The sequence below is a fragment of the Bombina bombina genome, chromosome 5 (assembly GCF_027579735.1).
Source record: "Bombina bombina isolate aBomBom1 chromosome 5, aBomBom1.pri, whole genome shotgun sequence".
Taxonomy (NCBI): Eukaryota; Metazoa; Chordata; class Amphibia; order Anura; family Bombinatoridae; genus Bombina; species Bombina bombina.
The window spans coordinates 17779558-17923736 of record NC_069503.1 but is presented as its reverse complement, the minus strand read 5'-3'; positions in this window follow the sequence as shown (position 1 = coordinate 17923736).

The following is a 144179-nucleotide window of genomic DNA, read 5'->3' as shown; positions in this document are numbered from 1 at the left end:
GATATCACAAAACCAGTAAAAACACTTCCAGCTGGTCCACCAGAAAACCTCTCTATCACAGTAGAACCTACATCAATTATAGCTCGTTTGGAAAGCACCTACTGTTGTTGCTGAAGGAGTCTTAATAACTGAATACAAAATAAGACTTAAGAAAGACAATGGAAGTACCAACAAAACAGAAAAATCACTGGAACTGGGGACAGTTACTAAAACAGAGGGTTTTGTTCTTGATGGACTTCAACCAATGACACTATACAAAATCCGAGTGTGTGCCACTTGTGGCCAAGCTGGGGATGGTGTGCTAACTGAGGAAACTGCAGCTTTTACAACATCAAAGGAATCCTGGAATATAGCTCACAAGTTGCTAAATGAAAGTACCTTACTAGTAACTGGACAGCCATCAATCTACCAGCTGAAGACTGACATTGAGAATAGTGAAAATATAACATACAACTTGGGGAGTGAAAATGAAAATAAAACAAATAAAATGATCTTATTGTTAGGAGATACTGAGTCAGGAAAGGATTCACTGATTAATTTAGTGGCTAATTATGTTGTTGGTGTGGAATGGAAATATGATTTTCGGTTTAAACTTCCACAGAACAAAACAGACAAATTACAAATCTATCATTTAAATTATGAGGTTGGATTCAAAGTTCCTTATTCTCTTACAATAGTTGACGCACCAGGGTTTGAGAACACTGCAAGCTCAGAACAGGGCAAGGATATTGTAAAGGCTGTCCATGCGTTTCTGACATGTAACACAGTTATTCCTCAGATAGATGCAATGTGTTTTGTTGTCCAAGCTCCACGGATTCACTTGTCTGATGTCCAGAAATACATTTTTGATTCTGTTTCTTCATATTTTGGGAAGGATACCAAAAGGGATATCATATTTCTCATAAACTTCTGTGATGGAGAGAGGCCTCGGGTGTTGGATGCACTGAAGAATTTAGATGCCCAGCCTCAACTGGATAATAATGGTGAGCCAGTACACTTCAAGTTTAACCACTCTGCCTTATTTGCAAACAACTTCTTAAATAAAGAGAGTGCTTGCAAAGATTTCAGTGAAATGTTTTGGAATGTGGGAACAGAAAGTGTTAAAGCATTTCTAGAGACTATTCAGACTATGAAAACAAACCAGCTGAAACTAACCAGAGGAGATTTAGGTGCAGAGAAGCAAATAGAGGTTAATTTGCACGAAATACAACATAAACTGAAGGCAGAGTTAGATAAATTAGAAAGACTACGCAAAATACAAGGCTTTGTAGAGCAGAACAAATCTCTTACTCAGACAAATGTTACCTGTAATATAGACATGCATGTTCCTAAAAAGAAAACAATCACATCCAAGTTTGTCACAAACTGCCAGCAGTGCTACTTCACTTGTCACGATGACTGTCATTTTTCTGATGACAGTGACAAATGGAGATGCACAGTCATGGATGGTAATGGATACTGTGAGGTTTGCCCAGGGAAATGTTACTGGAAAAAGCATTATAATCATAACTATGTATGGGAATACGAGGTGCAGAAAAACAAACTCCATCTTCAGTCACTGGTAGAAAAATACAAAACACACTCTAAAGGTGAGATGGACTCAGAAGGAATTCTAGAGGAAATCGCATCAGAATATTCAAGAAAAATAAATAAAATTCTCCATCTGATTGAGCAGTCGTCTAGCGATCTAACCCAGCTGCACGATTACAGTTCACAACCGGTCTTCTTATCAATCACAGAGCGCATTGATCTGATGATACAAGCTGAGCAGCAAGAAGCGAAACCTGGATATGAGGAAAGGATTAAATCACTGGCTGAGGTTAAAGCTCTGGCTGAATTACCGCAAACAAGATAATAATTTATCCGCTTGGCTGGCAGCAAGGGCAACATCAATGTTAAAGAGACATTAAACAGAAAAATGTACTTCATACAAGAACACTATTTAAAAGGACAAGAAACTTAAAATAAATAAGTAAATAAAAAAAAATATATATATTTCTAGTAACAAATTTACGTTGTTCTCCTGGTATCCTTTGTAAATAAGCATATCTAGATAACTAAAGAGAGTTGCATGTACATTTAACGCAACAATGTATAAAACTCTTACAATATTTATAAAAAACTGCTCCTGGGTGTTGAGTTACCTATAGATGCTCTTTATCAAAGGATATCAAGAAAACAAAGTAGATATTGCTTCGAAATAATTTGGAAATTCTCAAAAAATTGCTGCTGTATCTGAAACATGAAAGTTTAATTTGGAAGTCTCCCTTTAAACATGGTAAATATATATATGAAACAAAGGAGGCGCTTCATGGTGTTGTATTTAACATACAAAGTGTACACCCTATACTTTAAAATCCAAAGTGGCAACTCACGTAATAAAGCACTATCATGAGAGATAAGAAAGCAGACTGGATCCTCAGAGTTGTCGGGCAGACTCCACTGAGCAGATCCCAAGCGCTCATCACAACCATTGGCCCCTGGAGCCGTATCTAATATACATATCTTGCTTCACAAACTAGAGAAATGTAATAATAATAATGAAAACAGAACAGACATTGCTGGGATATTGATATCCTGAAAAAATATTTAGAAAATGGTCAGATACCTAGGGGATTAAAGTTTTATATAAACATTGTTCATTCAAAGATGATCCTTCCCTTTTAAAAAAGTGGGAAGAGACTTTGAATGAGTGTTCATTTAAATTTATTAAAATACTCATTGACCATAGACAATCTTTGGTAGACAAAATGGATTCCGAGATAGAGACTTGCTGATACGAACATCACTGTGATTAGAGCTTGGGATCTGCTAAGTGGAATCTGCTGGACGACTCTGAGGATCCGGGCTGCTTTTTTAGCTCTCATGATAGTGCTTTATTACATGTGAGTTGCACTTTGGATTTTGAAGTTTAAGGTTTACACAATGGGGCAGATTTATGAAAGTGCAAGCGGACATGATACGAAGTAGCGTATCATGTCCGCTGCACACCGATAAATGCAGACAGCATACGCTGTCAGCATTTATCATTGCACAAGCAGTTCTTGTGAACTGCTTGTGCAATGCCGCCCCCTGCAGATTCGCGTCCAATCGGCCGCTAGCAGGAGGTGTCAATCAACCCGATCATATTGGATCAGGCGGATTGAAGACTGCAGCCTCAGAGGCAGTGGACAAGTTATGGAGCAGCGGTATTTAGACCGCTGCTTCATAACTGCTGTTTCCGGCAAGCCTGAAGGCTCATGCGGGAATAAGGGCCAAGCGGCCCTTGTTAAATCTACCACGTTGTATGTTAAATACTACACCATGAGGCACCTCCTTCGTTTTTTTCTGTTGCCTAGATGTGGCTATGTAAAGCCTCTGTAGGAGCTGATGCTTTTTGTGGAGGATTTTGAAGAATTTACTTTTCACATCACATTCTGTTGACACTTTTTGACTAATTATTGTGGACTTGTTTTCATCTATAGGTGCACATATTTGTTTATGTTTATTTTGTTTTTAAAACTAATTGCACATTCATGCATAATCTGTCAATGGGATAGAAGCTCACTCACTGACAGATAGATAAATAAATCTCCCTCAGCTCGGTGGGTGCATATTGACTGACCAAAGCATAAAATCAAAATGTTTCATTGTCAGTACAGAAACATTACATTAAGAAAAGTAAAAAAATAAATAAAAATAATATATATATATATATATATATATATATATATATATATATATATATATATATATATATATATATATATATATATATACTGTACATTCATTTAAATGTCCCTTTAATTTTATGGGCCACATTTACTAAACACCCAATACAACTTAAGAACCTGTCTGCACAGTTTTGTGGTGTACGGCAGTAAATCCTGTATCCCCGCTGTCTGTATCTACCATTACACACTAAAGTGAGGGAGAAGTGTGTTTGGGGTGATTTCTCTCTGCCAACTCACAGGTGGCAAAGAGTGTAAGAAGTAATCTGACGACCGCTGCTTATGGGGCCCTAAGTGTCTTGGGCAGAAGCTTAGAAATGTTATTTAGAACTGTTCTTTTGCATTACTTAAAAAAATATATATACAATTATTATTTGCATGTAAGAAGTAATCACTACTATGCTAGATGTCTAGTAAACAAAAGCTACACATTGTATTAATAGAAACAAATATGTCCTTGTGTGTATATATATATGCTTCAAATGGCAAAGCTTTATCTCTTTATAAGGCATAGTGGTGTGATATCATACTTCTATATTACAATAGCGCAGCAAAAGTGCTGCAAAATAAAAAAAAATATATAAATAAATAAATCCAAATATTAAACACTTTGCCAATTTGGGTAAACAGAACCCAGACCAACAGTGCTGAAGGATCCCGGGGGCAGTGAGTAGGAGTATTAATAAAAACAAATTACATGATCATTGGAGAAATAATAAGAATTGTGTATCTGCTTTATTTCAATAAATGTGTTACTATACAAGAACATTGTAGCATTTTTCTGTGTTTTATGGAAACCTATCAGCTACAATAAGGAGGGCGGAGGTTGCAATACATTTAGATTACTGGCATGTTACAGCTGCAGATGATATAAAGTTATCACAATCAGCCATTTCCATTGTTTATTAACAGCAGGTTTTTCATTATTGTTTTGGTGAAATAAATTGCCCTAAACTACCAGTCCTTTTGGGCTGTTCACAATCCAAATTTGTGATACTTAAAAACACATTTATGGTTATGGGGCCATTTTCACTTATCAAATTTCACAGCTAAAAGGACATGACAACCCTCAGACATAACTTTTTGACTAATTACCCACTGCCTCAAATTTTTTTTTGAATGTAACATGCTGATATTACCTCTTCCATACTGGTGGCATAAGGAGGCAATGTCACCACACAAACAAACTTATCAGTTGAAGTTAAAATGTTAATAATAAGCACTTTTACACTAATAAAAATCAGATAGATCGATAACCCAGCAAACACACATGCTCAGTATACCCATTATGCCCTCGTTCAAATAAAAAAACATACACACATGTATTTATGTTTTTGGCACACAACAGGTAAATTATACATATGTCGCCTATTAGCATCACTGAATGGCATTTTAACAGTTACGCACGAGGGAAAAGGGATGCCGGATTTACCACTGGTATTACAAATTGAAAGTAAATGCAAACGTTTGAGCACAAACGTGATTTATGCTAGAACGATTTCGGTGTCCTTGGAGCACTGGTTAATTTTCGTGAAAGAAACACACATCAAAAATACATTACAACATACGTTACACTCATAATAACACTAAAAAAATAACTAATTGCACAATAAAAGTTATAAGAGCTCAAAGATATGAGCCCTTAGGTGTTAGAAGATAAAAGACAGGCAAGGGGCTTTAACATAGAGATATATACATATACACGTCTAAATATGTGTATATATATATATATATATATATATATATATATATGTGTATTTTCATATGTATGGAGTAGTACAGCAAACCATGTACAAGATGTAGTTTTGCATGATAGTTCAAATACTGCCAGGGTTGCCACTCAGAGGGTCACTGTGATGGATCCCCTGCTACCCCGACTGGGTTGCTCCACCAAAACGATCTTCCAAAACTTGGAACCAGCTGCTATGTAGCGGAGAGGGAGTGATTTCAGCAAACACACATTTATACAGGAACTCATCTTGATAACAAAAAGGACAATCCCACAATTTTCCTGCCATTCCCGCCCCTCCAGACAGTCTGGTGCCTCCATAGCAGCCACAGTACCACAGAGTCCCAGTACCCAGGGGCGGCGGTTTTGGGGTGATCCCGGGGGAGCGGCGGTTTGGGGTGAAAAAAAGCAGCATGATTTGTTACTGGGGACCAGAGTAAGAGCCCGATAAAGATTGGGGGGTAGGGGTGTCCAAAACCCCCAGTTCCCCAAGTAGCTCCCCTCCGGCAATTTCCCAGCCCCTTGTCCTCCCTAGGGGCTACCTATCCCCAAAAGAGCGGAGCTCTGGGTCAAAGGGCCGCTGGGGCGACCAGGGGCAAAGTTAACGGGTGTCCTGCTGTTCTGTGGCCGACCAGGAGTTCCAGCAGCCTGGCCAGTCTGAGAGGGGTTAGGCGGGTGTCCGTTGTGAGGTGGCTGACCAGGAGTTCCAAGAGCCTGGCCAGCCTAGGAGGGTTTTTCCGGTCAGAGACCAGATCTTCTCTGACAAAGTAGGAACACAAAAACAAGCACACAAAGATTCCTAGAGATCTTAGTTGCTCTGAGGAGCCCAAGTCTGCTGAGAAAGAACAGGGGTGAGGTAGTAGGGGGGTAGGGGTTTTACCCTTGCAGCCCGGTGCCCATGACAACTCCCCCTTCCAGTTTGGCAGACCCGGCTAGATCCACACGGGTCTACTTGGAGCTGTCCGAGGAGCACTCTATTTCAGTCTGCCAGGAAAGTCCATCATCATTCCAATTGCTTTTTCCCAGCCTGTATTGAACGTTGAAGTTGAAGGGCTGCAGAGCTAAACTCCACCTTAGCAAACGTCCATTATATACTCGGTTCAGCTGCACCAGAGGGTTGTGGTCTGTGAGGACAGTGAAAGGCCTTCCATATAGGTACAGTTGCAGTTTCTTGAGGGCCAATACCAGGGCCAGGTATTCCTTTTCCACCGCCGCATAACCTACCTCTCGGGGTAAAAGCTTCCTACTGATGTAGGCTATGGGGTGGTCTTGTCCTCCTTCATCCACTTGGCTTAGGACTGCTCCCAACCCAAACATGAAGGCATCTGTATGAACATAAAAATGTTTGTTGAGGTTAGGAGCAGCCAAGATAGGGGCAGAGACCAAAGCAGCCTTGAGGCTCTGGAAGGCAGTCTCGCATTATGGGGACCACACAACCTGTCATGGCAGTCTTTTACGGGTCAGGTCAGTCAGGGGTTTTGCCAAGGTACTGTAGATAGGGATGAACCATCGATAATAACCGGCGATTCCTAGGAATGCTGACTTGGGTCTTGGTTTGAGGGGAGGGTCAGTTTGCCACTGCCTCTACTTTGGCCGGCTCTGGCCGCTGCTTCCCAAAGCCCACTCGGCGGCCCAACAGTGCATTTGTCAGGCTTCAGAGTGAGCCCGGTGGCCCTGAGGTGATCTAGGATGTCATTAAATTGTCCTCCTAGGTGTCATTAAAGATGGCGATGTCATCCAGATATGCACAGGCATAGTCCTGCCATCCAGCAGGCGATTCACCATTCTCTGGAAGGTGGCTGGAGAATTCTTCATCCCAAATGGTATTACTGTGAACTGGTAGAGGCCGAAAGGGGTGATGAAGGCAGACTTGGGGGCTGACTCGGGGTCTAGAGGGATTTGCCAGTATCCCTTGCAGAGGTCAAGGGCAATTCTGTCCAGGAGGTCATCAACTTGGGGCATGGGGTAGGCATCTGTGGTGGTTCTGTCATTGAGCTTATGGTAGTCAATACAGAACCGGGTAGTGCCATATTTCTTGGGTACCAGTTCCACCGGGGAGGCCCAGGGACTTTTGGACGGTTCAACAACACTGAGGTCCAACATTCCCCGGAGCTCCTGGTGCATACTGTCTCTGACAGCTTTGCGGACTCTGTAAGTGGCCTGCCTTAGGGGGGTCTGTCCCAGAGCCTCTACTCGGTGTATGGCCACTGTGGTATACCCGGGGACATTAGAGAACATCTCTTGCCAGCCTTCTAGTAAGTGCTGGACTTGCTGCCTCTGGGAAGCCGCTAACCTCTCATCTAGGGCGATATCAGCTATTCCCTGGGGGGTTTCGTTGGGAAGCGGAAGCTCCGACAAGGGGAGACTCTCTGAATCCTCCACAGCTGGGGCACATATCGCAGCCACATCTTGGGCTCACCTGGAGTATGCCTTCAGCATGTTTACATGGAAGGTTCTCTGGATCCTGCCATCTGTGCATTTGGCTACTAGGTAGGAGGTGTCATTAATCTGCTCTACTACCCAGTAAGGGCCTTGCCAGGCAGCCTGTAACCTGTTTGTTTTGATAGGCTTCAGGGCAAGCACCTTCTGTCCCACTATCAGTGTGTGGGTATGAGCATTTCTGTTGTACCACCGCTTCTGCTTACTCTGAGCACTCTGGAGGTTCCCCCGAACTTGGTTGGTGAGATCCTTCAGTCTATCCCGGAGGTGGAGGATGTACTCCACAATGAAGTGTCCTTCCTCCTCTGAGCCCCCTTCCCAGTGTCGTCTACCAAGGTCCAAGGGTCCCCGTACTTGCCTACCATAAACTAACTCAAAAGGGGAAAAAGCTGTGGATTCCTGGGGCACCTCTCTGTAGGCAAAGAGGAGGTGCGGCTAGAATCTTTCCCAATCTTTGTGGGTGGTGGAGAAGGTCCTCAGCATCTGTTTTAAGGTTCCATTAAACCTCTCGCATAACCCATTAGTTTGGGGGTGATATGGCGCACAGTGATATGGCGCTCTGTGCAGGGGTTTAATGCCACACAGCTTTCATAGCTCTCTAGTAATGTCTGCAGTGAACTGTGTTCCCTGATCGGAGATCATTTCCCAGGGGAAGCCTACCCTGGTGAAAATCCGGAGCAGGGCATCTGCCATGGTTTCCACCTGGATATTCACCAGAGGGATTGCCTCCAAGTACCGGGTGGTATAGTCCACCATGGTGAGAATATATTTATTTCCGGAGGGACTGGGTCGGGCTAATGGACCTACTATATCCACAGCAACTCTGCTGAAGGGTTCATCAATAATGGGGAGGGGGTGCAGGGGAGTTTTCTTGCGGTTTTCCCTACCTTCTGGCATACTTAACACATTCTACAATATTCCTTCATTTCTGCTCTGATTACGGGCCAGTAATAGATCTGATATAGGCGGTAATGGGTTCAGGTCTTCCCGGCTAGGGGAATGTCATGTCCTATGTGAAGGTTTCTTTAGTCACCACAGTTGAAAGACAATGCCACAGACATGATCACATTGGTATTCTTCACTTTCAGTCTGTATATGAAGTAAATATCCCTAATAGAAAATAAAGTGTAAATAAAATATATAATAGTGGTACATAGTTCTGCATCCCTCCCCCTAACACTAACTTTTTCCTAAATGTTTCTTAGCAATAGCTTAATAAGCGTATGTGGCCTCTTTTTTGTTACGTTAACTGTGACGGATCTCCTGCTACCCCGACTGGGTAGCTTTGCCAAAACGATCTTCCAGCACCTGGAACCAGCTGCTATGTAGTGGAGAGAGAGTGATTTCAGCAGTCCCCACCCAAGTAACTAGACAACTAGCATTTAGGTGGAATAAAGAATAACATTTTATTGGGACAAACACACAACATTTAAACAGGAACTCATCTTGATAATACAAAGTACAATCCCACAGTTTTCCCGCCATTACTGCTCCTCCTGACAGGCTGGCGCCTCCATAGCACAGTACAGAGTCCTAGTACCCAGGGGTGGCAGTTTTGGAGCAATCCCAGTGGGGGGGGGGGGCAGCACTTTCAGGGTGTCATTTTAAAGCTCTTGGTCCCTTGATGCCACAGTCCAAAAAGCAGCATGATGCACTACTGGGGACCGGAGTTACAGCCCGGTAAAGATTGGAGGATAGGGGTGTCCAAAACCCCCAGTTCCCCAAGTAGCTTCCCTCCAGCAATTCCACCACCCCTTATCCTCCCTAGGGGCTACCCATCCCCAAAAGAGTGGAGCTCTGGGGCAAAGGGCCACTGGGGCGAGCAGGGGCAAATTTAGCAGGTGTCCTGCTGTTCTGTGACCGACCAGGAGTTCCAGGAGCATGGCCAGCCTGAGAGGGATTAGGCGGGTGTCTGTTGTGAGGTGGCCGACTGGAAGTTCCAGGAACCCGGCTAGCTTAGGAGGATTTTTCCGGTCAGAGACCAGCTCTTCTCTAAAAAAGTAGGAACACAAAAACAAGCAAACAAAGACTCCTAGAGATTGCGGTTGCTCTGAGGAGCCCAAATCTGCTGAGAAAAAACAGGGGTGATATAGTAGGGCGGTAGGGGTTTAACCCTTGCAATTTGGTGCTCGTGACAACTCCCCCTTTCAGTTTGACAGACCCAGCTAGATCCACACAGGTCTACTTGGGGCTGTGCTGTCCGAGGAGGACTCTAGTTCAGTCTGCCGGGAAAGTCCATCAGCATTCCCATTGCTTTTTTCTGGCCTGTACTGAACGTTGAATTTGAAGGGCTGCAGAGCTAAACTCCAACTCAACAAGCGTCTATTATCCCTATTATCTGTCTATTTTAATCCACTCTCTCATTCTTTCCCGCCTTGATTACTGCAACTCTGTCCTCTCTGGTCTCCCCACCTGCCGCCTAGCTCCTTTACAATCCATAATGAATGCCTCTGCCAGACTCATCTTCTTTACACGTCGCTTTTCATCTGCTGCACCTCTCTGCCAATCCCTTCACTGGCTTCCTCTTGCCTCTAGGATCAAACACAAAACTCTCACTCTTACATACAAAGCCCTCAACTGCACTGCTCCCCCCTACATCTCAGACCTTGTCTCCAGATACTCTCCCTCCCGTCCCCTTAGCTCTGCTCATGACTTCCTACTCGCCTCCTCTCTTGTCACCTCATCACACTCCCGATTACAGGAATTCTCCAGACTGGCTCCCATCTTGTGGAAGTCTCTGCCTCGCTCCACAAGACTCTCTTCTAGTTTTAAAAGCTTCAAGTGCTCCCTAAAGACTCTACTGTTCAGGGATGCATACAACCTACGCTAACCTTTCCTAATACCAGTTCCTCTACTCCATTGCTATCCCCTGAACCCCCTTAGCATGTAAGCCTAAAAGTCCAGCTGTTTGTAGATCACCTTCTTAAGAGCTGACTTCAACAGTGCAACTCTTGGCAGGGCCCTCTACCCATTTGATCCCTATAATTGCTTTGTTGTACTCCCCCTTTTCTTATAGCGGTGCCAAATCTGTTGGCGCTCTACAAATAACCAATAATAAAAAATAATAATAAACAAGCGTCTATTATCTCCCGATACTCGGTAAAGCCACACCAGAGGGTTGTGGTCTTTGAGGACAGTGAAAGGCCTTCCATATAGGTACAGTTGCAGTTTCTGGAGGGCCCATACCAGGGCCAGACATTCATTTTCCGACACCGCGTAGCTGTCTCTGACTGCTTTGGGGACTCTGTAAGCTGCCTGCCCTAGGGGGTCTGTCCCAGAGTCTCTACTCTGTGTATATGGCCGCTGTGGTATACCCAGGGACATTAGAGAACATCTCTTGCCAGCTTTCTAGTAAGTACTGGCAATATCAGCTATTCCCTGAGGGGTTTCGTTGGGGAGGGGAAGCTCCGGTATGGGGAGACTATGAGTCCTCCATAGCCGGGGCACATATCACGGCCACATCTTGGGCTCACCCGGAGTATGCCTTCATCATTCTCTGAATCCTGCCATCTGAGCATTTGGCTACTAGGTAGGTGGTGTCATTAATCTGCTCTACTACCCAGTATGGGCCTTGCAAAGCAGCCTGTAACTTATCTGTTTTGATAGGCTTCAGGGCAAGCAGCTTCTGTCCCACTATCAGTGTGCAAGTACGAGCATTTCTGTCGTACCACCGCTTCTGCTTACTCTGAGCACTCAAGAGGTTCCCCCGAACTTGGTCGGTTTAGATCCTTCAGTCTATCCCGGAGGTGGAGGACGTACTCCACAATGGAGTGTCCTTCCTCCCTGGAGTCCCCTTCCAAGTGTCATCTAACAAGGTCCAAGGGTTTCTGTACTTGCCTACCGTAAACTAACTCAAAAGGGGAAAACTCTGTGGATTCCTGGGGCACCTCTCTGTAGGCAAAGAGGAGGTGCGGCAAGAACCTTTCCTAATCATTATGAGTGGCGGAGAAGGTCTTCAGCATCTGCTTTAAGTTTCCATTAAATCTCTTGCATAACCCATTAGTTTGGGGGTGATATGGTGCGCTGTGCAGAGGTTTAATCGCGTACAGCTTCCATAGCTGCCTAGTAATTTCTGAGGTGAACTGTGTTCCCTGATCGGAGATCACTTCCCGGGGGAAGCCTACGCTGGTGAATATCCAGAGCAGGGCATCTGCCGCTGTTTTCGCCTAGATATTGCATAAAAACAAAACTTAATCCAGCTCAACAATCCAACTTGTAAAACCCACCTGGAGTTACTACCAAACTCCCAATGTATCAAATAAAAATTTTCATTAAAGATATTTTTGGCATATTTTGAAACCCTCCATACTTTTTTCTATCCGCCTAGATATTGGCCAGAGGGATTGCCTCCGGGTACCGTGTGGCATAGTCCACCATGGTGAGAATATATTTCTTTCCGGAGGGACTGGGTCGGGCTAATGGACCTACTATGTCCACAGCAATTTTCGTCAACAATGGGTGCAGGGGAGCTTTCTTGTGGTCGCCAGTTTTCCCTACCTTCTGGCATACTTACCATGTTCTACAATATTCTACAATATTCCAAAATTTCTGCTCTGATTCCGGGCCAGTAATAGATCTGATCTAGGGGGTGATGGGTTTTCGACTTCCCTAAGTCCCCGGCTAGTGGAATGTCATGTCCTATTTATAGCAGGTCGGACAACTAGCTGTTGTTTAGGCACCTGACCCTTCTGTCTCTTGGAGATATGGTACAAGAGCCCTCCCAACCACTGGAAGCACTCCTCACTGGGTTCTTGGGGATCAGACTCTACTCGGTCTCTGTACAGGGCTTGTGTCTGGTCACTCAGGGTGGCTTAGGCAAAGTCGGACAGGGACACCCAGTGAAGATGGTCAGGGGGAATAATAGGCTGGTCTGGCAGTAGGTCTGGGGTTGGAAGCTGAGGCAAGGGGGTAGTCGGGGAAATTGGTCTTACCTGTCTTCCCAGTCCTGGAGAAATGCCTTTCTGTCGGGATCTGCTGGCAGGTAACAACTGCAGACACATCCAGGAGAGTATCTCCCACAAAGGCGGAAACAAGGTGGCCTAGGTTATTGCCTAAAAGCATCTCAGCTGGCAACTTCCTCATAATGCCCACCTGTACAGCATGGACACCTGCACCTCAGTTCAAATAGACTTGTGCTACGGGAGCCTGAACAACAGCACCGCCAGCCACTCGGATTCCGATGGTTTTCCCTGAGTGGCTGTGTGGTTATTAATTATAAAGGGTCTCCATTTTTTCCCTAAGAATTTATTAGGAATCAATATATGTTAATAATATGAAAAAGATTTACAGGTATATATACACATCTATTTTACAGCAAAACAGTCCAAATAATTAATGCAGGGCAAATTTTACCACAACCACAATTTCTGCAACACTGCTAAAATAATAACAGGATTTTATCCAAGGAATATACTTAGCCACATTCTCCAGTGTATGTGAGCTGGTGACCCCCAGACCATTTGGGTCTGTGGCTGGCGCAGCACACACCAGAATAAAACTCTTTTTGCTACTTCAAATGGCCCATCTAGAGGTCTCATGGTAATTTCACGAATCTCTTTTTCTAGACTAGTAAAATTGAAAAAGGTTTTAACTATTCTCCCAACCTAATCAGATATGCTTGAGTTGAATCCTAATAACCTGTTCGCATAGGGGCCCATGGCTTCTTGAAGCAATTCTGTCCATTCCTGCATGCTCATACTTACTTTAATGGCTTTTTCAGATCCCTTTTGAAACCAATGTGAAAAGTTATTAAAGCTGTTTGTGCCCCAACATTTCTGAAAAATGTCTATCTGCTACAGTCATTGGCCTAGTGGTGTTAAAATGCTCAGATATTATGACAGGGGCAATTGTAACAGAACTTGGGTTTTTAGTGGGACCCAGTGGCATATTATCTTGTTTTATCACTTGTTTTGGCAGTCTACTTTGTGACAGTAAGTGATCACAATCTGCATTGTTTTATTTTCTTCTGTAACTCAGTAATTTTATTTGAGTATTCGTTTCTGCTGTGTTCCGTTAATTTTAATTGACGTAATTTACCGATCTGTATGGTGTTAGTTAAAGCAGAAAGCTTAAAACAATCTCTGTCAGACTGTGTTTTTTCTAATTTTAATTTAAGATCTTTATTTTGCTCTGTCAAGTCTCCAATAATGTTTGTTAGTCTCCTTATTGTTGACATCACTGCCTTCGCTATCATACATTTTCATTTATTATTAATCTTTTTAAGAGTTACTACCTGTGTTAGTATCTCTAAAACACTTTCACAGTTGGGGTTCTTAGCTTCTGGGATGAGGAATGGACCATTATATGTATGGATATAGTTTTTAAAGTAGTCATAAACCTCTTGTGAAATAAAGATTTTCAGAGGCATTTTTAGCAGATCACAGGTAACACCCGAAAAGAGAAAAAAATTAAAAAATTAAATATAGTTATCTTTTAAAAGGTGTTTAAACCATCAATAATACTAACCTAAATAATTGAAGGAGATAAAAGGGGAACCAAATAAAGTAAAGCAAGGAAGACTTTTTACTGATATTTTCCCAAAACAATTAGCTAAAGCAATTTTTAAACAAACACAAAATCCTTTGTAAAAAAAAAAAAAAAAATGTGCAAGAAAATTAAAATCTTTATAAAATGGACATTATATTCCATTTATAAAGGAGCAAAAGTCAATCACTTTAACCTGACTAGGGCAACTATTACAAACGACCATCTTCTTTGTAAGAAAACAAAGTACTGTAAGTTTTGTTTGTAATAAAAAAAAAATTAGATGGGACCAAGACAACAAGTAAATATCATGTCTCTAAAATTCATTAGATTTTTACAGAAAACTAAATTTGAAAATATTGGCAAAAAAGAAATATCTATTTTCCAAAAACAAGAAAAATACAAGAGCAACAAAATGCAAGCTACAAACAATGTACAGTATACATCCCAGCAATAAAAAGAAGCAGTATTTGTATACAATAATTCTAAAAATTGCTACAAAGTTTACCAAACTCAAATCTTATACAACAGGCCTGCTGAAACCAACCATGATGTGCTCTGTTTTAAATACTACATACCAAAACTTTGCTATAAAACACCAAATCTACCTTAACTGCAGTTACATTTAAACAGTAACACACAATTTGTATTATTTACACTAAATTGAGACTTTTTCTTTAACTGAGGTCCTCACCCATGTTAACTCTATGGAAATGCAAATTTATACATTTAACCTGCAATATTCTAAAATTAAATCAATATATCTGATTCGTGCAAAACTAATTAGCATATAGATTTGTCTACAACTTCATGGCCGCCAAAATGTGGTAATTATAAAGGGTCTCCATTTTTTCCCTAAGAATTTATTAGGAATCAATACATGTTAATAATAAGAAAAATATTTACAGGTATATATACACATCTATTTTACAGCAAAAAAGTCCAAATAATTAATACATGGCAACTTTACCACAACCCCAATTTCTGCAACACTGCTAAAATAATCACAGGATTTTATCCAAGGAATATACTTAGCCACATTCTCCAGTGTGTCCAACATCAGCCATCTTTTCAGCAGGAACAGGATAAGAAGGGGGGTTTTTGTGTTCCAGTTTTTTATACCCCAATTCAATAGGGAGTGGTTTATCAAATGCCAGTCAAAGGCTATTGGGAGTGTCTTTATTTCAGAGAGAAAGGTGTATCTGAGGGGAAGGGATTTTAATAACAGCTAGGTCAGTAAGCTATGTCACCACAGGCTGGAGTTGGGGACCAGGTGAGGCTGGATCAAGGTGAGAGTAGCACCAGTGTCCCTTAATCCCTGGGCAGCCTGTCTGTTGACCAGAACTTCCTAGCAATGATGTTGGCGATTGACTGCAAATGCTGTTCCAACAGGCCCCAAATCTCCTCACTGACCCATTTGACAGAGGGGTCAGTGTGGTCCTCATAAATGTAGTGGGCGGCTGCTTGGTATCTTGGGGCTCTAGCTCGAGCCCACTGCAGGGTTGGGGGGTGCCTTGGCTTCAGGTGTGGAGAGGCTGCAGTTGTCTTGTGCGGGCAGTGGTGTTGGAGGTGTCCCACCTGCACGCATTCAAAACACTTGCGAGAGTCTGACCTGGTGAGCAGGGATTGAATGAGTTTGCGGTTGTAAGGTAGGTACAATGGCCCAGCCTGGAGCCAGGGTGGCGCAGGTCTGGCTCCGATCAAGAACGTATTGGTCGGCCAGGATGACCGCATGATCAGCAGTCCTTGTTTTCCTATCCTTAATCCAGTCCCGGATCTTGGCCGGGATGCGGGAGTAAAATTGCTCCAGGAGGATGAGCTGCAGTGCCTCTTCCAGTGTATTTATGTGGCAACCTGTTATCTAGAAGTTCAAGGAGCGGGCTAACCAGTGGGTCCCCTCGGTATATGGCTGCCAGTGTATATATCCCTGAAGTTCTGTCGATGGGCCTCTGGGGTGAGCCTGTACCAGGTAAGGATGTGTTCCTTCACCCGGTCATAGTCCTTCTCTTCCTCAGGAGGAACAGTCTGGAAAGCTTCCGCCACCTTGCCGGCCAGCTTTCCAGTCAAGATTGGGACTCGGTCTGTCACTGCAATCCCATGCAACCTGCACTGGATCTTGAAGTACTGGAGGTAGCAGTTGACCTCTTTGGCCCCATCATCCTTAAATGCCTGGAAAGCCTCATAAACTAGCTTCTTGGGTCTAGATTCGGGTTCTCGGGGGGGCTAACACGGCTCCCCCCCAGATCTTTCTTGGTCTCCCGCATGTGAATCTGGCTGACCTTGAATATAGTCCTAGCGACAGCTTCTGGGGACGGGTTGGGTCCCAGGAAAGATATTCTCCATTGGATTTGATCATCCAGACTGGAGGTCGTAGTCCCCTGGGAGGAGGTTTGAGTGGTGTCACTGTCTCCACTACCACCCGCTTCCATATCGGGGGCCCCTAGCCTGGTCATCTGCCATCAGCTCAGCTATTTCTCTAGTACACAGCAAGGCTTTCGGTGCTTCTTTCCTGAGCCGATCATAGCGCTCCATCCACAGAAGTCTTCAGGTGGAGGTTTGAATGTTCCAGGCTGCCACAACTGTGTCGTATCCCCTGCTTTCCCGACTGGGTAGCTCCACTGAAATGATCTTCCAACACCTGGAACCAGCCGCTATGTAGCGGCGAGAGAGTGATTTCAGCAATCCCCACACAAATAACTAGACAACTATCATTTAGGTGTAGCAAAGAAGAACATTTTATTGGGACAAACACATAACATTTATACAGGAACTCATCTTGATAAGACAAAGGGCAATCACACAGTTTTCCCACCATTCCCACCCCTCCAGATAGGCTGCCGCCTCCATAGCAGCCACAGCCACAGTCCCACAGAGTCCCAGTACACAGGCACGGTGGTTTTGGGGTGATCCCGGTGAATGCCACAGTCCAAAAAGCGGAGTGATGCATTACTGGGGACCGGAGTTACACCCCGATAAACATTGGTGGGTAGGGGTGTCCAAACCCCCCAGTTTGCCAAGTTGCTCCTCTCCAGCAATTCCACCACTCCTTGTCCTCCATAGGGGCTACCTTCCCTAAAAGAGCAGAGCTCTGGGCAAAGGGCCGCTGGAGCGACCAGGGGCAAAGTTAGTAGGTGTCCTGCTGTTCTGTGGCTGACCGGGAGTTCCAGGAGCCCGGCCAGCCTGAGAGGGGTTAGGCGGGTGTCTGTTGTGAGTCAGCTGACCAGGAGTTTCAGGAGCCCGGCCATCCTAGGAGGGTTTTTCCGGTCAGAGACCAGCTCTTCTCTGACAAAGTAGGAACACAAAAACAAGCAAAGACTCCTAGAGATTGTGGATACTCTGAAGAGCCCAAATCTGCTGAGAAACAACAGGGGTGAGGTAGTAGGGGGTAGGGATTTAACCCTTGCACCCCGGTGCCCGTGACATTAATGATGTTGTCTCTGACATTGAGCCCCTCATTACGGTATGGGCCCTCTTCATTGTCCTCGTCCTCCTCCTCTCTTTGGGGGACTAAGGGCACCTGGATGTCCTGCAGCATCCCTGACTTTTGAGCTATATTATAAAGGATGCTGCAGGTTATAATGATCTTCACCACCTTCCTCGAGCTTCTCCTCTAGACCAATCCAGACATCGAAATCTAAATTTTAGGAGCCCAAACGTACGTTCCACGACAGCCCTGGTTCGCTTGTGCACCTGATTGTAGCGCTCCTGTGCCTCGTCGGTGGGGTTACGAAGAGGCGTTATGAGCCAATTCCTGCTCATGTAACCTGAATCCCCTATAAATAAAGATAAATTATAAACATAAAGAATGTCAATATTATAAATTTACTGCTAAAGAATAAGATTAAAAAACATTTAAAGAAAAAAAAAGAATAAACTTATACAATGCATTTGTGTATACGAAAAATCGCATAAAATCCATGAAATTAAAATTAACGTTAAACGTTTACATAACATAGCTAAAATGTATAAATGTAGTAACCGTTGATTGCTCTGCTAGTGACTTTACTGATTTTACAGTTTTTCAATCTGCTAAACTGTCGTCTACGTCAGTTATGTTTAAAGAGCTACACCGTCCCTTTAAAAGTTTTGCGAATGCTATCACTTGCTACATATCTGTTTTGAGCTAAACCTATACATTTGCTGAAAGAGCCAAGTAAATGGTTAACCCCTTAAGGACCAGCGCCGTACCTTGTATGGCGCTGGTCGTTAAGCCCTTAAGGACCAGCATCGTACCCTGTATGATGATGCTGTCCAGGGCCTCTCTCTCACAAACAAGCAAAAGTAAAGCACTTACTACTGCCATACGCATCAAAAAACATTTAAAGGCAATCCTGCACATGTGCCATACAGGAGCCAGAGATTTATATACTCAGATATCATCACAGTTAGTTAGCCTTGGGTACTATGTGTAGTACTTACAAATGGACAAATTTCCAGTTTTACTTGTGACCCTCTGTATCCTTCTATGCCCCTCCAGACAAGCCTTAAAGGTTCCTCAGGAAAAGATGCATTACCACTCCAGCCACAAGCCAGTCCGTCCCTGTACTCCCATTCTGACTCCCTCAGAGTGTGACATCATCCGGCTCCGGACACATGTGATCTGTGGAAACAAGCCTGAAGAATCCTGATCTGTGATACACTCTCTTGTGCTCACCTCCTCCAATCACTTGACTTGACACAAAAAAACTTCTCAGGAGTACTAAGGAATGTATAAAACTTTGCATTTATTCGTTATCCACAGGTAAAAACATTATCTTCAAGCTACAATTACGGCCAGCAGGCCAAAACGCATAAGCGGTTCAGGAGGGAACCCCCAACAGTCCTTCTTTGTTGCCTCAATACCCAGATGTTGTTTTTACCCATGGATAACGAATAAATGTTAAGTTTTATACATATACATGCAAACAGGTGTATAATATGTATTAATACTTTCCCCTTCTGGTGAACCGCAGCCGTCCCACAGTCTCTCCCAAGGTCTGTGTGAATATGTCAGGTGTGCTAGCTGGAGGCGCTGGTTCAGCTTGTATCAGTCGTTGGTATCTTCCTTTCCTTTCCTTCCTCGGTTGTATAAGTCTAGGTGCAAAATAGTGGTGCTGAAATATCAGACAATACACCATACAAAGGTGAATATCTACTCACAGTGTATATTGCAGGTTACCGGCTCCTTCCCAATATGAAAAGACAATATCACAGATTCAGTAAAAAAGTTTGTCTTTATTTGGCTCCACCCGATTCAAAATTTCAATTGTAAATTTAAAAAAAACATCTAAAAAAACATAAAAAACAATATTAATTATATTAGAAACTATAAGTTTGTTTTAAAATATAAAATTTCTGTAGATATTATAATTTTTTCTCGGTTTTGTAGTTCCCTTTCAGGTAGTTTTCTGTTTCAAGTTCTCTTTCAGGTCCGGTATGTCAGTGAGGATCACATGTTATAGGTTGTCCAATGAAATTCAGTTTCTGGTATAGTGATGTTTTGTAGTTCCCTTTCAGGTAGTTCTCTATTTTAGGTTCCCATTCAGGTCTGATATGTCAGTGGGTATCACATGTTATCGAATGTCCACGCAGCTTTACATAAATGTTCTCTAGAATTAGTCAGCTTACTATATGAGATGCAAGACTTACAATTGAAATCTCTAGAGAAAGAAATGAATACATTAGAACAAGAACTCAGTGGTTATTTAGACAACAAGAAATGTAAAGATAAGTTTGAATACATTAAAGAGAAAGCAAAAGAATTTGATGAAACAATAGGTGACAAAAAACATCAAAAATATATGAGAGATAATGAAGACTTTCAAGGTGGGACACAATATGTACAAAAAAAGCCTACACAGCAAAACAAATCACTTGATGAAAGGGGGAGAACAAAAACCAATAATGGTAATAATTATTCACATCACAACAGAAAAAATGTATATCACAGTAATGAATATTCTAGAGATAGAAAAGATCTAAATCACGGTCACATGCACAGAAATTATAGCACGGACACTAGTAGAAATCAGTACACACATCAAGAAAAAAATCAGAGACCAAGATCGCACAATAAAGAACTGATAAATGAAAATTTTATTTACAATGAAAGAAATCAAAGACACAGCTCACAACACAGAGAATACACACAAAGAAATGATCATAGGAACTATGATTCTCCATACTATGCTCAAAATCAATATAAAAAACAAAAAGATTATTATCAAAAAGATACACATAATTATCACTATACACCAAAAACACCACGTGCACATCACCAAGATTATAAAAGACCACGATCTCCTTTTATGAAGGGAGAAACAAAAGAGAAACACAAAACAGAAATAAGGGAAAGTTTTTCAAGACCCTCTCACCATTACACATACCAGAAAGAGGATCATATGAGGGAGAGAGAGAAACATTCACACAGGGAAAATTGGACACATCAAAACAAATATTCACCAATCAGGATAGATCATCCTCAGAAAAAGAGGGGAAGAACTCCAAACATAGAGGAAATAGAGGAGGAAGAGGGAAATCAAAGAAAGAGGAGACAGTAACACAGGGGATCTTTAATCTTTCATCCAAAACCATAAGTGACAATGAAAAATCAGTTTTATCTAGGGGATTAAAATTTATCCCCACACAAAAAGTTAATTCTTTTCAACTCTTTGTAGATGCACAAAAATTTGTGAGAAATTTAACGGTAAAAAGATTCTTTGCCAAACAGCCATCTGTACAATATATACCACCTCAAGATAGTCTAAGAAGTAAATTTAAAAACCCCTCAAGATTTTACCCAAGTCACATAAAGGGTCCCAATATAGAGGTATTTAATAAATTGATAATGAAATATATATAGACAATCTAACCAACAAAGTAAATAAGAGTTATCACAATCTTACAAAACAAGAAAAGGATATTCTTAGAAATCTAAACAAGAGAGAAGATATAGTGATAAAGGAGGCGGACAAGGGTGGAGGTGTGGTCATTCTAGATAAAGAACATTATATGGAAGAAGCTAACAGAATCCTAGGAGACTCTAATACATATATTATTTTAACAAAGAATCCTAAAAAAGAATACACCCCACTCTTCAAAAACTACTTATGGAAGCATTTAACCAAAATATAATAACAAAAGAGGAATTCGATTTTCTTTATAAAACAGATTCTAAGACCCCAATCTTTTATTTTTTACCCAAATTACATAAGCATGCAACAAGGCCACCAGGAAGGCCGATTATCAGTGGGATAGATTCTTTAAGTTCAAACTTGTCAGCATTCATAGATTTTTTTCTCCAACCCTATGCACAGAAGGCAAAATCTCATTTAAAAGATACCAAACATGTCTTACAAATCATACAAAATATACCCTGGCAAGAAAATTACTTTTGGGTCACCATGGACGTGACTTCTTTGTATACCATAATTGATCACAAAAAAGGGATTGAGGCAGTTAAATGGAAACTATCAGAAGATAAAGATTTATCACCAAAATTACTAGATTTCATACTTAGAGCCATAGAATTTATTCTAAATCACAACTTTTTTTGGTTCAATGGGAACTACTATTTACAGATTTGTGGGACTGCCATGGGCACCAGGTTTGCACCAAGTTATGCCAATATTTACATGGACTATTTTGAGATGACTCATATATGGCATAATCAAGAATTTGGTGCAGACCTGGTGTCCTGGCATAGATATATAGATGACATTCTGTGCATATGGAAGGGGGGTGAGTCCAAACTCATAGAATTTGTACAAATACTTAATAACAATAATCAGCAAGTCACATTATCAGTAGAATATGACAAAAAAGAAATACATTTTTTAGATTTAACTCTTTACACTATAGATGAAAAAATCCACAGCAAAACATACTTTAAGAAGTGTGACACTAACACCTACATTAGACATGATAGCTGCCACCATCCTAACTGGCTAAAGTCAGTACCAAAAAGCCAATTCCTACGAATACGCAGGAACTGCAGCAATATAGATGATTACGAACAACAATCAAGAATACTCAAAGAAAGATTCATACAAAAGGGATATGACCATAGAGCTTTAGAAAAAGAAAGAAAAGAAGTTGGAAATAAAATAAGATCAACCCTGTTAGAAAACAAACACAAAAATGAGACCTCATTTAATAATAATTTCCCTAAATTTGATACCACATTTAATGTAGAACATCATACAATCAAAAAAATTATACAAAAACACTGGCACATTATAAAGGAGGATGAATATCTAGGACCTATAATTCCAGCTAAGCCCACAGTTATCTTCAGAAAAGGACAAAATTTGAAACAAAAATTAGCTCCCTCACTCATAAAAGGCATAGCCCCCAAAAAACCTTTACAAATAAGTAACATGACAGGCTTCTTCACTTGCGGCAAATGCAAAGGTTGTAACTACACCAGAAGAACACACAAAACATTTGACTCCACAGTTACGGGAAAAAAATTTGAAATAAAAGAATTCATTACTTGCAAAAGTAAAAATGTGATATATTTGTTGCAATGTGGCTGCAAAATCCAGTATTTAGGACAAACGTCCAGATTTTTAAAAACAAGAATCATGGAACATCAAAATAAAATAGAAAAGAATCATGATGACCACGGAGTGCCGCTACACTGCAACAATTGTGAATATTTCACAAAAGAATCCTTTCTATGGATAGGAATTGAGAAGGTTGAACTTCATTGGAGGGGTGGTAATCTGGCAAAACAACTAGACCAAAGAGAATTAAAATGGATACATACACTTAGAACATATGCCCAATGGGGTCTAAATAAGGACACAAAAATTGCTGCCTTTATCTAAAAAACTATTAACATAGGAAAGGGGGGGCAAAATCAATGATAAATTCAAAAGGTGAAAATATGGGGCCTAAATAAATCAGTAACATTTTTTGTTCTTGTTGAGGTGAATACGATTATAAGGACACACACAGAAAAAAAAAAAAAAAAAAAAAAGGGGGGCAAAATAAACATGTATTTATACAGACAGTTCAAGTCATATCATCACACTTAATGTTTATATATACACATATTATACAAAAGAATATAATTCTCACACTTAATTTCAAGAAATTATATGCAACACACAAGTCGCTGAGTCAATATTTAACATTCAATAAATATAGAAGTCTATTTATAATATGAATGTTTAATTATGAAAAGTATCTATTCCAACTTGTAACATACTTCTAAATGGCAATTTATTCTACCTCCTCTAAATATTTGGATAAGCAGAATTCATATAAGAAACTTTGTATTTGTGAATAACACTTATGTCTTTTTATTTTGAGAAAATCAGAAACTGTTTTTTCATTGGACATTCGATAACATGTGATACCCACTGACATATCAGACCTGAATGGGAACCTAAAATAGAGAACTACCTGAAAGGGAACTACAAAACATCACTATACCAGAAACTGAATTTCATTGGACAACCTATAACATGTGATCCTCACTGACATACCGGACCTGAAAGAGAACTTGAAACAGAAAACTACCTGAAAGGGAACTACAAAACCGGCAAAAATGATATCTACAGAAATTTTATATTTTAAAACAAACTTATAGTTTCTAATATAATTAATATTGTTTTTTATGTTTTTTTAGATGTTTATTTTAAATTTACAATTGAAATTTTGAATCGGGTGGAGCCAAATAAAGACAAACTTTTTTACTGAATCTGTGATATTGTCTTTTCATATTGGGAAGGAGCCGGTAACCTGCAATATACACTGTGAGTAGATATTCACCTTTGTATGGTGTATTGTCTGATATTTCAGCACCACTATTTTGCACCTAGACTTATACAACCGAGGAAGGAAAGGAAAGGAAGATACCAACGACTGATACAAGCTGAACCAGCGCCTCCAGCTAGCACACCTAAGTTTTATACATCCCTGAGTGCTCCAGAGAAGTTTTTTTTCTGGGCCTCTCTCTGCCGTGATCTTGCTAAAAGTAGCGAGATCGTGCTATTTCTGCATGCCCCACAAGTGGGTCAGTGCAGAAATAGTTGTACAGAGCCACCTATGCAGAGTGGGATACTAGTGGTGCTGATCGTTTGTGGCGTGGGAGGGTTAGGAGGGAGGGGGGTGGGCGACCCATCGCTGGAGGGGGGTTGGAGGGACAGGAAAGGATGGGACTTCTACACTACAGAAAAAATGTATGCTAAGAGCGGCAGGGAGGGGGGAGGAGGGAGAAGAAAATACAGGGGGATCCTAGAGTGGAGGGCGGGATTAGATAGTAGGAAAAGGATCTTGAGGTTTTTTTAAAAAAAATATAAAATAATAGAAAACTGGGTACAGATGTAGGGAATTGTTTAGAAGAGGGAGGGTTAGAGAGCTTTTTGGGAGGGATCAGGGAGGTGGGAAGGTAAGGGGGTAATCCTTACACTAAAGACAATAATAATAAAAAAAGAATAAAAAAAAGTATAAAACTACATACTTGTAGACTGTCTGCCAGTACTTAAGATGGGGTCAACCATTGATGTGGGAGAGGAAAGAGAGCTGTTTGTGAGGGATAAGGTAAGGATCAGGGGGTGGAAAGTTTTAGGTGGGAGGATACTCTCTACACTAAAGCTAAAATTAACCTTTTCAATTATATTAGAATGGATAAAGTATGAAGTAATGTTAGCACTTCCCTTCAGGTGCTCGCTGCCAGCCGGGTTCTCCCAAACCATGTATAGAAGCAAAAAGTGTTGAAAGTGGCGGCGCTGTGTCACCTCCAGGGAACCAAGCTGCCCATGTCCTCTGAGTCAACCTTGTTGCTTTCACCTCCAAAATAAAAGAGCTCACAATAGTGTAGCAGATTTCAGACAATGTGGTAGGTGCAAAAACTGGTTATACAAATGGTTATAATAACTATTTGTTCCAGAAATTGTTTTAACGAAATGCTCTTGATAAAGGCTTCTTTTAGCCAAAATGCATTGAGCTGTATTTTAAATAAAACCTGAAGCTGCACCTGAAGACACCTTTGTGATGATTTTAATAACAGGCTTATTTTTATTATTTTTTTTATTTAATTTTTAGTTGATAATACATTTCAGGGTACATAACGCAAAAAGGTAAGTACCATGTTATTACACAATGTATATAAATACCAGTAATAATTATGCACAAATCATAAATGTCGGTTTTCAACATACTGTATCTATCTAAAATTATACCACAATTTTATCTTCGTATTATAATCCACTCAACACTTGGGATTATAGTCAATACACATACAAATTAATCTTCTAGATCAGCAGTCACCAACCAGTGGTCCGTGAGAAGATGTTGGTGGTCCCTGACACCATCAAGTAGGAATTAATCTTCTCTGATGGTGTCACCCTCGTCGCGCCGCAACTCCCTACAGTGCCTGTCTGGACATCAGTGAAAACCGACGAAGGAGTTAAATTACAATCTCCCTACGCACGTTGCATAGTACTGCACAACTTGCATTGCTAGATTATATATTTAACTCCTCCTGCCCAGCACGCTGCTCAGGGAGGTTGATATAGTCTTGGCTTGAAATAGTGGAAATATAGTATATAAAAAAAGAAAATCTGAAAAAAAATTGTATCTCTTATATTTCATTTATTTTCTTCCCTTTGCCTGTCTCTTTGTAATAGTTTTCTTAATTCCTTCAGATGGACTTAGATTTACATTACTGTTTGTCTTCCCTCCATTTTCTTTTTTTTTTTTTTTTAAATTTTATTTTAAAGCTTTATTAAGCATAAATCAGTACAAAAAAGATGCAAATAAAACAATCAGCGTAAAAAACAGACTTTGAACAATTTTTCAAGTATAAAATACAAGGGTATTCATAATACAAACTGGCACAGAATTTTGACATAGGAATAATTGCCAACTAATAGGTTACTCTCATTCTTACATCTGAATTGAGGAGAAATATCTCAAGAGATAGGGTGATGTCCTTTAGTATGTGTTCAAAAATAAAGTTTAGTTTATCAAATTAATTAATTGTAGGGCATCACAAGAGTTTTTGGCCGTGTCTGTTCCCATTGTCTCATCTATCGTTAAGTCCTAATGTGGAGACAGATAGTCCCTAACAAGGTTACTAAGTAGGGACATCAGGTTCGAATTAACAGCAAAAATTGAAAGAGAAAAAAGGCAGCGGTAGGATATGGAAAAAAAAGGAGAAGAAAAAGAGAGAAGAAAGAAAAAAAAAAAAAAAAGGAAAGGGGGGGGGGGGGGAGGAAAAAGGGAAAGGGAAATAGAGAAAATTCTCAGAGGGATAATGGATCCACCATGGGACCAAAAAGACAATAATAAGCATTTGGTCGTCTAAGGAGGTTTAAGAACCCACCTACTCCAGATCGTCCAGTACTTGTCAATACGGTCAGTCGTGTTATAAAAACCTCTCTCTATTGACGCTAAATAATCTATGAGTTGAGTGATCTGAGCTAAGGTTGGAGCTTCAAGTTTTTTCCATGACCTGGCTATACACATCTTGGTTGCAATAAAAATTGCAACTCCAAGGATTTGTTGGGGTTTTTGTAGTTCCCTAAGACCGATATGCAGAAGGGCTAATGCTGGGGATTTAGATAATGTGATACCCAAGTCAGAGAGCAATAGAAAAGTCTCTCTCCACAAGGGGGCAATTTTTGGGCAGGACCACCAGATATGTAAATCTGTGCCCCGTTGGCCACATTCCCTCCAGCATTGCGGGGAGGCTGTAGGATATATCTTTGACAACTTATGGGGGGTTAGATACCACTTTAAGAGAACCTTGAAGTAAATTTCAAGGAAAGTTATGCAATGTATAGCTGATTTAGTAATCATTGTCGCATGTTCCACTTCCATCGGGGTAATTTGGACGTCTATTTCACGTCCCCACGCCTTAATCTGCCAGGGTATGATTTCGCTGTAGTCGCTGAGGAGTAGCAGATGATGATTTGTAAGTGATTTTATAGGCTTAGTCCCTGCTTGCCATCGTTTCTCCCAAGTAGTACTTTCTCTCAGCTGTGTCTTGGGGAAACCCCAAGCCTGGCAATATTCTAACAATCTATAACTTTCAAACATTAACCATCTCGGAGCCTCTTTCACCTGCGCGACTATTTGTTTAGTTGTTGATAGCCTCTTCTGGGTATAGAGGTCCCCAACACAGATAAAATTCCATGATAGCCAATCCTGTCTATGTATATCTGGGAGACCCATCATCAGTCCCTGGAGACTATGAATAGGTGAAGGATGGGGTGCCAGTCCTTTGTGATGTCTAAGTCTATGCCATGTCCGGCAATTGTCTAAGATTATTTTATTCGTGAGCACTGCATCCAGGAGCCTATGCTTAGGAATCCATATTAGATCTTTTAGGAGGAATTTTCTAGGGATAACCTCAGTCTCGAGCAAAAACCATGCCGGTTTCTCTTTCTCATTGCTCCAGGCCGCAATGTGAGTTAACCTGGCTGCGTCATGGTATAGATATATTTTGGGAAAAGCTATGCCTCCTTTGTTTATCGGTAGTTGAAGAATACGGCTCGCCACCCTCGGAATCTTTCCTCTCCAGACATAGTTAATGAATATAGACTGAATCTGAGATAGATAGATTTTTGGTATCGTATAGGGTATGCACCTAAATAGGAACAGAATTTTTGGAAGAATAGCCATTTTAAGAGTAGAGATACGTCCCATCCAGGAAATTTCTCTATAATCCCACCTCTGTAGAAGACTTTTAATTTCTACAATCAATGGCTCAAAATTGTATTTAATAACCTTATTTATATCAGGGCCTAAAAATATACCCAGGTGTTTAATAAGATCTGTGTGCCAGGTGAAAGAGAAGCGGGTCTTAAGTGTGGCGAGGAGCCCGGAATCAAGATTAATTGCTAGAGCTTCCATTTTGAGAATGTTTACTTTATAGAGACTGAGAACCCCATAGGATTCTAAGGTCCTGAAAACTTCCGGAATTGAAGAGCTCGGGTTAGTTAACAAGATGGTCAGGTCGTCGGCAAAGAGGGCGATTTTCTCAGTTCGCTCACCTATCTTGACTCCCTCTATGCCTTGAGAATGCCTGATCTCTTGGGCTAGAGGTTCCATAACCAGAAAAAGATCAGAGGCGAAAGAGGGCAGCCTTGCCTAGTCCCATTGGTAATGGGGAAGGCTCTAGATCTAAAACCTACGCCTCTGACCGTTGCAAATGGTGCAGTATATAACGCCTGAACCATGCCAATGAATTGGGGAGGAAAGCCAAAAGATTTAAGTACCTGCCAGATATAATCCCATCGGACCCTGTCAAATGCCTTTTCCGCGTCTAAAGACAGGGCCACGATGGGAACCTCCCGGCGGGCTGACTCAGAGAACACCTGTAAAAGTTTACGAGTATTGTCAGGACCTTGCCTGCCAGATGTAAAGCCAACTTGGTCTATTTGTATGATATCCGGGAGTAGATGAACAATCCTATTGGCTAAAAGCTTAGAATACATCTTGACGTCTAAATTTATCAGAGAGATAGGTCTATAATTGGCACAGTAGAGGGGATCCTTTCCTGGTTTGGGAATTGCGATAATAGATGCTTCCAAGAACTCTCTTGAAAAACTTCCTACCTCAGCCACCTCATTAAAGAAGGGGCAGAGGAGGGATGATAGATGTTGTTTAAACATTTTATAGAAAGAGCCCATAAAACCGTCGGGTCCTGGAGACTTATTCGGTTTAAGTTGGGTAATGACGTTACAAATTTCTTTAGTAGAGAACGGATGTAGGAGTGAGTTCCTTACCTCTTCTGTGAGTGTAGGAAGCTTAAGGGGGTCTAGAAACTCCTGTATCTTATCGATAAAGGGGGTATCAAGGTTTTCTGCTTCCGTAAGATTATAGAGTTGATAGTAATAATCAGCGAAAGCATTTCCAATATCCTCGGGAGCTAAAATTCTAGAGCCATTAATCTCTAGAGCTTGAACCCTAGAGTGGGCAGTTCTTGCATTAAGTTTTCGAGCTAAAAGCTCATTTGCCTTATTGCCTTTATGGTACATTACTTGCTTAAATTTTGCCAGATTGGCTTTGATTCTATCATGCTCTAGTTGGAGGATTTGTCTTCTGAGGGCACTAATTTCATCAGAAATTAAGCTAGTAGGATTATCCTTGTTGATTTTCTCCATGTCCCTCAGTTTCATGGCCAGCTGGCCCAAAGGACCTCCTCTGTTCTTCCGGACTCTAGCTGATTCAGAGATGCAGACCCCCCTTATATATGCTTTGAATGCCCCCCACAAGATTTGGAAGGAAGTTTGACCTGGTATATTGAACTGTATATAGTCATTAATCGCTTTTGTAAGTGAGTCCTTAAATCCTGGTTCTTCCCAAAGAAAATTTCGGAACCTCCAAGAATGTCCCCCCTTGCGAGCCCCTGATGGAAAAATGTCAAAAGAAACCGCATCGTGGTCTGACCATGTACAGATATGTATTCGTGAGTTTGTGACCTCATTGAGGAGCCAAGAATCAACTAGAAAATAATCCAGTCTAGAATATGATTTATGCGGATTGGAGAAAAAAGTGAAATCTTTATCCTCAGGATGACATGATCGCCAGACATCGTATAATTCATGTCTAGCGGATAAGGATCTAAATTTAATTGCTGTAGAACTGGTATAAGGGTCAATGGATTTACCCATTACAAGTTTTTTATCTAATTTAGGGTCCCAGATGACATTAAAATCTCCTCCAATTACGATATGACCTTGTCTCACCGATTTTGCTAGATTAAGGACTTTTGATAGAAAATGTAATTGTTGTTGATTTGGGGCATATAAGTTAACTAAGGTAAAGAGGGTACCATTGAGTTTACACACACAGATAATGAATCTGCCGCCAGGGTCTCTATCTAAGTATATTTGTTCAAACTGGAGGTCTTTATGTAGGAGTATTGCAACTCCTCTTGTCTTATCGGTATAAGAGGCCGTAATCAGGCTTGGGTATAGAGTCGATCTATATGTTTGGGGTCTATCTATTATCCAATGAGTTTCCTGGATGAATAGGACATGTCCCTTTAATCTTTTGCCGTATGTTGTTAACATACTGCGTTTATCAGGCGAGTTTAGGCCCTTAGCATTTAGAGTGAGGAATCGTATGGAGGTCTCCATTATGGAAAATGGGGCAAGGGTAGAGGGGAGAGAAAAAAAAAAAAAAGTAAAAAGGCTAAAGTAGAAAAAACATATGGAAGGAAAATTAAAAATGTAAAGAGATATAATATATGGATTTTGAGAGTTCAGATGTACCAGAGAGTAACAGTATTCTTAAGAAACGTAGGGATTCTAATTGATCCACAAGTTTACGTCTGTAAACTTAGGTATTATTGAGGGGGAGGGGGTTGGTGAGGCCAGATGGTATAAAAAATAAAGGCCTCGGATTGAGATAGCAGATACTGTGCAAACGGTGAGTTGAAAACAAATATGAATTTATGTGTATTTGTAACCAGTGTATTAGGTGTAGCTAAAGGAGGAGAGCCGATGCCCTCCCTTAAATGGTAAATAAGTGAGATCCAGTGGGGGAGAGAGGGGAGGGGAAGGGGGGAGGGGATTCGGGGGCAAGGGTTATTTTAGATCTAGCGAGGTGTCTTGGGAAACTAAGGGAAATATCCTAAGTGTGGTCATATGCTTACTTATAAAACCTATGTGTCTATACTAAATCTATGTGGAAAGTCAGTGTCCAGTGTATAGCATTTTATATTAAAAACATAAGTGCTAAAACAGTGGTGTATTTAGTGGCAGTTTATTAACCTAAAATAGGACATGGCCTATGAAGAGAGTGTGATTTTGCGGTTGTCACTGGGCTGAATGTCCCTAAAAAATCTAATAGTATCCTAGTACATATAAGAAAGGTGACTTTAAACCTTATTTTTAGAGGGTAAGATGAAAATGAGCAAAAGTACATTTAGGCTACAGGATCTAAAAACATAATACTCAAATGTTTTGGACTCAGTGCCAGGGCTAATGCCTTCCAACAATTGAACACCAGGTTATATGCACCTTCTACTCCGGCAAAGGGACCTAAACATAGAATTCGAATCTATCTATCTATAATCTAACAAATGAGACATTTAAAACATTACATAGTCAAATAAACCTGAGGTCGACTTATAGGTGCTATAAAAACATTCACTGTGCACCTTAACCATAAATAAATAGAGCGAGTGGCTCAGAACTGGGCTTTGTGATATAAGTGAGAATATAAAGGCAAATCTATAAATTCCCTGTGAGGGGTGGATATCTATCTTAATATTAAGTTACAAAGACTTAAAACATTACATAATCAAACAAACCTGAGACCAACATATAAGTGCTATAAAGGCATTCAATTTGCACCCTAACCATAAATAAATAAAGCAAGTGGCTCAGAGCTGAGCTTTGTGATATAAGTGAAAATATAAAGACAAATCTATAAATTCCTGGTGAAGGGTGAATATCTATCTAAATATTTAAGTTACAAAGACTTCCCATTGGCTATCTTAGACTAATCTAGTGTGATAAGTGTTGAAAAGAGAAGTAGATATCTAGATAGTGCATAATCTCGGTGGCATCTATCTGTTGGATCCGCCTCGGAGCCAGACACAGCAACATCACTTATAAAGCATAACAAGCCAAAAGGGCTATATATAAGGACATATGTTGCTGTATCTATATCCAAGAGCAAGGCCAAAACCTTAACTATCCAAAAATTTGTAGACAGAAAATGATAACTGTGTAAGTGAGACATATGGATTACACTTTGAGAAAATTTGAACAATTTGGTAAACTAAAAACTAACAATCAACAAACATGTCTCAAAAACTCGCACAATGGATCCCCAATCGGTTATTCTTAGTGCCAGGATTTTGGATCCTCTTTCGAGGGAATTATGGTCTCCTTAGTAAGGACCCAGATGACATATGCTATGGAAACTGGCAAAGAAAACCAATCCTAGGTACTTCCATTGTGAGTCAGCAATATTATATAAGAAAGACATATAGTAAATTTATTGCTAGGACAAATTTAAAAACAATACATTGTAACACTTTACAAAAAACTGTGCAAGAAAAAATGAAAAAATTATAAACAGTGAACCAAGAAAATACACTCTTCCCCAAAATCTCCCACAACATAGGTGAGCACTTATGCAAAAATAGTCCTATATCAGATGTCACAGGATGTCCTATGTACACCGTCTCTTCTAGCAAGGGGACCAACACATACATTTTAAAACTTTCTGTCTATAATCTGACAAGTGAAACATTTGAAATGTTACCTAAACAAATCTAAAACCAACTTATATGTGCTCTATAGACATTTGGTAAATAAATAAAGCAAGTAAGTCAAAAAAATCAAAGCCGGGACTTCGTAGCATAAGTGAAAGTATATAGGCTAAACTTTAAGTTCTCGGTAAGGAGCAAATATCTATATTAATACTTAGGTTGCAAAGGCTTCGCATTGGGTATTCTAAAATAATCTAGTATGTAAGAAAAAGTGGGTATCTACATAATGCATGGTCTCAGCAGCATCTAGCTATTGGGTCCACCCCAGAGCCAGACACAATAACAGTCTATAATCAATTCACATTTAAGGTATAACAAGCGAGAAGGGCTAAATATTAGACCACATGTTACTATATCTGGATCCAAAAGCAGAGCCAAGATCACAAAAAAAAAAAAAGAAGTAACTGTGACAGTGAGGCATATAAATCACATTTTAAAAGGAAAAAAAATTTAAACACCTTAGGTGATCAGCACAAAACTAACAACAAACTGACATATCTCAGGATTCATACACAGTGGGTCTCCAATGGGTTGCTTTCAGAGCCAGGACTTTACCTCCTTTCTCGAGGAAGTTGTAGGCACCTTGGTAAGAACCCAATTGGAGTTTACTGTAAGAACTAGCAAGAAAAGCAAATCCTAGATTCATCCACTATGAGTTGAAAGTATTATACAAAAAAAAACATATGATATACTTATTGCCTAAACAAATTTAAGAACAATACGTTATAACACAAAAAAAAAAAATATATACACAGCAAAGAGTTACATTCTTTCCCAGAGTCTCCCATAGCATAAGTAGACAGTATACAGGAATGGTTTTGCGACTGGCATCACAGAATAACTTCCAGGGAGACAGTTACTAAAAAAAAAAATTGTCACTGAAAATAGTCCTGGAAGAAAAAAAGCATACTCAGCAAAGTACAACAGTTAAAATGGATACTTATCAGGTTATCCTGGAAAGGAATCCCTGAGAACTGAATTCCTTTTACTGGACTGGGGACATTGAGGAAGGGGGTTCCATTGATCAGCTATAGGCCTTAGCTGTGAGGGCCTTAAAGGAGTGTGGGCAGCATGGTTATCTGCTTGATCCCATTGTTTCAAAAGATCTTCGCCTATCGCTGGGGAGTCCACTGTAACCAGAGATCTCTCTCGGTGAATGATGAGTTTAGTTGGATAGCCCCATCTATACTTTAGGCCTCTTGAACGGAGGGATTGGGTAAACTGGCGAAAGGTGCTCCTTTTCTGCAGGGTAAACTGTGATAAGTCTGGAAATACTTGTATCTGTCACAGATGCTCAGGAAGTTGAGGTTTGGAAAAGGCTGCCCTCATGAGTTGCTCTTTATAAGTAAAGAAGTGAAACCTTGCAATTACATCTCTAGGCTTATCTTTGGGAGCATTTCTGCCCCTAGGAATCCTATGGACTCTGTCGATTAGCATATCATTTGGATCTGAGGGGGGTGCTAGTGAGACACAAAATTTCTTAACAAATGTCTCTAAGTCAGGCTGCAGAGTCTCCTCAGTAATGCCTCTAAATCTGACATTGTTGCGGCGCGACCTGTCCTCTAGGTCCGCCACCTTCTGTTCCATTTCTGAGACATAATCTGCAAGGTTTTGGGAGTGGGCAATTATATTCTGCTGTTCAATCGCCAAGTCCTCCTGCTTGCGCTCAAGCACTTCAGTCCTCTCTCTCATTTCTGCGAGGTCTTTTTTGAGGTCTGCAACTGCGAATTTGATGGTAGATGTCAAGTTGTCCTGCAGGTCATTTAACCTCTTGGATAAAGTATCCACTATATCTGACCTGGTTATAAGTTCCATTTCTTCCTCCTGTTGTTGGGATATGGAGGAATTAGTACTATCAGAGCTCTCTTGGCATGAGTGAGGCGATACAGAGCCCCTAGTAGCAGTTGAGTCCTTAGGTTTGAAATGATCAGCAACAGAGTTTTTAGCCCTAGTTGATGTCTTATTTTTATTTTTTTGGGCCTGAGACATTGCTGGCAGAGTTAGCTAATCTTTGTATTTACCCAGGGGAAACAGTGGGGGTAAGGGTAATTAGAGGTATAATCTTGGTTACTGGATCTCAGCTTGTAGTTCAGTATAGGTAGCTAGCACAGGGAGGGCTTCTGGCCACTAACCCCCCTATCCCTGCATTTTATTGGTGGATAACATATAAAGTCTTAGTGGAGATAGCTGTAGTAGAAACTGCAGAGTTTAGAGAGATGAGTATACAGATATTGTAGTCAGCTCTTCAGGGCCTTTATACTAGGGCTGTAAGAGATTTAGCTAGGCTGTTTAGTTTTATTTTGAGGGTTAGAGTCGGCCAGTCGCAAGTTCCGGTGTAGGCCGCAGCCGCGGTGTTTCCTAGATGAGCCTCCGGTACTCCTTTCAGGTCCACCACGATCTCCCGAAATTATGTTAAATTTGGCCAGAAAAGACTCTCCAAATGTTCCCCTCAAATGGCCCAGGATGACTACAGGCAAATCCGCTTGGATTTAAACAGAAAATTAGTTTTTTAGCTTAGAATCAGCAGAGCTCAGTCTCCACACGTCTGCACAGCTCAGCTATCGGCTCCGCCTCCTCCTGGATTCAGGCCCATTTTCTTTTTTTTATTATTAAATATTAATTATTTTTCATTCTAATAAATTTCCAGCACACAAAGCCATTCTACCTGAATTCCATTAATTGCCATCCAGCAGATCAGCCATATCCCTCCAGTATTATAGTAATTGCCAGTAACATCAGTCATGGTTAGCACACATCCATATTGACATCTTTCTGATATAAACTTAATTTATGACTCCAATCTCTGTCCATGATCATATGTAGTTTTGAATAATTCCTAACTGGGGAGGTAACTTGGAAGTCTTGCGGTCATTTTAAACATAATTATTTTGTTCCCACGTTCTGCCTCTCTATTTGCAGCTCAAAAGTTGGCACTCACCCTTCATCTGTCATTCGGAAGTATTCTCTCGGTTCTGTCATTCAATTAGTTAATTCCAAAAAAATATTCTTAAAAATGTGTAAATATATACATAATGTAAACTTATGTACAGTATGTGTGAATGTGTGTATATATATATATATATATATATATATATATATACACACATACACACACACACATTATAGAGGTTTGTACCTTTTAAAAAAAATCATGTTAGTGGTCCACGGGATTCAAAATTGTGAGTTTAGTGGTCCCTGATGTCCGAAAGGTTGGCGACCCCTGTTCTAGATCAACATCACCTTAATTTTTTAACCTTATACTAATAGGTTGGGAAGAAAAACTTAATACTACCCCTGAATGTCTTATCCTTTTTTATTTTACCAAACTCCCCCCCCCCTCCCTAGACCCATCCACCTCCTTCCCGATTATTGGGAAGAGGAGAAGAAAGAGAAAGAAAAAAAAATTAGAAGGATGAAAAATAAATTCTCTTCCCCCACTCCCCCCTCCACTTACAGGGCAGGTTCGGATAAAATTTTACCATACTCCCAGCAATACTAGTTCTGAGTTTCTAAATGGAAAGATCATGCAATCTATTTCGGCTGTAGAGAGGGTCTTAATAAATAATGTCCACTTTGTAAAAAACTTTCTGATATCCCCTTCATCATTCATATTAGTATCTATCTGCTCTAATATACATTGTTTTTTCAAACAATTTTTGAGCTCCATGACAGTTGGAATTGCGTTCATTTTCCATTTTTTGAATATTAAATATCTGGCTGCAATTCTTGAAATTGTTCTGCCATATTAAATTTCTTAAAGCAGTGTTAAGCGTCCAAATATCTTTCCCTTTAAGTATTATCGGGACGTTTTGCAAAATGTATAACAATTTTGGGAGTAGAACCATTTTAAACAAGGCTTTCCGACCTGAGATAGATAGAGGAAAATTTTGCCAATTTTTCAATCTCTGTTTAATGTCCAAAATTATTGGAGGGATATTAAGATCATGATATAGCTTATCCACATTGGATGGTACTGAAACACCCAGATATTTAAATGAGTCAGAGACTATCTTGAAGGGTACATTTAATAATGAATCTTTATTCTTCCTTAACCAAAGGAGTTCCGATTTTGTGATGTTAACTTTATAACCTGAGAAAGATCCAAATGGATTAATAATTAGTAATCATTTCGGCAGATTATTTTTAATATTTGACATGTAAAGGAGAATGTCATCTGCATATAAAGCGATTTTGAGCTCCTTCCTCCGAACTCTTATACCTTCTAACTGGTGTCTAACCATGATTGCTAAGGGTTCTACTGAAATATTAAAGAGCAGGGGAGAAAGAGGACATCCCTGCCGTGTTCCCCTCTCTAGCATGATCTATGGTGAAAGTATACTATTAACTAACAATCTCGTTCAAGGTTTATTATAAAGATTCCCTATAAATTGACAAAATTTACCTTCAAAACCACATTTAGATAGGGCATGAAATATATGATCATAATGTACCGAGTCAAATGCTTTTTCAGCATCTATTGAAATAACTGCCAGGTCAGGGATGTCCTCCCCCTTCCTCCCCGCTCCATATTCTCCTGTGTTTTAAAATAATCCACAAGCAATAAAATCTCTCTTATCTTTGCTGACGAGTTCTGTTTGTGAAGGAACCCTGCTTGATCCATATGTATAATAGTGGCTAATAAAGGTTGTAACCTATTTGCTAAAACAGAGGTAAGAATCTTATAATTCGTGTTCAAGAGAGCTATAGGTCTATAAGACTTTTTTAGGCTGAGATTTTTCCCCTGCTTGGGTATTAAGGTTGTATTTGATGCAGAGAAAGAAGAAGGGATTGGTAGACCATCAATATACATAGCATTTTATAGTTTACAAAGGTTTACAAAGGTTCAGAACTATTACTGGAGAAGAATTTTGTAGAATTCATTGGGTAATGCATCTGGACCTGGTGCCTTATCTAATGCAAGTTTATCTATGGCTCTCTCTATTTCAGACTCACATATAGGGGCATTTAAGATTTCCATATTTTCTGGCGTAAGAGTTGGGAATGTTAATTTGCTCAAAAACTGAGCAGATTGAATCTTGTCTGATTTTTTGAAGGAGTATAACTCTTGGTAATATTTTGTAAAAAGCACCCATATCTCCTCCGTCGTGGTTAGTGTTTTCTCTTCATGCTGGAGTGATTCAATCACCGCCGACCCTTTTGCTCCCTTTACTAATTTAGCCAAGAGCTTTCCTGATTTGTTTCCAAATCTATAAAATTTGGCTTGGAAAAGTCTTTTTGAGTTACTTGATTAATTAAATATGTATCTCTCTCATTTTTAGATCTTATATATTTTGACCAATTTGCCCGTGTTTTTCCTAAAAGATATTGATTATAAGAGTTGGTCAGCGATCTCTGCACTTCTTTCTCTCTTGCTTTAAATTTTTTTACTATATTGGAGTTGAATGATATTATTTCTCCTCTTAAAACTGCTTTCGCAGGGTGGAGCTAGCTACTGTATAGACAAGACGCATAATATGAAAGCTCCTGCTTTTACATAATATTTTCTGCAGATTACTACTAAAATGTTATTGATTTTGGAGTATATTTGGTAGGAACCTACTGGAAACTGTTATCTGATAAGACCCTGGAGTGGATTTGAATTTTTGCTGAGAATTTTATTACATACACTCTTTTGACATCGCCACGAGGGAGCTCCCTATTGCTCACAAGGCCAGAGGTAGAGGAACTTTCTCGGATTGTCTGAGGAAACCTATCACTACAGAAATACAGGTGGCCCTCGGTTTACAATGGTTCAATTTGCACCGTTTCAGAATAACAACCTTTTTTTTTTCAGTCTTGTGACTGCTATTGAAAAGCATTGAGAAGCAGTGCATTGATTAAAATAGCCAGTAGGTGAAGCTGTCCGCTTGTGTTGCAGCAAAGATATGCAAGCCAAGCAAGCTGAAACTATCGAGCAGCTTGCAAAGGAACAAGATCTTCCTGTCTATAAATCAGTCCAGATTGGAATGCATAGAAAGAACTGTTTGCAGAAAAATGCAAGTAAAGTCTGTGTTGTGTGATTATTTTATTAGGTTTCTAATGCTGTTTAGCAAATGTTTTTGTTCATTTAACTTAGTTTAATTATATATTCTGTGTTGAGTGATTATTTTATTAGGTTTATAATGTTGTTTAGCATTTAAAGTCTTCATTTCAAAGCTTTAAAAATAATGTATTAGGTGTTACTTATGACAATTTTAAGAGGGGCCTGAAACCTAACTCCCTCACTTCCCATTGACTTACATTATAAACTGGGTTTCAATTTACAATGGTTTCGATTTACAACCATTCCTTCTGGAACCTAACCCCGGCGTAAACTAAGGGCTACCTGTAGTTTATTCTGAACAATGCCTGGTAAAAGCTCCACAAAGGATTTATGGGGATCTATAGTGAGGCTACTAACTGCCCACTTCGCTAAGCTTGAGAGCCGATTAGATTCCATCATTCAAAAAGGTGGCTGTCCGGAGAGATTACATGCAGAGAATTGCGACACTGTTGTAGATGACTACCCTCTTACAGCGGACACCTCGACTCACATGGCAACCCCAGGGGAGTGGATGAATGGCCAGGTTACCGCTTGTCACAGGTCAGCTGGAGACATGATGATCATTCTTATGCCTGGAGCAACTGGAGGCCCGGTTGTGACGGGGTCCATTTGTCAAGCAGCCTATTACAAGGGCTCAGAGAGCCTGAACAGATGGAATACTAAGCTGCCTACTAAGAAAACAAGACCCCGGAGTTCATATACCCCTCTAGCACAATGGAAGCGATGTCTTTTGCAATTGCTAAGCACTGTTCAACGTGCTGTAGATGAAGGAGGCGGTTGTTTGCTCGCTGGGACAGGTTTACTTTACTTATACCCCGCAATAGCTGTGAGAATGGGAGTAGGTTAAGATAAAGGCACACATGAGAGACAATCCAAGACTCTGTTATGAACATTTTGCTCCTACCACCCATCGAGAATAGCACTATCCCTCTTCATTGCACCAACTGCTATCTGCAGCCATTTTAATATGTTAAGGACAGTTTCAGAGCATACTCTGCATAGTGAATGGTGTCTGTTGATCTCTAATAATAGGATGTACACTATACAACTGCATCTGAGCCCTATGCTAAAAATGTTATGTCTTCTTAGATAAGGTTCCAGCAATTACATATTTATACATCAGTTGTATATTCCTGTAATTAAAGTGTTCACAACCATTTAAGTTGGTAATTGGCTGATACACTTACACGACTCCAGCTTCTCAGTATACTACAGATCTTATGCTAGGCGATTGGTATTAAGCTTAAACTTTATGCCTTAAAAAGAGTGGGACCAGCCTCCAGTGTATATGGGCATATTGGTCTATGTTATTCCTTATCAATACTGTAAATGCCCTATTTGTACTGAAAAAGAAGATGTGTAGGAACTTAAATGTGGGAGCTACTACTGTCTATATTGTACATTGTATGCTGTTTTCTCTTGATTGCTGATATACTTTTGTCATGCACTGGTAGTGTTATACTCCTATGCCTATAGAAGTACAGTTAGAAATCATTGCCACCACTGCATTGCCCTGTCTTGGCTGTCAAGTTAGTATTTTCATTCAGGTTTTCTCTTGGGCAACTTATGTTCAAAATGTATGATTAGTACTGTGCAGTGTTTATAAGAGGCCATTCAACTTGGGAGCTTTTGGGAAATAGCTGTTTCTAGATCTTCTTTTTTTTATTTTTCTCACTAATGCTGGAGCTGTTTTAAATGTGTGATGTGTAAACCAACAACGAAGAAGTATACCATTACTAGAATTCCCTCCGCCCCCCCCCCCATCATTTTTATGCGGTAAGGGTTGATTACCTTTTCCTCCGCATTCCCTTTTAGCAGAGTTATGTAGTCTCTGCTCAGTCTGAAGAGCCGTGGATAAGTTTCTTCCATATTCCTGTAAATAGGCTCTTTGGGCCCTAGTACAAGAAATTTGCTTTGTTTAAGTTGCCTAGCTATCGGAAGACTGTCTAGACTAATACTTTTATTAATGTTTATGTGAATGCAAATGTTAAGGGTTAATATCTAACTATGCTTACAATAGCAACTGAGGACTGCTCCAGCACAACATTTTTTACCAGTTTACTGTGTTTGATGTTAATTGTCATTAACTGAGAGTAATTTAGGTGTCATTCTGTATTTTTATATTTTGATATTGTTTGCTGAACCCAAAGTTTGCTGATAATTCATATGCACTGACACTGGACTTCCTTCTATTAGTTTTCTCAGTGTGTCCTCAGTGGTTCGCCACAGTCTCCGGTCCCTTGAGTGGACCTGTTTGCTTGGAGGACACTACGAATAAGATTAGATTAAGCTTGTAATTCTTTTACGCCTAGATTTAGAGTTTTGTCGGTAAAGACCCGCGTAGCTAACGCTCCTTTTTTTCTTACCACTCCCTTTAAACAACGTTGGTATTTAGAGTTGTCTGAATGGCTGCGTTAGGCTCAGAAAAGTGAGCGTTGAGCATAATTTAACGCCACTTCAACCCTCAATACCAGCGTTGCTGACACCTGCATTATACTATTAACCCCTAATCCTAAATAAATTAATCCTATTTAAAACTAAATACTTACCTGTAAAATAAACCCTAATATAGCTACAATTTAACTAATAGTCACATTGTAGCTATTTTAGGATTTATTTTTATTTTACAGGCAACTTTGTATTTATTTTAACTAGGTACAATAGTTATTAAATAGTAATTAACTATTTAATAACTACCTAGATAAAAGAAATACAAAATTACCTGTAAAATAAATCCTAACCTAAGTTACAAAAACACCTAACACTACACTATCAATACATTAATGAAATAAATTAACTACAATTATCTAAACTAAAATACAATTAAAAAAAACTAAACTATAGTACAAAAACAAACACTAAATTACAAAAAATAAAAAAATATTACAAGAATTTTAATCTAATTACATCTAATCTAATCCCCCTAATAAAATAAAAAAGCCCCCCAAAATAATAAAATTCCCTACCCTATTCTAAATTACAAACATAATCAGCTCTTTTACCAGCCCTTAAAAGGGCTTTTTGTGGGACATTGCCCCAAAGTAATCAGCTCTTTTACCTGTAAAAGAAAATACAATACCCCCCCCCCAACATTTACAACCCACCACCCACATATAGTGATGTTGCGAACCTAAAATTTTGCGTTCGCGAATGGCGAACGCGAACTTCCGTAAATGTTCGCGAACCGGCGAACCGGGCGAACCGCCATAGACTTCAATGGGCAGGCGAATTTTAAAACCCACAGGGACTCTTTCTGGCCACAATAGTGATGGAAAAGTTGTTTCAAGGGGACTAACACCTGGACTGTGGCATGCCGGAGGGAGATCCATGGCAAAACTCCCATGGAAAATTACATAGTTGATGCAGAGTCTGGTTTTAACCCATAAAGGGCATAAATCACCTAACATTCCTAAATTTTTTTTGAACATCTTATTATACTCATTGGTAAAACTTAAGGGGACAGTCAAGTCGAGATTGAACTTTCGTGGTTCGGATGGGGCACGCAATTTTGAGCAACTTTTTAGTTTGCTCCTGTTGTCGATTTTTCTTCGTTCTTTTGGTATCTTTGTTTGAAAAAGCAGGAATGTGCATATGGGAGCTGGACCGTTTTTGGTCCGGCACCTGGGTGGTGCTTTCTGATTGGTGTCTAAATGTAGGCACCGGTAGGCAGGCGCTGCCCAGGTCTGAACCAGGGATGAGCCATCTCCTAGGCTTACATTCAAGTGGAGATGCCAAGAGAATGAAGAAGGTTTGATAAGGGAAGTAGATTGGAGGGTTGCTTGGAGTTGCATGCTCTATGTGAACCGTGCAGGTTTGGTTTTGACTAGACTATCCCTTTAAGACCCTTATAATTAGAATTAAGATATGTTAAAAATTCCCTGGCCTCCAGTTTGGGTATAAAAAATAAATATACACACCAACACATATGTGTATATATATATATATATATATATATATATATAGTTTGTATGCGTTCATTTTATTCTGAAGGAGTTTATTGTTGAAAAAACTTGATAGCTCCCACCAACTTATATAGAGATTGGGGGAAAACTAAGGCAAAATTAGCCCACATAGCTTAAAGTTAAGTCCATAATCAATCTATTGACGGCAATAAGAGTTTCAAATAGATTGACTTTTGCTGTTAGAACAAAACCTATATGCGCCAACACCAATCACCAGCTAGCTTCCCAGTAGTGCATTGCTGCTCATGAGCCTAGGTTTACTCTTCAACAAAGGATACCAAGAAAATAAGGCACATTATAGATTATTATTAAAGGTAAATTGAAAGGTTGTTTAATATTGCATGCTCTGTCAGAATCATAGAGGTGTAATTTTGACTTTACTGGTCATTTTAAGCAGTTGTTAAACTTTCAGTGTTAGCTGGAAAACGTTTTATTTGTTATTTTTTATGTTTATCAATGTCTTTACTTTGTACTTGCATCTCCCCTACCTTGGCCTAGCAGACACCTATTTCTGCAGTATAAATGTAAAGTGACAGTTGCATCTGAGAAAAATAACCTCATTTTGTGAAAAGAACCTTTCTTTTTAACAGACATAACATTTTCAGATGTACTAACCAATGATAATCACTGTGGGAGAAACAATAAACCAGCCCATATTTTTAAATGTCTTTGTAGTGACCCTTGAATTTTATTACCTGATATTATTGATCTCTCACGATAGGGTTAAATGCATAGGTAAAGTCCCACTTCTATATGCAGCTCCTGTGCAGGGCACAGCCGGTCCACAATCAGTAGGTTTCACGACCTAGCCAATCATTTGTTGCCGTTTCTGAACATGACAGACTTCCTGCTTCTGAATGGGGCTTTAACTACATATTTAACCACTTTGCTGGGATTAAAATTGTATTTATATAGAAGAGCCAGTTCAATCCTATGTTCTGTTGAAATATAACATGCCCTTTTAATGTCCTTTTAAATGTTGTATCATTTAAATATTGGTTTACAGGTTTCTACTGAAGACTAAATTGGAGAAGCAATTGTATTTACATACTATTTGCTTTTATATATTATTTGTATGCCCTTACATGGATCAAAAGATGCAATATACATTTGATAGATACGAATTACATAGATCAAAAGATGCAATATACATTTGATAGATACGAATTACATAGATCAATAGATGCAATATACATTTGAAAGATACGAATTACATAGATCAATAGATGCAATATACATTTGATAGATACGAATTACATAGATCAAAAGATGCAATATACATTTGATAGATAAAAATTACATAGATCAATAGATGCAATATACATTTGATAGATACAAATTATATAGATCAAAAGATGCAATATACATTTGATAGATACGAATAACATAGATCAAAAGATGCAATATACCTTTGATAGATACGAATTACATAGATCAAAAGATGCAATATACATTTGATAGATACGAATTGCATGGATCAAAAGATGCAATATGCATTTGATAGATACGAATTGCATGGATCAAAAGATGCAATATGCATTTGATAGATACGAATTACATAGATCAAAAGATGCAATATACATTTGATAGATACGATTGATAGTTAGATAGATTCGTTAGATAAATAGATATATTTGATAGATATATAATTTCCCTGACAGAGAATTACAAGACGTGTGGTCTGAGACCCATGGTAAGGTTCCCAGAGGCAGTTGCGGCACCAGGGGACGTCTATATGGCATGGATTTTTGTAACCGGGAGATGGAAAAAGATGCTTGATCGGTCCTCCCGCTTCAAATTTTGGGCACTGCGCGTGCAATCTAAAGTGCCACCAGATATGAGTGGTGTGTTAAGTAGTACTATTCTTAGCAGTTTAATACCTGTTACTCCCCCTATCGGGGGAGGTCTATATGGCCTTGATTTTCTGAACAGGGAGATGGAAGAAGATGCTTGGTCTGTCCTCCTACTTCAAATTTTGCCGAAACACAAGTGGCTGTCACAAAACAGTCCGGCCACGAGATCGATATATTTGATAGATAGATACATAGATTACATAGATCAATAGATGCAATATACATTTGATAGATACGAATTACATAGATCAAAAGATGCAATATACATTTGATAGATACGAATTACATAGATCAAAAGATGCAATTTACATTTGATAGATACGAATTACATAGATCAAAAGATGCAATATACATTTGATAGATACGAATTACAGGGATCAAAAGATGCAATATACATTTGATAGATACAAATTACATAGATCAATAGATGCAATATACATTTGATAGATACGAATTATATAGATCAAAAGATGCAATATACATTTGATAGATATGAATTACATAGATCAGTAGATGCAATATACATTTGATAGATACGAATTCCATAGATCAATAGATGCAATATACATTTGATAAATACGAATTGCATAGATCAATAGATGCAATATACATTTGATAGATACTAATTACATAGATCAAAAGATGCAGTATACATTTGATAGATACGAATTACATAGATCAAAAGATGCAATTTATATTTGATAGATACGAATTACATAGATCAAAAGATGCAATTTATATTTGATAGATACGAATTACATAGATCAAAAGATGCAATATACATTTGATAGATACGAATTACATGGATCAAAAGATGCAATATACATTTGATAGATACAAATTATATAGATCAATAGATGCGATATACATTTGATAGATACGAATTACATAGATCAAAAGATGCAATATACATTTGATAGATATGAATTACATAGATCAATAGATGCAATATACATTTGATAGATACGAATTAAATGGATCAAAACATGCAATATACATTTGATAGATACGAATAACATAGATCAAAAGATGCAATATACATTTGATAGATACGAATTACATAGATCAAAAGATGCAATATACATTTGATAGATACGAATTACATGGATCAAAAGATGCAATATACATTTGATAGATACAAAAAACATAGATCAATAGATGCAATATACATTTGATAGATACGAATTACATAGATCAAAAGATGCAATATACATTTGATAGATACGATTGATAGTTAGATAGATTCGTTAGATAAATAGATAGATTTGATAGATATATAATTTCCCTGACAGAGAATTACAAGACGTGCAGTCTGGGACCCATGGTAAGGTTCCCAGAGGCATTTGCGGCGCCAGGGGACGTGTATATGGCATGGATTTTTGTAACCGAGAGATGGAAAAAGATGCTTGGTCAATCCTCCCGCTTCAAATTTGGGGCACTGCGCGTGCAATCTATTGTGCCACCAGATATGAGTGGTGTGTTAAGTAGTACTATTCTTAGCAGTTTAATACCTATTACTCCCCCTATCGGGGGAGGTCTATATGGCCTTGATTTTGGGAACAGGGAGATGGAAGAAGATGCTTGGTCTGTCCTCCTTCTTCAAATTTGGCCAAAACACAAGTGGCTGTCACAAAACAGTCCAGCCACGAGATTGATATATTTGATAGATAGATACATAGATTACATAGATCAATAAATGCAATATACATTTAATAGATACAAATTACATAGATCAAAAGATGCAATATACATTTGATAGATACGAATTACATAGATCAAAAGATGCAATTTACATTTGATAGATATGAATTACATAGATCAAAAGATGTAATATACATTTGATAGATACGAATTGAATAGATCAATAGATGCAATATACATTTGATAGATACCAATTACATAGATCAAAAGATACAATATACATTTGATAGATACGAATTACATAGATCAAAAGATGCAATTTATATTTGATAGATACGAATTACATAGATCAAAAGATGCAATATACATTTGATAGATATGAATTCCATGGATCAAAAGATGCAATATACATTTGATAGATACGAATTACATAGATCAATAGATGCAATATACATTTGATAGATACGAATTACATAGATCAATAGATGCAATATACATTTGATAGATACCAATTGCATAGATCAATAGATGCAATATACATTTGATAGATACAAATTACATAGATCAAAAGATGCAATATACATTTGATAGATATGAATTACATAGATCAATAGATGCAATATACATTTGATAGATACGAATTACATAGATCAAAAGATACAATATACATTTGATAGATACGAATTACATAGATCAATAGATGCAATATACATTTGATAGATACGATTGATAGTTAGATAGATTTGATAGCTAAATAAATAATTTGATAGATATATAATTTCCCAGACAGAGAATTACAAAGACGTGCGGTCTGGGACCCATGGTAAGGTTACTTCCTTTTGCACAATCGAGTACAGGTTGGAGTCCGGGATTGCCTTTTGTGCAAAGAAATTGTGGCCAGGTATGAATTACATAGATCAAAAGATGCAATATACATGTGATAACTATGAATTAAATAGATCAATAGATGCAATATACATTTGATACATACACATTACATAGATCAAAAGATGCAATATACATTTGATAGATACGAATTACATAGATCAATAGATGCAATATACATTTGATAAATACGATTTTAAGGAGTGTGTGTCACCATAAGCTTACTGGTGTGTTTGTAAAAGCTAGTCCTGAGTGAAATAAAGCAATAGTAGTAGTTCCTTCTGGAACAGGTAGTCCTGTCTGATTCTTTCAGGTATACCAGTTGCAGAGGTTCTGACCCTGCATTCTGGCTGCCCCTCTCCCTGCAAGAGAGATCTGTTACAGAGTCTATGGGCCTGTATGCAAAGAGCTGGCCTGCCTGAAAGGAGCAGCAAGGCAAAGGGATCTATTCCTGCCTATAAGAAACCAGAGGGCACGCTACCTGCTGGAAGTGTGCAGTGAGCCAGAGGGATCTATTCCTGCCTAGAAGCAGACAGGCAGAGGGGATGCTACCTGCCTGGGAGCCCACTGAGACCAGCCCAGCTGGGGGAGATACAGCCGCTGGCTTGACCCCGGTCTCAGCCACGATAGCCCTGGTCCCACTATTTGGAGGCAGAGGGATCTATTCTTGCCAAGAAACAGCCTGGCAGGGGGATTTATTCCTGCCTAGAAGCAGACAGGCAGAGGGGACGATACCTGCCAAGAAAGAGCTGCAGGGCAGAGAGGACGCTACCTGACTGGGAGTCCACTGAGACCAGCCCAGCTGGGGGAGATACAGCCGCTGGCTTGACCCTGGTCTCAGCAACTATATCTCTGGTCCCACTATCCGGTGGCCACCCCTGGGTTTGGACAGAGGAAGGGAGACCCCCTAGTGGAGTACCGCTACATCCGGGAGATGGAAAAAGATGTTTGGACACCCAGTACAGGTCGTTCTCCTTCAGCCTTTTTATACTAGGGTCCCCGACCCCAAACAGGCATGACAGCATGAAAGACCCCATCTGCCATGACTTACTTTTGCACAATCGAGTACAGGTATGGCATTGATTTTAGGAACCCGGAGACAATTTTTAGGGACCGGGAGATGGAAAAAGGTGCTTGGACACCCAGTACAAGTCGTTCTCCTTCAGCCTTTTTATACGAGGGTCCCCGACCCTCAACAGGCACGACAGCATGAAAGACCCCATATGCCATGACTTCCTTTTGCACAATCGAGTACAGGTATGGCATCAATTTTAGGAACCCGGAGATAATTTTTAGGAACCGGGAGATAGAAAAAGATGCTTGAACACCCAGTACAGGTCGTTCTCCTTCAGCCTTTTTATCTGAGGGTCCCCGACCCTCAACAGGCACGACATCATGAAAGACCCCATATGCCATGACTTCCTTTTGCACAATCGAGTACAGGTATGGCATACATTTTAGGAACCCGCAGATAATTTTTAGGAACCGGGAGATGGAAAAAGATGCTTGGACACCCAGTACAGGTCGCTCTCCTTCAGCCTTTTTATACGAGGGTCCCCGACCCTCAACAGAAACAATAGCATGAAACACCACATATGCCATCCTTTTGCACAATAGAGTACAGGTATGGTATCGATTTTAGGAACCCGGAGATAATTTTTAGGAACCGGGAGATGGAAAAAGATGCTTGGACACCCAGTACAGGTTGTTCTCCTTCAGCCTTTTTATACGAGGGTCACCGACCTTCAACAGGCACGACAGCATGAAAGACCACATATGCCATGACTTCCTTTTGCACAATCGAGTACAGGTATGGCATCAATTTTAGGAACCCGGAGATAATTTTTAGATGGAAAAAGATGCTTGGTCGGTCCTCCTACTTCAAATTTGAGGCACTGCGCGTGCAATCTACTGTGCCACCAGATATGAGTGGTGTGTTAAGTAGTACTATTCTTAACAGTTTAATCACTGTTATATGCCTTTTTTTTGGTTTGTGTTTTCTAGCCACAGTGCAGCACCAGAGGCCAGAAAAATTAGGCATGTACAAATGCCTGAAAAATTAGGTATTGTTGCAGCTGTAGCAGCGGCCAGAAAAATTGATGTTTGTTTGACAGTTATAAAGTGCCCTAAAACATTGCGGCTTGAACCCTAGTTGTTGCTGGTGGATAAGTCACGCAAGTCATCCGTCATTCGAAGATAAAATACTGCAGCGTGTGTACGATTTGTAGCCCAAGGCAGCTCATCTCATCAGGCCTTTTTTACTCTATTGTATCGCACAATGTTAGTCCCTTCGGGATCCATCCCTCATTCATTTTAATAAAGGTGAGATAATCAAGAATTTTTTGACCTAGGTGACTTCTCTTCTCAGTGACAACACGTCCTGCTGCACTGAAGGTCCTTTCTGACAGGACACTTGAAGCGGGGCAGGCCAGATGTTCGATTGCAAATTGGGTAGCTCAGGCCACAGGTCAAGCCTGCACACCCAGTAGTCAAGGGGTCCATCGCGCCTCAGAGTGTCGAGATCCGCAGTTAATGCGAGGTAGTCTGCTACCTGTCGGTTGAGTCTTTCTCTGAGGCTGGATCCTGAAGGGCTGTGGCGATGCATAGGAGTTAAAAAGGTCTGCATGTCCTCCATCAACAACACGTCTGGAAAGCATCCTGTCTTTGCCGGCTTGGTCGTGGGAGGAGGAGGATTACGTTCATCTCTTCCCCTGTTAGATTCCCGTTGTGCTGTGACATCACCCTTATACGCTGTGTAAAGCATACTTTTTAATTTATTTTTGAACTGCTCCATCCTTTCTGACTTGCGGGAATTTGTTAACATTTCAGTCACTTTATGCTTATACCGGGGGTCTAGTAGTGTGGACACCCAGTACAGGTCATTCTCCTTCAGCTTTTTTATACAAGGGTCCCTCAACAGGCACAACAGCATGAAAGACCCCATTTGCACAAGGTTGGATGCCAAGCTAATCATGTCCCGTTCCTCTTCCTTACTGATCTCACTGAAGGTATATTCTTCCCCCCAGCCACGTACAACACCACAGGTATCAGATAGGTGACAACAACGAGCACCCTGGTATGCCTGTTGTGCTTGGTCTTCCTCCTCCTCCTCAAAGCCACATTCCTCCTCTGACTCCTCTTCCTCACAATCCTCTTCCTACGTTGCTGCTGGTCCAGCAAGCGATGCTGATAAGGCTGTTTCTGGTGGTGATGGAAACCACAACTCTTCCTCTTCCTCTTCACGCTCATCTACGGCCTGATCCAGCACTCTTCGCAGGGCATGCTCCAGGAAGAAAACAAATGGTATGATGTCGCTGATGGTGCCTTCGGTGCGACTGACTAGGTTTGTCACCTCCTCAAAAGGATGCATAAGCCTACAGGCATTGCGCATGAGCATCCAGTAATTTGGAAAAAAAATCCCCAGCTCCCCAGAGGCTGTCCTAGCACCCCAGTCATACAAATACTCATTAACAGCTTTTTCTTGTTGTAGCAGGTGGTCGAACATTAGGAGTGTTGAATTCCAACGTGTCAGGCTGTAGCAACTCAAGCGCCTCACTGGCAGGATGTTTCGCCGCTGGATATCTGACAAGTGCGCCATGGCCGTGTAGGAACGCCTGAAATGGCCACACACCTTCCTGGCCTGCTTCAGGACGTCCTGTAAGCCTGGGTACTTATGCACAAAACGTTGTACAATCAGATTACACACATGTGCCATGCACGGCACATGTGTCAACTTGCCCAATTTCAATGCCGCCACCAAATTACTTCCATTGTCAGAAACAACTTTGCCAATCTCCAGTTGGTGCGGAGTCAGCCACTTATCCACCTGTGCGTTCAGGGTGGACAGGAGTGCTGGTACGGTGTGACTTTCGGCTTTCAGGCAAGTCAACCCCAAGACGGCGTGACACTGCCGTATCCGGGATGTTGAATAGTACCTGGGGAGCTGGGGGGTGCCATTGATGTGGAGCAAGACTCAGCAGCAGAAGAGGACTCAGCCGAGGTAGAGGTTATGGAAGAGGATGGAGTAGGAGGAGTAGAGGAGGTAGCAGCAGGCCTGCCTGCAAGTCGTGGCAGTGTCAACAACTCCTCTGCAGAGCCACGCATTCCATGCTTGTCAGCCGTCAGCAGGTTTACCCAATGCGCAGTGTAGGTGAAATACCTGCCCTGACCATGCTTTGCAGACCAGCTATCAGTGGTCAGATGGACCCTTGCCCCAACACTGTGTGCCAGACATGCCATTACTTCCTTTCGTAAAATCGAGTACAGGTTGGGGATTGCCTTTTGTGAAAAGAAATTTCGGCCGGGTACCTTCCACTGCGGTGTCCCAATAGATTCAAATTTTTTGAACGCCTCAGACTCCACTAGCTTGTATGGTAAAATCTGGCGGGCTAAGAGTTCAGACAAGCCAGCTGTCAGACGCCGGGCAAGGGGGTGACTTTGGGAAATTGGCTTCTTACACTCAAACATGTCCTTGACAGACACCTGACTGTGGGCAGATGACCAGGAACTGCTACGTAAGAGAGACTGAGTTGCGGATGGTTGAGAGGGGGCAAGGAGGACAGCAGTGGTTGACGTGGCTGAAGATGCTGGACCAGGAGGAGGATGGCGGCTTTGAGTTTGTGTGCTGCTTCTACTGATGTGTTCATCCCATCGGCGTTTGTGATGTGAGACCATGTGCCTTCGCAAAGCAGTTGTACCTAGGTGGGTGTTGGACTTCCCACGACTCAGTTTCTTTTGGCACAGGTTGCAAATGGCATCGCTGTTGTCAGAGGCAGACACACAAAAAAAATGCCACACTGCTGAGCTCTGCGATGACGGCATTCTGGTGGTGGCAACAGCATGCGTTGATTGGCGTGCTGTCTGGCTGACCCCGGGTGCCGATGCATGCTGTCTGACTGTGCCACTAGCTCCTTGCGATGACCTCCCCCTGCTTCCAACTCGTCTCCTCCTCCTCTCTGTCTCCCCATCTGAACTTTCCCCCTGTTCTTCTTCTCTTCTAGCGGGCACCCACGTGACATCCACGGACGCATCATCTTCAACCGCTTCACTTGTATCTGACAAATCAACAAAGGAAGCAGCAGCGGGTACAACATCACCATAATCATCACACCGTACGTCCATGTCTGTAATGCTGCCTGACTGAGACATATCACTGTTATCTACATCCTCTGTCAATGATGGTTGGCATCACTCATTTCTTCCAACTGATGTGTCAATAACTCCTCTGACAGATCAAGTGAAGCGGCTGTGGTGCTAGTGTTGGTGGTGGCGGCAGGCGGGCGAGTGGCACTGGTCACTTGAGAGGTGCCCGCAGCTAAGCTGGAGGTTAGGAACGGAAGCTGTAGAAGATTGGGTGTCCTGTGTTAGACATTCAACTAGGTCCTCCTCAGAACTTTTCGCGTTCATGGCATGTGGCCTCTGAACACTGTGCATTATTGTAGGGTCAATGAGAATCACAGCACCATGACCACGACGGCACCTGCGGGGTGGCCTGCCTCTGCCTGTCATTTTTTTTTAAATGTAGACTTACACTACTAATAAACAAAATATAGGTGGTGGCACTGGGCAAGTGGGCACAGTATACGCTGTGAGCCTGACACAAAAAAGCAGACTGATGTTTCACAATCCAAAAAGTTTATTTTTTTTTAAATGTACACTTACACTGCTATTAAAAAAGGTATGAGTGGTGGCACTGGGCAAGTGGGCACAGTATACGCTGTGAGCCTGACACAAAAAAGCAGACTGATGTTTCACAATCCAAAAAGTTTATTTTTTTTAAATATACACTTACACTACTATTAAACAAGATATGAGTGGTGGCACTGGGCAAGTAGACACAGTATACGCTGTGAGCCTGACACAAAAAAGCAGACTGATGTTTCACAGTCAAAAATGTTTATTTTTTAAATATTTAAACTACTGTTACAACAAATATGAGTGGTGCAACTAACTTGGCAAGTGGGCATGGCACACACGCTGGCAGGCAGGCAACTTCAGTTAGATTACACTAGCAGACTGATGTTTCACAGTCAAAAAAGTTTTTTTTTTAAATATTTAGACTACTGTTATAACAAATATGATTGGTGGCACTAGTTGGCAAGTGGGCTTGGCACACACACTGGCAGGCAGGCAACTGCAATTAGATTACACTAGCTGAATGATGTTTCACAGTCAAAAAAGTTTTTTTTTTTAAATATTTACAATACTGTTATAACAAATATATTTGGTGGCACTAGTTGGCAAGTGAGCCTGGCACACACGCTGGCAGGCAGGCAACTGCAATTTGATTGCACTAGCAGACTGATGTTTCACAGTCAAAAAAGGTGTTTTTTTAAATATTTACACTACTGTTACAACAAATATGAGTGGTGCCACTAACTTGGCAAGTGGGCCTGGCACACACGCTGGCAGGCAGGCAGGCAACTTCAATTAGATTACAATAGCAGACTGATGTTTCACAGTCAAAAATTTTTTTTTTAATATTTACACTACTGTTATAACAAATATGAGTGGTGGCACTAGTTGGCAAGTGGGCCTGGCAAACACGCTGGCAGGCAGGCAACTTCAATTAGATTACACTAGCAGACTGATGTTTCACAGTCAAAAAAATTTTTTTTAAAATATTTACACTACTGTTATAACAAATATGATTGGTGGCACTAGTTGGCAAGTGGGCCTGGCACACACGCTGGCAGGCAGGCAACTGCAATTAGATTACACTAGCTGACTGATGTTTCACAGTCAAAAAAGTTTTTATTTTAAATATTTACACTACTGTTACAACAAATATGAGTGGTGCCACTAGCTTGGCAAGTGGACCTGGCACACACACTGGCAGGCAGGCAACTTCAATTAGATTACACTAACAGACTGATGTTTAACAGTCAAAAAAGATTTTTTAAAAAAATATTTACACTATTGTTATAACAAATATGATTGGTGGCACTAGTTGGAAAGTGGGCCTGGCACACACGCTGGCAGGCAGGCAAATGCAATTAAATAACACTAGCAGACTGATGTAAAAAAAAAAAATTAAAAAATTTACACTAATGTTACAACAGATAGGAGTGGTGGCACTGAGGATGGAAGTAGGCACAATATATGCTGGGAGCCTGACACACAGGCTGGCACTAGTGGCAGGCTGACCTGGCAACTGCAATTAAATAACACAAGCAGACTGATGTAAAGTTTTTTTTTTACAAAATTTACACTAATGTTACAATAGATAGGAGTGGTGGCACTGAGGATGGAAGTAGGCACAGTATATGCTGGGAGCCTGACACACAGGCTGGCACTATTGGCAGGCTGGCCTGGCAAATAAAATTAAATAACACTAGCAGACTGATGTAAAAGTTTTTTTAAAAAAAATTTACACTAATGTTACAACAGATAGGAGTGGTGGCACTGAGGATGGAAGTAGGCACAGTATATGCTGGGAGCCTGACACACAGGCTGGCACTATTGGCAGGCTGGCCTGGCAACTAATATTAAATAACACTAGCAGACTGATGTAAAAAAAAAATTAAAAAAAATTTACACTAATGTTACACCAGATATGAGTGATGGCACTGAGACTGGCAGTGGCAGGCTGGCCTGGCAACTGCAATTAGATTACACTAGCAGACTGATGTAAAAGTTTTTTATAAAAAAAATTACACTAATGTTACACCAGATATGAGTGGTGGCACAGAACAATTAATCACAGTATATGCTGTGGGCCTGGCACACAGGCCTGATGGAAAATGAAATTAGATTACACTAGCAAACTGATGTAAAAGTTTTTTTTTTAAACTTACACTAATGTTACACCAGATATCAGTGGTGGCACAGAACAATTAATCACAGTATATGCTGTGGGCCTGGCACACAGGCCTGATGGAAAATGAAATTAGATTACACTAGCAAACTGATGTAAAAGTTTTTTTTTTAAACTTACACTAATGTTACACCAGATATCAGTGGTGGCACAGAGCAATTAATCACAGTATATGCTGTGGGCCTGGCACACAGGCCTGATGGAAAATGAAATTAGATTACAATAGCAAACTGATGTAAAAGTTTTTTTTTTTAAATTTACACTAATGTTACACCAGATATCAGTGGTGGCACAGAGCAATTAATCACAGTATATGCTGTGGGCCTGACACAGAGGCCTGATGGAAAATTAAATTAGATTACACTAGCAAACTGATGTAAACGTTTTTTTTTTAAATTTACACTAATGTTACACCAGATATCAGTGGTGGCACAGAGCAATTAATCACAGTATATGCTGTGAGCCTCACACACAAGCTGATAGGCAGGCAAATGCAAATAAAATTACAAATAATAATAAAAAAAAACCACTGAAGTTCTAGCCCTAAAAAGGACCTTCAGGACTGTAGTGGACACTGAATATACTAGCCTAGCTATATACTAGCCTAGCGGTCGGCAGATTTGGGGTTAAAAATTTTTATTATAGTGGCGGCTATGTGGGGGGGCCTCGGTTTAGGGGTACATAGGTAGTTTATGGGTGTTAGTGTACTTTAGAGCACTTTAGTTAAGAGCTTTATGTTCCGCGTTAGACCATAAAGCTCTTAACTACAGACTTTTCTTAGGCGGTAGGAGTCTTGTCGGTAGAGGGTGTACCGCTCACTTCCTCCAAGACTCGTAATACCAGCGTTAGGCAAATCCCATTAAAAAGATAGGATACGCAATTGGCGTAAGGGGATCTGCGGTAGCCAAAAGTAGCGGAAGAAAAGTGAGCGGTACACCGCTACTATAATAAAGTTATTAACCCCTAATCCGCCTCACTCCCGCCTCAATAACCCTATAATAAATATTATTAACCCCTAATCTGCCCTCCCTAACATCACCGACACCTAACTTCAAGTATTAACCCCTAATCTGCCGACCGGACCCCACCGCTACTCTATTAAATTTATTCACCCCTAAAGCTAAGTCTAACCCTGACACTAACACCCCCCTAAGTTAAATATAATTTAAATCTAACTAAATAAATTAACTCTTATTAAATAAATTATTCCTATTTAAAGCTAAATACTTACCTGTAAAATAAACCCTAATATAGCTACAATATAAATAATAATTATATTGTAGCTATTTTAGGATTTATATTTATTTTACAGGCAACTTTGTATTTATTTTAACCAGGTACAATAGCTATTAAATAGTTAAAAACTATTTAATAGCTACCTAGTTAAAATATTACAAAATTATCTGTAAAATAAATCCTAACCTAAGTTACAATTAAACCTAACACTACACTATCAATAAATTAATTAAACAAAATACCTACAATTATCTACAATTAAATCTAACACTACACTATCAATAAATTAATTACATAAAATACCTACAAATAAATACAATTAAATAAACTAACTAACGTACAAAAAATAAAAAAGAACTAAGTTACAAAAAATAAAAAAATATTTACAAACATTAGAAAAATATTACAACAATTTTAAGCTAATTACACCTACTCTAAGCCCCCTAATAAAATAACAAAGCCCCCGAAAATAAAAAAATGCCCTACCCTATTCTAAAATAAAAATAGAAAAGCTCTTTTACCTTACCAGCCCTTAAAAGGGCCTTTTGCGGGGCATGCCCCAAAGAATTCTGCTCTTTTGCCTGAAAAAAAAACATACAATACCCCCCCCAACATTACAACCCACCACCCACATACCCCTAATCTAACCCAAACCCCCCTTAAATAAACCTAACACTAAGCCCCTGAAGATCTCCCCACCTTGAGTCGTGTTCACCCAGCCGGGCACCGATGGACCAAAAGAAGACATCCGGAGCAGCAGAAGTCTTCATGCTATCTGGGCAGAAAAGGAGATCCGGACCGGTAGACATCTTCATCCAAGCGGCATCTTCTATCTTCTTCCATCCTACGACGAGTGGCTCCATCTTCAAGACCTCCGGCGCGGATCCATCCTCTTCTTCCGACGTCCTAACACAGAATGAAGGTTCCTTTAAAGGACGTCATCCAAGATGGCGTCCCTCGAATTCCGATTGGCTGATAGGATTCTATCAGCCAATCGGAATTAAGGTAGGAAAATCAGCCAATTTTCCTACCTTAATTCCGATTGGCTGATAGAATCCTATCAGCCAATCGGAATTCGAGGGACGCCATCTTGGATGACGTCCCTTAAAGGAACCTTCATTCTGTGTTAGGACGTCGGAAGAAGAGGATGGATCCACGCCGGAGGTCTTGAAGATGGAGCTGCTCGTCGTCGGATGGAAGAAGATAGAAGATGCCGCTTGGATGAAGATGTCTACCGGTCCGGAGCTCCTCTTCTGCCCGGATAGGATGAAGACTTCTGCCCGATGATGGACCTCTTCAGCCGCCGCTTGGATCAAGACTTCAGCCCGATGATGGACGTCTTCAGCCCCCGCTTGGGCTTGGATGAAGACTTTGGAGGCTCTTCTGGACTGATCGGTGATACCCGGCGTGGTGAAGATAAGGTAGGAAGATCTTCAGGGGCTTAGTGTTAGGTTTATTTAAGGGGGTTTGGGTTAGATTAGGGGTATGTGGGTGGTGGGTTGTATTGTTGGGGGGGGTATTGTATGTTTTTTTTTCAGGCAAAAAAGCAGAATTCTTTGGGGCATGCCCCGCAAAAGGCCCTTTTAAGGGCTGGTAAGGTAAAAGAGCTTTTCTATTTTTATTTTAGAATAGGGTAGGGCATTTTTTTATTTTGGGGGCTTTGTTATTTTATTAGGGGGCTTAGAGTAGGTGTAATTAGCTTAAAATTGTAATATTTTTATAATGTTTGTAAATATTTTTTTATTTTTTGTTACTTAGTTCTTTTTTTATTTTTTGTAACTTAGTTCTTTTTTTATTTTTTGTACTTTAGTTAGTGTATTTATTTGTATTTAATTAATTTATTGATAGTGTAGTGTTAGGTTTAATTGTAGATAATTGTAGGTAATTTATTTAATTAATTTATGATAGTGTAGTGTTAGGTTTAATTGTAACTTAGGTTAGGATTTATTTTACAGGTAATTTTGTAATTATTTTAACTAGGTAGCTATTAAATAGTTCTTAACTATTTAATAGCTATTGTACCTGGTTAAAATAAATACAAAGTTGCCTGTAAAATAAATATAAATCCTAAAATAGATACAATATAATTATAATTTATATTGTAGCTATATTAGGGTTTATTTTACAGGTAAGTATTTAGCTTTAAATAGGATTAATTTATTTAATAAGAGTTCATTTATTTTGTTAGATTTAAATTATATTTAATTTAGGGGGGTGTTAGTGTTAGGGTTAGACTTAGCTTTAGGGATTAATAAATTTAATAGAGTAGCGGCAGATTAGGGGTTAATACTTGAAGTTAGGTGTCGGTGATGTTAGGGAGGGCAGATTAGGGGTCAATACTATTTATTATAGGGTTATTGAGGCGGGAGTGAGGCGGATTAGGGGTTAATAACTTTATTATAGTAGCGGTGAGGTCCGGTCGGCAGATTAGGGTTTAATAATTGTAGGTAGGTGGAGGCGACGTTGGGGGCGGCAGATTAGGGGTTAATAAATAAAATATAGGGGTCGGTGATGTTAGGGGCAGCAGATTAGGGGTACATAGGGATAATGTAGGTTGCGGCGGTGTACGGAGCGGCAGATTAGGGGTTAAAAAAATATGCAGGGGTCAGCGATAGCGGGGGCGGCAGATTAGGGGTTAATAAGTGTAAGGTTAGGGTTGTTTAGACTCGGGGAACATGTTAGGGTGTTAGGTGCAGACTTAGGAAGTGTTTCCCCATAGGAAACAATATGGCTGCGTTAGGAGCTGAACGCTGCTTTTTTGCAGGTGTTAGTTTTTTTTTCAGCTCAAACGGCCCCATTGTTTCCTATGGGGGAATCGTGCACGAGCACGTTTTTGAAGCTGACCGCGTCCGTAAGCACCGCTGGTATTGAGAGTTGCAGTGGCGGTAAATTATGCTCTACGCTCCCTTTTTGGAGCCTTACTCAGCCCTTCTGTGAACTCTAAATACCAGCGGTATTTAAAAGGTGCGGGGGGAAAAAAGCCAGCGTTAGCTACGCGGGTCGTTACCGACAAAACTCTAAATCTAGCCGTTAGTTTCCAGTTTGTCTCTTTTATTTTTCATTTGCTTCGAAGCTGATCTTAGCCTATATAACAGATATTGTGGGGCCATATTAAAATCTCCTCCACAGGGGGGCGGAGCCAACTGCTAAGGGAACAAGACGTGCTTCTGCTGAGCTCCCGGCTCTAACTTAAATAAAAGAAGGTTAATACATATCTAAACTCCTAAGATGCTTAAGACAGATCCCTAATATGTTTAAATGGGCTGGAGATGAGCCCGGGAGACTGACTGGATATATTTAGATCAGTAAGTCCGACAGTATTAAAGCCATGATGGAGGCCTCGGCCATGTGAGTTTGAGATGGGTCAGCTTATCTATGAACACTTTCATAGCCTAACGCAGGTATTGTGCGAGGCTCTTGCGAACACAACACCATGAAATGTTGCTCATATACAAGTAAATGCAATGCGAGTGGCCCATCATGGCGGACACACTGTTCTGAGCTCCGTTGTAGCCGAGGCTGAGAAAAGCATGTAAGTGGGATTTATAGCGGCATCCAGTGACATCTAAGCAGGGGTAAACCTTAGAGTCCCTCACACACCTACCGCTCCAGAAATCGCTGACAACCGCACTACACAAAGCCCTAGAAACTGTGATATGCCGATGGATGCACAGGTTCCTGCGCCACTTGGGCCTAACAGTATGTGAAATGGGCTGGCGCATAAAGCTTGGTGGACACTCATGACACAGGTCTATACAGCATCAGTCAGATGAAAACCTTCACACGGACAGTATAGCTGCCAACCCATACACATCATAATTACACTTACATGCTGGCAGCCTAATAACCACTGACTTGGCCATTAATCCTGAATGACAAGGCCCAGACAATAAGTATACTTGCAGAGGACTGCCCACTCACTTGCAATTTACCACGGCTTGGGGATTGAGCAAAAGGGGACAAGAACACTACGGGCGGCTAAACACTTACACGGATCTACATAATAAGTGAAATTTCACGGGATATCAGAGAAGCCTGCAAGATGCGTGGGGTTTTCATAAACCACCGTCATTGCTTCACATGCCTGACTCCTGTCGTAATCAGGTCTGCGCACACCATTACAGCTGCCGGCATAGACATTCACAGTGAAGACGGCTACAGGCTAGACAAGGAAGTGGTGTACAACCTGCTGCAACTCGGATACCATGAGAGAGCAAGTTTGGCTGTGTAGTAAGTGCACATCAGGGACAACACGGCACTTGGTGGCCCACACAACCTACCATAATTCAGCCTTACTGTACTTAGATTATGGGACCGTAGTGGTAACAGGAACATAGGACCTGGAAATATGAAGAGGGCCATTAAAAAATTTTCCCACGTGGCTGACTCTCAATGATCGGTATGTATATTGGTGACCCACAGAACAGTTTTCTGATCTCTCCTTTAGTTATTGTATGTTTTGAGCCATTGGCCACTCCTAATCTCCTGAACATCGGCTCCTGAAAGTTGGAATAAGTCTCATCTCCTGCCTTTTTTCTCATAGCAGGACGGCATTCCTAGTGTAATGTTAAGTTTTCACAGGACATGATAATGTTTCCCTAGAATGGCTTCTTTGGTTTATTATCATGCTTGCTCAGATAATCTCAAATTGCTTTTTCACACGAGGGCCAGAGCTAAAGTAAGCTATAGAATTTCCTCATACATATCTTTTGAACAGTGTGTGGTTCCTCTATGATAAAATCTAAAGTTGAATCTGGCAGCTCCAGTTTTGCTACGGTCTTGGGGCACTTAATCAATATTTATTACCTTTTCTTGGTTAGGACCACTACACTCAAAATTTGTAGCCCAAGTTAGTTATCTATGTGGCTGACTCTATACTATATACATTTATTAAGGTATTAAATATTATAAATGCTAGGCGTAGTGTGTTCTAGGTGCTATATATGCTAGGTTCTGTCTGTGCTAGGTATTGGGTGTGTTGGGTTCTGGGAGGGTTGGGTACTGTGTGTGCTAGGTGCTGCGTGTGCTAGGTGCTGCGTGTGATGGGTGCTGTGTGTGCTAGGTGCTGCATGTGCTGGGTGCTGCTTGTGCTGGGTGCTGCGTGTGCTGGGTGCTGCGTGTGCTAGGTGCTGCGTGTGCTAGGTGCTATATGTGCTAGGTGCAGCATGTGCTAGGTGCAGCTTGTGCTAGGTGCTAGGTGCTGCTTGTGCTAGGTGCTGCGTGTGCTAGGTGCTATGTGTGCTAGCTATGTGAAACAGTAAGCCTGCTAATTTATAGTATATAGAGAGGATGCTGTCTAATTAAATTTTGCCAACATAATTTAGGTTAGGTATCATGTGTGCTAGGTATCATGTGTGCTAGGTATCATGTGTGCTAGGTGTCATGTGTGCTAGGTGTCATGTGTGCTAGGTGTCATGTGTGCTAGGTACCATGTGTGCTAGGTATCATGTGTGCTAGGTGTCATTTGTGTTAGGTTCAACGTGTACTAGGTACTGCGTGTGCTAGGCAAGGCGGGTGCTGGATACAGCGTGTGCTAGGTATAGCGAGAACTAGGTACAGTAGATGCTAGGTACAGTAGGTGCTAGGTAGAATGTGTGCTAGGTACAATGTGTGCTTGGTATAATGGGTGGTAGGCACAGTGTGTGTGAGGTTCAGCGTGTACTAGGTACAATGTGTGCTAGGTTCAATGTGTGCTAGGTACCGCATGTGCTAGGCAAGGTGGGGGCTGTGTATGGCGTGTGCTAGGCATAACGTGAGCTAGGTACAGTCGGTGCAAGGTACAATGTGTGCTAGGTACAATGTGTGTTGGGTATAATGTGTGTTGGGTATAATGTGTGTTGGGTACAATGTGTGTTGGGTACAATGTGTGTTAGGCACAGTGTGTGGGAGGTCCAGCGTGTGCTGGGTACAATGTGTGCTGGGTACAATGTGTGCTTGGTATAATGTGTGGTAGGCATGGTGTGCACGAGGTACGGTGTGTACTAGGTACAATGTGTGCTAGGTTCAATGTGTGCTAGGTACCGCGTGTGCTAGGCAAGGTGGGGGCTGGGTATGGCGTGTGCTAGGTATAACGCGAACTAGGTACAGTTGGTGCTAGGTACAATGTGTGCTAGGTACAATGGGTGTTGGGTATAGTTTGTGTTAGGTACAATGTGTGTTAGGCACAGTGTGTGCGAGGTACAGTGTGTCCTAGGTATAATGTGTGCTAGGCACAGTGTGTGCTAGGCACAGCGTGTGCTAGGTACAGCATGTGCTAGGTACAGCATGTGCTAGGTACAGCGTGTGCTAGGTACAACGTGTGCCAGGTATAATAAGTGCTAGGTACAGTGTGTGCTAGGTACAGTGTGTGCTAGGTACAGTGTGTGCTAGGTACAATGAGTGTTAGGTACAATGAGTGTTAGGTACAGTATGTGCTAGGTACAATGAGTGCTGGGTGCAGTGTGTGCTGGGTGCAGTGTGTGCTGGGTGCAGTGTGTGCTGGGTACAGTGTGTGCTGTGTACAGTGTGTGTTGGGTACAGTGTGTGTTGGGTACAGTGTGTGCTGGGCATAGTGTATGCTGGGTACAGTGTGTGCTAGGCACAATGTGTGATAGGTACAATGTGTGCTAGGTACAATGTGTGCTAGGTACAATGTGTGTTAGGTACAATGTGTGCTAGGTACAATGTGTGTTAGGTACAATGTGTGCTAGGTACAATGTGTGCTAGGTACAATGTGTGCTAGGTACAACGTGTGCTAGGTACAACGTGTGTTAGGTACAACGTGTGCTGGGTACAACATGTGCTAGGTTCATTGTGTGCTAGGTTCACTGTGTGCTAGGTTCATTGTATGCTAGGTTCGTTGTGTGCTAGGTTCGTTGTGTGCTAGGTTCGTTGTGTGCTAGGTTCATTGTGTGCTAGGTTCATTGTGTGCTAGGTACCACATGTGCTAGGCGGGGCAGGTGCTGGGTACGGCGTGTCCTAGGTACAGCATGAGCTGGGTACAGTGTGTGCTGGGTGCAGTATGTGCTGGGTGCAGTGTGTGCTGAGTGCAGTGTGTGCTGGGTATAGTGTGTGCTTTGCACAGCGTGTGCTAGATACTGTGTGTGCTAAGCACAGCGTGTGCCAGGTACAATGTGTGCTTGGTACAATGTGTACTAGATATAATGAGAACTGGGTGCAGTGTGTGCTGGGTGCGATGAGTGCTAGGTACAGTGATCCTCGATCTATATGGACAAACCCATTAATACATATTACAGCAACTTATCCTGACTTGTTCTTTGGAGCATTAGCTTTAATTTATAAGTAACACCTCCCCCCCCCCATATTCAGAGCCCACACTAGGGTTCAATCTTGGTGAATTATTTTCACCACAAATCCCTGCAAATTTCTTATGATGTATCAATGTTTTGACAGCTATTGCAATCGGACCTATGTGTCCGATCCTTTTTGTTTGTGTATTTTTGAACAGGGGTCCTGCGTGTCCCCAAATATTACCTTTCATTATAAAACCGAATAAAAATTCATTATAAAAAAAAAAAAAAATCTCCACAAATCAAATATCCTTCCTGGAAGAATAAAATTTTAGTTTGTAAGGAGTCCCTAAACAATGGATCTATAACATTGGGTGCATATATATTACAAAGTGTATACTGTATGTGGTTTTTGCCACCTTAATTTTCAGCATAATATATCTTCCCTCTGGATCCACACTAGTGTTCAGAATCTCCAGGCCATTGGCCATTATCTTTTTCCCTAGTAGAATGGCAGCACCTCTTTTTCTATCTAAACTTGGGGAGGCATATACATCCCTTACCCAGGATATCTTTAGTTTCAAAACTTCTTCAAGTTTCAGGTGTGTTTCCTGAAGGAATGTTATATCAGTATTTACTTTCCTTAATTGATTTAATATTGTTTTTCTTTTAATGGGGGATGTAAGACCCCCAATATTCCAAGAAACTAGTTTAATACTGTCGACCCTTCCCATACTCTGAGGTTAAAACAGAAAAATAGCGGGGGGAGGAAGGGAAGAAAAAAAAAAAAGTGGGGAAAGGGGCAAAAAATTGTACCCATAGCCCATAGTCTGCCATAATCAGACTCCCACCGACAAGGGATTATAATCTTAATAACCAAAAAGGAATGATAAGTCAACTATTCAGAGATGTTTAATTTAACTAAAAGTTCACTTGCATCTTTAGCGGAGTCAGCAAAATAAATTTCATCCTTAACCCAGACTTTAAGTCTCGCAGGATAAATTAAAGTGGCCCGAATACCTAAATTAATAAGTTTAGTACATATTGGTGAGAGCTCCCTTCTCTTTGTTGCTGTTTCCACAGAGAAATCCTGAAACAAGAGAATATTGGAGTTCCCCAGGATGATAGACTGACTGTTATGATAATATTGAAAAATGGTAGTTTTATCCTGGAAGTTCAGTACCTTAGCTATGATTGGCCTAGGCCTAGCGTTCCCTCTCTTATCCGTAAGGGGTCTACCTAATCTATGTGCTCTTTCAATAACAATTTTAGAATATGTTTGTGGAATTTTAAGGAGCTGGACTAGTGTTTCAGAAATAAATTTGTTCAGATCTTCATATTGCTTTTCCTCTGGCACCCCTATAATTCTAAAGTTGTTCCTTCCTGAACGGTTTTCTAGATCCTCTACTTTGAGCTGGATTTTTTCCAGTATTGCATCAGTGGCTTTAGATTTTAAACTGTGTGTTGTGGTGAGATCTTCAAGGTCTGAGACCCTCTATTCCACTTCTTGCACCCTGTTAGAAAAATGTCTAAGCTCTTGAGTGAGAGACATAATATCTTGCTTGATCTCCAGTTTAAGAGTATCAAACTTAGTGGCCTCAGAGATACTATCTACTAGAGCTTGGGTGTTTAATAGCTCAGCAGACTGTGAAGGTTACTAGGAACTGAATGAATATCTGCAGAGGTATCTATTGTGTTTTTGGTTTTTCTATCTCTCTGTTTGTTCACCATGATTGGAGAAGGCGTTTTACTGTGAATATTAAGAAATGTATCCATGTGCAGTGAGCCAATATAGTGATTAAGGGGTGATTCCCTGATTTTTCGTGAGGGGATTGAGGGAAAAGGGGAGGAGAAGAAGAGAAAAAAAGGGGGGGAAGGGGGTTAAGTGAAGTGATTATGTGTTAAAAGTGATTTACAGTGAACAGTGAGTAAGCAGTGAAAAAAAAGTTAAGGGTAGTGACCCTAGTTTAAGACCCCTATCTCCTCCCGGGAACCCACATTACAGATTGTAAAAATTTCTTCCTATTTCTTCCTATTTTAGGTATGCACTTGATACAGTTAACTTGTTTTCTGATCAATTTAAATAAATTTGCCTTTGCGATATCCCCGCTCTTCGCCTGTTGTTATCTGGTTGGTCTGCCTGCCTGTCTCTCTAATAGAGTCATCAGCGATTGGTTGTACCACGGACGGCTTTCTCCTGACGCTCATACTATCTGTAGCTGCTGATTGGACCCTGGAGTTCCGGACACTCTCCCCTACTGGCTTGTCTGTTGGGCGACTAAGGTCCCGTCCTGCGCAGTGAGGCATACGTTTATGCCGCAATCCTTGTGAGTACCCTGATCTTGAGCTTGTGTTGTCTCCTGTATCCTCTTCGTTGCACAACGATACTGTCCCATAAGGCGCCTCTCTCTTCTCTGCTCCTACAGATACTTGTCTCATCTATCTCCAAGAGTGCTGCCACGTACACCGAGTGCTTGTTGTTCCAGGAATTTCATCTTCCTCACGATTATCCTCCAGCCGGGTCACGGTTCTTTTTGTGCGCACCTCCAGGAGAGTTCTCCTCCACTCTCTCCACTTATTCTGATCAACCTTTACCTAACAACCAATCTTATGCTTAGTTTTGCACAACTAGGTAACCTAATAAATAGGAACAATCTAAACAGAAGAAGCGGAATTTAGTGTTGTAAATAGCACTTCAGGATCCACTTTATCACCAACCAGAGCAGCTATTGTTATTTTAAGAGAACAGACAAAAAAAAAAAAGAACCTCTTTAACAACGAAGGTCTATAAATTCACTAAAGTTCTGATATTTAGCCAACAAGCTCTTTCTTTTTTTTTTTTAATCTACAGGTTTTCTATTTTAGAACAACTTTTTGCAACCACTAAGATATCTAGCTCCTAACAGAATAAAAAAAAAAAAAAAAAAAAAAAAAAAAAACACAGTGAAACTAGGCTTAGTTAGAAATTCATCTAATTTAACTAACTATGTATGTCTGCAATTTTGATTGAATTATATACCTACCCCCCTGCTTAGGCTAGTCAAAAGAATTATATTTAAGGAAAAAAGTTATTAACACATGCCTATTATTATGCAATAGTATTTTTTGGTGCCACCCTGACGGGTGTGAATATCAGAAAACGCTTTTACAATTAAATGTCACGTCCTAGGCAGAGATAGACCCTCTCTCTATCTCCTAGTAAAAATATAGAATATTCTAGAAAATACTTTTTGATAGGAGTACTTTGAACCCAGAACAACTATGTTGTTATATTATCTAGTTCTATTTCATTAATATTTAGTAAGGTGACAATATATGTGCTATTAGGCTAGTTACGCTGCTCCCAATGTGCTAAAATTTACCATTTATTTATGCTTATTATCTCTACCAACTATGTTGTATAACACTACTTTCCAATAAGAATATTTTAGGCCCAAACCAGCTAAATTTACTAAATTAACTAATTTCAATTGTATTTAGTGAGGTAGCGAATTATATGCTACAAAGTTGAATTTCTCCACAAGTACTAGAGATTACGCAAGGGTAACTATATTTGATATTTCTAACAAGTTTGTTTACACTTTAATTTAACCCAAGTACTGTATTATATAAAGACCCAGCTTACTTAAAGTGAAGGTAAAGTTTGGCTTCTTTGATGCCTGTATTCTATTATTCATCTAGTATACACTCTGATCGCTAACTTTTTTTATTCATCATTGTATATATATTATTGTATTTTATAATGTTTATATTTACACTCTCCGCCGTTCTTCGCTCCTCCCTCCTTTCATTTCCTGAATTTTCAATACATTACGTACAGAGCGGTCCCACCCGCTCTGTACGTACTTCCAAAGTGAGTTCCCGATTTACGGCTCAATTGCGCATGCGCAGCTTACGCCAACATTCAATTTGCGCCTGCATGAAACAAAAAAATCTTATAGCTATAGCGAAATCAAAAAGCGCATGCGCTAAACTGGAACGAGCTGGGAGAAGAAAGGAAGGGAAGTGAAGGCCACGCATGCGCATATAGGACAATAAGGCGGTGACGTCATATGACGGCCACCTAACGGCCAGTGTTTCAATTGGAGAGTCAGAAAACGTGACCCGTATTATGAAAAATAAATAAATAAACGGGTTGTTTTAAAAGCGAAAGGAATCGGATCAAGAAACGGTAATAAATACATAAATATTGTGATTAGAAGATTTTCATAACTTAAAGTCCCATTTATTTTCTCAGTATTTACAGGGTCAAAAGTGTAATATGTGAAACTTTACCTTCACTTTAACTAAATATTAATAGTGTCACCTAAAAACAAACTAAATATGCCAAACTCAGCTGGAAACAAAAGGCAATTGTATCAGTACAGGGAGAAAACATAGCATAACATTGTTTCAATGATACATTGTACCCACCCTGAAAAAGAATTGAGTAATTGTAAAAATAATAGCACAGAGTAATATTTTGCAATAGTTAAGATTTGCACTTTTCCTTTCCTTCTCTTTTAGTGATATTGTGTAAGATAGCAATTACTATGATTTTTAAATAGCTTAAGGAGGAAGGGTTACATTCAATTAACACATTTTAATCTCCTGGGTTACTGTACTTTAACTGCAGATGTTGATTTTTATCCTACAGAAATATAATTTCTTTATGTTTAGTGAAACAGGTAGGATATTAGAGCGTATACTAAGAAGAGTAAGTTACTCCAATACCGACTCAACCAATGTACAGATATATTGTACAGCTGCACACCTAGATGCTTATGAGATCTTATGTGCAGTTGCCTTTCCCTTCTACAATGGCTACTTAATCATTGTTATGTGTTTGTAAATTCTGTCCTGTCTCTTAGTCTTAGAAGTTTTATACTATTGTTTTATTTAAATGATCTGTATCCATGGACAGCGCTGCGGAATATGATGGCGCATCATAAATAAAGTATAATAATAATAATAATACTCATTGTTAAAAGCACCTTAAAGAGAAAAAATATTATGGAAACTTCAAACAAAGTATATTAACTTAAAGATAAATGTCCCTGTAGTATGTCAGTTCCAGTACTTAATGACTCCCCAAGGTCCCCGAGTCAGCAAAGGGGAATAGGGAAGGTAACTCTGGGACACTATAAGCGACCGTATCCAATATCGTCCCAAAGGACAGTTCAGATTTGGACCTGCAAAAAGATACAACAGTACCTGACCCAGTCCATGGGAGTCGCGTCCCGCAAAAAGAAGCTTCACCCTCGGCAGCCAACAAAAACCTCCTCATGTAGCATCAGTGAGAGGGGGTAAACATAGCCAGCTTCTGCAATCCTTACAAAGGCTCCAACCACGGCAATTGCATCTGCGACCTAGCAGGGCCACAGTCGTACCTCCAACAGGCCCCCCCTCTCACCATACCAGTGGAAGGAGGGAGACGAAGAAAGAAGCCCATCAAGGCACCGGCCCCAGCCAGCAGATCAAAAGAAACAGTAGGCAGGGTAGCTCCAGACGATTGCCACCTCAACAGATCCCCCGCAACAAGCATAGAGCAGGAACAGCTGGCACAGACAAACTCCAGTTGTCCAGAGGTCGCTTCAAGATCCAAGTGTGTCAGACTCCAAGATGAGCCCTCTCATGCAACACCGGTGGGAGGGGGAAGGAAGCATCGTTCAGGACCAGACCGGAGCCGTGATTTCCGATCAGATGAGGTCACAGCGAGATGCACCTCTACAGCTCACCCCAAGGCTTCCACAGAAAACACAACCGGTCACAGATAGAGGCAATTGTCCCTCCGGGGCAGCCCCTGGATCAGGTGAGGGCAGCGACTGATTGCGATGCACCAAGCCAGGAACCCCATACATGATGATAGCAGGTCTCCCCTCTGTGCAGTCTCAGGCAAGGACAACGTCAGGTAGTTTTTGTTTTATTTTTCCTTTTTTTCCTTCCTCCTTTTTCTAGATGTTAACCAGTGCGATGAAGCGTATCCCCCTTCACACAGCACCCGTGGGAGGAGGGAAGGAATATGCTTGTTCTGACAGTTTTTGCACCTGGGATTATAACTCTGTTATGAAGCTTGAATAAGGAGAAAAAAAGACTGATATGAAACAGAATAGATGGAAAATAGTCAGTCCTTTTCAGAAACTGTGTTGAACAGTATAGTGCATTGGTATGGCACTAATAGGGCTCCGGTAGTGATAGTAAAGAACTAAGCAAGCAACCCAAGGTCTGGGTTTTTCCGGCGCAAAAATCCTCCGCTCACAGGGAGACATAGAGCAGGTGTTCCACCTGGTCTTCCAAACATGCTCCTCCCCCGGAAACCATCCAAACAAAAAAAATAACAGGCTTATTTTATCTGCAATCTTGTTAGTATAACCAGTTTGTGCACCTACCACATTGTCTGAAATCTGCTACACTATTGTGAGCTATTTTATTTTCAAGGTGAAAGCAACAAGGTTGACTCAGAGAATGTGGGCAGCTTGGTTCCCTGGAGGTGACACAGCGCCGCCATTTTCAACACTTTCTAATTAATCAATTCACTGCTGGGAATAATAAGTGTGGCATGCAGCTGCAATTTGCAGATTCTTATTACCACAAAGCAATGGCAAAGCCATATAGGTCTGCTGTTTCTGAACAAAGGGGATCCCAGAGAAGCTTTACAAAAATTTGTGCCATTATTGCACAAGCGGTTTGCTAATAATTTGAGTGAGAAACCTAAAGTTTGTGAAAAAGTTTGCTATTTTTTTTATTTGGTGGTGAAATGGTGGCATGAAAAATACCAAAATGGGCCTAGGTCAATACTTTGGGTTGTCTACTAATATATATAGCCTGCTCTGATTGGGTCTGCTGAATTGATTATCTGTTAAAGTAAGATTGTCTGTTTAAGTATAGCAGTTAACTAACCAAGGTAGTTAGGCAAACAAGGATTTGAAGTAACCAAGGGGAAATAAATTTAATTAATATTTTAACTTAACCTTTTAGTAAGAATGTGTGAGAATCTCATTCAGTGTACAGCTTGCCACATGTTTGCATCATTGGAGAAGCCGCTTCTGGGATTATATGTATGTGGCAAGTGTGAGCATATTGTCTCTTTAGAAACTCATATTGGAGTTTTGGAGGAACGAATTGCAACACTGCATGAAATTCAGACACTTGAAAGGGAAATGGATAGGACTGAGCTGGTTGTTAATGGTTCTAGCAGTGGGAATGGGGAGGATTCAGACGAGGAGACTCCAGGATGTAGCTGGCTCACAGTTAGAGGGCGAACTAAAATTAAGCAGAAGAGACGGGACAGTTCTGAGCTTGTACACCCCAACAGATTTGCAAGATTAAGTAAAGATGTTGATGTCACGCTCGGCCACTGGGAAGCTCTGCAGTCCTCTCTGTGTGCTTGATTGACAGGTGTCTGAGCCGCCCCTTTCGAATGATGTCACGACCAGGCTTTTTATTCCGGGCTTCCTGTTTCTCCAGTGCCCGTTTGTTTGTTCCTCTGTGTGGCTTCTGTGAGGAATTTGCTGTGGAATCTCTCTAACTGCTGCTTTTCTGTTGCCAATCTCTTCAAGGACTGACTATGCTGGGTTAACCTTCAACTTCCTGATTACCTGTTTCCAAACAATGCAAGTACTGTTTATTATGTGAAACTTTCTAACTGCATGTTTACCTGTTTCCAAACTCTGCAAGGACTGACTATTCAGTTTTAACCCTCAAACTGCCTGATATACTGTTGAAAACTCTGCAAGTTCTGACTACACAGTGTACTGCTAAACTCTGCAAATACTGTTTATTCTGTAAAACTTTCAATCTGCATATCTACCTGTTTCAAAACTCTGCAAATACAGTTTATTCAGTGTAAACCTTCAAACTGCTTGATATCCTGTTGCCAATCTCAGCAAGTACTGATTAATCTGTGTTAACCTTGAAACTACCTGATTACCTGTAGCAAACTCTGCAAGTTCTGACTATACAGTGTTAACCCTCAAACTGCCTGATTACCTGTTGCTAACTCTGCAAGTTCTGACTACACAGTGTTATCCCTCAAACTGCCTGATTACCTGTTGCTAACTCTGCAAGTTCTGACTACACAGTGTTAACCCTCAAACTGCCTGATTACCTGTTGCAAACTCTGCAAAGACTGACTACACAGTGTTAACCCTCAAACTGCCTGATAACAAATTACCTACTCCTGCATTATTAACTGTTTCTTGTTTTACCCTTCTTCTGTCTGAGTATAAGTGGACTATCCCTGCTGTCCTGATTCTGTGGAAGACATTTCCTGAAACCAGTTCCTTATTCAGAAGTCTATCTGGCTGATATCTTGAATTACTTTGGGCACAGGCTAACCCTGCTCCATATTGTGAGTACATTGTTTTTTGGAGGTTGTCGTAGGATCACGTCCTGGATTAAACTCAGAGTGCAAGGGTGTTGTTTAAGTTTGCCCTAGCATTTGGGTCTTCTTCTGGACATTTCCTAACCTGACAGTTGGGGATATCAGTTCAGGGGTGGCAGTGTCAGAGAGGGCTGTATTGCCTAGTATAGTGAACAGTCCTTTAGTCGTGGAAGAGGAGCATACTTCTTCTGGACATTTCCTAACCTGACAGTACAAACGGGCCATAATATGGACCCTGACGAGTTATCCAGGGCTGTGGCTCTACAAGGGCAACTTCTGGGAAATCATTCTGCTCTGCTACATAACCTCTCCGCTCCTTCTCAAGCTACTGTGACTCCTACTGCAGCTGCTACTAGCTCCAATGCTGTCTTTAACCCACCTCAACCTGTTGGACAGTATATACCACGAATCCCACTTCCAGATAAATATGACGGTAATCCTGAAGAATGCCGTGGATTCCTTAATCAATGTCGTTTACACTTCAGAAACAATCCTCAAGTTTTTTCCAATTCTACTTCCAAAATAACCTTTATTATTTCCCTCATGAAGGGTAAGGCTCTAGCCTGGGTGTCTCCTCTTTTAGAGAAGAATGATCCTTTACTACAGGATGTGGAATTATTTGTGTCCATTTTTTCTTCTGTTTTTGACAAGCCTGGGAGGTCTGCAGCTGCAGAGGCAGGATTGTTGGATCTGAGACAGGGATCCCTTTCGGTAGCTCAATATGCTATTGAATTCAGGACTTTAGCCACAGAAACTGATTGGAACCATGGAGCCTTACGGGCAGCCTTTCGCAAGGGACTTTGCAAACGCCTTAAGGATTAACTTTTGTTTCGGGAAGTCCCCGATTCATTGGAGGGTCTTATCAATTTGTGTATTCCTCGTGACACCCGGCATTCTGAACGTCTTCAGGAGAGAGATAGGAAGATCCTTTGTTAAATCTTCTTTTTGTCCTCCTATTCGAACCTCAAGTCTGTCTAATAATAATTCCCAATCTCCTGAGTCTGTGGAACCCATGGAAGTAGGAGCTATTAAATTGTCAGAAGCTGAATGCCATAGAAGGCGTACTCTTGGATTATGTCTGTATTGTGGTACCAAAGGACATTTACTGAAGGACTGTCCAATCCGGCCAGTAAAAGCCAAGGCTTAACTTTTGATAGAGGGACAGAGTTAAGCCAGAATCCCATGTCTTCCCTCAATTCTAAACTTTTTGTTCCTCTAACTATCTCTTTTGGAGACACCAAGTTTCGAGCTCAAGCCTTCATTGACTCTGGAGCTGCTGGAGTTTTCATTGATTCAAACTTTGCTGACTCTCTCAGGATTCCTCTTTAAGCCAAGAAACAGTTAATTAAGATAACCACTGTTTTTCTTCTGTTTTTGACAAGCCTGGGAGGTCTGCAGCTGCAGAGGCAGGATTGTTGGATCTGAGACAGGGATCCCTTTCGGTAGCTCAATATGCTATTGAATTCAGGACTCTAGCCACAGAAACTGATTGGAACCATGGAGCCTTACGGGCAGCCTTTCGCAAGGGACTTTGCGAACGCCTTAAGGATGAACTTTTTTTCGGGAAGTCCCCGATTCATTGGAGGTTCTTATCAATTTGTATATTACTCTTGACGCCCGGCATTCTGAACGTCTTCAGGAGAGAGATAGGAAGATCCTTTGTTAAATCTTCTTTTTGTCCTCCTATTTGAACCTCAAGTCTGTCAAATAATAATTCCCAATCTCCTGAGTCTGTGGAACCCATGGAAGTAGGAGCTATTAAATTGTCAGAAGCTGAATGCCATAGAAGGCGTACTCTTGGATTATGTCTGTATTGTGGTACCAAAGGACATTTACTGAAGGACTGTCCAATCCGGCCAGTAAAAGCCAAGGCTTAACTTTTGATAGAGGGACAGAGTAAAGCCAGAATCCCATGTCTTCCCTCAATTCTAAACTTTTTGTTCCTCTAACTATCTCTTTTGGAGACACCAAGTTTTGAGCTCAAGCCTTCATTGACTCTGGAGCTGCTGGAGTTTTCATTGATTCAAACTTTGCTGACTCTCTCAGGATTCCTCTTCAAGCCAAGAAACAGTTAATTAAGGTAACCACTGTTAGTGGACAGCCTTTAGGTTCTGGTATCATACAAAATTCTACCATTCCTCTTCTTTTGTCTGTGGGCATACTCCATTCTGAAATTATTCGTTTTGACGTCATCAATTCTCCCCACATACAGTTGATTCTGGGGTTACCTTGGTTGCAGCTTCATGATCCAGTCTTCTCATGGACTAAAGGAGAACTTATTTCCTGGGGAACTACCTGTTTCAAACATTGCCTGCAAAATCCCTCAAAACCATCTGGTCCTGATTCATTGCCTAATTACTATCATGACTTTAGTGATGTGTTTTCTAAGAAGGAGGCTGAGACGTTACCTCCACACCGGATATTTGACTGTCCTATCAAATTGTTTTCAGGGGCTCCTCTATCTAAGGGAAGGACCTATCCCCTCTCTTGTCAAGAAAATGTCTCTCTTGAGGAATACATAAAGAACAACTTATCCAGAGGATTTATTCGTCCTTCCTCATCACCTGTGGGTGCGGGTTTTTTCTTCATTGGGAAAAATGAATCGATTATCGGGCCTTGAATCAGATTACTGTCAAAAACAGCTATCTTCTGCCGCTCATTCCTGAGTTATTTGATCGTCTTCAAGGTGCTTCTATTTTTTCCAAGTTAGACCTCCGTGGGGCCTACAATTTGGTCAGAATCCGTAAAGGAGATGAATGGAAGACGGCATTTAACACTAGATTTGGTCACTACGAGTATCTAGTAATGCCATTCCGATTGTGCAATGCACCAGCAGTATTTCAGCACTTTGTTAACGAAATCTTCAGAGACTATCTAAATCAATTTGTTATCATTTATCTCGACGACATTCTGATCTATTCCAAAACATTACAGGAACATGTACATCATGTAAGACTTGTACTTCAGAGGTTACAAGACAATTCCCTGTTCACTAAATTGGAGAAATGCTCTTTTAATCAGAGTTCCATTCTCTTTTTGGGTTATATCATTTCAGAATAAGGTTTTGAGATGGATCCTGCTAAACTTTCGACTATCAAGGACTGGCCCAGACCAACTACTCTCAAATCCCTGCAGAGGTTTCTTGGCTTTGCCAATTACTATAGAAAGTTTATTAAGAACTTTGCTGACATCACGTCTCTGCTCACTTCTCTTACTAAGAAAGGGCAAAATTGTAAGAACTGGTCCACTTCGGCAGTACAGGCTTTTGAAATGCTAAAATCAGCATTTTCTTCAGCACCTCTTCTCAGTCATCCAATTCCTGATCTCCAGTTTATTTTGGAGGTTGATGCTTCTTCTATAGCAGCTGGAGCTGTTCTCTCCCAACGTGATCCGACTACCAGCAAAATACATCCTGTGGCGTTCTTTTTGAAAAAATTAAATCCTGCTGAGTTAAATTATGATGTGGGTAATAAGGAGCTTTTGGCTATAAAATTAGCTTTGGAGGAATGGAGGCATTTGTTAGAGGGTACCAGTCAACCTTTTTTCATTCTGACTGATCATAAGAATCTTTTATACCTCCATACAGCTACTCGTCTCAATCCTCGTCAGGCTCGGTGGCCCTTGTTCTTCTCCAGGTTTAACTTTGTACTTTCCTATGTTCCTGGTTCAAAAACATTCCAAGGCAGATGCTTTATCTAAGCAGTTCCAATCTTCTGAGCCTTCTCCTTTGGATTCTGAACCTATACTACGTCCAGTCAAAGTTTTGGCTCAAGTATCCTCTTTTCCAGTACAGGCTTTACATGCTGCTCAAGTCCGGGTACCATCTTCTTGCAAACTACCTTCTGGTATCCTGTATGTACCCAAAGGATTACGTCTTAAGCTTCTACATTGGGCTCACGACAACATTTCAGCAGGTCATCCTGGAGTAACCAATACTTTGTGGAAACTGAAGCAGCATGTTTGGTGGTCCACTATGAGGAGGGATGTTAAGGATTATATTACTGCTTGTAGATCTTGTGCTTCGAACAAACAATCTTCTCATTGACCGTTTGGTCTATTACACCCTCTTCCTATTCCTCATTACCCTTGGTCTCACTTATCCATGGACTTTGTTACAGATCTTCCTGTTTCTGCTGGAAATACGACCATTTGGGTAGTGGTGGATCGGTTCTCCAAGTCTGCTCACTTCATACCTCTTCCAGGCTTGCCTTCAGCTCAAAGACTTTCTGAACTCTTTGTTCTACATATATCTTGTTTACATGGTTTTCCCACTGACATAGTCTCAGATCGTGGAGTCCAATTTGTTTCCAAATTTTGGAGGTTTTTTTGTAAGCACTTCGGAATCAACATATCTCTTTCTACTGCACATCATCCTCAATCCAACGGACAGACTGAGCATGTAAATCAAGCCTTGGAATCTTTTCTTAGACATTATGTAGACAATCACCACTCCAACTGGTCTCAATTATTGCCTTTGGTGGAATTAGCTCACAACTCACGTTATAACGCCTAATTACAGACCTCTCCCTTTAAGGCAGCTTATGGATTTGAACCTAGAACCTTTCCTATGATTACCAGTTCTACTGAAGTCCCTGGAGCAGATCGTATAGTGAAAAATCTCAGTAACCACTGGCAACTCATTCATCAAAATCTACTTTCTTCTTCATTAAGACATAAGAAATATGCTGATCGCAGAAGGTGCAAGGCTCCTTTACTTCGTACTGGAGACAGAGTATTTTTATCCACCAGATGCATATGTCTAAAACAACCTTGTACTAAGTTGGGTCCTAAGTACATTGGACCTTTTCAAATTGTTTCCAAAGTTTGTTCTTTTGCATACCGCCTGGCCTTACCCAAGACTCTCAAGATCCATCCAGGGTTTCATGTCTCCCTACTCAAGCCAGTCATCTACAATCGGTACTCTATCAAGAGTAAACCATCTCCTCCACTTTCGGTAGAGGGAACTTCTGAGTTTGAAGTCAGCCAGATTCTGGATTCCAAGCTACGGGGCAATCGGCTGTACTACCTGGTCCATTGGAAGGGTTATCCTATCTCTGAACGATCTTGGGAACCGGCTTCTCATGTTCATGCTCCAGCTCTTGTCAAGTCTTTTCACAAGAAATACCCTGCCAGGCCCGGTTGGTTCCCCCGGAGGGGTCCTTGAGGAGGGGGCACTGTCACGCTCGGCCGCTGGGAAGCTCTGCAGTCCTCTCTGTGTGCTTGATTGACAGGTGTCTGAGCCGCCCCTTCCTGATGATGTCATGACCAGGCTTTTTATTCCGGGCTTCCTGTTTCTCCAGTGCCCGTTTGTTTGTTCCTCTTTGTGGTTTCGCTGTGGAATCTCTCTAACTGCTGCTTTTCTGTTGCCAATCTCTTCAAGGACTGACTATGCTGGGTTAACCTTCAACTTCCTGATTACCTGTTTCCAAACAATGCAAGTACTGTTTATTATGTGAAACTTTCTAACTGCATGTTTACCTGTTTCCAAACTCTGCAAATACAGTTTATTCAGTGTAAACCTTCAAACTGCTTGATATCCTGTTGCCAATCTCAGCAAGTACTGATTAATCTGTGTTAACCTTCAAACTACCTGTTTACCTGTTGCAAACTCTGCAAGGACTGACTATTCAGTGTTAACCCTCAAACTGCCTGATATACTGTTGCAAACTCTGCAAGTTCTGACTACACAGTGTACTGCCAAACTCTGCAAATACTGTTTATTCTGTGAAACTTTCAATCTGCATGTTTACCTGTTTCCAAAATCTGCAAATACAGATTATTCAGTGTAAACCTTCAAACTGCTTGATATCCTGTTGCCAATCTCAGCAAGTACTGATTAATCTGTGTTAACCTTCAAACTACCTGATTACCTGTAGCAAACTCTGCAAGTTCTATCTACACAGTGTTAACCCTCAAACTGCCTGATTACCTGTTGCTAACTCTGCAAGTTCTGACTACACAGTGTTAACCCTCAAACTGCCTGATTACCTGTTGCAAACTCTGCAAAGACTGACTACACAGTGTTAACCCTCAAACTGCCTGATAACAAATGACCTACTCCTGCATTATTAACTGTTTCTTGTTTTACCCTTCTTCTGTCTGAGTATAAGTGGACTATCCCTGCTGTCCTGATTCTGTGGAAGACATTTCCTGAAACCAGTTCCTTATTCAGAAGTCTATCTGGCTGATATCTTGAATTACTTTGGGCACAGGCTAACCCTGCTCCATATTGTGAGTACATTGTTTTTTGGAGGTTGTCGTAGGATCACGTCCTGGATTAAACTCAGAGTGCAAGGGTGTTGTTTAAGTTTGCCCTAGCATTTGGGTCTTCTTCTGGACATTTCCTAACCTGACAGTTGGGGATATCAGTTCAGGGGTGGCAGTGTCAGAGAGGGCTGTATTGCCTAGTATAGTGAACAGTCCTTTAGTCGTGGAAGAGGAGCATACTATAGTTAACCATACTATAGTTAACAGTCCTTCAGTCATGGAAGAGGGGCATACAAATTAGGGCCTGAGGCAGATGTTGGTGGTAGGAGACTCTATTATTAGGAAGGATGATAGGGTAATTTGTCATCCAGACTCTTTAAATAGAACAGTTTGCTGTCTTCCAGGAGCTCTTGTTAGGCATATTGTGGAGCGTGTTGATAGATTGTTAGAGGGACGTGGGTCTGATCCTGTAGTCATGGTACATATTGGTACTAATCAAGGAATCTGCGGGAGATGGAGAGTCCTAAAAAATGACTTCAGGAAGTTAGGTAGCAAGCTTAAAACAAAGACCTCCAAAGTAATATTTTCGGAGATATTACCAGTGCCATGTGCTAACTCAGTAAGGCAGAAGGAGATAAGGTCGGTTAATTCATGGTTAAAAACATGGCATAAAAATGAGGGGTTTGTCTTTTTAGAGCACTGAGCTGATGCAAAGCTGATGTGGTGCCACTCTTCAAAAAGGGAAGCAGGGATGATCCAGGAAGCTATAGACCAGTTAGTCTGACATCAATAGTGGGGAGGATATTTGAAGGGATTATAAGGGATTATATTGATGAGCATATTCATGTAAACAAAATTATGAGTTCTAATCAGCATGGTTTTAGGAGAAATAGATCATGTCAAACTAATCTAATTAGATTCTACGAGGAAGTAAGTAAAAATATAGATAAAGGGGAATCAGTTGATGTGATATACTTAGATTTTGCAAAGGCATTTGATACAGTGTCACATGAGAGATTAATGCACAAAATTAAGGGACTGGGAATAGCTGAAAATGTTAGCTCATGGATAAAAAACTGGATAAAAGATAGGGAGCAACGAGTAGTAGTAAATGGATCATACTCAGATTGGACAAAGGTAATCAGTGGAGTCCCCCAGGGATCAGTACTGGGCCCTGTTCTTTTTAATATTTTAATAAATGACTTGGAGCAAGGATTAAATAGCGACATCTCTATTTTTGCAGATGATACTAAGTTAAGTAAAGTCATTAGGTCAGAGCAGGATGAACTTTCCTTACAAAGGGATCTGCAAAAATTAGAAGTATGAGCAAGTAAATGGAAAATGAGATTTAATACAGGAAAATGCAAGGTTCTACATTTTGGAAGTAAAAATAAGCAGGCAACGTATTTTTTAAATGGGACAAGACTTAGCCAAACACAGGAGGAAAGGGATTTGGGGGTAGTAATAGATAACAAGCTAAAGACGGGTGCACAACGCAGGGCAGCGACTTAAAAGGCTAATAAGATACTAGCATGTAATAAAAGAGGCATTGATTAAAGGGAGGAAAGCATAATTCTGTCACTATATAAAGCCCTGGTAAGACCTCACCTTGAGTATGGAGTGCAGTTCTGGGAACCAATCGCAAAAAAAGATATTGCAGAACTAGAAAAAGTTCAGAGAAGGGCCACAAAGCTAATAAGTGGATTGGAGAATTTAACCTATGAGGAGAGGCGAGCCAAACTGGGTCTGTTTTCCTTAGAAAAAAGGTGCTTGAGAGGTGACATGATTACTTTCTATAAATATATTCAATGCCCATATACAGAGATGGCAGAAGCTCTGTTTTTTCCAAGAAAATTGTTTCTGACAAGAGGTCACAATTTAAGGTTGGAAGAAAGGAGATTTAATCTCCTGCAACGGTTTTTCACTGTAAGAGCAATAAAATTGTGGAACTCATTAGCAAAGGAGGTAGTGAATGCCAATACCCTAGATACATTTAAAATAGCCTGGTTAAATTTCTGTATATAAACAAAATTCATGGGTATGATTGCTAGTATTAAATGGGTCACCTTTTAGTGGGGTTATTTAAGCTTAACTGGAGCTTTTTGTAAGTATTTTAGATTTGTATAGGTTGAACTCGATCTACTTCAGTCTTTTTTCAACCTTATCTTTCTACTATGTTAAATGACAGTGCATATCATTTAAACACTGTATATAAATGTATTGACATAGCTCCTATAGTTATAATAGGGAGGGTTTGTTATCTTTATTATTAGTCAGGTATAGTGAAGATATGACATAACTCCTATAGATATAATAGGGAGGGTTTTTATCTTTATTATTAGCCAGGTATAGTGAAGACATGACATAGCTCCTATAGATATAATAGGGAGGGTTTTTATCTTTATTATTAGCCAGGTATAGTGAAGATATGACATAGCTCCTATAGATATAATAGGGAAGGTTTTGTCTTTATTATTAGTCAAGTATAGTGAAGACATGACATAGCTCCTATAGATATAATAGGGAGGGTTTTATCTTTATTATTAGTCTGGTATAGTGAAGACATGACACAGCTCCTATAGATATAATATGGAGGATTTTATCTTTATTATTAATCTGGTATAGCGAAGACATGACATAGCTCCTATAGATATAATAGGGAGGGTTTGTATCTTTATTATTAATCAGGTATAGTGAAGACATGACATAGCTCCTATAGATATAATATGGAGGATTTTATCTTTATTATTAGTTTGGTATAGTGAAGAAATGACATAGCTCCTATAGATATAATAGGGAGGGTTTGCATCTTTATTATTAATCAGGTATAGTGAAGACATAACACAGCTCCTATAGATATAATAGGGAGGGTTTGTATCTTTATTATTTATCAGGTATAGTGAAGACATGACATAGCTCCTATAGATATAAAAGGGAGGGTTTGTTATATATAGCTCCTATAGATATAATAGGGAGGGTTTTTATCTTTATTATTAGTCAGGTATAGTGAAGACATGACATAGCTCCTATAGATATAATAGGGAGGGTTTTTATCTTTATTATTAGTTTGGTATAGTGAAGACATGACATAGCTCCTATAGATATAATAGGGAGGGTTTTTATCTTTATTATTAGCCAGGTATAGTGAAGACATAACACAGCTCCTATAGATACAATAGGGAGGGTTTGTATCTTTATTATTTATCAGGTATAGTGAAGACATGACATAGCTCCTATAGATATAAAAGGGAGGGTTTGTTATCTTTATTATGAGTCATGTATAGTGAAAACATGACACAGCTCCTATAGATATAATACGGAGGGTTTTGTCTTTATTATTAGTCAGGTATATAGAAGATATTACATGCAATGGTGTGTCGGCACCTATGGTACCTGTGAGGATATTGCCACTAGTGTCAATGGAACTCCACTCCAAAACATCAGAAAAAATATAATGAAAGTTTAAAGAGGGCTGACACCAACAAATGTGTGACCCTCCTCTACTCACCTCACATCCAGCGGACTGGTCTGTGTATATAAGACTGCCGTTACCTTGAATAGCATGTCCTCAGGTAGTATGATGAGGCTTCTCACTTCAAAAACTTTGTGGAACAGTCTGGTAATTAAACCGTACATGGACTGGTCTTGGCTTCGCTACCCTCTGTGGCTCATACACCTAATGGCGTCTGATGTCTTCCAGTGTCTCCGGCTTCCGACCTCTGACCTCCAATTCGGTCATTGATGTGCAATGCCACGTGAGGTGAGTGAGGATGTGGAATGCAGGAATCAACATCCAAAAACAACTGTGCAAACCTCAGTTTCAGGAAATCAAAGCAGTACAAAAAAATCAAGGTGCACTCGTAGCCGGAATGTTGATAAAGGAAATATTTTATAGTAGAATTCTTAAAATCTTCTTCAGCAAAGAAGAAAACAAACATTAAGGATCTAGTGGCAATGTGAGTGGTGTAAACTCCACTCCAAGGACTGTATGCTGACGCGTTTCGGCTCAAAAGGCCGTAATCGTAGCTACAGTCTCAGATTCCCATTGGCCTTTTATACCTGTTGGAGCATATTGATTGGGTAAAAACACACCTTTTCTTCTCGGAGCGGAGCTTAAAACACACCCATTATTGCTAAAGATACAACTATGCACAGTATTTACAATTTAAGTTGCAACTGTATTTAAGCAATAACTCACTTTACAAAATTATGAAGTATCAAACACTTTAACAACTGTTTAGAATAACGTAGATAAATAGTAGGGATGGGCAAATGTTTCTAAAAATTCGTAATTCAAATGTTTATATAACATTCTAACATTCTGTTTTCGAATTTTCGTTTTCGAATTTTTCAATAAAATTTGAAAATATTTGTTCGAATAATAGAATGTTTAGCTATGTAATTCATTCAATTTCGAAATGTAATACTCAAATTCTAATGTGACATTTGGATTTGAATGTGACATTCAAATTTGAAATAGTATTTCTAGTCTACAACTGTGTTTAATAAATGTAATATTCAAATTTGAATGCTACATTTGAATTTGAATGTCACCTTCGAATTTGAAGTAGTATTTCTAGTCTAATACTGTGTTTTAAATGTAATATTCGAATTCGAATGTCACATTCGAATTTGAAATAGTATTTCTAGTTTGCAACTGTGTTTAATAAATGTAATATTCAAATTCGAATGTGATATTCGATTCAAATGTGACATTAGATTCGAATGTGACATTCGAATTCAAAATAGTATTTCTAGTCTAATACTGTGTTTTTATAAATGAAATATTCAAATTCGAATGTGACATTCGATTCGAATGGGATATTCGATTCGAATGTGACATTTGAAATAGTGTTTCTAGTCTACAATTGTGTTTTATAAATGTAATATTCGAATTTGAATGTGACATTTGAATGTAACATTCAAATTTGAATGTCACATTCGAATTCGAATGTCACATTCGAAAACTGTAAATAACATTCGAAAATCGAATTTTTAAGAATAATCGTTCTTATCAACATTCTATTATGTAAATCGAATTTCTACAATAACATTCGTTCTAACATTCGAATTTGGATATAAACACATTCGCCCATCCCTAATAAATAGACCTTAATGCAAGCATCAAAATATATTTATCAAATTATGTGTTTACAAAAGTTTCATCAAAATGCCTAATAAAGTACAAATATAAATTACAAATGAATTAAACACCTAATAAGAAAAACTCAAGAAAGCTTGTTAATTCTACTACGGTGTTGTACATTTCAATTACAATGTAAAGATTGTCATAACTTCACAACTTTGTCAAATGTATTTATATTTATAAAGTGCATCTATTTGGCAACATTGATACATTTTCTACTACTTTTAAATAAACCTAATAATATGAACCCTAAAAAACCATTTAATAAGGATATCCATATATACACATATACTAGGATATACAGCTATATACCTATATATACATTTTCATCTACATACGAAAGAGTTAGAGAGAGGTAGAGACAGGTTTAAAAATCAAGCTGTTAATGGAAACACAGTATCTGGACCCCTATTCCCAGAAATTAATAAGGTCATATTCTGAGTTCAATCCATCTGGAACTCTTGTCCTGAGCCTGTGTATCCAATAAACCTCCCTCTTGGCTAGCAATTTGTCTCTAGTTCCTCCTCTCTCTTTACATTTAACCATTTCAACTATAGTCCACCTTAAAGAATTAAAATTTTTACAGTGTACCTGTACAAGTGGTGTAGTCAATTTACCAGCTTTTATGTTGGCAACATGCTCCCTAATCCTTTCTCTGGTCTCCCTCGTGGTGAGGCCTGTATATTGAATCCCACAATCAATGCAGGTAAGAAGATATACCACATAACACGATCTACAGTTAAGACAAGAGAAGTGTTTAAATTTTCCCCCCGTGACTGTACTGGCAAAACCTTCTCCTTGTTGTAAATATTTGCACGCTATGCATTTTGCATAGCTGCACTTATATGTGCCTTTGAATTTTAGCCAAGATGAGATTTCAGGGTGCTCTGACTTAAGCTGTGTAGGTGCTAATATGTTTCCAAGGCTCTTACCTCTTCTGAATGCATATCTACAACCCTTCGTTGTCACATCGACTAACCCATCATCAGCCTTCAACATATTAAAGTGTTTCCTGACGATATTACAAACTTGATGATACTGTCTACTGTATTCTGTTATGAAGGACACTCCTTCAAACCTTTCTTTCACTTTCCTCTTTGGTTTAAGGAATTCTTTCCTATCAATAGCTGCTATACTCATTCTAGAGGCTCTGATTTCACTTCTTTTATAGCCCCTTTTGCAGAATCTCTCCTCCAACTCCAGAGATTGTTTCTCAAATTCGTCATCCAAAGTACAATTTCTCCTGAGTCTAATAAATTGTCCTTTCAGGACAGATTTAAAGACTCGCTTTGGATGGCTACTCTGGGCATGGAGGAGAGTATTACCCGCAATGGGCTTCCTGTACACTTTGGTGGTTACTCCACCTTCATACATACCTATCATAGTGACAACTAGAAAGTTTATACTTCCTCCGCCAATCTCATGTGTAAATTTAATCCCAATTTCATTATCATTGAGTGTTTGTACAAAACTATTGGCCTCAAGCCCTGTACCCTTCCAAACGACCAAAAGGTCATCTATATACCTTCTGGAGTAAACAATCCTATTTTTCCATTGTTCATCACATGCAAAGATGTGGGACAGCTCCCACCAACCCATAAACAGGTTGGCGTAAGAGGGGGCAAACTTAGCCCCCATAGCTGTCACACATCTTTGGAGGTAGTGAACACCTTCAAAGGTAAATGTATTGTGTGTTAGTAAGAACTGTGTCAATTGTAGTATGTATGTACGGAAACTAGAGTCAAAATCAGTAAACCTCTCAAGACAAAAGCTTAATGCTTCCAATCCCTTATGTGGGATAGAGAAATACAAGGAGGTGACATCAATAGTCAACCAACCATATCCCTTCTGCCAATGAAAGTCATCCATCTCTAGTAGAAGCTACTTGGTGTCTCTGTGGTAGCTCGGTAGTCCCTTAACCAGTGGCTGCAAAATAGCATCCAGCCACTGGGAAAGGGGCTCAAACATAGAGCCTATACCACTAATAATTGGTCTACCTTTAACATCCACAAGAGACTTGTGAACCTTGGGCAAAAAATTGAAAATGGGGGTCACTGGGTTTTCAACCATAAGAAATTGACTAGTCTGAACATCTACAAAACCCACCTCACAACCCTCATCTATAAGATGACTCAACTCTTGTTTGAAATGATAAGAAGGATTAAAATCAAGTGTCTGATACTGGGCTGGGTATGTCAACTGTCGTAGTGCCTGTTGGACAAAAAAAAAACCTGTCCATCACTACTACAGACCCGCCCTTCTCAGCAGACCTGATTACCAACTGCTTGTTTTCTTTTAAAATTTTAAGTGTAGTTAACTCTATTAGTGGTTAAATTAGTGTGTTTTCCCTTTTGAACCGTATATGCAAGTTGTGTAAGGTCATGTTCTATTCTCTTTTGGAACTTTTCTAAGATGTTACCCCTAGTTTGGATTGGATAGAATCTGGAGGCACTTAATATGACGGGACCTCTTACTTTCATGCTGAAATTAAAATTTTCAGACTCTATTGTCCCTTCATCATATAGTGTCTCTTAAGTCTCCAAGTCACATATTTCCTGAAATGTAAGGGGTATGTCTCCTTCTGTTAAATCTTGATCTGTGTTACCAGAACTTGAACTGTCCTCAACAGATGGTTTGTTAAAATATTTCTTAAGGGTGATATTTCTAATCAATTTGTTTACATCCACCAGTGTTTGGAATAGGTTAAAATTTTCTGCTGTAACAAAGCTCAGCCCATAGCTTAAAACCCTTATTTCCAAATGACTCAGGGGATGCAAAGACAGATTGATTACAGATGTAAATTGTACTTGGTTTTCGATCTCCCCCGGCAGGGTGGGAGCGCTGGCTCCTTCAGTATACCTTTCTCTCCTTTTTCTCCTCCCCCCCTTTGAATCCTTTTGGGGGTCTGGAAAAAACCTGTGCCAATTCTGAGCTAACAGCTCCTCTTGAGTTTCCACCCTCTGAATCCCTATTCACAGACATTAGATATTTAGATTCCGATCCCTCACTAGTGGAAGAAATCTGCAATCTGCTCTGATGATCTTAAAATAACTGCTGTCTCCCATCCCCAGAAGTGGAGTATTCACCTGATGACTCCAATTCACTCTCATTAAAGGTTACTTTCTTAGGTATATTACTATTCTTTTGATTCTTATATTTCTTCCCTGTTTTGTTCCCTTTAGGAAACTTTTTCTGACCATGTTCTCTTAACTGGTCTATAACTGGACCTTTGTCTCTTGTTCCAAATATAGATTTTGTTAGAGTCATAATCCGATAAATCCCTAAGATATTTATTGTGTTTAACCTCCATGATTAGGTTCTTAGCTTCAGCTATAGATTATTGCAAGATTCTATCAAATTTTGCAAAATTGTATCTCCTTACTACGTGAGTTGAATTCTACTTGTAAGGAATCTATTTCAAAGTTGTGAAGTTATGACAATCTTTACAATGTAATTGAAATGTATAACACCATAGTAGTATTAACCAGCTTTCTTGAGTTGATCTTATTAGGTGTTTAATTCATTTGTAATTGAAATGTGTACTTTATTAGGCATTTTGTTGAATCTTTTGTAAACACATAATTTGATATATATATTTTGATGCTTGCATTAAGGTCTATTTATCTCCGTTATTCTAAACAGTTGTTAAAGTGTTTGATACTTCATAATTTTGTAAAGTGAGTTATTGCTTAAATACAGTTGCAACTTAAATTGTAAATACTGTGCATAGCTGTATCTTTAGCAATAATGGGTGTGTTTTAAGCTCCTCTCCGAGAAGAAAAGGTGTGTTTTTACCCAATCAGTATGCCCCAACAGGTATAAAAGGCCAATAGGAATCTGAGACTGTAGCTACGATTACGGCCTTTTGAGCCAAAACGCGATGGCAGACAGTCCTTGGAGTGGAGCTTACACCACTCACATTGCCACTAGATCCTTAATGTTTGTTTTCTTCTTTGCTAAAGAAGATTTTAAGAATTCTACAATAAAATATTTCCTTTATCAACATTACGGCTACGAGTGCACCTTGATTTTTTGTACTGATATAGAAGACATGAAACAGCTCCTATAGTTATAATAGGGAGGGGTTTTAACCTTTATTATTAGTCAGGTAAAGTGAAGACATGACACAGCTCCTATAGATATGATAGGAAGGTTTTTTTATCTTTATTATTAGTCAGGTATAGTGAAGACATGACATAGCTCCTATAGATATAATAGGGAGGGTTTTTATCTTTATTATTAGTCAGGTATAGTGAAGACATGACATAGCTCCTATAGATATAATAGGGAGGGGTTTTATCTTTATTATTAGTCAGGTATAGTGAAGACATGACACAGCTCCTATAGATATAATAGGGAGGGTTTTTATCTTTATTATTAGTCAGGTATAGTGAAGACATGACATAGCTCCTATAGATATGATAGGAAGGTTTTTTTATCTTTATTATTAGTCAGGTATAGTGAAGACATGACATAGCTCCTATAGATATAATAGGGAGGGTTTTTATCTTTATTATTAGTCAGGTATAGTGAAGACATGACATAGCTCCTATTGATATAATAGGGAGGGGTTTTATCTTTATTATTAATCAGGTATAGTGAAGACATGACATGGCTCCTATAGATATAATAGGGAGGGTTTTTATCTTTATTATTAGTCAGGTATAGTGAAGACATGACATAGCTCCTATAGATATTATAGGGAGGGTTTTTATCTTTATTATTAGTCAGGTATAGTGAAGACATGACACAGCTCCTATAGATATTATAGGGAGGGTTTTTATCTTTATTATTAGTCAGGTATAGTGAAGACATGACATAGCTCCTATAGATATAATAGGGAAGGTTTTATCTTTATTATTAATCAGGTATAGTGAAGACATGATATAGCTCCTATAGATATAATAGGGAGGGTTTTTATCTTTATTATTAGTCAGGTATAGTGAAGACATGACACAGCTCCTATAGATATTATAGGGAGGGTTTTTATCTTTATTATTAGTCAGGTATAGTGAAGACATGACATAGCTCCTATAGATATTATAGGGAGGGTGTTTATCTTTATTATTAGTCAGGTATAGTGAAGACATGACATAGCTCCTATAGATATAATAGGGAGGGTTTTTTATCTTTATTATTAGTCATGTATAGTGAAGACATGACATAGCTCCTATAGAAATAATAGGGAGGGGTTTTATCTTTATTATTAATCAGGTATAGTGAAAACATAACACAGCTCCTATATTAGGGAGGGATTGTATCTTTATTATTAGTCAAGTATAGTGAAGACATGACATAGCTCCTATAGATATAATAGGGAGGGTTTTTATCTTTATTATTAGTCAGGTATAGTGAAGACATGACATAGCTCCTATAGATATAATAGGGAAGGTTTTATCTTTATTATTAGTCAGGTATAGTGAAGACATGACATAGCTCCTATAGATATAATAGGGAAGGTTTTATCTTTATTATTAGTCAGGTATAGTGAAGACATGACACAGCTCCTATAGATATAATAGGGAGGGTTTTATCTTTATTATTAGTCAGGTATAGTGATGACATGACATAGCTCCTATAGATATAATAGGGAGGGTTTTATCTTTATTATATAAGTGGGGGTGTATGAGAGAGTGGGAAATATTGCTGATAATCTAGATTCTGGTGCCACCCTTGACCAGTAATGAAATTAAATTTATATAGGGAGATATAGTATCAGACCATATATTAATGGTCTGATAAAGTAAGGGAAATAAAGGCACACAGAGAATTTATTTCATACCAAAAATAAATGTATTACTTATAGTCCCTTATCACATTCCGTGAAAAACTCTGCATTTGACTCAAACCAACACAAAAATAAGGTAAACACCATATATATACAACACCTTACATCTAAGGTAACAATGCCTGCAGGATATCTATAAAGCATACGTATGCTGCTAAGTCTAATAATGTCTAAGACACACATTAATCAGGTTGCTAGATTTTATAAAGACCTAAAATAGAGCAATTATGCACATATCATAATAGTTGTTATAACATGTCTAAAGCAGTGTGTCAAAACATAACATAATGGAACAAAATAAGATAAGCTGCTGAGAAAAAGTCTCTCTCAGAAGCTAGGAGGAAACACAGTTAGATCCTGCACTCTGTCCAGGAAAATGCAAAGTGAAAATACAGTCCTTTATGCAAAAGGTAAAGTAAACGTATTAGTTCTTACTGTGATCTGTTCCCAAAAGTAAGATTTTGAATCACTTGCCAAGATAGAGCGTGCAGCAGTGAAACAAACTAGCTCTGTGTCCCAGGAGATTTTCAAAGAAGCAGACCGCTCTCTCTGTGGCGTCTGATGTCACTGGGGGGGGAGTAGTATAGCTTGCAAGCTCTTCCAATCAGGACTTGTAGGTGAAGTGCACTTTCCGTGTGTAGTAGTAATCAGCTATACCGGCATCCGCCGCACCGAGAAAGGACCAGGCTTTCCCTAGGCTGATAGATCAAAAGCATCGGAGCGTACGTCAGGATATACGTAAGCTTGCTCAGGTGGATACGATATGTATGTTCCTCTCGCTCTTAGCTTACGTGCATTTACTTAGACTCCACAGGTGCCTGTTTTCCTAGTCCTGTATTCGCTTCACAGGGCAACAGATGAAACACCAAACAGTCCTTATAGTAGCACAGACCATATGTTTTTTTGCAGCATATTTCTTTAAGGTCAGCACATAAAGCAGGTATGCAGATAAAGTGCAGGCAGTAAAAAGGTATAAAGGGCTATGCGTGTCCCATAGACCTTAGAACCTTAAACAGTTCTTATACACAGGAGTTAGTCGACCTGCTCCTGAATACAACACTTCAGTGTTGAAAACACAAACCAACGATCGTTTCACCCCCACATCCAGTGTGTTTCACAGGGGTTCATCAGGGCTTGAATGAATCCTTACCGGATTTCCTCTTGAGATAAAGCTCACCTGACATTCCTCAGGTGTGCTTCCCCCACCTGGGGTAATTAATTAATTAAAGGTGTGTTCACATAAGAAAACATATTCTAGTTTAGAGATGCATATAATCAAAATACAAAAAACCTTATGTGTAAAGTTGTGAAGATTCTGGTTGTGCACTAAAATCTTAGGGAAAGTAAAAGCCTAATTCCTCAGCTTTCTAACACTTATTAGCACAACAAAAATTGATGACACCTTACAAATATAGCACATGTCTTGTCTGAAAAGGGGAGAGTCCACTGACTATAAAAAACTAGCATACTCCAATTTATCATTAAGTCCTACTGGGTATCTAGTATTAAGTTTATAGATCCATTTTGTTTCTTTCTGCAATAAGACTTTGTCATTATTGCCACCTCTACCATTAGTTATCCCTTTGTCTATGATAGTAAATTTCAAAGATTCTACACTTCCATTATGGAACATGCCAAAGTGTCTTGCCACATTTGTGTCATTTTCATGAAGGATATCGTCCCGATGTTCCTGTACCCGGTCCTTTACTAACCTTTTGGTTTTTCCAACGTAAAAGACCGGGCACGAGCAGCGAAGAAGATAAATTACCCCTTCAGATTTGCAGTTGAAGAAGAATTTAATATCAAAAACCTTGTCACAAGAAGTGAAGAACTGTTTGGTGCTATCCATGTGGGCACAGTACACACAGTGCCCACATGGATAGCTACCTTTTATTCCCTTGTCCCTTCTTAGCCAGTCTGCATTAGAAGGGCCTCTCACAAATTGACTCTGAACTAAGTGATCTCTCAAACTTAGTGCTTTTCTAGCTGTTAGTAGTGGTTTTTCACCAATTGAATCTCTAACCTTGTCATCCAAGGTAAGTATATGCCAGTTATTAGCTAGTGCTGATCTAATATTGGACCATTGGTTATTAAACTTAGTGATAAATCTAATTTGCGTCTCTTTGGGCTTTGATTTATTGTTGTACAACAGGTGGTCTCTAGGAGTCTTTCGTGCCTTCCACAAAGCTTTTTTAAGACATTTATTGGAATATCCTCTTTTGAGAAACCTTTCTTTCATTAGGGCAGCATGTGTATCAAATTTTGTGAGTGATGAACAGTTTCTCCTAAGCCGGAGGAACTGTCCATACGGAATACCCTTAATCAGATGGACAGGATGACCACTATCAGCATGTAAGATGCTGTTAGTGGCATTCTTTTTCCTGAAATTTTCTGTCACGATCTTCAAGCCTTCCTTCTTGATAGTAATGTCAAGAAAGTTTAGTTCGGTCTTGTTTGTCTCTGATGTGAGGATGATGTTCCTGTCATTATGGTTAAGTTCATGAACAAAGTCATGAAATTCTTCTACACTCCCATCCCATAGGACAAGAACATCATCCACATATCTAACCCACATTAACACCTTATTGTTAAAGGTGTCACTGTGTCGTTCAAAAATATCTGACTCCCAAGCCCCCAAATGGAGGCAGGCGTAGGTGGGAGCACACACTGCCCCCATAGCTGTTCCCCGTATCTGTTTATAGATCTGTCCGTCAAACGTAAATACATTATTCTGGAGGACAAATCTAAGTAAAGAGATAACAAATTCAGAATGTTCTGAGAACAGGGGACCTTTTGTTTCCAAAAATTTCCTTATTGCCTGGAGTCCAATATCATGAGGAATAGAGGAGTATAGCCCCTCTACATCTAGGGAAGCTAGCAGTGTATTATCATTTACTACCACTCCATCAAGTTTCCTCAATAGATCCGCTGTGTCCTTAACATATGATGTTAAAGATAAAAGGAATGGACGTAGATATTTATCTACATATTCCCCAGCTTTCTCAGTGACACTGCCAATCCCTGACACGATGGGCCTTCCTGGGGGACACTTCAAGTTCTTGTGTAATTTCGGGAGAATATAGAAAACAGGCATTACCGGGAAATCAGAGACCAAAAACTTAAACTGTTTCTGATCTATGGTTCCCCTACATCTTGCTTCATTTAGAAGTTTGAAGAGGGAATTCTGTATCTGTGCCAGGGGGTTGTGATCCAATCTTACATATTGGTTCTTGTCGTTCAATTGGCGTTTTGCTTCATTTACATAAAGCTGTTCATCCAGAAGGACTAAGTTTCCGCCCTTATCGGCCGGTTTGATCACCAACCCCCTGGCCACAGACAGTTCCCTCAAAGCTTTCCTCTCTCTGGGTTTCAAATTGTCATCTGTCTTAAAAGGAATCATCGTGTCAATTTCCTTTTCCATTTTTTTCACAAAGAGATTGACAGATGGCACTAGGGAAAGAGAGGGCATATATGAGGATAACTGGCATATACTTACCTTGGATGACAAGGTTAGAGATTCAATTGGTGAAAAACCACTACTAACAGCTAGAAAAGCACTAAGTTTGAGAGATCACTTAGTTCAGAGTCAATTTGTGAGAGGCCCTTCTAATGCAGACTGGCTAAGAAGGGACAAGGGAATAAAAGGTAGCTATCCATGTGGGCACTGTGTGTACTGTGCCCACATGGATAGCACCAAACAGTTCTTCACTTCTTGTGACAAGGTTTTTGATATTAAATTCTTCTTCAACTGCAAATCTGAAGGGGTAATTTATCTTCTTCGCTGCTCGTGCCCGGTCTTTTACGTTGGAAAAACCAAAAGGTTAGTAAAGGACCGGGTACAGGAACATCGGGACGATATCCTTCATGAAAATGACACAAATGTGGCAAGACACTTTGGCATGTTCCATAATGGAAGTGTAGAATCTTTGAAATTTACTATCATAGACAAAGGGATAACTAATGGTAGAGGTGGCAATAATGACAAAGTCTTATTGCAGAAAGAAACAAAATGGATCTATAAACTTAATACTAGATACCCAGTAGGACTTAATGATAAATTGGAGTATGCTAGTTTTTTATAGTCAGTGGACTCTCCCCTTTTCAGACAAGACATGTGCTATATTTGTAAGGTGTCATCAATTTTTGTTGTGCTAATAAGTGTTAGAAAGCTGAGGAATTAGGCTTTTACTTTCCCTAAGATTTTAGTGCACAACCAGAATCTTCACAACTTTACACATAAGGTTTTTTGTATTTTGATTATATGCATCTCTAAACTAGAATATGTTTTCTTATGTGAACACACCTTTAATTAATTAATTACCCCAGGTGGGGGAAGCACACCTGAGGAATGTCAGGTGAGCTTTATCTCAAGAGGAAATCCAGTAAGGATTCATTCAAGCCCTGATGAACCCCTGTGAAACACACTGGATGTGGGGGTGAAACGATCGTTGGTTTGTGTTTTCAACACTGAAGTGTTGTATTCAGGAGCAGGTCGACTAACTCCTGTGTATAAGAACTGTTTAAGGTTCTAAGGTCTATGGGACACGCATAGCCCTTTATACCTTTTTACTGCCTGCACTTTATCTGCATACCTGCTTTATGTGCTGACCTTAAAGAAATATGCTGCAAAAAAACATATGGTCTGTGCTACTATAAGGACTGTTTGGTGTTTCATCTGTTGCCCTGTGAAGCGAATACAGGACTAGGAAAACAGGCACCTGTGGAGTCTAAGTAAATGCACGTAAGCTAAGAGCGAGAGGAACATACATATCGTATCCACCTGAGCAAGCTTACGTATATCCTGACGTACGCTCCGATGCTTTTGATCTATCAGCCTAGGGAAAGCCTGGTCCTTTCTCGGTGCGGCGGATGCCGGTATAGCTGATTACTACTACACACGGAAAGTGCACTTCACCTACAAGTCCTGATTGGAAGAGCTTGCAAGCTATACTACTCCCCCCCCAGTGACATCAGACGCCACAGAGAGAGCGGTCTGCTTCTTTGAAAATCTCCTGGGACACAGAGCTAGTTTGTTTCACTGCTGCACGCTCTATCTTGGCAAGTGATTCAAAATCTTACTTTTGGGAACAGATCATAGTAAGAACTAATACGTTTACTTTACCTTTTGCATAAAGGACTGTATTTTCACTTTGCATTTTCCTGGACAGAGTGCAGGATCTAACTGTGTTTCCTCCTAGCTTCTGAGAGAGACTTTTTCTCAGCAGCTTATCTTATTTTGTTCCATTATGTTATGTTTTGACACACTGCTTTAGACATGTTATAACAACTATTATGATATGTGCATAATTGCTCTATTTTAGGTCTTTATAAAATCTAGCAACCTGATTAATGTGTGTCTTAGACATTATTAGACTTAGCAGCATACGTATGCTTTATAGATATCCTGCAGGCATTGTTACCTTAGATGTAAGGTGTTGTATATATATGGTGTTTACCTTATTTTTGTGTTGGTTTGAGTCAAATGCAGAGTTTTTCACGGAATGTGACAAGGGATTATAATTAATAAATTTATTTTTGGTATGAAATAAATTCTCTGTGTGCCTTTATTTCCCTTACTTTATCAGACCATTAATATATGGTCTGATACTATATCTCCCTATATAAATTTAATTTTTTATCTTTATTATTAGTCTGGTATAGTGAAGACATGACATAGCTCCTATAGATATAATAGGGAGGGTTTTTATCTTTATTATTAGTCAGGTATAGTGAAGACATGACATAGCTCCTATAGATATAATAGGGAGGGTTTTTATCTTTATTATTAGTCAGGTATAGTGAAGACATGACATAGCTCCTATAGATATAATAGGGAGGGTTTTATCTTTATTATTAGTCAGGTATAGTGATGACATGACATAGCTCCTATAGATATAATAGGGAGGTTTGTATCTTTATTATTAGTCTGGTATAGTGAAGATATGACATAGCTCCTATAGATATAATAGGGAGGGTTTTATCTTTATTATTAGTCAGGTATAGTGAAGATATGACATAGCTCCTATAGATATAATAGGGATGGTTTTATCTTTATTATTAGTCTGGTATAGTGAAGATATGACATAGCTCCTATAGATATAATAGGGAGGGGTTTTATCTTTATTATTAGTCAGGTATAGTGAAGACATAACATAGCTCCTATAGATATAATAGGGAGGGTTTGTATCTTTATTATTAGTCAGGTATAGTGATGACATGACATAGCTCCTATAGATATAATAGGGAGGTTTGTATCTTTATTATTAGTCTGGTATAGTGAAGATATGACATAGCTCCTATAGATATAATAGGGAGGGTTTTATCTTTATTATTAGTCAGGTATAGTGAAGATATGACATAGCTCCTATAGATATAATAGGGATGGTTTTATCTTTATTATTAGTCTGGTATAGTGAAGATATGACATAGCTCCTATAGATATAATAGGGAGGGGTTTTATCTTTATTATTAGTCAGGTATAGTGAAGACATGACATAGCTCCTATAGATATAATAGGGATGGTTTTTAACCTTTATTATTAGTCAGGTATAGTGAAGATATGACATAGCTCCTATAGATATAATATGGAGGATTTTATCTTTATTATTAATCAGGTATAGTGAAGACATGGCATAGCTCCTATAGATATAATAGGGAGGGGTTTTAACCTTTATTATTAGTCAGGTATAGTGAAGACATAAAATAGCTCCTATAGATCTAATAGGGATTATTTTATCTTTATAATTAATCAGGTATAGTGAAGACATGACATAGCTCCTAAAAATATAATAGGGAGGGTTTTTATCTTTATTATTAGTCAGGTATAGTGATGACATGACATAGCTGCTATAGATATAATAGGGATTATTTTATCTTTATTATTAGTCAGGTATAGTGAAGAAATGACACAGCTTCTATAGATAAAATAGGGAGGGTTTTTATCTTTATTATTAATCAGGTATAGTGAAGACATAACACAGCCCCTATAGATATAATAGGGAGGGTTTTTATCTTTATTATTAGTCAGGTATAGTGAAGACATGACATAGCTCCTATAGATATAATAGGGATTATTTTATCTTTATTATTAGTCAGGTATAGTGAAGAAATGACACAGCTTCTATAGATAAAATAGGGAGGGTTTTTATCTTTATTATTAGTCAGGTATAGTGAAGACATGACATAGCTCCTATAGATATTATAGGGAGGGTTTTTATCTTTATTATTAGTCAGGTATAGTGAAGACATGACATAGCTCCTATAGATATAATAGGGAGGGTTTTTATCTTTATTATTAGTCAGGTATAGTGAATACATGACATAGCTCCTATAGATATAATAGGGATTATTTTATCTTTATTATTAGTCAGGTATAGTGAAGAAATGACATAGCTTCTATAGATAAAATAGGGAGGGTTTTTATCTTTATTATTAATCAGGTATAGTGAAGACATAACACAGCCCCTATAGATATAATAGGGAGGGTTTTTATCTTTATTATTAGTCAGGTATAGTGAAGACATGACGTAGCTCCTATAGATATAATAGGGAGGGTTTTTATCTTTATTATTAGTCAGGTATAGTGAAGACATGACATAGCTCCTATAGATATAATAGGGAGGGTTTTTATCTTTATTATTAGTCAGGTATAATGAAGACATGACATAGCTCCTATAGATATAATAGGGAGGGTTTTTATCTTTATTATTAGTCAGGTATAGTGAAGACATGACATAGCTCCTATAGATATAAAAGGGAGGGTTTGTTATCTTTATTATGAGTCAGGTATAGTGAAGACATGACACAGCTCCTATAGATATAATAGGGAGGGTTTTGTCTTTATTATTAGTCAGGTATATAGAAGATATTACATGCAATGGTGTGTCGGCACCTATGGTACCCGTGAGGCTATTGCCACTAGTGTCAATGGAACTCCACTCCGAAACATCAGAAAAAATATAATGAAAGTTCAAAGAGGGCTGACACCAACAAATGTGTGACCCTCCTCCACTCACCTCACCTCAAGCGGACTGGTCTGTGTATATAAGACTGCCGTTACCTTGAATAGCCTGTCCTCAGGTAGTATGATGAGTGTTCTCACTTCAAAAACTTTGTGGAACAGTCCGGTAATTAAACCGTACATGGACTGGTCTTGGCTCCGCTACCCTCTGTGGCTCATACACCTAATGGCGTCTGATGTCATCCAGCATCTCCGGCTTCCGACCTCTGACCTCCAATTTGGTCACTGATGTGCAATGCCGCGTGAGGTGAGTGAGGATGTGGAATGCAGGAATCAACATCCGAAAACAACTGTGCAAACCTCAGTTTCAGGAAATCAAATCAATACAAAAAAATCAAGGTGCACTCGTAGCCGGAATGTTGATAAAGGAAATATTTTATAGTAGAATTCTTAAAATCTTCTTCAGCAAAGAAGAAAACAAACATTAAGGATCTAGTGGCAATGTGAGTGGTGTAAACTCCACTCCAAGGACTGTATGCTGACGCGTTTCGGCTCAAAAGGCCGTAATCATAGCTACAGTCTCAGATTCCCATTGGCCTTTTATACCTGTTGGGGCATATTGATTGGGTAAAAACACACCTTTTCTTCTCGGAGCGGAGCTTAAAACACACCCATTATTGCTAAAGATACAGCTATGCACAGTATTTACAATTTAAGTTGCAACTGTATTTAAGCAATAACTCACTTTACAAAATTATAAAGTAGCAAACACTTTAACAACTGTTTAGAATAATGGAGATAAATAGACCTTAATGCAAGCATCAAAATATATATCAAATTATGTGTTTACAAAAGTTTCATCAAAATGCCTAATAAAGTACAAATTTCAATAACAAATGAATTAAACACCCAATAAGATCAACTCAAGAAAGCTGGATAATTCTATTATGGTGTTGTACATTTCAATTACAATGTAAAGATGTAAAGATTGTCATAACTTCACAACTATGTCAAATGTATTTATATTTATAAAGTGCATCTATTTGGCAACATTGATACATTTTCTACTACTTTTAAATAAACCTAATAATATGAACCCTAAAAAACCATTTAATAAGGATATCCATATATACACATATACTAGGATATACAGCTATATACCTATATATACATTTTCATCTACATACGAAAGAGTTAGAGAGAGGTAGAGACAGGTTTAAAAATCAAGCTGTTAATGGAAACACAGAATCAGGACCCCTATTCCCAGAAATTAATAAGGTCATATTCTGAGTTCAATCCATCTGGAACTCTTGTCCTGAGCCTGTGTATCCAATAAACCTCCCTCTTGGCTAGCAATTTGTCTCTAGTTCCTCCTCTCTCTTTACATTTAACCATTTCAACTACAGTCCACCTTAAAGAATTAACATTTTTACAGTGTACCTGTACAAGTGGTGTAGTCGATTTACCAGCTTTTATGTTGGCAACATGCTCCCTAATCCTTTCTCTGGTCTCCCTCGTGGTGAGGCCTGTATATTGAATCCCACAATCAATGCAGGTAAGAAGATATACCACATAACACGATCTACAGTTAAGACAAGAGAAGTGTTTACATTTTTTCCCTGTGACTGTACTGGCAAAACCTTCTCCTTGTTGTAAATATTTGCACGCTATGCATTGTGCATAACTGCACTTATATATGCCTTTGAATTTTAGCCAAGATGAGATTTCAGGGTGCTCTGACTTAAGCTGTGTAGGTGCTAATATGTTTCCAAGGTTCTTACCTCTTCTGAATGCATATCTACAACCCTTCGTTGTCACATCGACTAACCCATCATCAGCCTTCAACATATTAAAGTGTTTCCTGACGATATTACAAACTTGATGATACTGTCTATTGTATTCTGTTATGAAGGACACTCCTTCAAATCTTTCTTTCACTTTCCTCTTTGGTTTAAGGAATTCTTTTCTATCAATAGCTGCTATACTCATTCTAGAGGCTCTGATTTTACTTCTTTTATAGCCCTTTTTGCAGAATCTCTCCTCCAACTCCAGAGATTGTTTCTCAAATTCGTAATCCAAAGTAAAATTTCTCCTGAGTCTAATAAATTGTCCTTTCAGGACAGATTTAAAGACTCGCTTTGGATGGCTACTCCGGACATGGAGGAGAGTATTACCCGCAATGGGCTTCCTGTACACTTTGGTGGTTACTCCACCTTCATACATACCTATCATAGTGACATCTAGAAAGTTTATACTTCCTCCGCCAAACTCATGTGTAAATTTAATCCCAATGTCATTATCATTGAGTGTTTGTACAAAACTATTGGCCTCAAGCTCTGTACCCTTCCAAATGACCAAAAGGGCATCTATATACCTTCAGTATACCTTTCTCTCCTTTTTCTCCTCCCCCCCCCCTTCGAATCCTTTTGGGGGTCTGGAAAAAACCTGTTCCAATTCTGAGCTAACAGCTTGTCAAGGTATAAATAAAGATTGTATATATATATAGATATATATATATATATATATATATATATATATATACATATATATATATATATATATATATATTATATATTGATCCTATGTTTGGCTAGTCAGTAGCAGGTGATTCACTCATTCAGAGGAATTGACTTCACTCATGCTTACATCTTCAGCTCTCCCCCCCCCCCCCCCACTTGGTATGCAGGGCTATTCTGAACACACAAGTGAGGACAATGGAACATCTGTATATTCTATATATTTCACATCTGTTTCCAAGGATATCCCACTGAGGAGTGAATTTAAAATCCCTATCAGATGATCGCTGACCCCTATTTCTACTCTGAAGCCATCTATATTGCATCTAATAAATTCTGAAGATAACAGTTCTATTCTAATATAAAACAAACCCCCCTTGCCAAATAGTTTCAGCTGAATGAAGATATGTTCACTTAACTATATACAAAGTTTTTATGGCTCAAGATAACATAGTCTTTGAAGCCAACAGCACTGCAGGAGGGCAAACAAAAACCAAGTTCACAAACAGACCATGAGGCCTAGTTATCAAGCCGTCAACCTCAAATACGCTTGAATTCCGCAGCGTATTTGTGAAGAGGCTGATTCGCCTTAGTTATCAAGCCCTGCTGCCCGGCAAAAGTAGAATATAGTGACGTAAGCTTCTATCCGCCGGACACAGTCCGACACAGATGGATTCTTACGTCACTCCAGATGTTCTGAACGCAAGTTTGGCACAATCTGACTACTTTTTCTAGTTATCAAATGACTAGCAGGTACGCTCTGCACTTTTCCGGCCGATGCATACCTGGTTTTCAATCCACCGCCCTGGAGGCGGCGGATCCCATAGGAATCATAGCGAAAATTCATGCAGATTCCTCCACCCCTTTTATTATTCCTGTCCCTCCTAAATAAAGTATACCCCTCTAAGTTACCTGCCCAGTCATGTGAATCATTCCACCATGTTTCAGTTATATTGAAAACATCATAGTCCTGTTCTGCAACTAAGAGCGTCAGCTCCCCCATTTTACCTGTCATGCTTCTTGCATTTGTTGTCATACATTTCATTTTCATGTGCTTTCTGCTGATACTTGGTGTGCTTTCCTCCATACTTTCTAATGTGACATTTCTTAAGTCATCTCTTCCTTCAGATATTATAGGAGTGACAGATTTACAGACTGATCTCTCTATTCTATTGTGTTCTAACTGACCCTCCCCCCTTTTGCCTAGTTTACAAGATTCTCTAAACTTGCTACCATCCTTTCCCCCAACACACCTGCAGCCATGTCATTCAGGTGCAATCCTTACTGTACAAATTGTACCCAAGTGAAAAGTCAGCCCAGTGCTCTAAAAAGTCAAACCCCTCATTTTTACACCATGTTTTTAGCCATGAATTAACAGACCTTAGCTCCTTCTGCCTTACTGAATTCGCACACTGCACTGGTAATATCTCAGAAAATATTACTTTGGATGTCCTTGCTTTAAGCTTGCTACCTAACTCCCTGAAGTCATTTTTTTAGGACTCTCCATCTCCCGCTGATTCCTTCATTAGTACCAACATGTACCATGACTGCAGGATCAGACCCACATCCCTCTAAAAATCTATCAATACGCTCCACAATATGCCTAACACGAGCCCCTGGAAGACAGCAAACTGTTCTATTTAAAGGGTCTGGATGACAAATTTCCCTATCACCCTTCCTAATAATAGAGTCTCCTACCACCAACATCTGCCTCTGGCCCTGACTTGTATGCCCCTCTACCATGTCTGAAGGACTGCCCACCATAGTATGCTGCTCTTCCACAACTAAAGGACAGTTCACTATACTAGGCAACACAGCCCTCTCTGACACTGCCACCCCTGAACTGATAACCCCAACATCTTCACTTAATCTGGCAAATCTCTTAATCTGGCCCGTCTCTTCCGCTTACCTTTACTTCGCCCTCTAACTGTGACCCAGCTACATCCTGGAGTCTCCTCATCAGAATCCTCCCCATTCCCACTGCTAGAACCATTAACAATTAGCTCAGTCCTATCCATTTCCCTTTCAAGTGTCTGAATTTCATGCAGTGTTGCAATTTGTTCCTCCAGAACTCCAATATGAGTTTCTAAAGAGACAATATGCTCACATTTACCACAAACATATAATCCCGGAAGTGGCTGCTCCAGTGATGCAAACATATGGCAAGCTGTACACTGAATGAGATTCTCACACATTCTTGCTAAAATATGTAATAATAAAATAATTATATTTCCCCTTGGTTACCCCAAACCCTTGTTTGCCTAACTACCTTGCCGCTAGATTTAGAGTTCTGCGTTAGCCGTCAAAACCAGCGTTAGGGGCTCCTAACGCTGGTTTTGGCCGCCCACTGGTATTTAGAGTCAGTCAGGAAAGGGTCTAACGCTCACTTTGCAGCCGTGACTTTTCCGTACCGCAGATCCCCTTACGTCAATTGCGTATCCTATCTTTTCAATGGGATCTTTCTAACGCCGGTATTTAGAGTCTTGGCTGAAGTGAGCGTTAGAAATCTAACGACAAGACTCCAGCCGCAGCAAAAAGCCAGGAGTTAAGAGCTTTCTGGGCTAACGCCGGTTAATAAAGCTCTTAACTACTGTGCTCTAAAGTAAACTAACACCCATAAACTACCTAAGAACCCCTAAACCGAGGCCCCCCCACATCGCCACCACTCTATTAAATTTTTTTAACCCCTAATCTGCCGACCGCACACCGCCGCAACCTACGTTATCCCTATGTACCCCTAATCTGCTGCCCCTAACACCGCCGACCCCTATATTATATCTATTAAACCCTAATCTGCCGCCCCCAACGTCGCCGCCACCTACCTACAATTATTAACCTCTAATCTGCCGACCGGACCTCACTATAATAAAGTTGTTAACCCCTAATCCGCCTCACTCCCACCTCAATAACCCTATAATAAATAGTATTAACCCCTAATCTGCCCTCCCTAACATCACCGACACCTAACTTCAAGTATTAACCCCTAATCTGCCGACCGGACCTCACCGCTACTCTATTAAATTTCTTAACCCCTAAAGCTAAGTCTAACCCTAACACTAACACCCTCCTAAGTTAAATATAATTTTTATCTAACAAAATAAATTAACTCTTATTAAATAAATTATTCCTATTTAAAGCTAAATACTTACCTGTAAAATAAACCCTAATATAGCTACAATATAAATTATAATTATATTGTAGCTATTTTAGGATTTATATTTATTTTACAGGCAACTTTGTATTTATTTTAACCAGGTACAATAGCTATTAAATAGTTAATAACTATTTAATAGCTACCTAGTTAAAATAATTACAAAATTACCTGTAAAATAAATCCTAACCTAAGTTACAATTAAACCTAACACTACACTATCAATAAATTAATTAAATAAAATACCTACAATTATCTACAATTAAACCTAACACTACACTATCAATAAATTAATTACATACAAATACCTACAATTAAATACAATTAAATAAACTAACTAAAGTACAAAAAATAAAAAAAGAACTAAGTTACAAAAAAAAATTTTTTTTACAAACATTAGAAAAATATTACAACAATTTTAAGCTAATTACACCTACTCTAAGCCCCCTAATAAAATAACAAAGCCCCCCAAAATAAAAAATGCCCTACCTTATTCTAAAATACAAATAGAAAAGCTCTTTTACCTTACCAGCCCTTAAAAGGGCCTTTTGCGTGGCATGCCCCAAAGAATTCTGCTCTTTTGCCTGTAAAAAAAATCATACAATACACCCCCAACATTACAACCCACCACCCACATACCCCTAATCTAACCCAAACCCCCCTTAAATAAACCTAACACTAAGCCCCTGAAGATCCATCATCCGGCTGAAGAGGTCCATCATCGGGCTGAAGAGATCCATCATCCGGCTGAAGAGGTCCATCATCGGGCTGAAGTCTTCTATCAAGCGGCATCATTCTTCAATCTTCTTTCTTCCGGATCCATCTTCATCCCGCCGACGCGGAACATCCATCCTGGCCTACGACTTCCCGACGAATGACGGTTCCTTTAAATGACGTCATCCAAGATGGCGTCCCTCGAATTCCGATTGGGTGATAGGATTCTATCAGCCAATCGGAATTAAGGTAGGAAAATTCTGATTGGCTGATGGAATCAGCCAATCAGATTCAAGTTCAATCCGATTGGCTGATCCAATCAGCCAATCAGATTGAGCTTGCATTCTATCGGCTGATCGGAACATCCAATAGAATGCGAGCTCAATCTGATTGGCTGATTCCATCAGCCAATCAGAATTTTCCTACCTTAATTCCGCTTGGCTGATAGAATCCTATCAGCCAATCGGAATTCAAGGGACGCCATCTTGGATGACGTCATTTAAAGGAACCGTCATTCGTCGAGAAGTCGTCGGCCAGGATGGATGTTCCGCGTCGGCGGGATGAAGATGGATCCGGAAGAAAGAAGATTGAAGATGCCGCTTGATAAAAGACTTCAACCCGATGATGGACCTCTTCAGCCGGATGATGGATCTCTTCAGCCCGATGATGGACCTCTTCAGCCGGATGATGGACCTCTTCAGCCGGATGATGGATCTCTTCAGCCGGATGATGGATCTCTTCAGCCCCTGCTTGGGCTTGGATGAAGACTTCGGAGCCTCCTCTGGACGGATAGGTGATACCCGGAGTGGTGAAGATAAGGTAGGGAGATCTTCAGGGGCTTAGTGTTAGGTTTATTTAAGGGGGGTTTGGGTTAGATTAGGGGTATGTTGGTGGTGGGTTGTAATGTTGGGGGGGGGTATTGTATGTTTTTTTTTACAGGCAAAAGAGCAGAATTCTTTGGGGCATGCCCCGCAAAAGGCCCTTTTAAGGGCTGGTAAGGTAAAAGAGCTTTTCTATTTGTATTTTAGAATAGGGTAGGGCATTTTTTTTATTTTGGGGGGCTTTGTTATTTTATTAGGGGGCTTAGAGTAGGTGTAATTAGCTTAAATTGTTGTAATATTTCTCTAATGTTTGTAAATTATTTTTTTATTTTTTGTAACTTAGTTCTTTTTTTATTTTTTTTTACTTTAGTTAGTTTATTTAATTGTATTTAATTGTAGGTATTTGTATGTAATTAATTTATTGATAGTGTAGTGTTAGGTTTAATTGTAGATAATTGTAGGTAGTTTATTAAATGTATTTATTGATAGTGTAGTGTTAGGTTTAATTGTAACTTAGGTTAGGATTTATTGTACAGGTAATTTTGTAATTATTTTAACTAGGTAGCTATTAAATAGTTATTAACTATTTAATAGCTATTGTACCTGGTTAAAATAAATACAAAGTTGCCTGTAAAATAAATATAAATCCTAAAATAGCTACAATATAATTATAATTTATATTGTAGCTATATTAGGGTTTATTTTACAGGTAAGTATTTAGCTTTAAATAGGAATAATAAATAGAGTTAATTTATTTCATTAGATAAAAATTATATTTAATTTAGGGGGGTGTTAGTGTTAGGGTTAGACTTAGCTTTAGTGGTTAATAAATTTAATAGAATAGCGGTGAGGTCTGGTCGGCAGATAAGGGGTTAATACTTGAAGTTAGGTGTCGGTGATGTTAGGGAGGGCAGATTAGAGGTTAATACTATTTATTATAGGGTTATTGAGGCGGGAGTGAGGCGCATTAGGGGTTAATAACTTTATTATAGTAGCGGTGAGGTCCGGTCGGCAGATTAGGAGTTAATAAGTGTAGGTAGGTGGCGGCGAGGTTGGGGGCGGCAGATTATGGGTTAATAAATATAATATAGGGGTTGGCGGTGTTAGGGGCAGCAGATTAGGGGTACATAGGGATAACGTAGGTGGCGGCGGTGTACGGAGCGGCAGATTAGGGGTTAAAAAAAATATGCAGGGGTCAGCGATAGCGGGGGCGGCAGATTAGGGGTTAATAAGTGTAAGGCTAGGGGTGTGTAGACTCGGGGTACATGTTAGGGTGCTAGGTGCAGACATAGGAAGTGTTTCCCCATAGGAAACAATGGGGCTGCGTTAGGAGCTGAACGCTGCTTTTTTGCAGGTGTTAGGTTTTTTCTTCAGCTCAAACGGCCCCATTGTTTCCTATGGGGGAATTGTGCACGAGCACGTTTTTGAAGCTGGCCGCGTCCGTAAGCACCGCTGGTATTTAGAGTTACAGTGGCGGTAAATATGCTCTACGCTCCCTTTTTGGAGCCTAACGCAGCCCTTCTGTGAACTCTAAATACCAGTGGTATTTAAAAGGTGCGGGGGGGGGGAAAAGCACGCGTAGCTAACGCACCCCTTTGGCCGCAGAACTCTAAATCTAGCGGTTGGTTAGCTAACTATTATACTTAAACAGACAATCTTACTTTAACAGAGAATCAATACAGCAACCCTGAAAGAGCAAGCTCCCAGAGTAAATGTGCTAAATTTATAGTCTAGCTAGGCCCAAACAGCTGACAAAAATCCCACCCCTAATTACCCACACAGGAAACAAGAAAAAAAATCGATATAAACCAACAAACAGTTATTTAGTTTTATAAAATGCAACCCTTGCAAAGCAAAATATTTATAAATTAGCTTGGTTTGCTAACTATTATTCTTAAACAGATAATCTTACTTTAACAGAGAATCAATACAGCAACCCTGAAAGAGGAAGCTCCCAGAGTAAATGTGCTAAATTTATAGTCTAGCTATCATGTCCGCCGCACATACGCTGTCTGCATTTATCATTGCACAAGCAGTTCTTGTGAACTGCTTGTGCAATGCCGTCCCCTGCAGATTTGCGGCCAATTGGCCAATAGGCCACTAGCAGGGGGTGTCAATAAGCCCAATCGTATAGGATCGTGCGGATTGATGTCTGCAGCCTCAGAGCACGAGGAGCAGTTATGGAGCAGTGGTGGCTTTACAGTATAATTCGGCACTTGACAAAGCTGCACCCTCCACTGTTCGCCGTACATCAATCACCATGGCACACCAAACAGACCAGATATCTTCAGCAATGTTCACGGGTTGCTGAACGGCAGTGGAGGAAATCACACACCTGTGCTGATTTCTGGCATTAGATAGATAGAGATAGATAGAGATATATAGAAAGATAGAGAAATAGATATAGAGATAGATAGATAGATATAGAGATAGATAGATAGAGACTGAGATAGATAGAGATTAAGATAGATAGAGATTGAGATAGATAGAGATTGAGATAGATAGAGATTGAGATAGAGATAGAGATAGAGATAGATAGAGATAGATATAGATATAGAGAGATGGATTAATAGAGATAGATAGAGATAGATAGATAGATGATAGATAGATAGATAGATAGATAGATAGATAGATAGATATAGAGAGATATATAGATAGAGAAATGTATAGATATAGAGATAGATAGATAGATAGATAGATAGATAGATAGATAGATAGATAGATAGATAGATATAGAGAGATAGAGATATAGAGATAGATAAATACATAGATAGAGATATACAGAGATAGATAGATAGAGATAGAGATAGAGAGATTGATAGAGATAGATAGAGATATAGAGATAGATAAATAGATAGATAGCTATATAGATAGATAGATATAGAGATATAGAGATAGATAGATAAATAGATAGATATATAGAGATAGATAGATAGATAGATAGAGATAGATAGATAGATTGATAGAGATAGATAGAGATATAGAGAGATAGATAGATAGATAGATAAATAGATAGATAGATAGAGATATATAGATATAGATAGATAGATAGATAGATAGATAGATAGATAGATAGAGAGATAGAGAGATAGAGAGAGTGATAGAGATATAGCGATAGATAGATAAATAGATAGATAGAGATTGAGATAGATAGAGATTGAGATTGATAGAGATTGAGATTGATAGAGATTGAGATAGATAGAGATTGAGATAGATAGAGATTGAGATAGATAGAGATAGAGATATAGATAGATAGAGATAGATATAGATATAGAGTGATGGATTAATAGAGATAGATAGAGATAGATAGATGATAGATAGATAGATAGATATAGAGAGATATATAGATAGAGAAATGGATAGATATAGAGATATATAGATAGATATAGAGAGATAGAGATATAGAGATAGATAAATATATAGATAGAGATATATAGAGATAGATAGATATAGAGATAGAGAGATTGATAGAGATAGATAGAGATATAGAGATAGATAAATAGATAGATAGAGATATATAGAGATAGATAGATAGATAGATAGATAGATAGATAGATATAGAGATAGAGAGATTGATAGAGATATAGAGATAGATAGATAAATAGATAGATAGATATAGAGATATAGAGATAGATAGATAAATAGATAGAGATATAGAGATAGATAGAGATAGATAGATAGATTGATAGAGATAGATAGAGATAAAGAGATAGATAAATAGATAGATAGATAGATAGATAGATAGATATAGAGATAGAGAGATTGATAGAGATATAGAGATAGAAAATAGATAGATAGATGATAGATAGATAGATAGATAGATAGATAGATAGATAGAGATATATAGATATAGATAGATAGATAGATAGATAGAGAGATAGAGAGATTGATATAGATATAGATATATAGATAAATAGATAGATAGAGATATATAGATATAGATATAGATAGATAGATAGATAGATAGATAGAAATAGAGATAGAGAGATTGATAGAGATAGATAGAGATTTAGAGATAGATAAATAGATAGATAGAGATATATAGAGATAGATAGATAGATAGATAGATAGATAGATAGATAGATAGATATAGAGATAGAGAGATTGATAGAGATATAGAGATAGATAGATAAATAGATAGAGATATATAGATATAGATAGATAGATAGATAGATAGATAGAGATTGATAGAGATAGATAGATAAATAGATAGATAGAGATATATAGAGATAGATAGATAGATAGATAGATAGATAGATAGATAGATAGAGATATATAGCGATAGATGATAGATAGATAAAGATATAGATAGAGAGATAGATAGACTTTTCTTTGCATAAATGTTTTGTAGATGATACATTTATATAGCCCATCTGGGAGTGTTTTTGTAGCAATGAATAGTTTTGCTTCTTTTTTTAATAACATTGTGCTGATTTTCAGACTCCTAACCAGGCTCCTAAGTGTCAGATGTATACGGATGTCTACAGATTCCTGCTTGCTCCTGTTTGTGTTATCTGTCTTTTCATATGCAAGAGGGAGGAGGATGGGAGGGTCTGCTCTTCTGCTCTCTCAGCCCCTTTCACTTGGTGTCCCAGCCTAAACTCATCAACACTGCTAAACTGGGAGATTCTAAGTATGTTTTTAAAAGGTTTTATACTGGATTTTTAGATCAGTATCTGTGCATATTCTTCTTTACAGTAAAGTCTATTACATGCAGTTATATGACAACTGGCGTATACTGTCCCTTTAATGTTAAAAAGCCCTAGTAATTTTTTACAGTAATGTTTAAAGTACACTCAAAAATACAATCAGATATCACCAACTACATTGCTGTTTTACAAATAATTTGTTTACTCACAATCTGTTAATTAAAGTTGATGTCTTTCCACTCATTATGCGTGACCTCTCATGGGGTCTACCTGGGTAGGAGCCGGCATCGTAGAACCTGCTTATATGCATGCGCCGTTTCTGCCGGTGATGTCACGCTAAGGCAACCATAATAATAGCCATTAATTTAATTACTTTAGCAGACAGTGCTGTGCTATTTATGCAAAGTGCTGCCTGATATTACTTGAATCGATATGGACCCACAAATTTGATGTACGCATGCGCTTTGCCAACAGTACACAGTCTGCCCGCAGTACATACGCATGCTCTATGCCCAATTCTAGTTAGGCTTACCAGAAGTCCCACTTTTACTGGGATTGTCCCGGTTTGGAGGCGCTGTCCCAGTGTCCCACCCAGTTGTTCATTCTGTCCCAGTAGGGTTGGCACCTCTGGGTTTCAAATCATGTGTCCCGCTTTCAGACCACCTGAAACCCAGACACATTATTCAAAATGACTGGACTGTGACTCTCCAGCATAGTTGGATGCTGGTACTTTGTTACATAAAGCTCTGCTTAGCTTAAAGGGACACTGTACCCAATTTTTTTCTTTCGTGATTCAGATAGAGCATGCAATTTTAAGCAACTTTCTAATTTACTTCTATTATCAATTTTTCTTCGTTCTCTTGATATCTTTATTTGAAAAAGAAGGCATCTAAGCTGAGGAGCCAGCAAATTTGTGGTTCAGAACCATGGACATCACTTGTTTATTGGTGCTGCCCAATCAGCAAGGACAACCCAGGTTGTTCACCAAAAATGGGCCGGCATCTAAACTTAAATTCTTGCTTTTCAAATAAAGATACCAAGAGAATGAAGAAAATTTGATAATAGGAGTACATTAGAAAGTTGCTTCAAATTGCATGCTCTATCTGAATCACAAAAGAAAAAATTTGGGTACAGTGTCCCTTTAACGTTCGTGCCCTTCAAAGTTTACATTTAGTAAAACAGGCTGAGTGAGCAGCGTAGGGTTTTTTTAATGTTGTAGTACTACTTGATTTATTTTTTTAAGAATTTAACCCCCCGACCCCTGGTGACATTGCCAGTAATACACCTTTAGGGGAATCAGATGGGTATGACCAGGAAGTACAGACAGACAGGATTTTTAGCATGGATCTTGCTTTACTTCATGCAGGATAACATTTTGGCTGTAATCTTCCTGCATTATGGTATAGAGTAGCCTCTTAAACAGCTTTAGCAGGTACGTATTTCTTTTTTACTTTCATTTAATGTTGTATTTATGCCTTATCAGTATTTGGCTCTGTTCCTTAATTAGACACATAAAACACATATTACACTGCAGATATTAAATTGTGAAATTGATAAAGTGATAATTATGCTTGATGTTTGGCATTATTTAGAATCTGAGATTTAGATTAATGATTTATTTGCCATGACAACGTAATAATGCCTTTTTCACTAGGGGGTGGTGTTATGGTCTATTTAAACTGTGTGATTCACTTGTTTGACTGAGGAAGGGTAGAGTATCCACGAAACATTACACACATAAAAGCTACTACTTTAAAAGGACCGGTAATTGCCACGCCCCCTTGACCACGCTCCTGACCACACCCCCACTGGCACCGCACCAGGTGGTCCCAGTTTCACCTCTAAAAATTATGGTAAGCCTAATTCTAGTCATAATAATAATTTCTTCAAAGACTATGTGGCTCATGCGATTCCCTTAATTGGCTTATGCGCATGCGTTAGGGAACATTGACTGTTAAAATTAAATATTCATTATGGAGTTAATTGATTGGGCTCCATTATTAGCATTTGAACAGCCCTTTTTAGGGGGTGTCTTTTATAACTTAAATAATAAAATAAAAATTGGCTTCTAAATAGCTTTGTTTTCAAAAACAAGTAAGGCGATTCTATTTATACTAATATGATAAATGTTTATTCTTATTGTTTTTTTGTATTTTTAGTGAATTCTAATTGTTGAGATATAAACTGAAAGTGCTCTTACAGTGTTGTAGCCTATATACATTGTATGTTAACAGAAGTGTAAATAAAGTTTATTTTATGTTGTTACCTCCTCCTTCCTCCTTACACAGGAAGCAGAAGCAGTGTAGTAAAAGAAAGACATAGAAGCAAGAAGTGCCTGTGTGATTTTTCCTCCATCTTTATATAAAATAATTTATATATCCGGTTATCCTACCCTAATAATAACAGAATGGCTACAGGTTATGGGCCCAGGAGGGATGCAGGAAACCGATGGAGCAGACTTTGCTTTGATGGAGATGAAAAGAATTATGAACTTTGGGAGACTAAGTTCTTGGGACATCTGTGATTGCTGAAGCTGAAAGAAACCATCCTGAGTGTGCCTGCAGACAGTGAAGAGGAGGATGAAGATCACAGTAATAATGAGGAAGCTCATGCCTGCAGACACTGAAGAGGAGGATGAAGATCACAGTAAGAATGAGGAAGCTTATGCTGCAGACAGTGAAGAGGAGGATGAAGATCACAGTAATAATGAGGAAGCTCATGCCTGCAGACACTGAAGAGGAGGATGAAGATCACAGTAAGAATGAGGAAGCTAATGCTGCAGACAGTGAAGAGGAGGATGATCACAGTAAGAATGAGGAAGCTTATGCTGCAGACAGTGAAGAGGAGGATGAAGATCACAGTAAGAATGAGGAATCTTATGCTGCAGACAGTGAAGAGGAGGATGAAGATCACAGTAAGAATGAGGAAGCTCATGCCTGCAGACACTGAAGAGGAGGATGAAGATCACAGTAAGAATGAGGAAGCTTATGCATGCAGGCAATGAAGAGAAGGATGAAGATCACAGTAAGAATGAGGAAGCTTATGCTGCAGACAGTGAAGAGGAGGATGGAGATCACAGTAAGAATGATGAATCTTATGCTGCAGACAGTGAAGAGGAGGATGAAGATCACAATAAGAATGAGGAAGCTTATGCTGCAGACACTGAAGAGGAGGATGAAGATCACAGTAAGATGAATGAGGAAGCTTATGCTGCAGACAGTGAAGAGGAGGATGAAGATCACAGTAAGAATGAGGAATCTTATGCTGCAGACAGTAAAGAGGAGGATGAAGATCACAATAAGAATGAGGAAGCTTATGCTGCAGACAGTGAAGAGGAGGATGAAGATCACAGTAAGAATGATGAAGCTTATGCTGCAGACACTGAAGAGGAGGATGAAGATCACAGTAAGAATGAGGAAGCTTATGCTGCAGACAGTGAAGAGGAGGATGAAGATCACAGTAAGAATGAGGAAGCTTATGCTGCAGACAGTGAAGAGGAGGATGAAGATCACAGTAAGAATGAGGAAGCTTATGCTGCAGACAGTGAAGAGGAGGATGAAGATCACAGTAACAATGAGGAAGCTTATGCGGAATTAATTCAGTGTTTAGATGATAAAAGTTTGTCTCTGATTATGAGAGAAGCAGCTGATGATGGAAGAAAGGCTCTTCAAATATTGAGAGACTATTATGCAGGTAAAGAAAGCTCCACATAATTAGTTTATACACTGAACTAACATCTCTTCAGAAAACTGTAAATGAGAGTGTGACAGACTATATTATACGTGCAGAGACAGCCATTACAGCACTGAGAAATGCTGGAGAAACATTAAAGGGCCACTAAACCCAAAATTTTTCTTTCATGATTCAGATAGAACATACAAATTTAAACAACATTACAATTTACTTCTATTATTTATTTTGCTTTATTTTTTAGATATCCTTATTTGAAGAAAAAGCCATGCACATGGGTAAGCCAATCACATGAGGCTTCTATGTGCAGCAACCAATCAGCAGCTACTGAGCATATCTAGATATGCTTTTCAGCAAAGAATATCAAGAGAATAAAACAAATTAGATAATAGAAGTAAATTAGAAAGATGTTTAAAAATGCATTATCTTTCTAAATCATGAAAGAAAAAATGTGGGTTTCATGTCCCTTTAAGTGACGGATTGTTGATTGCAATGATTTTGAAAGGTTTGCCTGAATCATTTAAACCATTTGCCATACACATTACACAGGGTGATGGAAAAGTTACTTTTGCAGAGTTTAAAACACAGTTGAGAAGATTTGAGGATACTGAATGATAACGCACTAATAAAAATGAAGATAATGTGTTAAAAGTGAGTAACACAACTTCAAGATTTAAAGTGAGAAATGACTCTAACATTGTTTGTTACAATTGCGGCAAAAAGGGACACAGGGCCAGAGAGTGTTCAAACAATACAAATAAAGGTCAATCACTGTGGTGTAGCTATTGCAAGAGCCCAACACACAAAGATGCAAATTGCAGGAGCAAAAAGAGAGACAATGTCAGGCAAGCAACTGATGAAGCAGACGACAGACACTCATTTGCTTTCAAAATTAAAGATAACCAGCTAGATGGGATAATACCAAAAGGACTAATGGTTGATACAGGAGCAACATCCCATATAATTACTGATATTGGAAAGTTTAAGAACTTTGACAAAACGTTTAAACCGGAGAAACATACAATGGAGCTCGCAGATGGGAAAAAGACAACAGGCGTGGCACTGAGAAGAGGCGATGTGGAGGTTTGTCTACTTGACAGCGAGGGAAACCGAATGAAGATGACTCTGAAGAATGCATTGTATATACCTACATATCCTCAAGATATCTTTTCTGTAGAGACAGCAACAAACAGTGGAGCATCAGTTAACTTCCAGCAAGGCAGGAATGAACTCATTCATAAGAACGGTACCAAATTCACGATCCAGAAATACAGTAGACTTTACTATCTGAGTACTTTTGTTGAAAATGATGACAGTTGTCATGGATGTTATGATATTCAAATGTGGCATGAAATTCTATGTCACTGTAATTATGATGATATTGCAAAACTACAAAATGTGGTAGAAGGAATGACAATTAAAGGTAAGATTGATAAGTCTAGTCTAAACTGTGAAGTTTGCACTCAGGGAAAATGTGTTCAGAGTAGTAACAGAGAACCAGATACCCGAGCCACAGCTACATTAGAACTAGTACATACTGATTTAGCAGGTCCTATAGAACCACAGCTACATTAGAACTAGTACATACTGATTTAGCAGGTCCTATAGAACCACAGCTACATTAGAACTAGTACATACTGATTTAGCAGGTCCTATAGAACCACACCTACATTAGAACTAGTACATACTGATTTAGCAGGTCCTATAGAACCACAAGCTACATTAGAACTAGTACATACTGATTTAGCAGGTCCTATAGAACCACAGCTACATTAGAACTAGTACATACTGATTTAACAGGTCATATAGAGCCACAGCTACATTAGAACTAGTACATACTGATTTAGCAGGTCCTATAGAACCACAAGCTAGAGAAGGTTTCAGATGTACAATATCATTCACTGATGATTATTCTGGTGCAGTATTTGTATTTTTTCTGAAAAACAAGAATGATGCAGTGTTAGCCACTGAAAGGTTTATTGCTGACACAGCCCCATATGGAGTCTTAAAATGTATAAGATCTGACAATGGTACTGAGTTTGTAGCAAATAGTTTTAAGTCACTGCTAAGTAAGCGAGGCATAAGACATGAGACCTCAGCACCTTACTCACCCCATCAGAATGGGACTGCTGAGAGAAATTGGAGAACGCTGTTTGAAATGGTAAGATGTCTGCTAGTTGAGAGTAAATTACCAAAAGAGTTATGGACATATGCAGTAATGACTCATATTAGAAACAGGTGCTTTAATAACTGCTTAGCACAAACTCATTACCTTGTGACAGGCAAAAAACCTAACCTTTCTAAGATGAGAGTTTTTGGGTTAGAATGTTTTGCATACAAATATGACAGAAAGAAACTAGATTCAAAATGTGAGAGAGGGATTTTTATTGGATATGACAAGAACAGCCCCTCTTATCTAGTGTTTTATCCAGACACTGGAAAGGTCCTTAAACACAGGCTTGTGAGGTTTATCACAAAGAAAGTTGTTGAAAGACAGACTCAAACTGATCTGTTACATGATGATGATGATTGCCATAGGGAGGACTATGCACCCACTATACTAAAGACTAATCATACTGAAATTGAGTGTCCAGAGATAGTCCAAATTTCTGAAATAGAAACTTTGAAGAGAGAGAACAATGGACAGGCAGGGAGTGACCATAATACACGTTACCCTAAAAGAGACAGAAAAACTCCTCAATACTTGGAAGACTATGTTTCAGATTTTGAATGTGATGATCAGATACTAACAAACATTGATTATTGTTACAGAGTGTTTGATGTACCACAAACCTTTAAAGATGCTATGAGCTCACCTCAGTCACAGAATTGGTTTAATGCTATGACAGAGGAAATGGATTCACTAAGAGAGAATGACACATTCACTTTGACCATTTTACCAAAAGGTAAACGTTCAGTGGGGGGTCGATGGGTATATGCATTAAAAAACAATGTTGATGGATCAGAAACATACAAAGCCAGATATGTTGCTAAAGGTTATAGTCAAGTAAAGGGAATTGATTACAAGGAAGTTTTTTCTCCAACTGCAAATATTACATCAGTACGTATTTTTATGCAACCTGCAGCACAGTATGATTTACTTCTTCACCATATGGATGTGAAAACAGCCTACTTACATGCCCCAATTGATTGTGAGATTTATGTGGAATAACCTGTAGGATTTGAGGTAAAGTGCAAACAAAATGAGAAACTAGTTTTAAAATTGAAGAAGTCATTGTATGGTCTAAAACAATCAGGTAGAAATTGGAACAAGATGCTGCATGATTATTTAAATGAGTATGGGTTTGAACAAAATCCAGCAGACCACTGTGTATATGTAAAACAATTTGGACATGATAGAGTAATACTGTTAATATGGGTTGATGATCTAATTATCGGTGCCAATGAAGAAACAGTACTTAATGACATGAAAAAATGCTTACAGCAAAATTTAAAATGAAAGATCTTGGAAGGATCAAACATTTCCTAGGTATTGATTTTGAACAAAGTGATGGTTTGGTAAAGATAAACCAAAAGAGATACATATTAAAGATTCTGGAGAAGTTTGGAATGATATATTGTAAACCCAGATCAACACCATGTGAGCAAAAACTAGACCAAAATGATCACAATGATCCAGTAGATGCAAGAAAATATCGAGAGATAGTAGGTAGCTTGCTGTATGTTATGACCTGTACAAGGCCAGATTTAAGCTGGGTAATCAGTAAACTGTCACAATACTTATCAGAGCCAACAGAACAACATCTAACCACAGCTAAGCATGTGATGAGGTACTTAAAGCGTACTACTGACTATGAGTTGTGCTACAGAAAATGTAGTGAAAACTTGAAACTCGAGGCGTATAGTGATGCCGATTGGGCCTCTGATGTTAATGATAGGAGGAGTATGACTGGATACTGCTTTAGCCTAACCAAGAATGGTCCACTAATTGCATGGAAATCAAAGAATCAGCCCACAGTAGCTTTATCTACATGTGAAGCTGAATACATGGCATTGGCTGCAACTACACAGGAAAGTCTGTACCTTATGCAGTTACTCAAAGGAATGGATAAAGGGTGTCATTATGAACCAATACAAATCTTTGGAGACAATCAGGGTTCAATTGCTCTTTCAAGGAATCCTGTTTGCCGTCAGAGATGTAAGCACATTGATATCAAGTACCACTTCATTAGATCAGTGATCAGTGAAGGTAACATAGTTCTTGAGTATTGTCCAACTGACAAGATGGTAGCAGATGTTATGACAAAGCCTGCAACAAAATTCAAGTTAGAAAAGTTTTATGAGTTATATGTTTGGAATGTAAGTCATGTAATGTATGAATATGTTTAAAAGGGGAAACATGCAAAATGAAACACTTGAGAGCAAGCGGGGGTGTTGAGATATAAACTGAAAGTGCTCTAACAGTGTTGTAGCCTATTGTATGTTAACAGAAGTGTAAATAAAGTTTATTTTATGTTGTTACTTCCTCCTGACACAGGAAGCAGAAGCAGTGTAGTAAAATAAAGACATAGAAGCAAGAAGTGCCTGTGTGATTTTTCCTCCATCTTTATATAAAATAATTTATATATCCGGTTATCCTACCCTAATAATAACAGAATGGCAACACTAATCCTTTAACAACTTATCAGCATGTGAAAGTAAGTTAATAAGTGATTACAATGCATATATTATACAGGTATTATTAAACACACCTTGCCCATCAGTGGAACATTTAGGTATTTGACATATCTGCTTCTTAGACACATTTGGCTAGGTTACGAGTTTTGCTTTATGAGGGGTGCGGTGCTAACTTGCACGTTATTGTCACCGCTCCCTACAGCGCTGCTATTACAGGTTTACAAAACCGGCGTTAGCAGGCAAGAAGTGAGCGTAGAACAAAATTGAGCTCCATACCGCACTCCAATGCCAGCACTGCTGAAAGCTGCGGTAAGCTGTTTTTATGTGCTCGTGCACGATTTCCCTTAGGCATCACTGGGGAGAGCAGGCGGAAAAAAAGCCTAACACCTGAAAAAAGCAGCGTTAAGCTCCGTAACGCAGCCCCATTGATTCCTATGGGGAAACAAAATGTATGTTTACACCTAACACCATAACATAAACACCCCTAAACTTACAATTATTAACCCCTAATCTGCCGCCGCCGACATCGCCAACACCTACATTATACTTATTAACCCCTATTCTGCTGCTCCAGACATCGCCGCCACTATAATAAACATATTAACCCCTAAACCGTCGCACTCCCGCATCACAAACACTAGTTAAATATTATTAACCCTTAATCTGCTGCCCCTAACATTGCCGCCACCTAACTACATTTATTAACCCCTAATCTGCCGCCCCCAACGTCGATTGGAACAGCCAATAGAATACAAGCTCAATCCTATTGATAGAATTCTATCAGCCAATCGGAATTCAAGGGACACCATCTTGGATGACGTCACTTAAAGGAACCTTCATTCCAGAAGAGCCGTCGTAAGAAGAGGATGCTCCGCTCCAGATGTCTTGAAGATGGACCCGCTCCGTGCCGGATGGATGAAGATAGAAGATACCGTCTGGATGAATACTTCTGCCCGTCTGGAGGACCACTTCTGCTGGTTTGGATGAAGACTTCTCCCGGCTTCGTTGAGGACTTCTTACCGCTTGGATGAAGACTTCTCCCGGCTTCGTTGAGGATGGATGTCCGGTCTTCAAAACTGTAAGTATTGTTATGTTTTTTAAGGGTTATTGGGTGGGTTTTATTTTTAGGTTAGGGTTTGGGCACTTGAAAAAGAGCTAAATGCAATTTTAAGGGCAATGCCCATCCAAATGCCCTTTTCAGGGCAATGGGGAGCTTAGGTTTTTTTAGTTAGGATTTTATTGGGGGGGTTGGTTGTGTGGATGGTGAGTTTTACTGTTGGGGGGTTGTTTGTATTTTTTTTTTTTACAGGTAAAAGAGCTGATTTCTTTGGGGCAATGCCCCGCAAAAAACCCTTTTAAGGGCTATTGGTATTTTAGTTTAGGCTAGGGTTTTTTTTATTTTGGGGGGGCTTTTTTATTTTGAAAGGGCTATTAGATGAGGTGTAATTAGTTTAAATATCTAATTTCTTTTTTTATTTTGTGTAATTTAGTGTTTTGTTTTTTTGTGTAATTTAGTTAATTGTATTTAATTTATGTAATTGATTTAAAGGGACACTCAAGTTAAATTAAATTTTCATGATTCAGATACAGCATGTAATTTTAAACAACTTTCCAATTTACTTCCATTAAAAAAAATGTGCACAGTCTTTTATGTTTACACTTTTTGAGTCACCAGATCCTACTGAGCATGTGCAAGAATTCACAGACTATACGTATATGCATTTGTGATTGGCTGATTGCTATCACATGGTACAAGGGGAGTGGAAATATACATAACTTTGAAAATTGTTATAAAAAAATCTACTGCTCATTTGAAGTTCAGACTAAGTGCTATTGCATTGTCTTGTTACCTTGCATTTGTTGATTATGCAAATCTAATGTGTTGACTGGTCCTTTAATTGTAGTGTAAGGTTAGGTGTTCGTGTTAGACAGGTTAGGTTTTATTTCACAGGTAAATTTGTATTTATTTTAGCTAGGTAGTTAGTTAGTAAATAGTTAATAACTATTTACTACCTAGTCTACCTAGTTAAAATAAATACAAACTTAGCTGTGAAATAAAAATAAAACCTAAGATAGCTACAATGTAACTATTAGTTATATTGTAGCTAGCTTAGGGTTTATTTTATAGGTAAGTATTTAGTTTTAAATAGGAATTATTTAGTTATTAATAGTATGTTTTATTTATATTTATTTTAATTATATTAAAGTTAGGGGGTGTTAGGGCTAGATTTAGGGTTAGGTTTAGGGCTTAATATGTTTATTATAGTGGCTGCAAATTACGGAGCGGCAGATTAGGGGTCAATAAATGTAGGTAGGTGGCGGCGATGTTAGGGGCGGCAGATTAGGGGTTAATAATAATTAAACTAGTGTTTGCGATGTGGGAGTGTGGCGGTTTAGGGGTTAATATGTTTATTATAGAAGTGGCGATGTCGGGAGCGGCAGATTAGGGGTTAATAATTTTATTTTAGTGTTTGCAATGCGGGAGGGCCTAGGTTTAGGGGTTAATAGGTAGTTTATGGGTGTTAGTGTACTTTTTAACACTTTAGTTATGAGTTTTATGCTACAGCTTTGTAGCGTAAAACTCATAACTACTGACTTTAGATTGCGTTACGAATCTTGCGGTATAGGCTGTACCGCTCACTTTTTGGCCTCCCAGAAAAAGCTTGTAATATCGGCGCTATGGAAGTCCCATTGAATAAAGAATTTACGCAAATTGCGTAAGTTAATTTGCGTTACGGCCAAAAAAGTGTGCAGTACAGCTTTTTTGACAAGACTCATAATAGCAGCGCTAGTGAAAAAGCAGCGTTATAACCCATAACGCTGCTTTTTCATTCATAACGCAAAACTCATATTCTAGCTGATTGTTAGGGGATCTTTATAAGCACAACTGCACAAACAGGATGCAGTTTACTATGCAGGGTGTGTTTGTAGTTGTTGTTTCACTTCCAGGAATTCAGTTACATTCTTTAGATTTGAAAAAAACAAATGTCATTAACAGGTCAAACCAAAAATATCTTCTTGTTATGAAAAAGTATCTGCATCTCTACAAACTGCTCTTATTCTGCAAATATTTTGTCTCCCAGTAGTTAAACAGTCAGCTTTACAAAAGGCATTAATCAAAATTCTGTAGACTAGTATTCAAGGGGTTAACCTTCCTTAACCGTAAACTAACCTACTATCTTATGTATAGCTTTAACCCTATCCAGTACCCTAGCATTAGTCCTTGCACAACAATTGCCCATATACTTTACCTACCTATAACCATACCATCAGCCATATCCCTAGCTAGTTATAGCCTTACCCTAAATATAGCCTTACCTCTAACCCAACCTGAAGCCATAACCATAACTCTCACTGTAAACCTAATATGACATTTATCCATAACCATAGTCATAGCTCTAGCCTTACTCTAGCCATAATCTCGAATTCAGTCTCTTACCCTAACAACAACTCTAGCTCAGGTGTGGGAGCTCCTATAAAAATTCACTCTGCCCTTCACTCTGGGCTGAGTTATTGCCTTCCTACCTTGTTCCTGTAAGGCAAAGCATAGTTTCCTGATACCTGTGTATGCTCACCTTGTTGCAGAGACCAAGCATACTTACCTGATACCTGCATATGCTCAACTTGTTGTAGAGACCAAACATACTTACCTGATACCTGCGTATGCTCAACTTGTTGCAGAGACCAAGCATACTTACCTGATACCTGCGTATGCTCAACTTGTCACAGAGACCAAACATACTTACCTGATACCTGTGTATGCTCACCTTGCTCCATATACTCAAGCATACTTACCTTGTATTTGCGTATGCTCACCCTTTTCCAGATACCAAGCATACTTGCCTGATACCTGTGTATGCTCACCTTCTTCCACAGACCAAGCATACTGACTTGCACCTGCTTATGCTCCCTTGCTACCTGAAAGCCAAGAAGACTTGCCTGATACCTGTATATGCTCACCTTGTTCTTAAAGCTGAGGAACCTATGTCTACTATACCAGTGACAGCCTTCCTCAAACCAGCTCTGCCTACTGTACCTATTTGTTATCCTGTGACAATCTCACCAAGATCACCCACTGGTTCTCCTGTGCCTGCTGAGAATCCTGTGTCTACTACACCAGTGACAGCCTTCCTCAAACTGGCTGTGTCTACCGTACCTACTTGGTACCTCGTAAAAGTCTCACCAACAGTACCTGACGGGTATCCTGTGCTTGCCGAGAATCCTGCATCTGCTTTCCTCTTACAAGCTGTGCATGCTGTACCTACTAGGTGTTCTGTGACAGCCTCACCCATCACTGCTCAATTCAAGCCCCAGTGCACATTCAGCTTTGTTACTATTACCGACTTAAGTATTCTGAACTTTGTATTGGAGTTTAGTGTTTTGCACTGAGAAATGGGGAGAAGCTCTAGAGTACCCTCTTTTGACTTCTATCTCAGGATTCTAAAGTATTTGACTGTTTTTATGACACCATGGGGTATATTTACTAAGCAGAGGATCCTCCTTTTTCCAGGCGAGCCTTCTCTCTCTTGCACCCCAGAGCCATATGACAACAGGTGACTGCACATTAACTTTATTCAATAAAGATTCTCTCTCTTGCACCCCAGAGCCATATGATAACAGGAGACTGCACATTAACTTTATTCAATAAAGAGTCTCTCTCTCTCTCTTGCACCCAGAGCCATATGACAACAGGTGACTGCACAATAACTTTATTCAAAAAAGAGTCTCTCTCTTGCACCCCAGAGCCATATGACAACAGGTGACTGCACATTAACTTTATTAATAAAGAGTCTCTCTCTTGCACCACAGAGCCATATGACAACAGCTGACTGCACAATAACTTTATTAATAAAGAGTCTCTCTCTTGCACCCCAGAGCCATATGACAACAGGTGACTGCACAATAACTTTATTAATAAAGAGTCTCTCTCTTGCACACCAGAGCCGTATGACAACAGGTGATTGCACAATAACTTTATTAATAAAGAGTCTCTCTCTTGCACACCAGAGCCATATGACAACAGGTGACTGCACAATAACTTTATTAATGAAGAGTCTCTCTCTTGCACCCCAGAGCCGTATGACAACAGGTGACTGCACAATAACTTTATTAATAAAGAGTCTCTCTCTCTTGCACCCCAGAGCCATATGACAACAGGTGACTGCACAATAACTTTATTAATAAAGAGTCTCTCTCTCTTGCACCCCAGAGCCGTATGACAACAGGTGACTGCACAATAACTTTATTAATAAAAAGTCTCTCTCTCTTGCACCCCAGAGCCATATGACAACAGGTGACTGCACATTAACTTTATTCAAAAAAGAGTCTCTCTCTTGCACCCCAGAGCCATATGACAACAGGTGACTGCACAGTAACTTTATTAATAAAGAGTCTCTCTCTTGCAACCCAGAGCCATATGACAACAGGTGACTGCACAATAACTTTATTAATAAAGAGTCTCTTTCTTGCACCCCAGAGCCATATGACAACAGGTGACTGCACAATAACTTTATTAATAAAGAGTCTCTCTCTTGCACCCCAGAGCCATATGACAACAGGTGACTGCACATTAACTTTATTAATAAATAGTCTCTCTCTTGCACCCCAGAGCCATATGACAACAGGTGACTGCACATTAACTTTATTCAAAAAAGAGTCTCTCTCTTGCACCCCAGAGCCATATGACAACAGGTGACTGCACAATACTTTATTAATAAATAGTCTCTCTCTTGTACCCCAGAGCCATATGACAACAGGTGACTGCACAATAACTTTATTAATAAAGAGTCTCTCTCTCTCTTGCACCCCAGAGCCATATGACAACAGGTGACTGCACAATAACTTTATTAATAAAGAGTCTCTCTCTTGTACCCCAGAGCCAAATGACAACAGGTGACTGCACAATAACTTTATTAATAAAGAGTCTCTCTCTTGCACCCCAGAGCCATATGACAACAGGTGACTGCACAATAACTTTATTAATAAAGAGTCTCTCTCTCTTGCACCCCAGAGCCATATGACAACAGGTGACTGCACAATAACTTTATTCAATAAAGAGTCTCTCTCTTGCACCCCAGAGCCACATGACAACAGGTGACTGCACAATAACTTTATTAATAAAGAGTCTCTCTCTTGCTTCCCAGAGCCATATGACAACAGGTGACTGCACAATAACTTTATTAATAAAGAGTCTCTCTCTTGTACCCCAGAGCCGTATGACAACAGGTGACTGCACAATAACTTTATTAATAAAGAGTCTCTCTCTCTTGCACCCCAGAGCCATATGACAACAGGTGACTGCACAATAACTTTATTAATAAAGAGTCTCTCTCTTGTACCCCAGAGCCATATGACAACAGGTGACTGCACAATAACTTTATTCAATAAAGAGTCTCTCTCTTGCACCCCAGAGCCATATGACAACAGGTGACTGCACATTAACTTTATTAATAAAGAGTCTCTCTCTCTTGCACCCCAGAGCCATATGACAACAGGTGACTGCACAATAACTTTATTAATAAAGAGTCTCTCTCTTGCACACCAGAGCCATATGACAACAGGTGACTGCACAATAAATTTATTAATAAAGAGTCTCTCTCTTGCACACCAGAGCCATATGACAACAGGTGACTGCACAATAACTTTATTAATAAAGAGTCTCTCTCTTGTACCCCAGAGCCATATGACAACAGGTGACTGCACATTAACTTTATTAATAAAGAGTCTCTCTCTTGCACCCCAGAGCCATATGACAACAGGTGACTGCACAATAACTTTATTAATAAAGAGTCTCTCTCTTGCACCCCAGAGTCATATGACAACAGGTGACTGCACAATAACTTTATTAATAAAGAGTCTCTCTCTTGCACTCCAGAGCCGTATGACAACAGGTGACTGCACAGTAACTTTATTAATAAAGAGTCTCTCTCTTGCACCCCAGAGCCGTACGACAACAGGTGACTGCACAATAACTTTATTAATAAAGAGTCTCTCTTTTACACCCCAGAGCCATATGACAACAGGTGACTGCACAATAACTTTATTAATAAAGAGTCTCTCTCTTGCACCACAGAGCCATATGACAACAGGTGACTGCACAATAACTTTATTAATAAAGAGTCTCTCTCTCTCTTGCACCCCAGAGCCATATGACAACAGGTGACTGCACAATAACTTTATTAATAAAGAGTCTCTCTCTCTCTTGCACCCCAGAGCCACATGACAACAGGTGACTGCACAATAACTTTATTAATAAAGAGTCTCTCTCTTGCACCCCAGAGCCATATGACAACAGGTGACTGCACAATAACTTTATTAATAAAGAGTCTCTCTCTTGCACCCCAGAGCCATATGACAACAGGTGACTGCACAATAACTTTATTAATAAAGAGTCTTTCTCTCTTGCACACCAGAGCCATATGACAACAGGTGACTGCACAGTAACTTTATTAATAAAGAGTCTCTCTCTTGCACCCCAGAGCCATATGACAACAGGTGACTGCACAATAACTTTATTAATAAAGAGTCTCTCTCTTGCACCCCAGAGCCATATGACAACAGGTGACTGCACAATAACTTTATTAATAAAGAGTCTCTCTCTTGCACCCCAGAGCCATATGACAACAGGTGACTGCACAATAACTTTATTAATAAAGAGTCTCTCTCTCTTGCACACCAGAGCCATATGACAACAGGTGACTGCACATAACTTTATTAATAAAGAGTCTCTCTCTTGCACCCCAGAGCCATATGACAACAGGTGACTGCACAATAACTTTATTAATAAAGAGTCTCTCTCTTGCACCCCAGAGCCATATGACAACAGGTGACTGCACAATAACTTTATTAATAAAGAGTCTCTCTCTTGCACCCCAGAGCCATATGACAACAGGTGACTGCACAATAACTTTATTAATAAAGAGTCTCTCTCTTGCACCCATAGCCATATGACAACAGGTGACTGCACAATAACTTTATTAATAAAGAGTCTCTCTCTTGCACCAGAGCCATATGACAACAGGTGACTGCACAATTAATTTTTTTAATAAAGAGTCTCTCTCTTGCACCCCAGAGCCATATGACAACAGGTGACTGCACAATAACTTTATTAATAAAGAGTCTCTCTCTTGCACCCAGAGCCATATGACAACAGGTGAGTGCACAATAACTTTATTAATAAAGAGTCTCTCTCTTGCACCCCAGAGCCATATGACAACAGGTGACTGCCACAATAAACTTTATTAATAAAGAGTCCTCTCTCTCTTGCACCCAGAGCCATATGACAACAAGGTGACTGCACAATAACTTTATTCAATAAAGAGTCTCTCTCTTGCACCCCAGAGCCTATGACAACAGGTGACTGCACAATAACTTTATTCAATAAAGAGTCTCTCTCTTGCACCCCAGAACTATATGACAACAGGTGACTGCACAATAACTTTATTAATAAAGAGTCTCTCTCTCTTGCATCCCAGAGCCATATGACAACAGGTGACTGCACAATAACTTTATTAATAAAGAGTCTCTCTCTCTTGCATCCCAGAGCCATATGACAACAGGTGACTGCACAATAACTTTATTAATAAAGAGTCTCTCTCTCTTGCATCCCAGAGCCATATGACAACAGGTGACTGCACAATAACTTTATTCAATAAAGAGTCTCTCTCTTGCACCCCAGAACTATATGACAACAGGTGACTGCACAATAACTTTATTAATAAAGATTCTCTCTCTTGCACCCCAGAGCCATATGACAACAGGTGACTGCACAATAACTTTATTAATAAAGAGTCTCTCTCTCTTGCACCCCAGAGCCATATGACAACAGGTGACTGCACAATAACTTTATTAATAAAGATTCTCTCTCTTGCACCCCAGAGCCATATGACAACAGGTGACTGCACAATAACTTTATTAATAAAGAGTCTCTCTTCTTGCACCCCTGAGCATATGACAACAGGTGGACTGCACAATAACTTATTAATAAAGAGTCCTCTCTCTCTTGCATCCCAGAGCCATATGACAACAGGTGACTGCACAATAACTTTATTAATAAAGAGTCTCTCTCTCTTGCATCCCAGAGCCATATGACAAAAGGTGACTGCACAATAACTTTATTAATAAAGAGTCTCTCTCTTGCACCCCTAGAGCCATATGACAACAGGTGACTGCACAATAACTTTATTAATAAAGATTCTCTCTCTTGCACCCAGAGCCATATGACAACAGGTGACTGCACAATAACTTTATTAATAAAGAGTCTCTCTCTTGCACCCCAGAACCTATATGACAACAGGTGACTGCACAATAACTTTATTAATAAAGAGTCTCTCTCTCTTGCACCCCAGAGCCATATGACAACAGGTGACTGCACAATAACTTTATTAATAAAGAGTCTCTCTCTCTTGCACCCCAGAGCCATATGACAACAGGTGACTGCACAATAACTTTATTAATAAAGAGTCTCTCTCTCTTGCACCCCAGAGCCATATGACAACAGGTGACTGCACAAAAAACTTTTATTAATAAAGAGTCTCTCTCTTGTACCCCAGAGCCATATGACAACAGGTGACTGCACAATAACTTTATTAATAAAGAGTCTCTCTCTCTTGCACCCCAGAGCCATATGACAACAGGTGACTGCACAATAACTTTATTAATAAAGAGTCTCTCTCTCTTGCACCCAGAGCCATATGAACAACAGGTGACTGCACAATAACTTTATTAATAAAGAGTCTCTCTCCTTGCACCCCAGAGCCATATGACAACAGGTGACTGCACAATAACTTTATTAATAAAGAGTCTCTCGCTTGCACCCCAGAGCCGTATGACAACAGGTGACTGCACAATAACTTTATTAATAAAGAGTCTCTCTCTCTGCACACAGAGCCATATGACAACAGGTGACTGCACAATAACTTTATTAATAAAGGTCTCTCTCTCTTGCACCCAGAGCCGTATGACAACAGGTGACTGCACAATAACTTTATTAATACAGAGTCTCTCTCTTGCACCCCAGAGCCATATGACAACAGGTGACTGCACAATAACTTTATTAATAAAGAGTCTCTCTCTCTTGCACCCCAGAGCCATATGACAACAGGTGACTGCACAATAACTTTATTAATAAAGAGTCTCTCTCTTGCACCCCAGAACCTATATGACCACAGGTGACTGCACAATAACTTTATTAATAAAGAGTCTCTCTCTTGCCACCCCAGAGCCATATGAAACAGGTTGATCTGCACATTAACTTTATTCAATAAAGTCTCTCTCTTGCACCCCAGAGCCGTATGACAACAGGTGACTGCACAATAACTTTATTAATAAAGATTCTCTCTCTTGCACCCCAGAGCCATATGACAACAGGTGACTGCACAATAACTTTATTAATAAAGAGTCTCTCTCTTGCACCCCAGAGCCATATGACAACAGGTGACTGCACAATAACTTTATTAATAAAGAGTCTCTCTCTTGCATCCCAGAGCGATATGACAACAGGTGACTGCACAATAACTTTATTAATAAAGAGTCTCTCTCTTGCACCCCAGAGCCATATGACAACAGGTGACTGCACAATAACTTTATTATAAAGATCTCTCTCTGCTTGCACCCAGAGCCATATGACAACAGGTGACTGCACAATAACTTTAATAATAACGAGTTCTCTCTCTCTTGCATCCCAGAGCCATATGACACAGGTGACTGCTCATAACTTTATTAATAAAGCGTCTCTCTCTTGCACACCAGCGCCATATGACAACAGGTGACTGACAATAACTTTATTAATAAAGAGTCTATCTCTTGCAGCCCAGAGCCATATGACCACAGGTCGTGACTGCACATTAACTTTTTAATTAATGAGTCTCTCTCTTGCTCCCCAGACGCCAATTATGACAACAGGTGACCTGCCTGCACAAATTAACTTTATTAATAAAGAGTCTCTCTCTCTCTTGCACACAGAGCCATATGAAACAGGTGACTGCACAATTACTTTATTCAATAAGAGTCTCTCTCTTGCCACAACAGCGCCATATGGACAACAGGTGACTGCAATTAACTGGATTCAATAAATAGAGTCTCTCTCTTTGCACCCGAAACTATATGACAACAGGTGATGCACAATAACTTTATAATATAGAGTCTTCTCTCTCTTGCATCCGCAGGAGCCAGATGACTAAACAGGTGATGCACAATTACTTTATTAATATAGAGTCTCTCTCTCTTTGACATCCCGTGAGACATATGGACATCAGGTGACTGCACAATACTTAATTATTAAGAGTCTCTCTCTCTTGCATCCAGAGCCATATGACAACAGGGACTGCAACATAACTTTATTTCATTAATGAGTCTCCTCTTGCACCCAGAAACTATATGATCAACAGGTGACTGCACAATAACTTTATTAATAAAGAGTCTCTCTCTTGCACCCCCAGAGCCGTATGACAACAGGTGACTGCACAATAACTTTATTAATAAAGAGTCTCTCTCTCTTGCACCCCAGACCCATATGACAACAGGTGACTGCACAATAACTTTATTAATAAAGAGTCTCTCTCTTGCACCCCAGAGCCATATGACAACAGGTGACTGCACAATAACTTTATTAATAAAGAGTCTCTCTCTTGCACCCCCAGAGCCATATGACAACAGGTGACTGCACAATAACTTTATTAATAAGAGTCTCTCTCTCTTGCACCCCAGAGCCATATGACAACAGGTGACTGCACAATAACTTTATTAATAAAGAGTCTCTCTCTTGCACCCCAGAGCCATATGACAACAGGTGACTGCACAATAACTTTATTAATAAAGAGCTCTCTTCTTGCACCCCAGAGCCGTATGACAACAGGTGACTGCACAATAACTTTATTAATAAAGAGTCTCTCTCTTGCACCCCAGAGCCTATCTGACAACAGGTGACTGCACAATAACTTTATTAATAAAGAGTCTCTCTATTGCACCCCAGAAGCCATATGACAACAGGTGACTGCACAATAAACTTTATTAATAAAGAGTCTCTCTCTTGCAACCCAGAGCCATATGACAACAGTGACTGCACAATAACTTTATTAATAAAGAGTCTCTCTCTCTAGCACCCCAGAGCCATATGACAACAGGTGACTGCACAATAACTTATATATAAAGAGTCTCTCTCTTGCACCTCAGAGCCATAATGACAACATGTGACTGCAACTATACTTTATTAATAAAGAGTCCCTCTCTGCACCCAGAGCCGGCTATGACAACAGGGTGACAGCACAATAACTTTATTAATAAAGATTCTCTCTCTTGCACCCCCAGAGCCATATGACAACAGGTGACTGCACATTAACTTTATTCAATAAGAGTCTCTCTCTCTTGCACCCCAGAGCCGTATGACAACAGGTGACTGCACAATAACTTTATTAATAAAGAGTCTCTCTCTTGCACTCCAGAGCCGTATGACAACAGGTGACACTGCACAATAACTTTATTAATAAAGAGTCTCTCTCTCTTGCACCCCAGAGCCATATGACAACAGGTGACTGCACAATAACTTTATTAATAAAGAGTCTCTCTCTCTTGCACCCCAGAAGCCATATGAAAACAGGTGACTGCACCAATAACTTTATTAATAAAGAGTCTCTCTCTCTTGCATCCCCAGAGCCATATGACAACAGGTGAGCTGCACAATAACTTTATTAATAAAGAGTCTCTCTCTTGCACCCCAGAGCCATATGACAACAGGTGACTGCACAATAACTTTATTAATAAAGATTCTCTCTCTTGCACCCCAGAGCCATATGACAACAGGTGACTGCACAATAACTTTATTAATAAAGAGTCTCTCTCTCTTGCATCACAGAGCCATATGACAACAGGTGACTGCACAATAACTTTATTAATAAAGAGTCTCTCTCTTGCACACCAGAGCCGTATGACAACAGGTGACTGCACAATAACTTTATTAATAAAGAGTCTCTCTCTTGCACACCAGAGCCATATGACAACAGGTGACTGCACAATAACTTTATTAATAAAGAGTCTCTCTCTTGCACACCAGAGCCATATGACAACAGGTGACTGCACAATAACTTTATTAATAAAGAGTCTCTCTCTTGTACCCCAGAGCCATATGACAACAGGTGACTGCACAATAACTTTATTAATAAAGAGTCTCTCTCTTGCACCCCAGAGCCATATGACAACAGGTGACTGCACAATAACTTTATTAATAAGAGTCTCTCTCTTGCACCCCAGAGCCGTATGACAACAGGTGACTGCACAATAACTTTATTAATAAAGATTCTCTCTCTTGCACCCCAGAGCCATATGACAACAGGTGACTGCACAATAACTTTATTAATAAAGAGTCTCTCTCTTGCACACCAGAGCCATATGACAACAGGTGACTGCACAATAACTTTATTAATAAAGAGTCTCTCTCTTGCACCCCAGAGCGATATGACAACAGGTGACTGCACAATAACTTTATTAATAAAGAGTCTCTCTCTCTTGCACCTCAGAGCCATATGACAACAGGTGACTGCACAATAACTTTATTAATAAAGAGTCTCTCTCTTGCACCCCAGAGCCATATGACAACAGGTGACTGCACAATAACTTTATTAATAAAGAGTCTCTCTCTTGCACCCCAGAGCCATATGACAACAGGTGACTGCACAATAACTTTAATAAAGAGTCTCTCTCTTGCACTCCAGAGCCGTATGACAACAGGTGACTGCACAGTAACTTTATTAATAAAGAGTCTCTCTCTTGCATCCCAGAGCCATATGACAACAGGTGACTGCACAATAACTTTATTAATAAAGAGTCTCTCTCTTGCACCCCAGAGCCATATGACAACAGGTGACTGCACAATAACTTTATTAATAAAGAGTCTCTCTCTTGCACCCCAGAGCCGTATGACAACAGGTGACTGCACAATAACTTTATTAATAAAGAGTCTCTCTTTGCACCCAGAGCCATATGACAACAGGTGACTGCACAATAACTTTATTAATAAAGAGTCTCTCTCTTGTACCCCAGAGCCATATGACAACAGGTGACTGCACAATAACTTTATTAATAAAGAGTCTCTCTCTCTTGCACCCCAGAGCCATATGACAACAGGTGACTGCACAATAACTTTATTAATAAAGAGTCTCTCTCTTGCACCCAGAGCCATATGACAACAGGTGACTGCACAATAACTTTATTAATAAAGAGTCTCTCTCTTGCACCCAGAGCCATATGACAACAGGTGACTGCACAATAACTTTATTAATAAAGAGTCTCTCTCTTGCACCCCAGAGCCATATGACAACAGGTGACTGCACAATAACTTTATTAATAAGAGTCTTCTCTCTTGCACTCCAGAGCCATATGACAACAGGTGACTGCACAAGTAACTTTATTAATAAAGAGTCTCTCTCTCTCGCACCCCAGAGCCATATGACAACAGGTGACTGCAACAATAACTTTATTAATTAAAGAGTCTCTCTCTTGATACCCAGAGCCAAATTGACAACAGGTGACTGGCACAATAACTTTATTAATAAAGAGTCTCTACTCTTGCACCCCAGAGCCATATGACAACAGGTGACTGCCACAAAAACTTTCTTAATAAAGATAGTCTCTCTGTACCCCCAGCCAGATGGCACACAGATGGCCATATGCAACAACAGGTGAACTGCACAATACACCTTTATTCAATAAAGAGTCTCTCTCTTGCACACCCAGAGCCGATATGACAACAAGGTGACTGCACCATACAATGACTTCCAATAAAGAGTCTCCTCTCTTGCACCCCAGAGCCTATACGACAACAGGGTGGACTGCACAATAACTTTATTCAATAAAGATTCTCTCTCTTGCACCCAGAGCCATATGACAACAGGTGACTGCACAATAACTTTATTAATAAAGAGTCTCTCTCTCTTGCACCCAGAGCCATATGACAACAGGTGACTGCACAATAACTTTATTAATAAAGAGTCCTCTCTCTTGCACCCAGAGCCATATGACAACAGGTGACTGCACAATAACTTATTAATAAAGAGTCTCTCTCTCTTGCACCCCAGAGCCATATGACAACAGGTGACTGCACAATAACTTTATTAATAAAGAGTCTCTCTCTTGCACCCCAGCCATATGACAACAGGTGACTGCACAATAACTTTATTAATAAAGAGTCTCTCTCTCTCTCTTGCACCCCAGAGCCATATGACAACAGGTGACTGCACAATAACTTTATTAATAAAGAGTCTCTCTCTTGCACCCCAGAGCCATATGACAACAGGTGACTGCACAATAACTTTATTAATAAAGAGTCTCTCTCTCTTGCACCCCAGAGCCATATGACAACAGGTGACTGCACAATAACTTTATTAATAAAGAGTCTCTCTCTCTGCACCCCAGAGCCATATGACAACAGGTGACTGCACAATAACTTTATTAATAAAGATCTCTCTCTTGCACCCCAGAGCCATATGACAACAGGTGACTGCACAATAACTTTATTAATAAAGAGTCTCTCTCTTGCACCCCAGAGCCATATGACAACAGGTGACTGCACAATAACTTTATTAATAAAGAGTCTCTCTCTTGCACACCAGAGCCGTATGTCAACAGGTGACTGCACAATAACTTTATTAATAAAGAGTCTCTCTCTTGCACCCCAGAGCCATATGACAACAGGTGACTGCACAATAACTTTATTAATAAAGAGTCTCTCTCTTGCACACCAGAGCCATATGACAACAGGTGACTGCACAATAACTTTATTAATAAAGAGTCTCTCTCTTGCACCCCAGAGCCATATGACAACAGGTGACTGCACAATAACTTTATTAATAAAGAGTCTCTCTCTTGCACCCCCAGAGCCATATGACAACAGGTGAGCTGCACAATAACTTTATTCAATAAAGAGTCTCTCTCTTGCACCAGAGCCGTATGACAACAGGTGACTGCACAATAACTTTATTAATAAAGAGTCTCTCTCTTGCACCCCCAGAGCCATATGAAACAGGTGACTGCACAATAACCTTTATTATAAAGAGTCTCTCTCTCATGCACCCCAGAGCCATATGACAACAGGTGACTGCACAATAACCTTTATCTAATAAAGATGTCTCTCCTCTCTGCCACCCCCCCCCCCCCCTCAGAGCCATATGACAACAGATGAGCTGCACAATAACTTTATCTAATAAAGAGTCTCTCTCTCTTGCATCCCCAGAGCCATATGACAACAGGTGACTGCACAATAACTTCTATTAATAAAGAGTCCTCTCTCCTTGCACCCCAGAGTCATTATGACAACAGGTGACTGCACAATAACTTTTATTAATAAACAGAGTCTCTCTCCTTGCACACCAGAGCCATATTGTCAACAGGTGACTGCACAATAACTTTATTAATAAAGAGTCTCTCTCTTGCACTACAGACCCCAGTGCCATATGACAAACAGGTGGATGCACAATAAACTTTATTAATAAGAGGTCTCTCTCTTGCACTCCCAGAGCCATATGACAACAGGTGACTGCACAATAACTTTATTAATAAAGAGTCTCTCTCTTGCACCCCAGAAGCCATATGACAACAGGTGACTGCACAATAACTTTATTAAATAAGAGTCTCTCTCTTGCACATCCCAGAGCCATATGACAACAGAGTGGACTGCACCAATAACTTTTACCTTAATATAAGAGTCTCTCTCTTGCACCCCCAGGAGCAGTATGACAACAGGTGACTGCACATTAACTTTATTAATAAAGAGTCTCTCTCTCTGCACCCCAGAGCCATATGACAACAGGTGACTGCACATTAACTTTATTAATACAGAGTCTCTCTCTTGCACAACAGAGCCATATGACAACAGGTGACTAGCACAATAACTTTATTAATAAAGAGTCTCTCTCTCTTGCACCCCAGAGCCATATGACAACAGGTGACTGCACAATAACTTTATTAATAAAGAGTCTCTCTCTTTGCACCCAGAGCCATATGACAACAGGTGACTGCACAATAACTTTATTAATAAAGAGTCTCTCTCTTGCACCCCAGAGCCATATGACAACAGGTGACTGCACAATAACTTTATTAATAAAGAGTCTCTCTCTCTCTTGCACACCAGAGCCATATGACAACAGGTGACTGCACAATAACTTTATTAATAAAGAGTCTCTCTCTTGCACACCAGAGCCATATGACAACAGGTGACTGCACAATAACTTTATTAATAAAGAGTCTCTCTCTTGCACCCCAGAACTATATGACAACAGGTGACTGCACAATAACTTTATTAATAAAGATTCTCTCTCTTGCACCCCAGAGCCATATGACAACAGGTGACTGCACAATAACTTTATTAATAAAGAGTCTCTCTCTTGCACCCAGAGCCATATGACAACAGGTGACTGCACAATAACTTTATTTAATAAAGAGTCTCTCTCTCTGCACCCAGAGCCATATGACAACAGGTGACTGCACAATAACTTTTATTAATAAAAGAGTCCTCTCTCCTCTTGCACCCAGAGCCATATGACAACAGGTGAACTGCACAATAACTTTATTAATAAAGAGTCTCTCTCTCTCAGCACCCCAGAGCTCATATGACAACAGGTGACTGCACAATAACTTTATTAATAAAGATTCTCTCTCTTGCACCCCAGAGTCATATGACAACAGGTGACTGCACATAACTTTATTAATAAAGAGCAGTCCTCTCTCTCTTGCACCCAGAGCCATATGACAACAGGTGACTGACAATAACTTTATTAATAAAGAGTCTCTCTCTTGCACCCCAGAGCCATATGACAAACAGGTGACTGCACAATAACCTTTATTAATAAGAGTCTCTCTCTCTTGCACACAGAGCCAATTGACAACAGGCCTGACTGCACAATAACTTTATTAAAAAGAGTCTCTCTCTTGCACCCCAGAGCCATATGACAACAGGTGACTGCACAATAACTTTATTAATAAAGAGTCTCTCTCTTGCACCCCAGAGCCATATGACAACAGGTGACTGCACAATAACTTTATTAATAAAGAGTCTCTCTCTCTCTTGCACACCAGAGCCATATGACAACAGGTGACTGCACAATAACTTTATTAATAAAGAGTCTCTCTCTTGCACACCAGAGCCATATGACAACAGGTGACTGCACATTAACTTTATTAATAAAGAGTCTCTCTCTTGCACCCCAGAACTATATGACAACAGGTGACTGCACAATAACTTTATTAATAAAGAGTCTCTCTCTCTTGCAACCCAGAGCCATATGACAACAGGTGACTGCACAATAACTTTATTAATAAAGAGTCTCTCTCTCTTGCATCCCAGAGCCATATGACAACAGGTGACTGCACAATAACTTTATTAATAAAGAGTCTCTCTCTCTTGCACCCAGAGCCATATGACAACAGGTGACTGCACAATAACTTTATTAATAAAGAGTCTCTCTCTTGCACCCCAGAGCCTATATGACAACAGGTGACTGCACAATAACTTTATTAATAAAGAGTCTCTCTCTCTTGCACCCCAGAGCCATATGACAACAGGTGACTGCACAATAACTTTATTAATAAAGAGTCTCTCTCTCTTGCACCCCCAGAGCCATATGACAACAGGTGACTGCACTATTAACTTTATTAATAAAGAGTCTCTCTCTCTCTTGCACCCCAGAGCCATATGACAACAGGTGACTGCACAATAACTTTATTCAATAAAGAGTCTCTCTCTTGCACCCCAGAACTATATGACAACAGGTGACTGCACAATAACTTTATTAATAAAGAGTCTCTCTCTTGCACCCCAGAGCCATATGACAACAGGTGACTGCACAATAACTTTATTAATAAAGAGTCTCTCTCTCTCTTGCACCCCAGAGCCATATGACAACAGGTGACTGCACAATAACTTTATTAATAAAGAGTCTCTCTCTTGCACCCCAGAGCCATATGACAACAGGTGACTGCACAAAAACTTTATTAATAAAGAGTCTCTCTCTCTTGTACCCCAGAGCCATATGACAACAGGTGACTGCACAATAACTTTATTAATAAAGAGTCTCTCTCTCTTGCACCCCAGAGCCATATGACAACAGGTGACTGCACAATAACTTTATTAATAAAGAGGTCTCTCTCTTGCACCCCGAGCGCACTATGACAACAGGTGACTGCCACAAAACTTTATTAATAAAGAGTCTCTCTCTTGCACACCAGAGCCATATGACAACAGGTGACTGCACAATAACTTTATTAATAAAGAGTCTCTCTCTTGCACACCAGAGCCATAATGACAACAGGTGACTGCACAATAACTTTATTAACTAAAGAGTCTCTCTCCTTGCACCCCAGAGCCATATGACAACAGGTGACTGCACAATAACTTTATTAATAAAGAGTCCTCCTCTCTTGCACCCCAGAGCCATATGACAACAGGTGACTGCACAATAACTGTATTAATAAAGAGTCTCTCTCTTGCACCCCCAGAAGCCGTATGAAACAGGTGACTGCACAATAAACTTTATTATTAAAGATTCTCTCTCTTGCACCCCCAGAGCCTTATGACAACAGGTGACTGCACAATAACTTTATTAATAAAGTGTTCTTCTTTGCACACCAGTTCCATTGACTACAGGTGACGCACAATAACTTTATAATAAAGGATCTCTACTTGCTCAGAGCGATATGAAAATAACAGGGTGACTGACAATAACGTTATTATAAAGCGTCTCTCTCTCTTGCACATAGGAGCCAATGAAAACAGGTGACTTGCACAATAAACTTATTAATAAAGAGGTCTCTTCTCTTGACCCCCAGTAGCATATGACTAAAGGTGACTGCACAAATTAAACTTTAATAATAAAGAGTCTCTCTCTTGCACCCCCAGAGTCATATGACAACAGGTGACTGCAACATTAACTTTAATTAAAGAGTCTTCTCTTGCATCCAGGGGCAAAGAAAAACCCGTTTGACAACAGGAGCTGCACAGTAACTTTATTAAAAAGATCTATCTCTTGCATCCCCAGAGCCATATGACAACAGAGTGGACTGCACAATAACTTTATTAATAAAGAGTCTCTCTCTTGCACCCAGAGCCATATGACAACAGGTGACTGCACAATAACTTTATTAATAAAGAGTCTCTCTCTTGCACCCCAGAGCCATATGACAACAGGTGATGCACAATAACTTTATTAATAAAGAGTCTCTCTCTTGCACCCCAGAGCCGTATGACAACAGGTGACTGCACAATAACTTTATTAATAAAGAGTCTCTCTCTTCACCCCAGAGCCATATGACAACAGGTGACTGCACAATAACTTTATTAATAAAGAGTCTCTCTCTTGCACCCAGAGCCATATGACAACAGGTGACTGCACAATAACTTTATTAATAAAGAGTCTCTCTCTCTTGCACCCCAGAGCCATATGACAACAGGTGACTGCACAATAACTTTATTAATAAAGAGTCTCTCTCTTGCACCCCAGAGCCATATGACAACAGGTGACTGCACAATAACTTTATTAATAAAGAGTCTCTCTCTTGCACCCCAGAGCCATATGACAACAGGTGAACTGCACAATAACTTTTATTAATAAAAGATTCTATCTCTTGCACCCCAGTGCCATATGGACAACAGGTGACTGCACAATAACTTTTATTAATATAAGTGTTCTCTCTCTCTTGCACCCAGAGATATGACAACAGGTGATGCACAATAACTTTATTAATAAGAGTCTCTCTCTATTGCATCCCCAGCAGCATATGACAAAAGGTGACTGCACAATAACTTTATTAATAAAGAGTCTCTCTCTCTTGATCCCAGAGCCTTATGACAACAGGTGATGCACAATACTTTATTAATAAAGAGCGCTCTCTTGCACCCCAGGATCCATATGAAACAGGGTGACTGCACAATAACTTTATAATAAAGATTCTCTCTCTTGCACCCCAGAGCCATATGACAACAGGTGACTGCACAATAACTTTATTAATAAAGAGTCTCTCTCTCTTGCACACCAGAGCCATATGACAACAGGTGACTGCACAATAACTTTATTAATAAAGAGTCTCTCTCTTGCATCCCAGAGCCATATGACAACAGGTGACTGCACAATAACTTTATTAATAAAGAGTCTCTCTCTTGCACCCCAGAGCCATATGACAACAGGTGACTGCACAATAACTTTATTAATAAAGAGTCTCTCTCTTGCACCCCGAGCCAATGACAACAGGTGACTGCACAATAACTTTATTAATAAAGAGTCTCTCTCTTGCACCCCAGAGCCATATGACAACAGGTGACTGCACAATAACTTTATTAATAAAGAGTCTCTCTCTTGTACCCCAGAGCCATATGACAACAGGTGACTGCACAATAACTTTATTAATAAAGAGTCTCTCTCTTGCACCCCAGAGCCATATGACAACAGGTGACTGCACAATAACTTTATTAATAAAGAGTCTCTCTCTTGCACCCCAGAGCCATATGACAACAGGTGACTGCACATTAACTTTATTCAATAAAGAGTCTCTCTCTTGCACCCCAGAACTATATGACAACAGGTGACTGCACAATAACTTTATTAATAAAGATTCTCTCTCTTGCACCCCAGAGCCATATGACAACAGGTGACTGCACAATAACTTTATTAATAAAGAGTCTCTCTCTCTTGCATCCCAGAGCCATATGACAACAGGTGACTGCACAATAACTTTATTAATAAAGAGTCTCTCTCTCTTGCATCCCAGAGCCATATGACAACAGGTGACTGCACAATAACTTTATTAATAAAGAGTCTCTCTCTTGCACCCCAGAGCCATATGACAACAGGTGACTGCACATAACTTTATTAATAAAGAGTCTCTCTCTTGCACCCCAGAGCCATATGACAACAGGTGACTGCACAATAACTTTATTAATAAAGAGTCTCTCTCTCTTGCACCCCAGAGCCATATGACAACAGGTGACTGCACAATAACTTTATTAATAAAGAGTCTCTCTCTTGCACACCAGAGCCATATGACAACAGGTGACTGCACAATAACTTTATTAATAAAGAGTCTCTCTCTTGCACCCCAGAGCCATATGACAACAGGTGACTGCACAATAACTTTATTAATAAAGAGTCTCTCTCTTGCACCCCAGAGCCATATGACAACAGGTGACTGCACAATAACTTTATTAATAAAGAGTCTCTCTCTTGCACCCCAGAGCCATATGACAACAGGTGACTGCACAATAACTTTATTAATAAAGAGTCTCTCTCTCTTGCACCCAGAGCCGTATGACAACAGGTGACTGCACAATAACTTTATTAATAAAGAGTCTCTCTCTTGCACCCCAGAGCCATATGACAACAGGTGACTGCACAATAACTTTATTAATAAAGAGTCTCTCTCTTGCACCCCAGAGCCATATGACAACAGGTGACTGTACAATAACTTTATTAATAAAGAGTCTCTCTCTTTCACCCCAGAGCCATATGACAACAGGTGACTGCACAATAACTTTATTAATAAAGAGTCTCTCTCTTGCACCCCAGAGCCATATGACAACAGGTGACTGCACAATAACTTTATTAATAAAGAGTCTCTCTCTTGCACCACAGAGCCATATGACAACAGGTGACTGCACAATAACTTTATTAATAAAGAGTCTCTCTCTTGCACCCCAGAGCCATATGACAACAGGTGACTGCACAATAACTTTATTAATAAAGAGTCTCTCTCTTTCACCCCAGAGCCATATGACAACAGGTGACTGCACAATAACTTTATTAATAAAGAGTCTCTCTCTTGCACCCCAGAGCCATATGACAACAGGTGACTGCACAATAACTTTATTAATAAAGAGTCTCTCTCTTGCACCCCAGAGCCATATGACAACAGGTGACTGCACAATAACTTTATTAATAAAGAGTCTCTCTCTCTTGCACCCCAGAGCCATATGACAACAGGTGACTGCACAATAACTTTATTAATAAAGAGTCTCTCTCTTGCACCCCAGAGCCGTATGACAACAGGTGACTGCACAATAACTTTATTAATAAAGAGTCTCTCTCTTGCACCCCAGAGCCATATGACAACAGGTGACTGCACAATAACTTTATTAATAAAGAGTCTCTCTCTTGCACCCCAGAGCCTTATGACAACAGGTGACTGCACAATAACTTTATTAATAAAGAGTCTCTCTCTTGCACCCCAGAGCCATATGACAACAGGTGACTGCACAATAACTTTATTAATAAAGAGTCTCTCTCTCTTGCATCCCAGAGCCATATGACAACAGGTGACTGCACAATAACTTTATTAATAAAGAGTCTCTCTCTTGCACCCCAGAACTATATGACAACAGGTGACTGCACAATAACTTTATTAATAAAGAGTCTCTCTCTTGCACCCCAGAGCCATATGACAACAGGTGACTGCACAATAACTTTATTAATAAAGAGTCTCTCTCTTGCACCCCAGAGCCATATGACAACAGGTGACTGCACAATAACTTTATTAATAAAGAGTCTCTCCCTATTGCACCCCAGAGCCATATGACAACAGGTGACTGCACAATAACTTTATTAATAAAGAGTCTCTCTCTTGCACCCCAGAGCCGTAATGACAACAGGTGACTGCACAATTAACTTTATTAATAAAGAGTCTCTCTCTTGCACCCCAGAGCCATATGACAACAGGTGACTGCACAATAACTTTATTAATAAAGAGTCTCTCTCTTGCACCCCAGAGCCGTATGACAACAGGTGACTGCACAGTAACTTTATTAATAAAGAGTCTCTCTCTTGCACCCCAGAGCCGTATGACAACAGGTGACTGCACAGTAACTTTATTAATAAAGAGTCTCTCTCTTGCATCCCAGAGCCATATGACAACAGGTGACTGCACAATAACTTTATTAATAAAGAGTCTCTCTCTTGCACCCCAGAGCCGTATGACAACAGGTGACTGCACAGTAACTTTATTAATAAAGAGTCTCTCTCTTGCACCCCAGAGCCATATGACAACAGGTGACTGCACAATAACTTTATTAATAAAGAGTCTCTCTCTTGCACCCCAGAGCCGTATGACAACAGGTGACTGCACAATAACTTTATTAATAAAGAGTCTCTCTCTTGCACCCCAGAGCTATATGACAACAGGTGACTGCACAATAACTTTATTAATAAAGAGTCTCTCTCTTGCACCCCAGAGCCATATGACAACAGGTGACTGCACAATAACTGTATTAATAAAGAGTCTCTCTCTTGCACCCCAGAGCCATATGACAACAGGTGACTGCACAATAACTTTATTAATAAGAGTCTCTCTCTTGCACCCCAGAGCCATATGACAACAGGTGACTGCACAATAACTTTATTAATAAAGAGTCTCTCTCTTGCACCCCAGAGCCGTATGACAACAGGTGACTGCACAATAACTTTATTAATAAAGAGTCTCTCTCTTGCACCCCAGAGTCATATGACAACAGGTGACTGCACATTAACTTTATTAATAAAGAGTCTCTCTCTTGCACCCCAGAACTATCTGACAACAGGTGACTGCACAATAACTTTATTAATAAAGAGTCTCTCTCTTGCACCCCAGAGCCATATGACAACAGGTGACTGCACATTAACTTTATTAATAAAGAGTCTCTCTCTTGCACCCCAGAGCCGTATGACAACAGGTGACTGCACAATAACTTTATTAATAAAGAGTCTCTCTCTCTCTTGCACCCCAGAGCCATATGACAACAGGTGACTGCACAATAACTTTATTAATAAAGAGTCTCTCTCTTGCACCTCAGAGCCATATGACAACATGTGACTGCACAATAACTTTATTAATAAAGAGTCTCTCTCTTGCACCCCAGAGCCGTATGACAACAGGTGACTGCACAATAACTTTATTAATAAAGAGTCTCTCTCTTGCACCCCAGAGCCATATGACAACAGGTGACTGCACACTAACTTTATTAATAAAGAGTCTCTCTCTTGCACCCCAGAGCCATATGACAACATGTGACTGCACAATAACTTTATTAATAAAGAGTCTCTCTCTTGCACCCCAGAGCCGTATGACAACAGGTGACTGCACAATAACTTTATTAATAAAGAGTCTCTCTCTTGCACCCCAGAGCCATATGACAACAGGTGACTGCACAATAACTTTATTAATAAAGAGTCTCTCTCTTGCACCCCAGAGCCATATGACAACAGGTGACTGCACAATAACTTTATTAATAAAGAGTCTCTCTCTTGCATCCCAGAGCCATATGACAACAGGTGACTGCACAATAACTTTATTAATAAAGAGTCTCTCTCTCTTGCACCCCAGAGCCATATGACAACAGGTGACTGCACAATAACTTTATTAATAAAGAGTCTCTCTCTTGCACCCCAGAGCCGTATGACAACAGGTGACTGCACAATCTCTCTCTCTCTCTCTCTCTCTCTCTCTCATCGCTTTTTTTTATTTAAATGTAAAAATAAAATTACATTGTTGTCACAGTTTTTATTGAACTATCAATTCCTTTTTTCTTTTTTTCTTTATCATAACAATATTTTAAATATGTGCTTAGTGCAATTAAATTTTTTTTTTATTTTTTTTTTATTATAATTTTTTTATTGAGGTTTTACATAACAAAAATTATACAATGATTGCCTTTTGCCATCATACATACAAAAAGAGTCAAACAAAATATTCAAATAGTATTAAAACAGTTAATACATAGGCTTAAGGAACCTCAGATTTATAATTTTATTAGCAAAAAAATTGACTATTTAGAAGGCCACTTTTAGGCCAAATGTACTAGGATAGGAAAAAAAACATCTGATAGGCAAATGGGTAGCCCCTTGTGGGCTTCACAAACGTAGACAGAGTATATAGTGTATAGGGGGGGGGGGATTTCAGCGGGCAAGCGCCGCTCAGAGTATGGGGGGAGAAATGGAGGGCGGAGTTGTCTTAATGAGTGACATGTGGTGTTCAGGTATATACCAAAAATTATTATCAGTGAGGAAGGCATATATGACATCCTACACAAGTGATCTATATAGTGACTGTCTCTCATAAGAACCATGGGCATGTAGTTAGAACTGTTCTCATAGGAGGCTTACTTTGATTATGTAAATATATGTCTTATAGGGGCTACAAACTGTATCATTAAAGAAAACATTGGGCATAATGAAAATTAACCATTTAGTGTCCGGGGCAAACAATATATTTGGTAAAAATAAGTATATTGTAGTTACTGAACATGTCAGGGATAAATAGCTATGTTGAGTAGGGTGTGATAATTTCCCAAAGTTAGAGCATAAGGCTTTTAGCTATAAGAGGGATAAGTACATTTTTATTATCTCAGTAAATACTAAGGCCTAGATTTGGAGTTTGGCGGTAGATGGGCTGTTAACGCTACGCGGGCTTTTTTCTGGCCGCACCATAAAATTAACTCTGGTATCGAGAGTTCAAAAAAATGCTGCGTTAGGCTCCAAAAAAGGAGCGTAGAGCATTTTTACCGCAAATGCAACTCTCGATACCAGAGTTGCTTACGGACGCGGCCAGCCTCAAAAACGTGCTCGTGCACGATTCTCCCATAGGAAACAATGGGGCTGTTTGAGCTGAAAAAAAAACCTAACACCTGCAAAAAAGCAGCGTTCAGCTCCTAACGCAGCCCCATTGTTTCCTGTGGGGAAACACTTCCTACGTCTGCACCTAACACTCTAACATGTACCCCGAGTCTAAACACCCCTAACCTTACACTTATTAACCCCTAATCTGCCGCCCCCCGCTATCGCTGACCCCTGCATTATATTATTAACCCCTAATCTTCCGCTCCGTAAACCGCCGCAACTTACATTATCCCTATGTACCCCTAATCTGCTGCCCCTAACCCCGCCGACCCCTATATTATATTTATTAACCCCTAACCTGCCCCCCACAACGTCGCCGCCAGCTACTTACAATAATTAACCCCTAATCTGCCGACCGCAAAGCGCCGCCACCTACGTTATCCTTATGTACCCCTAATCTGCTGCCCCTAACACCGCCGACCCCTATATTATATTTATTAACCCCTAATCTGCCCCCCTCAACGTCGCCGACACCTGCCTACACTTATTAACCCCTAATCTGCCGAGCGGACCTGAGCGCTACTATAATAACGTTATTAACCCCTAATCCGCCTCACTAACCCTATCATAAATAGTATTAACCCCTAATCTGCCCTCCCTAACATCGCCGACACCTAACTTCAATTATTAACCCCTAATCTGACGACCGAATCTCGCCGCTATTCTA